The sequence below is a fragment of the Chanodichthys erythropterus genome, chromosome 15 (assembly GCF_024489055.1).
Source record: "Chanodichthys erythropterus isolate Z2021 chromosome 15, ASM2448905v1, whole genome shotgun sequence".
NCBI lineage: Eukaryota > Metazoa > Chordata > Actinopteri > Cypriniformes > Xenocyprididae > Chanodichthys > Chanodichthys erythropterus.
The window spans coordinates 27,334,872-27,454,563 of NC_090235.1; the positions used below are offsets into that span (position 1 = coordinate 27,334,872).

A 119,692-nucleotide genomic window follows, 5' to 3' on the forward strand; every position below is an offset into this window, starting at 1 on the left:
CTGATGAGACCAAGATAGAACTTTTTGGCCTTAATTCTAAGCGGTATATGTGGAGAAAACCAGTTACTGCTCATCACCTGTCCAATACAGTCCCAACAGTGAAGCATGGTGGTGGCAGCAGGACGACTGGTTGCAATCACGGGAAAGATGAATGCGGCCAAATACAGGGATATCCTGGACGAAAACCTTCTCCAGAGTGCTCACGACCTCAGACTGGGCCAAAGGTTTACCTTCCAACAAGACAATGAAACTAAGCACACAGCTAAAATAATGAAGGAGTGGCTTCACAACAACTCTGTGACTGTTCTTGAATGGCCCAGTCAGAGCCCTGACTTAAACCCAATTGAGCATCTCTGGAGAGACCTAAAAATGGCTGTCCACCAACGTTTACCATCCAACCTGACAGAACTGGAGAGGATCTGCAAGGAGGAATGGCAGAGGATCCCCAAATCCAGGTGTGAAAAACTTGTTGCATCTTTCCCAAAAAGACTCATGGCTGTATTAGATCAAAAGGGTGCTTCTACTAAATACTGAGCAAAGGGTCTGAATACGTAGGACTATTTGATATTTCAGTTTTTCTTTTTTAATAAATATGCAAAAATGTCAACAATTCTGTGTTTTTCTGTCCATATGGGGTGCTGTGTGTACATTAATGAGGGAAAAAAAGAACTTAAATGATTTTAGCAAATGGCTGCAATATAACAAAGAGTAAAAAATTTAAGGGGGTCTGAATACTTTCCGTACCCACTGTAAGTTTAAAGAATTTTAAATATGCACACTAGCAAATGCACATTAACAGCGTGGTCGAACAAACCATACCTCTGACAATGATGACAATCATACAATCAACTGAATAAATAAAAGGTTAGACCCTTGTTTGTTGACAGTTTTCCCCAATGGCTTCTGATACCCCCGATAAGCTATAAAAGGTCTTGACTTCACAATGACTTCACATAGAGAGTGTAAAAAAAAAGGTCTGTATCTCTTTTTACATGTGTAGTTTTCAGTTCAATATGTGGCTACAGCTGATGTTAAAATCACTGTAACTGTAAAATAGTACTGTAAACCAAATAAAAAAGTATGGCTCCTTTAAAGACTCAAACATTGCCTATGAAACTGTTGCCTCATTCTCTGACAAGTACATATACACACTGAAGGATGTCCTCTAGCTAACAAGAGGGTTTAGACTACAAAAGTGGCCTTTCATTTTGTGTTGTAACCTGCTGTTAAGGTAATAGCATAAACACAGGATTAGCAGATGCTATAGTAGATTGCAAACTGTCCTTTCAGACTCATGACCTCTGAATGGACATGACGTGTAACACCCAAAGATTGGGTAACTGTACTGCAAATTTGTTCTCAAGACAAAATCTAGCTGTTGGTGTTCTTTTTTCAACCATATCCTCGTGACTAGTGTAAAGGGTTTTTAAAAATGCTTTACAGACCAATAATGTAATTAATGCTATAGCTATTCCATAGTCCAAAGTCCATATAAATTAATTTTGTTGCAGTGGTCTTAAGAATTCTTGTTAGGCCAGTTTTTTTTTTTTTTTTTTTTTTTTTTCACAGTAAAAGACTACATTTCGATACATTTTTTAAAAGCAAAACAAATCTACTATATAAAAATAAAAAAAATTAAATACATGTAAATCAATGTATTTATTTATTTATTTGTTAAGAGGAGATGATGTACAGAATTACCAAATCATGGGACTCTTTCAGGCAACCAGCATTTAAATATGGATCCAGTAAAGCATAAATGAATAACAGAATGGAAAGAGTGACACACAAAAAAGCGTCCATGTGTTTACTGGGATGCTGAACCACATAATGCCCCGAGGTGCACTGAAAAGCCAAAGCCTGGGAATATTCTGTCCACTTTCTCCCTAGGTTTTATGCATCTGTATACTGACAACTCCAAGCTGAGTTATTGTAGACCTCCAGTATCTAAAAGAACCTATTGTATGTTCAAGATTCTTTAGTGTAGCCTGTAATTAAATCCTCCAAAATCTCTGTACACTTATTTTTAGGCCTGGGAAAGAAAACTGACACAAAAACAATGATTTCTATCCTTTTATGTTCCTTTTTTTTTGCAAGCGGAGCAAAGTCCAGGAATTTCAGGACATTTGGCCTCTCAGCGTGTCTCCTAAATAGAGTAGGAAAAAAGAGAGAGACCAAACATCATGCCTGGACCCGTGCCTGTTTCTGAACAGAGCAAACAGTACGAAAGGATAATGAACTAGCTTGTCTATCTGTCTGACCCCTCTCAAAGACCATAAACTCAGCAAAGAGCCACAAGCAAGAAAGAAGAAGATAGACAAACAACACAGGCTATTGAATAATCTCTCTGTAATATCACATCTAAAGGTATCTGTGCAGTTCCAGCTTTTTTGTCTTTAGTAAACAACGATTTCAGCCGCATCTGTCTGATTTTCTGTCTGTAGCAGATGTTATGAATTGGGTGGGGTTATGGAGCTCTTTTGTGTCCTGCCTTCAAGCAGTGGTTTCTTGTCAGAGCCACATTTTTGTGATTCATCGGTTTGGCTCTGAAGCCATACAGTATACCGCCTCAGACCCAGAGCATCCAGCCAGATGTGCTCCTCCAACCTGGAAGTGGTCGGATGGCTCAAAATTTTGCTTACACATGCTTGTGAACATGGAATTTGTTCCCTATATGGTTTGCAGATCATTATCTTATTATGGATTTGGTCAGAATAATATATTATGCTGTAGCTTATATTAAAATTATACCCCTTTTGACAAGAGTATCAGTTATTTGGGAATTTATAAAGTAGGCCTATTACAAAAAAGTTCAACAGTTGGAATATCTCCCTTTTGCTTACAAAGGTAAAACAGGGTTATTTTCCTAATTCAGTGTTAAAAGAGACATGTTTAAAGTCAATATGGAGGGATTCTGTCCCCTAACAGAAACTCCTTGGACAAGAAGAGATAATTTTGTCTGTTCAAAAACGTACAATTGTTATGAAATCTTCTAATACCTTTATCTATTAGCAGTGGTAATTTGTTCCTCTATTGTAAGTTGCTTTGGATAAAAGTGTCTGCTACATGCATTAATGTAATAAGCTAGCAGGCTAATTGGCAAGCAGTATGCGCTAAAATATAAGGCTAATCGTTTTTTTTTTTGTATGTAAAACCAGCAAGCTAATCGGTGAGCAGTTTGCAAAGCTAGTCAGCTATCTTGTTAGCTTGCAAGCTAACTGAAGGAACAACAAACATTTAATTTGACCATTTATAGCTTACGTTAGGCTATATAATATGATAATTGTCATTTTACACATTTACATAGCCACAGTTTTTACAGTCTTCAGAATGTCATTCTATTAATACTTTTAGTTTTCTCTGTGTAAAGTATTTCAGAATCTAAAAAATGACACAGCTTTAACCCGTTTTAGCCCACCGGCAACTATAGTTGCTGCAGTGTATGGCTGTCATTTTCCTTTTGTAAGTTTTTTTTCTAGATGTTTTCCATGTTTTATTTCTCAATTACATGCAAGCAAACATCCAAATAAAGGATTTCAAGAACAAAAAAAATATATTCACTTCCTTCCTGTGGCTGTAACTACATATAAGTACATATATCATGGGGAAATGGGGTATACTGTGTTTAATGGGTTAATAAATCAAGGTTATTGGTCTTGTTTAGTGCTTTTTGCTTTCATAATATTTTATATTGTTATATATTATATATTGTTATTTGTTAATTAATTAATTATTTTATTTATTTATTTTTTGTTATATGTGACCCTGGACTACAAAACCAAGTCATAAAGGTCAATTTTTTTAAAATTAAGATTTATACATCATTTGAAAGCTGAATATATATAAGCTTTCCATTAATGTATGGTTTGTTAGGATAGGACATTTGGCCAAGATACAATTATTTGAAAATCTGGAATCTGAAGGTACAAAAAAAATCAAAATATTGAGAAAATTGCCTTAAAGTTGACTTATTGAAGTCCTTAACAATGTATATCCATTCACAAAAAGAATTTTTTATATATTTATGATAGAAAATTTACAAAATATCTTCATGGAACATGATCTTTACTTAATATCCTAATGATTTTTGGCATTAAAGAAAAAAAAAAAAATCAATAATTCTGACCCATACAATGTATTGTTGGCTATTGCTACAAATATACCCGTGCGACTTATGACTGGGTTCAGGGTCACATAAAGATGTAATTTTTTCTAATGAACAATGAAATTTAACATTTTAATCCACAATGCTCTGTTGGAGCAACTTAATGGCTGTACTTTGTTTCACCACTTTAAGACAAATGGATTTGTTGTTTGTTGTGATTTCATATTCAAGAATTTATATGCTAGATGCAACTTTTTTGTGTTCACATCGAATGTTTTTCAACTTTATTGATCTGTTGAAAGCAGTGATTTTGAGTTATATGCATAAATGTTATCTTCGTATTCCAATTTTACATTGAGGGGTGCATACAACATATTTGCCCACTGGCAACTATAGTTGCCGCACATTCAAACATGTTTTTTAAGAAAAAAAACTAACACCTGGGGAAGATAAATGCAGAACATGTTCACATAGGACACTATTAACAGGACTATATGCATGAAATAATTCAGAAAAATTTGGGCACAAATGGTTAATAATGATGGATCATGCATGCTAGACTGTTTAGGAAACCTAATTCGACCAGCCACTGGAAGACTGGTAGTACTAGTATTAAAATGTTAAATCTGTGATGCTCTGGGAGCTTGGCACATCATTGCCTTATTAAAGACAGAGGCATGAAGGCACGGAAGCCTCTAAATCAAAGTTTCTCATCACAGGCCAGAATCTCTAATTGAAACTCTCCATGCGTTTCATTCTGGAACTCGGGCTTAATGAAGGAGATTAAAAAAATGGGGACGCTTGCCAAGATGTACTTTCTCCATGTTTCTTATAACAGTGTAATGAGTGTACACTGAAACTATGTGAGTCTCATTAGGGCTAAAGCTGTGGTACTAGAGCACCCGTCTGGTGCCTGCTGGGGTTTGGCTGGACTGCGTAAGTGCAACAAAAGATCACAATGTATTAGTCTTTGTGTGTTAGCGTCTGTACCTTTACTGTAGTTTATGTCTTAAAGGGATAGTTCACCCCAAAATTAAAATTCTGTCATCACAGTTTCTTTTTTTTTTTTTTTCAGTTGAACAACAAAGAATTGTGGAATATTTTAGAACGATATCTGGAATAATAAAATGTTATTGTAATTTTAATAAAATTTTGATGCCATTTCAGCCTTTTGTCACTGTATTATTTTGCTGTATGGAAAAGAGCAGCATGAACATTCTTCAAAGCATCTCATGTTTTTGTCTATATTACTTTGGAACAATATAAAGGTGAGTAAATAACACAATTTAAATTTTTGTGTGATTTCACTCATTGTTATTGTACAGCTTGAATTGTAAAATGTGTGTTTGTATGTTGTGTCCACTCATACGTGGTTGGTTTGTCTGATTGTGTGTGTTTGTGATTGTGTCACTGACTGTGCAGCTCTATGGTACAGAAGGAAATCCAGTCTGCAGAGGACAAAGAGAGGGAGAGAGGGATAATACAATGCTGGGAGAAGAGGGCTTAACCCAGTCGACAGGCGGGATTTCCTGGCTGTTGCCTCAGCTCCCATCCATGAGAGTAGTACGAGATTTACGTAAAGCACCTGTTTAAAGGAGGCTTGTTTTGGAGTTGTTATACTGTTTATATGCTACAGGGATTTGCAAAGAATATTGCAATAGAAACTGGGTGCCAAATAGAAGTTTTATGGATTTAGGAATTCATTTTGATTATTCTTGTGGTGAGCTATTCAACTGTTGGCAGTTTTATATTTAACGAATTACTGCTGTATGTAAAGCTCATACTTTTTCAAAGCATTTACATGAATTATTTAGCAAAAACATTAGATAATTGACCTGTAAAGTTGTCTAAATCCTTTTATTGTCTGCAACCTTTTTTTTTCTGTCTGTGAACTTTTGGATACATGTTACCAACAAATTCCTGTGGATGGAGTTTGTTCCACTTATATGAAAACAAAAAATCTCTTTTACCTTCTGAAATTAACCGGTTTACTACATAAGTTGAACATGAGCATGTTCTTCAGAACTAAATATCTGAGAGAAGAGGACAGGTTAAGGTTTTGAAGTTTTACAGCATTGAAATGGTTTACTGTGAGAAACTGTCGGAGCTTCGCAGCCTGAGAAGACAAAGGAAAAGGCCTTTAAAAATCCATGACAACTACGAATGCTTGCTGGTTGGCAGATAAGAGACAAACTGTTAGGATGTTCATCACAGCTGGGTAGTCAGGAACCTAAGGGTAGTGTTTGATGACTAATTGAACCATAACAACCCATACCTCGACCTTCATCTTACTGTTCTTCTGTGGTGGAATGCGCTTTCACAGATTATGACACAGAACTGAATTGCAGCTGTGCTATAGCCAGTTACATTAACTCAGAACTCCTGTAATCATCACTAATAAATGTAGTCAATACACTTGTTCATTTGTTAAAGGTGCCATTGATATTTTTTTACAAGATGTAATATAAGTCTAAGGTGTCCCCTGAATGTGTCTGTTAAGTTTCAGCTCAAAATACCCCATAGATTTTATTAAATTCCTTTTTTAACTGCCTATTTTGGGGCATCATTAGAAATGCGCCGATTCATGTTGCGGCCCCTTTAAATGCTCACGCTCCCCGCCCACGGCGCTTGCGCTTGCCTTAAACAGTGCATAAACAAAGTTTACACTGCTAATATAACCTTCAAAATGGATCTTTACAAAGTGTTCGTCATGCATACATTATGTGAGTATATTGTTTACATTTGATTCTGACTGAGTTTGAGGCTATGCTCCGTGGCTAACGGGCTAATGCTACACTGTTGGAGAGATTTATAAAGAATGAAGTTGTGTTTATGAATTATACAGACTGCAATTGTGTTTAATAATGAAAATAACGACAGCTCTTGTCTCCGTGAATACAGTAATAAACGATGGTAACTTTAACCACATTTAACAGTACATTAGCAACATGCTAACAAGACATTTAGAAAGACAGTTTACAAATATCACTAAAAATATCATGATATCATGGATCATGTCAGATATTATCGCTCCATCTGCCATTTTTCGTTATTGTTCTTGCTTGTTTACCTAGTCTGATGATTCAGCTGTGCACATCCAGACGTTCTGCCCTTGTCTAATGCCTAGAATATGAGCTGGCATATGCAAATATTGGGGCATACATATTAATGATCCTGACTGTTACGTAACAGTCGGTGTTATGTTGTTATGTAGGTCTTTTAAACAAATGAGATTTAAGAAGGAGGAAACAATGGAGTTTGAGACTCACTGTATGTCTTTTCCATGTACTGAACTCTTGTTATTTGACTATGCCAAGATAAATTCAGTTTTTAATTCTCAGGCACCTTTAACATTTATGCATTTGGCAGACACTTTTGTCCATAGTTACTTACATTGCATTGAAGGTATACATATTAACAGTACATGCATTCTCTGGGAATTGAACCCATGCAATTGGCATTGCTAGCACTTTGCTCTACAGTTTGAGCTACGGTTAATATACTTATTCTGGTCCATTTTTTGTAATTGATGGATGTGAGTGGAGGCATATGTCTACCCTGGAAGCTACAGTAGCTACACAATATGAAGCAACAAAACTAACCAATCCCATTATAATCAAGTTACTAATGTTGTTGGCTTCTGTATGATAAATTGCTTGTACTTTCCTCATTTGTAAGTCACTTTGATTTTCAAAATAAATATAAATGTTTTTCACAAAGCTAATTCTTGGTAACCTTGAGAAAGGCTCGATTTATCTTGTTGGGAATGAGGAAATGTTCAATTTCCTCAATGCAATCCAATGATCAAAAGATCTGGCAAGGCTGAGTTTCTTCTTTTGGTAAATGATTGTGTATAGTACTACTCGAAATATCCCCGCTGCTTGAGCTCCATACTTTCACAACAAAACACTGAGGCTTTAGTGAAGGCAAGAGAATGACTGTTTTCTCCATAGTTGCTATAGCAACATTTAAACAATTCAATGTGTTCAGAGGGACTGAATTTAAGTCTGAGTCACAGTAACCCCACCCTATCCCCCACAAGTCTTCTCTCTCATATAATACAGAGGTGGAGGACAGAACATCCATGTCATCTTCAAGCCTTGTTTTAAGCGACGCATGAACCCTGTGGTCCTGCAATGGTTGGTGATCATGTCTGATTGCAATCTGTGGTTGTCTGGAAAAAAAAAATGTGTTCATATATCTTCACCCCATGACCCTAGAAAAAAAGATCCAGATTGTGATCCCTAGATAGTGCTGATTTACTGGACCATATCTGGTCCAACTCAGAGTGAAGAAAGAGGCCAGGGGCCGAGGTTCTCCATCTGTGCTTTTCAAAGCAGAAAGAAAGTCAAACAAGCTCTGAGAATAAGCAGTCTTGTGTTTACAGAGCATTTTGAGTCGTCCTGGTATCCTGACACACATGTCTCCCTTATCTCTGTTTACATTTGAAGTTACTAAATTTTCTTGTAAATGGCCATGTCGTGGTGGAAAATAAAAAGGGTTGTAGCAGACAATAAGGCTTTATTTCTTTGCAGAGGTTGTAATTATATACTGTAATTTTCAAGACACTGATAGTTTGTTGTCTCTCTTTAAGTTTTAGATAAAAGGAACTTAAAATTGTTTGCGAGACTCTCAAGTAAATATTGACCAAACACTTTGACACATCTCTGAAGAATCCCACAGGACAGATCAAGAGCCTCACAGTTTCACAGTAGAATACAGTATGAATGAGGTTGGAAACATTACTATTTTTAATGTTTTTGAACAAAGTCTCTTATGCCCATTAAGGCTGCATTTATTTCATAATAAATACAGAAAAAACAATAATATTATGAAAAATAATTACAATATAAAATTATGATTTTCTATTTAAATATACTTTAAAATATAATTTATTTCTGTGATGGAAAGCTGAATTTTCAGCATCATTTCTTCAGTCTTCAGTGTCACATGATCCTTCAGAAATCATTCTAATATGCTGATTTGATACTCAGTTATTATCAATATTGAAAACTGTTGCTTAATATTTTTTTGGAACCTGTGATACTTTTTTCAGGATTCACTGATGAATAAAAGGTTAAAAAGAACAGCATTTATTCAAAATATAAATCTTTTCTAACAATATAAATCTTTACTATCACTTTTTATCAATTTAACACATCCGTGCTGAATAAAAGTAATAATTTCTTTCAAAAAAAAAAGAAAGAAAAAACATTGCTTACCCCAAACTTTTGAACGGTAGTGTATATTGTTACAAAAGATTTCTATTTTAAATAAATGCTGATATTTTTAAACTTTTTATTCATCAAAGAATCCTGAAAAAGTATCACAGGTTACAAAATAATATTAAGCAGCACAACTGTTTCCAACATTGATAATAAATCAGCATATTACAATGATTTCTGAAGGATCATGTGACACTGAAGACTGGAGTAATGATGCTGAAAATTCAGCTTTGCATCACAGGAATAAAATTATATAAGTATATTAAAATAGAAAACCATAATTTTAAATTGTAATAATATTTCACAATATTATTGTTTTTTTCCCTGTATTTATTATGAAATAAATGCATCCTTAATGAGCATAAAAGACTTTGTTGGAAAACATTAAAAATAGTAATGTTTCCAACCTTTTGACTGGTAGTATAAATAAAACTTTAAATGTTTATGTATTTTAAAGGTGCCATCGAACGTTTTTTTACAAGATGTCTTTGGTGTCTAAGGTGTCCCCTGAATGTGTCTGTGAAGTTTCAGCTCAAAATACCCCATAGATTTTTTTTAAAATATTTTTTTTAACTGCCTATTTTGGGGCATAATTAGAAATGCGGCGATTCAGGGCTGCTTCCCCTTTAATTGCTCGCGCTCTCCATACATCGCTCTTACATTTGATTCTGAATGAGTTTGATAGTATGCTTCATGGCTAACGGCTAATGCTACACTGTTGGAGAGATTTATAAAGAATGAAGTTGTGTTTATGCATTATACAGACTGCAAGTGTTTAAAAATGAAAATAACGACAGTCTTGTCTCTGTGAATACAGTAATAAACGATGGTAACTTTAACCACATTTAACAGTACATTAGCAACATGCTAACGAAACATTTAGAAAGACAATTTACAAATATCACTAAAAATATCATGATATCATGGATCATGTCAGTTATTATTGCTCCATCTGCCATTTTTCGCTATTGTTCTTGCTTGCTTACCTAGTCTGATGATTCAGCTGTGCACATCCAGACCTTAATACTGGCTGCCCTTGTCTAATGCTTGAACATGAGCTGACATATGCAAATATTGGGGGCGTACATATTAATGATCCCGACTGTTACGTAACTGTCAGTGTTATGTTGAGATTCGCCTGTTCTTCTGAGCTCTTTTAAACAAATTAGATTTATATAAGAAGGAGGAAAAAATGGAGTTTGAGACTCACTGTATGTCATTTCCATGTACTGAACTCTTGTTATTCAACTATGCCGAGGTAAATTCAATTTTCAATTCGATGGCACCTTTAAAATGTAATTTCTTCCTGTGATGGCAAAGCTGAATTTTCAGCCATTCTGCCAGTCTTCAGTGTCACATGATCCTTCAGAAATCATTCTAATATACTAATTATGCTTTAAGAAACATTTCTTATAATCATCAATGTTGAAAATAGTTGTGCTGCTCAATATTTTTGTGGAAACCGTGACGCATTTTTTTTTGTAACATTATAAATGTATTTACACTCACTTATGATCAATTTAATGCATCTTTGCTGTTTTTTTTTTTTTTCTTCCCCAAAACTTTGAACAGTACTGTGTTGTTGTTTCTAATTCCAAAGAATATATCCTCAAACATTAGGATAATGAGCTAATAAATAGGCTGCTAGTCCATATTTAGTACAATGAACTTGAATCCATTAGCAAAAGACAGGAAACATCATCTCAAGAGTATGTTGTCAGAGCGGCAGTGCTCACGTCTCTTGAGTTAGCTCACCGTCAGCCAGGATTCAAAATGAAACCAGATGAGCCCAGTAACAGATCCCTTGCCACCGATTCCCACGGGACATGACATCACTATTAGCTCTGCTATTCTTAGCATCCTTTCTGTGGCTTCTCTGTGCTGTGAAAGAACGAAAATAACAAATTCATGAAAACCAATCCCTAAATGTTCAAGGGAAAATTCCTAAAAGAGGGATAAGCACCGTTAGAGGTTAAAGAGTTACTCTTAAGTAGACAAGTCCCTGCACATACCCTCATCTAACCGTTGACATTGGTTACAATACCTCATTAAGGTAGACAGCGCCCCCCAAAAGTATTTGGAAACTTTAAAATGAAAAATTATGGCATCTGTAAACAAATAGTCCTCAACATTTTTAACTTTTAACCAGCTGGTCTCAAGGTGATAGTGATTTTTAGTGGATGTACAGTATAAAGTCAGTTCCCCTCAAGTTTACACAAGTCTTCCACAAAAACACAAAGTAGGTCTTACTTTAGTCTTCTTTTTGCACAGCACTTTATGTATCTATTGTTTTTTTTTTTTACTTGAAAGATGTACTCATGATATCTAGCTTTTAAATCAATGGCACTTGATTTGTTTTATTATTTTTATTTGATGTAATGAAATCTCTAAATACTTTTATCTTTACTTTTACTTTGATCTAAATAGGTATACAATGTATGCGACAGACAAAAAGGAGACATTTTCCCTTATTTTGGTTTCTTGCTTTACTTTTAGATTCACCCTGCAGAGTCTACATGCCTCTAAGCATGTCAATTACGTCAGAAGACATGCTACATCTCAGGTTTCAGAGCCCATAAATCACCTGTAGCTCATAATGAACATGTGGCATGTGCAGCGCTTGTCTGTTTTATATGTCGGACACAATGATCAGGCCTTTGGTTCAGTGCTTCTAAACCAAAGTCAGGGGACAGGATGGTGTCCCTCCATCACCTCTGATTAGGATGAGGTTAGGACAAAACCAACAGTGCATAGGGAAGAGAAATAGAAGGAGTGGATAGACGATGTCTAAGTGCGATAAGAGGAGTGTGCACATTGTGGTAGGAGCGTGAGAAAGAGAGAGAGAGATAAGAGGAGGAGAGAGTCAGGGAGGGAAGGAGCCAGTTTGTGACTGTGAAATAGTTGGGTGGAATACATGTGTGAACTGCAGTTCCTCTCCGCACTGCGCTGAATGGTGACCAGCGACTCAAACAGACAGGAGGGGGAGGACTGACCAGCATGGAGCTCCACTCACCCAAAAAGAGCTGAATAAACAGTACAATACAGCACTGCAGCAAAGACAAGACACACACTGAGAAACACGGACAAAAGGACGCAAGAAAGGAAAGCAAGGTACCCTCTGGTGTTTTTGTACGCTAGTAGCTACATAAAAATGTGTGTGAATGTGACAGCTGTTTTTAGTTGCAAGTTGTAGTTTTCTAAGTTGATAAGTTGTGATGGAGCGTTTGCGTTTGTGAGTGTCTCCTTACATGTGTATTTGGGTGTGTGTGTCGTTGTGTTACTGCATCCAGAGATTTTGTTGCTGGTCAAATTACAGCACTGAGGTGTCCGAAGGATGTATCTTTCTGCTCTGCAATACAAAGAGAAAGAAAAAGGGAATAATTGAGAGAAATACACTATACATGGTCAGTTCTATCAAGCTGAAGCTCTTGTGGGTGAGTTGGATATAGTGGAGTTTACTTCTGCATATTTGCTCAGAGAGAGAGAGAGAGAGAGAGAGGAACTCTTCACTGCTTGCTTTTGCATGAGGTGTTTTCCCACTTCGCACTCTTTTCTACTTTTGTTTTGTCTCTCATACCTCCAGTTTTCGCACCATGACTAAGATTAGAAGGCTTAGCGAGAATAAACGTTTTCAGGGAATGAGGGTGTAGATGCTACATTTGCACGTAAATGCTGAAACGGGACTTGCAAGTACCTGATACAAAACACATGTCAGGCATCTTTGGAGAGGGAGTAATTGTAACTGTTTTTCAGATTTCCCTGTTTCTATGGGTACACCTGATAAAGACACAGTAGCTGAAGTGGCTGCTCACTTCTGGTCGTTTCTTCTACTACGCAGAAGTGTGGTGTAATGGTTAAAGATCTGGGCTGGGAATCAAAACATTGTGGGTTCAATCACCGCTTTGTGCCCTTAACCCCAGTTTGCTCTGGAGGAATTGGACATGTAACAAGCATACTGATATTTGATTTTGATAACTAGTTACTAAAAAGACAGTGTTTTGTGATTTTGCCAAGTAGGGCATGTTCCTGGATCAGTATGGCATGTTCCTAGCTGGTCCTGGAACAACATTCCAAACAACCAAACAGATTTTTGAGTTAGGACTGAGATTAGAAATGAAACATTATTTTAAACCTGTCTGATTTTATGGGTAGTTAAAGGGATAGTTCACCCAAAAATGAATTATCCTATTATTTATACACCCTCATACCATCCTAGGTGTATATGACTAACTTCTTTCAGACAAACACAATCGGAGATATATTTAAAAATATCCTTAGTCCTCCAAAGTTTATGGTTGTAAATGAGGGGCTGCGTTTTGAAGTCAAAAATAATGCATCCATCCATATAAAAAAAGTAATCCATGGTTAATTAAACTTCTGAAGTGAAGTGATGTGTTTTTGTAAGAAAAAATATTCATATATAAAATTTTATAATTTAAAATAAATGTAGTTCCAAACGTAGGTTCGGGAGGAGCCTAAACATTCAGTCATGTCAATCATCATAGAGTGCCCCAGGGATGGCCAACCCGGAAGTTAGCTGCGCACGGGTTCCCTCGATTGAAAGCCTATGCATTTTTCCATAGACTTTTGGAAAATCGCAGAAAATAAGCTCTGTGTTAAGCAAAGGGTTATGACACTTACACGTTTTGTCTATCAAGATAATCTTTACAAGTTAACACAACATTTATAGATTTTTAAGCCTAAATAAAGTCGTCAGATATAAAAGGCTAATAGTAGGCTATAAACGGACTACAGCACACCATGGTCACGGATCAATGTCGTCACCACCAAGTGTCCTCAAACTTTATTTAGAAAACAACTCTATTTAAAAACATGCTCACTGATTATGATCTGTGCTGTGTATGAATACTTATCCACTTTTTCATGAGAAATGCTGTCCAAATGTCCTGTTTGTCATGATGACTCTAAAGTCCCCGCCAAAGGAAGTACGTTAGTCCCTTTTAGCAATTTGTTAGCAACCGCCGATTTTAAGACACAGTAAAAGTTTAAAAAATCACAAGTGGGTTATAACTGGTGTGTTTTATGTCATAGATCACAACGTGAAAGTATTTAGAGGCTTTGTTAACCACAGACCTTATTTCAGGCGATTTAGCAAAAACCCATTCAAAAAACCCGTTGGAACCGGAAGTACTAAAAGGCTAACTGGCTTCCGGGTTTTGCCTACAAAAACGCGTCATCCCTTGGGCACTCTATTAAGAGCGTCATCCCAGCATCCCTCCTTCTCCTCCTCTATTTCTCTTATTCTCCCTCTATGTAGTTGTAACAGTTCGTAAATATGGGAAGAAGGAGGCGGGCGGGAACCCGCGAACATTCACGTTAACTCGGAGCTCGAGCCAAGCCTCGGGTACCAGCCTCCTTCGAGGACAGCAAGCCAAGTTTGTTTTACCATTATCAATTCAGACTGAATGGGCAGGCAGGCGAACTTGTGAACTATAGCTTCCGGCGGATGACCATACACATACTGCTCAAGTCGACTTGCGCCAAATGGGTAAACCTCTGATGTATGACGCAGGATGTAGGAGTATTGTAAGCTTAGATGCCTCTCGCGGTTCAAACAAATAGGGCTGTGCAACAAATTTAAGCTCCTTTTGTGTTATTTTGAAATCCTCAGAAATTTCTCTATAAAAATTATAGTTTTAGACTTATAATCTGTGACCGGAGATTTGTTTTGCTCTATCTTCTGCGCCTCCGCGTTCGTTATTATGTTGTGCGTCAGGTCAAAGGATACTCTTCCACCGCAAATCGATTTGCGCATTCTGCGTAAAACACAATAAAGTTTTAAATATGGATATTTTTCTTACAAAAACGCATCGCTTCACTTCAGAAGGCCCTTTTTAACCCACTGGACTCTCCCCCATTCACTGTCATTATAAACCTTGGAGGACTAAGGACATTTTTAAATATATCTTTGATTGTGCTTGTCTGAAAGAAGATAGTCATATACATCTAGGATGGCTTGAGGGGTAAGTAAATCATGGGATAATTAACTATCCCTTTAATAGATGGGATAAGGAATAAGGTTCATTATTTGATAGAAAAAAAATAATTTAATAAAACTGCTTTGTTGCTTATTGATACTTTTTAAAAAACTTTCATCCACCAAAATCAAAGTCATGTGGTGCAACCAACATACAAAAAAGCATCAAAATAGGAACTTATATCATAAGGACTCATGACTTTCAAAATCATTAAGTCTCTTAAAATATCAGATAATTTGTCAATTTTATGGCATGGTAAGGTTAGTTCATGTGGTGCAACTGCCCAAAAACTTACAGATGTTTATTTAGTAGTAATTCATGACAGTGATTTTAATTAAAACATATACTTTATCGCTTTACAGACATCACATCTGGAGACAATTGAGAAAATGGTTCAAAAAGTTTTTCAAAACCATATGAAACACGTTTCTAAGAACATGTGTTTTAAACTAGATTAAAAAAAAATCTTTTCTTAGTCTTCGACACTCTTATGTGTCTTTGAGCCACATACCATTTTCTCATGCTTTTCTTCTTCTTTTAAGAGATTTAAATGTTAAAATGCTTCTTTCACTTTTGATGTTAAGGCAGGTGTTTTGGGTGGAATAGAAGAGCAGTTGGGTCAGAGATCGGTGGTCACTGGTCTCAGGATGTCCAGGAGCAGCTCTACAGGGGATCTGGTGCCTAAGGACATTACTGAGATTCTGGCCCTGCAGGCCAGTAAGAAGAAACGGGGTTCATCCCTGGGTCGGGCTTTTAGTTGGTTCAAGAGCAGCAAACGCAAGAGGAGTGTCAGCAATGGGCAAAGCAAGTCAGGAGGTCAGTGTGGACGGTCTGGAGAGAGCGCTACAGCCAAACAGATTCATGCCAGTAGTGAAGCCTCTAAAGGTAAGCAAAAACTCTTTTCTTGCTTCAATACCTATAAATGCAGGGTATTCATAACCTGTTGGAATGCATATTACTGGGTTGTTTTTGAGGATTTGGATTAGTTGATGACAATCAAAGATGTGTGATGTTGATACCACAGATTAAAAGGATTCACAATACCATGCTGTTTGATTTTAGCCAAGCTCTCTGGTGCCAGTCTGTCCAAACCTTGAACGTGGAAATCTTTTTTTCTGTTTTTTTTTTTTTTACTATTTCAATGGTTATTGCTGGGACATCACTTATTCAAGCAGGATTAGGCTACAATAACAAGGACAAGTCTTCTCTGGAATGGCTTCTCTGTTTATTGTTGTTGCTTTTGCCTTCCTTTTTCACATTTTTTGGGCTCAACTTTTCCACTGCAAAGACAGCGTTCATGTGCCATGATTTGTCTCTGAGCACATCACAGGCATTGTGTGGTGTTGTCACGGGTAAATGTTTTTGTTATAGTATCAGTTTGAGTGCTACATATGAGTGCATAGTCATATTTAGTACTGTATCATCCGTCAACTGTGTGTATGTATATGTGTATATATATATATATATATATATATATATATATATATATATATATATATATATATATATATATATATATATATATATATATATATATATATATATATATATATATATATATATACTAGCCACTCAAACCACACAAGCTAGAACACAGCAATCAACTAGCAACACCCTAGAACTTCCTAGCTATGCCCTAGCAACACAATATCATTGCCCAAGCAAAACAACCACAACAAGTTAGCAAAATCTTAAGCAACACCCTAGCAACCACCCAGTTCTTCCTGGGAACAATATAACAATCACCTAGCAACACCCTAGTAACCATCCATAACTTCTTACAAATGCCCTAGCAGAAAACCCAATCAACACCCAAGCAACCATCCACAACAAGCTAGCAACACCCTAACACCAAAACCAAAACTTTCTGGGTGCTCCCTAGCAATGCCCAAGCAATCACCTAGCCACCACCCACAACATGCTAGCAACATCCTAGCACAAACCTTACAACACCTTAGCAACCACCCACAGAAACTCCTTTGAAACTCCCTGGCAATCACAAGAATACCATATCAACTGCCTTAAAAATTTATTGAAAGTTACAGAGAATGTGCTGGAACTAGACTCTGCATTAAGAAATCCAGGAGGAGGATTGAGGATCTCTGCCATGTGACATCTGCTTATAAAACCCTGTGTGCAATATAAAATTGCATGAACAATAACGGACACTACGTCCAGCATTATATCCCCAACCTTTATGCTAAGTGGTCTTGGGAAAGTTTGCAAAGCCGGTCCCTGAGGTCCTCTTGGACACTGACTCTTTAAAACCTGCTGGACCACTTTTATGTGGAAGAGCAGAAGATTGTTTAAAAAGACTTGGACTCTAGATTTTTCTCTTCCTGCCCCCACAAGTCTCACACTCCCTCTGTTACACCGAAAAATCATGTAGACTGTGAGTTGCCAGAGTCTTGAGTTAACAGACACTTGGGACTTTAGCTGGACATACACTGTGAATAACATGTCATTCAGAGTCTTCTAGTCTTTAGACGAATTATAGCTTTTTCTGGTCTTCATGGGAGGGAGACAATGCCAAAGCGTGGAAAGGTCTATAAGATGAGACACATGTTGTGTTATTAAAAGATGACTGAGGGGGTATTTTTCTGAAACGCCTCTCTTTTTAATTACTTTGCTTCGCAATCTCTTTTTAATCTCTGTTTTCACAGTCTCCAACCCATTATGAAAAAAGTACAGTTAAAGGATTAGTCCACTTTCAAATTAGTCCACTTTCAAATAAAAATTATACTTGCACTAGTATATTGTATATGACAATTTAGTTCAAACTTTGACCTGTGGAAGGCAGTAATACACTTAGCAGCGTCTACTGCCAGAATTCTAATAGAGAATAAGAAGAAGACGAAGAAGAAGAGAGCTAGTTTAAGAAGAGCGTCTATGGTTAAAACGGATATAATTTTTATTTATTTTTTTTAGAAATTGACCGATTGTTTCGCTAGATAAGACCCTTATTCCTTCCTTTAATTGCAGTTTCCAAAAACATTACATTCAGTTTGTACAAGTAGATTACATTTACTGTACAGAAATATGAGTCTGTGTTTGTGTCTGGTTGTTAGCACATTTAGCACATTGCTAGGCAGTTTCTATGTGCTGTTGGTGGTTGTGAGGACATTGCTAGGGAGATGCTAGGTTACTACATACTGGTCATGTCAAAAGAACTCACACACAAGACATTCTGGTCTATATAGGGTTCAGGTTCCTCTTTCAATGTAAGTCTTTGGGATTTGGGACAGGCTGCTTCTTGTGGGCCCTTCCCTAAACAAGTTGGGCTGTCCTGATTCAGGACATTTCTGGGCTTAGGGGCTCAACAGTGCAGCATTAACATCTTGCGTCACCTCTGTTTGACTGAGCTCAGGCCTCTATCTGACCACCACCATCCCTCCACCCAGAGTGCTCATCAGTTCCGGAAGCTTTTTAAGGGGTGAGATCACTGTGCATGGGATTCCCTGTAACTCAAAACATAGACATATTAAACATTAATCCCTCATCACAGTTGGGTGCTTCTTCAACTATGGCCATTAAAATAAATGTATGTTTGCATTTATATTAAATGTAATTAGTTGAACTTAAGAGTGCTTTTTATGACCCAAATATAGAACTTATTTACACATTTATATGTAATTTCATAATTACTTCATTACGATTAAAGTGTACTGCTGAATGACAATATGGTAAACCAAAATATACTTTAATGTAATTTCTATTGTATATTTGTAATATATTAACTTTAAATGTAATTTGAAATGACACTAAAGTTAAAATTATAATCATGTATTTTACATGTGCTAAACAACATCTGCAAAGTTACACTCAAAGTTCAATGCAAAGGGAGATACTTTCTTTTAAAGAAATCGCTTTTTAAGTACTACAACAAATGGCTTGGGACTACCACTAACATCACTAACCCTAAAATTTACATAAACCCTGCCCCCTAGAAGACGCAATGAAGGGGTGAGCCCATGTTATTGCAATACAGTACATACCACAAATGCAATAGCATGTCATAAAAGCAAGATGACAACATAAGTTATAACCGTAATTAAACTGCTGCTGCTAATACAAGCTCTTAAAACTCCGCCCTCTTCTTTAGGAGCAGCAGCTCATTTGCATTTAAAGGGACACACACAAAAATGTAGCGTTTTTGCTCACCCTCAAAAAATGACAAATTTAGCATGCTATAAAAAAATATGTGGGGTATTTTGTGCTAAAACTTCACATACACACTCTGGGGACATCAGAGACTTATTTTACATCTTGTAAAAGTGGCATTATATGACCCCTTTAAAACATAGTTAACATACTTTTAAGTAAGTTGACATTATTACAAATTGTACCGAACTTGAGGAAGAAAGTCTTTAATTAAACTTAATTGGCCGTTTATTTTATTAATATTACATTATCTTAATGTACAATTTAAAAAACTTAAGATTTTAATACCTTTAGAATTATTAAATTGCAAAATATGGATTGTCTTTAATAGCGGTGGCATTTTAAACATTTTGGAAATAAAATGGTCAACTCATTTGTTCTGCTAATGCTAATTTCTATTTATACAGTATTATAATAGTTTTAAAATATAATATTATTTTATTTTATTTTTCAGTAAGACTTCAAATCTGGGCCTGCGACAAGTGCAAAGCAATAAAATCTAAAAGAAACAAAAATAAGTAATAAAGGTATAGTAAAAAACTATGTATGCCACTTCCATACTGTATAACAAAAATAAAAATTTGGAATGTTAGTTTTAATTTATATCAGAAGTGTCTGTAAAACAGGTGGGACTCTTATTACAAGCATAATGGAGAAAACAAATGAAGAAGAGGGCTGATTTTACTCAAACAGTCATTCATATTGTGAAGGCCAGACATCTGTTAACGATGATCTCGAATGCCAACCTAGAATGATGGCTTGTGGTCAGAGAAGGGTTGAATGAAATGTGAACCTACTGTAATAGCTGTGAAATAAAGAACATGTGAATGTTTAATGGCGTTTGGAGACACTGATATACGTCCCAGCGCACGTCACAGAAACATGAAAGAACAGTGACAAAAGACGGCAATTTAGTGTTCCGAGAACAGAAAGTCAGAATGGGAAACTGTGATAGATGTAGGGTTAAAACTGTATAAAAAGTCTTTCAGGATAAAGGAATGATGACATTTTCTTAAGAAGTATGTTTAGTTTTTCTGAGAAGATGTGATAAGTAGGCCTTTACAGAATCTGTAACCACAGATTTCCACAGAATTGGAACATTGTCATTGGAACTTGTCATTGGAACTCTCCCAGTTCAAAAAGTTATGCTCTTTCCTACGCCTTTCCTATTCAACTTACGGAAAAAGCTTAACTGATGCGATGCCAGTTCCATTTTTTCATAAGTTTGGAAGGCGGTCTGGCAGAAGCTAGAAATTTTACTTCATGACATGTTAACTGCAGATTTCCACAGAATTGTAACAAGCCATAAGAATTGTCATTGGAACTTTTCATTCACAAAGTTCTACACATGCATGATCATTTAAGAAATAGATTAGCCCTCTGCAGAACTTGATTCTGATTGGTCAATCTCAGCATTTTGTAATCAGATATTTTATAAATATATTGCACTATTTATAAGCAAGGTCATCAGTATTGTAAGAAAGACTTACAAAATCATTTTAGTGCAGAAAAAATATCTTGATGTTGCAGGATACTGCTGAATTTATTGAATATTAATGCACTCTGCCTTGTGTCATGGCCGCAATGCCAACTCAAGTGTGCATTCATAGTTAATAATGTATTAGTTTGGAACTAATTTGATAGTGCATTGAACTACCAATAAGAGTTTAGTATCATCAGCTTTGTTCAACATGTGTTTTACCACATGTAAATCCAAATCCAATTCCACAGAAATGTGAGATTCCATGTGGGTCTGATGATAAGTGAGTACAGAAAATAGTATCCTGAATAATAAAATTGTCATTGTGTTTTAGCTGTGCACTTTTTCAGCAAGCATGAGACGCACAGATACATTTATGTTAATTACTGTTCAAAAGTTTGGGCTCTGTAAGATTTAAAAACATATAATATAAAATAACTGTTTGAATATATTTTAAAATATAATTTATTCCTGTAATGGCAAAGCTAAATATTCATCAGCCATTGCTCCAGTCTTTAGTGTCACATGATCCTTCAGAAATCATTCTGATTTGCTGCTCAAGAAACATTTCTTATTAATATCAATGTTGAAAACAGTTATGCTGTTTAATATTTTTGTGGCAACTGTGACACATAATTTTGAAATATAGTGCATTTCTATTCCTTCTATATATTAAGGGGTGCCGAAGAACATGTTTTTAAAAGATGTAATATAAGTCTAATGTGTCCCCTGAATATGTCTGTGAAGTTTTAGCTCAAAATAACCCATAGTTTTTTTTTTCTATATTGGGGCATCATTATAAATGCGCCGATTCAGGGTGTTCGGCCCCTTTAATTCTCGTGCTCTACGCCCCAAGAGCTCGCGCTTGCCTTAAACACCATAAACAAAGTATTTATTTGGATGTTTACATTTGATTCTGAATGAATTTGAGGCTGTGCTCTGTGGCTAACGGCTAATGCTACACTGTTGGAGAGATTTATAAGACAATTTACAAACACCACTAAAAATATCATGATATCATGGATCATGTCAGTTATTATTGCTTCATCTGCCATTTTTCGCTACTGTTCTTGCTTGCTTACCTAGTCTGTTGATTCAGCTGTACACATCCAGACGTTAATACTGGCTGCCCTTGTCTAATGCCTTTCATAATGTTGGGAACATGGGCTGGCATATGCAAATATTGGGGGCGTACACCCCGACTGTTATGTAACAGTCGGTGTTGAGATTCGCCTGTTCTTCGGAGGTCTTTTAAACAAATGAGATTTATATAAGAAGGAGGAAACAGTGGAGTTTGAGACTCACTGTATGTCATTTACATGTACTGAACTCTTGTTATTCAGCTATGCTGAGATAAATTCAATTTTTGAATCTAGGGCACCTTTTAACTCTGAGAAATTCAAAATTCCACATTTTCTGTGCATCTTTTGCCTGCGAGTTCCAATCAGCCAAGTTATCTCATGTGTCTCAGATTTTGTAGTTTTCCTTATGTAACTCACAGTAATCGATACCCCTGCTGACATATTCGTTTCACCTTTTACTCCAACAAAAACTCTCTCACTGTCTGCCAGCCTGTGCATAGCTTATGAACAGCCATTCACTGCGTTTTTCATTTACATAAGAAAGCATTAAGTCTTATTCTTATTACCACAAACCTTCTCACACACATCTTTTAAAGTCAAGATAAGTGGGGTAAATCGTGGGATAAAAAGTTTTTAATCCCTTTGCAATAAGATTTTACACAGCTTCAATACATTATCTGAGAGCTGAACCTCCTAGCTGGACTGTTTAATTTCAGCTGTGGCCATAATGTTGGTGTGATAAAACAAGGACACTCAGACAGCACTAATGGATGTAATGGGAGTTTATAGCTCTAGAGAGAAAGTACAGGAATGAGGTGAGTCTAAAAGAAGCTGCCAAGGTCATGAACAAGTTCTCTGACCTCAGTCTGGGTCATGATGGTTACACCCAGCTGTCCAACAAACACACACAACCTCAACAAGGGGTGCTGACACACCCACACTTTGCTGCTGTGAAGCCAGATAACAGTATGGGGACATTTCCTGTTGTCATGGCAGACGGCCATTGACCTTTCGACCTCCGTATATATCTTTTTTTTTAGTTCTATTAATACCATTGGAGATAGAATAATAATCCAGTCGCTATGTCAATCAGTGTTTTCTTTGGACAGCAGTACATATACAGTAGTTGAAGTCGACATGAAACGGCATCCATAAGTGATTTTATATATTTAAGATATATTTCTGTAATGTGAACGACATTTGTTTTTTTTGTTTTTTTTTCATATTAATCTCAATATATCTCAATTTTTGTAAAAAATAATTGCTCCAACCTTTATTACCTTGTTATTACCCTAGTTCACCCAAAAATGAAAAGACTTGAACAATCTCACATACGGTTTTTCATCTACTATATAGTAGGCAAGTATGTGATTTCAGATGCAACCAAAGACTTGGTGGTGCTTACGAACAGACTATTTTGACAAGTGATTGTGAATAGCAGAGGAAGAATCCAGGGTAACCGCTATATTTCTGCTTTTCAATAAGTGCCACCGACTGTCAGAGTAAATTTGCATTTCCATTCATCCTGTCTGCCATTTTTTACGCATTGGTCTGAACAGGCAAATTGAATGTGAAAGTTGGATGGAATTTTAATATCGAACATTTGTGTTGGTGTGAACGGGCTTTACTCTTCATTGCTGTACAACTGTATAACAATAAAGGAAAGTTATTTCAGATGTAGTACAAGTTGTTATATTTCATGAAATATTACCAAGACAAAAAAAATGTCATTTGGAATAATGTGCACTGAAGAATCACTCACAATAACACAGAGAAAATGTATTAATAAAGTAAATAGGATACATTTTGATTCCATGTTGACTTAATAAAATAGGCTGATAGACAAAGCTCTCCTAAAAAAAAGATGGAATTTGTTCATACCCTTGCGAAAGTTAAAATGACTGCTAACCATGCTGGATTTCAGAAGCATTAAGGAAGTATACTTTTTGACATGTCAAAAAGCTGTGCGTCATCACAAACATCATACTAGGGCATGAATGAGGAAAGAATTCTGTCTGCTTTTGTTGTTAAGTGCAACACTTTGCTCTCTCCCACGATTAGCTCTCCATTGACAGCTCTCTCAACCCATGTGTTTTATTTGTCTCCTTCCACCTGGTTGACACAGAGATAAAATTCTGCTGAATCTCTTTTCAGTTCTTATAATGGCTCATGACTCATCATCTCACCTTGACCTTGATTCTCTTCTACCTCCTCTAGCCTCTTCATAACTCTGGCACTGTGAGCAGGCATGCTAGGAATGAAGGCAGGGAACAAAGAACACACAGATACAGAGTATTCAGGCTGTGCAACTTCTAAGATTTGCTTTTCCTTCCTTTATAACTTGTAGAGACCAGTGGCCTTGAACAATTCAAAATGGAGGAAACAATGTTAAAACAATCGCCTGAAAAGGACAAGCAATTCCTCCTGAGAGCAGGTGAATTACATTTGTAGGCTGGCACCAAATAAACTGTTCGTTCGTCTGCCAAGCGTTGGATCTGTTGGAATGCAGGTGGATGGAATTCAGCTTGATGCTGCTTGGATTTCACCCCTCATTCCAGGAAGGCAGTATTCCAGCAAATCCAGAACAATTGCAGATTTGTGCAAGAGAAAACTGTTAACTTTAGCAAAATGTTCTCACTATGGGTTTGCTATTTTGTGAGAACAGTGAGGACAGCAGGTTTGAGTTACTGGTGGTCTAGTAATGCATGCCAGGCTATGTTGACCTTCAGCCACTAGAGGGGAGTGCCGAACAAAACTCTCATTACCCCCTTTAGCATTCACATGCTACGTCAAGAACATTTGGGTATTGAATCATTTTACATAGTCATATCTTTGAGTCGTATCTTTAAATGTTAAGAATCAGCAAGTCCACACCACAAATATAACAATGATGACACAGTGGAATGATATAGTTGGAACCACTTTCACTTTTTTTTTTCCAGCTGATGAACAATAACAACATGACAGCCAATCAGAATCCACCCAGTGTTAATGAGCTTGAGCATTTAAAACAGCAAATGGCATAACTGCAGATTGCTCTTATAGTTATCTGTAGTTATCGTTCTTGGTGCGAACAGGCCTTAAACCAGGATGTCTGGTCACCATATTTGTGTAAAACTCTACATTAATCTGTAACATCAGGCTTGGCAGTATTTCATACAAAGTACATATTTAAAATGCTCTCAGCTTCTGCCTGGAAGCTATTAGTTCACCAAAGCATGAGGTAAAGTTCTAACATGTACCTGAACACACTTCTGTCTAACACAAGGGGATATGAAAGGGATCTCACACATATATGCATGCTTAGTCATGCACAGATGGGGGTTACATTTTCTAGAGGTGCAAGAAAAAGAAAGGTCACCTTGACAACAGGAGCCATGAACCCTGCTAACTAATTGAAATAAACTCTAAACACTAGGCAGTTATATTGGCAGGATGGCTGGTGGTGAATTTAAGGAATTAGAAGCCATGCTAAAATGTGAATACTCTTAAGGATACTTGATCCTGACTGGTCAAGCACAGCATTCAGATATTTATGAATAATACCTGTTGGCCAAGATCTGAAAAAAAAGTAATTTTTCTGCAGAAAGATATAGTTCCTGATATGTAAACAATAGAAAAATGTAACAAAATTCTATGTTTGCTGTGCAGTGATACAAACAGTAGCTGGTGGACCAGTATTTTATTTCAGGGGGCCAAAAGGGGGCGCTACATGGTTCAGAAAAGTAGAGAGGAAAAACAAACCAAAATGTATTTTTAGGACTGTCAAATATTATGATATTAAAATATTATGATGAAAAGTTATATAACTGCTTTAGAATTCATTTATAGAATTTATGCTTAAATATAATATAAATAATTGTGAATTAGAAATGTCTAGTCTAACATTCCTCTAAAAGTGGGCAAAAAATTTAGTAATAAGTAAACATTTTCCAGATCATATTGTAATCTTTTGTTTAGGCTTAGTACACTGACAACACACTGTAAAACTCAATAAATTCAGAAAACTCAAATGTTTTGAGGTAATAAGTTCTCAAATGTTTTAAGTAAACAAACTTTTTTTTTTTTTTTTTTTTTTTTTTTTTGTTAGCAGAGCTTAAAATGTTTGTGACAAGTGTTTCTGGTGTCTCTCATTAACAATCACATCACTGGCATCCCTTCGCTCCCACAATTCAATGTTTGATATCAAATAACATATGCTATTATATCTATCAAAGAGGCTGTTATTGCAAGTATATAATCAAACAACATACAGTATATGTGGCCTTGAATGTTTAGCAGCTCATCCTCAACTTAACCACAGGCTCTACTCTTCACCACAATGGTAACCCTACAAAACTAACATAACAGAACCCTCTGTAAATCCCAACATAACACAACATTAAACACTTACTCCGTATGTTAATATTGTGCAAAAACAAACAAAATAACACTTAATTTCAACATTTATTTCTACAGTCTGATGCAAAGCATGCTAGGAATTAGAAATCTGCTGCAACTCAACTCAACTCAATCATATTAAGTTCAGCTTACTATTAAATTTTGAGTTCACACAACTTTTTTTCTATTAAGTACAATGAACTTTCATTATTTGAGTGAAACAAACTCATTTCATTTAATTAATTTTACGGTTCGGTTTTATGGCCAATTGTACATTCACGCTTAAAGGTGCCATCTTTTTAAAAGATGTAATATAAGTCTAAGGTGTCTCCTGAATGTGTCTGTGAATTTTCAGCTCAAAATACCCCATAGATTTTTTTAATTAATTTTTTTTAACTACCTATTTTGGGGCATCATTAAATATGAGCCATTTTAGGCTGCGGCCCCTCTAAATGCTCACGCTCACCGCCCACAGAGCTCGTGCTTGCTTTTAACAGCATAAACAAAGTTCACACAGCTAATATAACCCTCAAAATTGTTCTTTACAAAGTGTTTGTCATGCAGCATGTCTAATCGCGTAAGTATAGTATTTATTTGGATGTTAACATTTGTTTCTGAATGAGTTTGAGGCTATGCTCCTTGGCTAACGGCTAATGCTACACTGTTGGAGAGATTTATAAAGAATGAAGTTGTGTTTATGAATTATACAGACTGCAGGTGTTTAAAAATGAAAATAGCAACGGCTCTTGTCTCCGTGAATACAGTAATAAATGATGGTAACTTTAACCACATTTAACAGTACATTAGTAACATGCTAACAAAACATTTAGAAAGACAATTTACAAATATCACTAAAAATATCATGTTATCATGGATCATGTCAGTTATTATTGCTCCATCTGCCATTTTTCGCTATTGTTCTTGCTTGCTTACCTAGTCTGATGATTAATGCTTGAACATGAGCTGGCATATGCAAATATTGGGGGCGTACATATTAATGATCCCGACTGTTACGTAACAGTCGGTGTTATGTTGAGATTCGCCTGTTCGTCGGAGGTCTTTTCAACAAATGAGATTTATATAAGAAGGAGGAAACGATGGTGTTTGAGACTCACTGTATGTCATTTACATGTACTGAACTCTTGGTATTTAACTATGCCAAGATAAATTCAATTTTTAATTCTACCTTTTTAATATTTTACATCATGCTTAATATTTTTCTTTATTCATGAAAATCTGGGTAACACTTTACAATAAAGGTCCTATTAGTTAATAGTTAATATTTTAACTAACAATGAGCAATACATTTGTTACAATATTTCTTAATCTTTGTAAAGGTTAGTTAATAAAACTACAACTGTTGTTGCATGTAACAATGGATAACTGACTGTTATTAATATTGTAACTACATGTAAAATGTGTAATAGGGACAATAAAGTGTTACCGTGTTTTTTATTGTTAGTTCACGTTAACTAATATAACTAACTAATGTTAAGAAGTTGAACCATACTAAAATATGTATGTTCTAATATGTATTTCATTACAGCCTCATTTTGGTCATACTATGGCATGAGGCATCTATTTTGACGGAGATCTATAAATAAAGCAGTATTAATATATTCACAATCACAATGTGAAAAACAGGAAACAGAGAAAAGCACATTTCTAGCTGAGGGAAAGTTTCTCTTACGGGGAACCGAAGTATGACATGAAAACAACTGACACATTTTTGTCACTCCAAGCTATGATGAACGAAACAGGCAGCAGGTAGGAAGCTAGTAATATCACTACATCTTCAGGGCATTATATTCCTGTCAGTTGAAATTCCTTCCTTCAGATCACAAGCCTCTGAAATGTCATAGTTCCAGAGAACATTCACAGGTTCTAGAGAATCAACAGAATTTAGATGAGCTGGACTGCATGGGAAGAATGATGGAGTATGTCTGTACAAAGAGCCTAATGCGGAGCCAAATAAGGGCAGCATTGATTTATAAGGCATTATTATCCATTAGTCTGTGACAATGCCCTCTGAAAGCTTCTTGCGGTATTCAGACTACAATGTCTAGTGTCTGTAAACTGATATATAATGTACTTGTCTTATTCAAACCTGGTTTTAATATGTCTTTAAACCTGGAGCTAGTCTATGGCCAGACGTAAGAGTAATGTTGAACGGTTGTACCTTTGTTGATATTTCTGGAATGATGATCGTTTGGCAGAACCAGTCGTGGAAGCATCCTTGCTTCAGTTGTTTGTGTGAATAGCAAATGATGCAATATGGATAATGTTTCAAAGAGGAGTGTTGCAATGCATAAGCCATGAATCTGGTATGAGGTAGGCGATTGAACTAGTCATCATAGTTTCTGTTATAACCCTTTTCTTTTGCATGATTCAAGACGTGTTTCCCCTGCCAAGTTACAAGAGGATAACGTAATTCCCGGGATTCCATTATGTTTGCATCTGCTTGTGCTGGGGCCTCATGTGTTTTCTGTCTGTTTTAGATTAACAATGATTCGCCAAGCTTTCAGTATTTGTAAAGCCCGGACTCTTGATTACAGTGAGAGGAGGATGGAGGGGAGGAAACAAGGGAAGGAGAGGCCCAACTGGTACCTGGAAAAGGTCAACAACATTCCAGAGGCACTGTGTTCCCCTACTAAAATCTCTATTGGGCATTGGTTTTCTCGCATTTAAACACAGGGCTACATCATAAAAGTAAATACATATATAAATGAAGTTTGTCTGAATTAACAAGGAATTAACATGGAAAACAACATTTCCTTACACTGTCTAAAACCCACCATATTTGCATACTTTGTACTGTATGTTCGTCATCTTCAAGCAGTGTTATTTTAGTATCTTTAATACAAGTGTTGGGGTAACGCTCAGTTATGTGTAGTGAGTTGGCTTACGTGATTTAAGTTTCGCACTTCAGAACTTCCGTTAAGGGAGCGTAGTGAGCATCGATGCTCCCTGTTTTTCATGGTGCATTGTGGGACTTTTTAGGGAGTGAACGTTTCAGTGCCCTGCACTCTAAAAAATATTTGGTTAAAAACAACCCAAGTTGGGTTGAAAATGGACAAACCCAGCAATTGGGTTGTTTTAACCCAGTGGTTGGGTTAAATGTTTGCCCAACCTGCTGGGTAGTTTTATTTAACCCAACTACTGATTAAAAATGACAATATGGTTGTCTTAAAATGAATCCAAAATAGGTGAGAAATTAAAAATCAGACACATAATTACTAGAGGCAACAATAATAATCAGAAGGTGTACATTTATTAATAAGCAATTTAATAAATGTTTATTGTTTATTATTCATTATCTTATTAATAAATGCTAATTTATTAAACATATTAATAAATGTTATTTTCCAGCATATTTTGGGTTCATTTTAAGCAAGCAATACAGTAATTTTTATACAACAGTTGAGTTAAATAAAACTACCCAGCATGTTGGGCAAACATCTAACCCAACCACTGGGTTAAAACAACCCAATTGCTGGGTTTGTCCATTTTCAACCCAACTTGGGTTGTTTTTAACCCAGCATTTTTTAGAGTGTGGAAGGATTCTGCGATTGAGACAGTCCTTAAAATGGCTGACTCCCTGATCAGTCCCTTGACTAGTGAAGTAGGGAGCTCATTGAGACATAGGCTGTGTTCCAGTTTGTTTTTTTATGCCATTCCCTTGCTAACTTCCCTCAGACTCGGATGTACATCATTGCTTAAGTTGCACGAGTGCCCACTACTGGCGGAACTCGTGCAGTTGGCTGAATTGGAATGTCCTAAACTCTTGATCACTTGGAATCTGCTATGGAGTTGATTTATTATTTACACTTTTTTTCCCTTACGAAACTGTTTAATGCAGCATTCTAGATGTATATAGGTGTGTTTGTGTTATTTTAGATATTTTAAAAAAATTATTAATATATCATAGAGTTGTTTGTGGTAGGGTAAATTAAAAGCGATATGCAGTATCGTCACAATCATGTTGCACTGTGGTATATGGAGCTGTCTGAAGTTTACATATGAAGTAGACTCGCTCCCTCTGTCAAAATCAAGGGAGTGAGGGTCTGGCCATATAAACTTCCCTCGTTCACTTCACGAATTGGAACGCACTTCAAAATGGCGGCAGGGATTCCCTCGAGGTGAAGTGCTTAAGGAAGTTCACAAGTGCATGTCTAAAAGTGGAGTGGAATGCAGCCACACCCAAAGTCAAACAGGAACTAAACAGGAAAAGAGAAGCACTGAAACAAGTGGAACAGAAAATCCACTTCAAAATAAAAGTACTCTTACTGTTAAGAGTAACTTTCCCCAACACTGATACTATTATAGTTTTTATTCATATTTTGGATTTGTTTTTGTTTTTATGTTTTTTGTTTTCATTTTAATTTTTGTTTTCACCATTTTTATTAGATTTTTATATGTCTGTATACTTTTTATTCCTTTTTATTTCAGTTTTTGTTATTTTAGTACATCAAGTTAAACTAAATGAAAATGAAAAATGTTGCCTTGGCAAGGTTTTTTTTTTTTTTTTTATATGTATTTTGTAATTTCAAGTAACATTTTTTTTTCTTTTTTTTCCCCGTTTTAGATAACTATAATCTGTCATCAAGACCATATTTTTTTCATAGCATAATGTGTTAGTTGTACATTTCCTTCTAAATGTTTATTTTGAAATGGTCAGTTAGAATTAGAGCAGTTGAAATGGGCCTTATCTTGCCCATCGTTAATGCAGTTCTTGGTATAGATCAGAGTGGAATGAAATATAAGGTTACCTGATAGAGAGAAACAATAAAAGACAGAGTGAAAGACAGTAAGCTGGGGGGAGAGAAAGGTGGAAACACAAGAAGAGTGTGACACAAGAGGACTACACCAGAAATAGGACAAAGAAAGGGATGCTGGTGGAAGAAAGAATAATGGATAAAATATGCAGGGCTCTTGGCATATCCGTGGTTGAGATGGGATGAGGGTTTGAGGCCCGCACAGAGCAGCAATCAAATAAGAAGTTGTTTTTGTATGGTGTAAACTTGAATTACATGCCAACAGCAGTAATGTATCAAGAGATATCATCTGTATGTTTTCAAATATATGGGAATATAAGATGTCTAAATCATGACTTACAATACACAACCAGTCAAGATTGTGGAAATATGGGATTGGTATGTGCTTGGGGGGGAAATCTAGGTAAAGTTTTACTCAAATTAAAATGTATTAAAATTGTACACAAAATGTATTTTTTGTTTAATTATGTCTATTTTAGGACCATTAATATATTTTTTCAACCAACCAACCAACCAACCATATTTAATAAAATTAAATCAAATTATAAAAATATTGTTATAAGTTAAAGGCATGGCAATAAATACTACCATAGAGTGAATACAGGTAATGTGTAATACTTTTTAAACAGTTAAATCTCCCCACTAGACCTATACCGAAAACAAATAAATAAAAAAATATTATAAATACAAAAACTTAAGTATCCCATTTCCCATTTTTCCTTTCATTACAATAATGGCACATACCAACAATCTAGGCTAAATGATTGTAAAAACAAGCTTCATTTCCTTTCTGCAAAATATAATTTCTTTTCACATTTTTTTTTTTCTGTGGACAATTCTTAACAGCTTTCATTAGATTCACCGACCTATGGGTTAGGAAAACATTTCTTGGATGGAGTCATTGGGATTTAGTGGATGAAGGCAAAGGAAATAAAAGCAGGCATCTGTGCAAACAGAGGTATGAACTGCCTAAGGTGAGATCTATAAAACAGACTGAGGAAAGAGAGAGACAATAGAGGATATACTCAAATATGTAAATACCGATAGTTAAACTGCATCCATTACAAATGTGGGAGTGCTTTAATGTGTGTTTGTGTGTGTATACTAGCATGAGTGGCTGAAACAAGCAAATATCCCTCCTTTCTCACATTCCAAGTGGCTGGAGTGAGCTGTGACTGATCATCGCTGAAAGCGGTGTGGTCTGAAAAAACAAGCGAGGAGGGAGGGTCTCGTACACACACGCTCTGCACACACACGGGATCACAAGCACAGCAGAGAGTGGGACATTTCTGTCCCTGATGCGGCAGCCGGAGCGCTAAGCGGGAAGAGGAATATACAGGCATTGGGAGCAGGAGGGAGAAGGCAGGGAAGCATATGTGGAACTCCGGTGGGTTTGAGGAGTCTAGAGCTGGTGGGGCCTGAGATCAATGCCATGGGGAACTCCAACAGCAAGAAGAAAACCCAGGCCAACCTTACCAGCAGTAACCGCACTAGCAGAGTAAAGTCAATCTGGCACTTTAGACATGTGGATAAATTCAAAACAGGTAGGAAAAGCTGTATATTGTAATTGCAAAGTGTGTATATACTTCATATAGTAAACTACAAATTTAACATTGGGGAATCAAAGGAAAAAATGTAATAATCTGTCACTGAAAACCGATATTGATTGACTACTAATGTGGTATGGTATGGCACTGTACTGGTACCTAAATAAAAATTCAATCATTAATTTCTAATGTCTACACATTTCCAACAAACCATGGTTGTACAACTGTGCTTTTGGTTGCTTTCTGTTAGGGCTACACTTTATTTTAGGATGATGTTGTTACAGTGTAATTACACAAATAAGTACTGAGAAATGTTAACTACATGTACGTTAGGGTTAGTTACTTGTTACTTGTAGTTGCATAGTTTGTGTAAGATTAGCAACACATTATTAGCTGTTTGATAGTAAAAGGCTAATCATATTAATTACCGTTATGTGTCCAACATTGTAAAAAATGATACCATTGTGCAGCGTTTACCTCAGTAAGTTGACCGAGTGGATCTCTGAGCTCATGCAAGTGAGTGGAGGCGGGGTTAATTATCATATTCATAGATCGGTATATATTCAATGAGGCAAGAGTGTAGAATTACATTCATGCTATTTTAAGGCATTAAAGGTGTCCTAGAATCAAAAATTGAATTTATCTTGGCATAGTTAAATAACGAGTTCATTACATGGAAAAGACATACATTGAGTTTCAAACCCCATTGCTTCCTCCTCCTTATATTAATCTCATTTGTTTAAAAGACTTCCGGAAAACACGCGGATCTCAACATAACACCGACTGTTACGTAACAGTCGGGATCATTAACATGTATGACCCCAATATTTGCATATATGCCAGCCCATGTTCAAGGCATTAGACAAGGAAAGGCAGTATTAACGTCTGGATCTGTGCACAGACAAGGTAAGCCAGCAAGAACAATAGCGAAAAATGGCAGATGGAGCAATAATAACTGACATGATCCATGATATCATGATATTTTTAGTGATATTTGTAATTGTCTTTCTAAATGTTTCATTAGCATGTTGCTAATGTACTGTTAAATGTGGTTAAAGTTACCATCGTTTCTTACTGTATTCACGGAGGCAAGAGAGCCGTCACTATTTTCATTATTAAACACTTGCAGTCTGTATAATTCATAAACACAACTTCATTCTTTATAAATCTCTCCAACAGTGTAGCATTAGCCGTTAGCCATGGATCACAGCCTCAAACTCATACAGAATCAAACGTAAACATCAAAATAAATACTTTACTCACATAATTCGAAGCATGCATGAAGCATGCATGACGACCATCTTGTAAAGATCCATTTGAGGGTTATATTAGCTGTGTGAACTTTGTAAATGCACTGTAATATAGTCGAGAGCTCGTGTGGCAGGGAGCACGCCATTTAAAGGGGCGGCGCGCTGCCAAAATCAGTGTATAATTACTGATGCCCCAAAATAGGCAGTTAAAAAAAAAATAATTAAAAATAATCTATTGGGTATATTGAGCTGAAACTTCACAGACACATTCAGGAGACACCTTAGACTTATATTACATATTGTGAAAAAGCATTCTTGGGCACCTTTTAAGAATTCTTTTTCATGGAAAAAAAAGATTTAAATATGTAATTTTTGTGATCAAAGATGGGTTTTAAGGGATAAAATGATTGACTACAGGGGGACTTTAAAGTAAAAAGTCACCTTTGGTAGTGTGGCAATCCTGAGAAATGTTGTGCTTTTGTCAGAATTAGAGGGAAAGAGATCCAGGTGTGTCTTCCTGTGTTTCCGTTTGTTGTTTCAATGGCTGGGAAGGTTTGGGAATGTTACTGAAATGGAAAATGCTGTAAACCTGTCACATGTCCATCATGGCTTGTTTTCCTCAAATTCCCTGCAATCATGGCTCTGTTATTAAGCGTTAAGACTTTCTGTTGTATGCAACCTCTCATTTTCTAGAGCATACAACATTTCGTACTAATGTGCATCAGCATCAGCACGGTTCTTTGACTTTGAGTATTTGTGGGCAGACAGTCAGTTCTCTGTCATTTAAAATCACAGGGGAATGCCACAACGCTGAGACACCGAACAGAAAATGAAATCAAAAGTGCACATCAAAAAGAGTTGCTGTTACAGAGATGAACAAATCTCCTGTCAAAAACATCCCTTTCATCTTTAGCTCGATTGTGCCTTAATAAAAAAACAAGATTCCTGTCCTCAAGTGGGACATTTCACAAACCTTTCTTGCTAAGGCATCTCTTTTTTCATGTGATGCAAAGACTCCTACATTGAAATATCTGCGTGGAGAAAATGGAACAAGGAAATTAGCCTATTAGCAGTAATGTCATTTGTGCTTGCAGGAAGCAGTCCAAATACTAAGATGTCCCCTTTCTCAGCGTTGTATGAAAAAATACTTCAATGGACCCTTTTCACATACTGTGATTGATGCATTTCCACAGTTGTCATCATCACAAATCTAGTAAAGTTTTTTTTTTGTATTTTCATAAAAAAAATACATTTATAATGTTATACTTTGTTCTAAATTTACAATTAAAACTGCTGTGAGGGTGTTTCTAATACAACAACTGAGGGAGTGATGGCAAATTTGACATCTTTCTCTCATCTGACTGCTGTAATCAATCTCTATATTGTTTGCTTTTTTGGAAAGTCTTGGAAACATGGATTTTTCTTTTACTATTGGAGCAAATGGGAATACAAAAATTATATTTGCTGTTGTCTTGTGTTCACCACTTTAGAAGTTTACCCAACTATGACGACCTCTGCTTCTGAAAACCTTGGAAATGTAAAGCGAAGTGTCTTGCTAGGAGGTTAATTAACTCGCTCAAACACTCCATGTAGGCCTACATAATTAGATTAATCATATACACTCAACTAAAACGCTGTATTACAACTGAAACTGCACAAAGCGACTGAAATGCACAAATAATATACATTGGATTAGCATATACATCTGACTAGCATATGACAACGTCTTAAACATGGACAATAAATAGGTAAAGCATAAAGAATTCATAACACTGTATTACAAAAAGTGTACTCATTCATTGTAATGTTGCTTATAATGAGTAAAACTGACAAACATTAATGAATGTGATGACATTTAAAGCATGTGTTGAAAGTGTGAAAATTAACACTGACTATGGAGTAAATGATTGAATGCATATTGAGTATGGTACATAGAACTTTTCCTTGGATTGTCTTCATGCATAGCTTTACTCATTCATTGAGCCGTTTATTCAGAAGATCTGAATCTGAATGCATTCCAGCATACCAGTCTCTGTCCTCATGCGTGACTGGGCAGAATACACAACAGGGAGGTTGGCGGTGTTTTGAACGTGTGTTCACCGATCTGTATAGGTTTAAATATTTAGAGGGAAATAAGTGTTCTTGTATCTGAACTCCACCTTGTGTGCAGCAAACTGTTCAGCCGACAAGTGCAAGATGACTCCCAAGGTCCTTGAGACATTAGTGATGGTAGAGATTGATAGATAGATGTTGGATTATGGAAAATGCGTCCTCTTCATCGCATCAGTGCCTGAGCTGCAGGAATCAAGTCATGCACTGGGGAAGCAGGTCTCATGGTGAGAAATCCAATATGTTAGATCTCTCTCTCCATGGTCACGTGAATGATGATTAACACTGGACATAACTCTGACAGATCGGTTATCCCAGTGAACCAGGCTGCAGTTCAAGTGGGAATGGGGGAGGGTCAGAATGAGGAAGCAGGAATAGCTATAGACCTTTCTTGTGATTATGAACCTGTCAGTGCCACTGTGCAGCATGGAACATTAGAGAAAATATCACTTATTAGTATGCTGAACAAATACTTTGTATCTGTTTGTTCAATTGATGCATTTATCTGTCAATGTATCCTATTGAAACCTGGCAAACAGGGAATGTTTTCGAAACAATCAACTAGCTCTCATTAGAGTTTTAGTAGACTGTTGGGGTTGGTGTTAGAAGAATAAGTTGGCATGTACTTGCAAAGTTCTAGTCAGTAGAATGTCTGACAGTCTACGAATACTCTAATAACTGGTAGCTGACATGCAGTTGCAAAGTTACCTAGTTCTGTCATGACAAGTCTCTAAGTGTTTGGCATGGTAATGGATATGACAATGTTAATATGTTTGGTGTTGGTGGAATAGATATGCTATGCTGCTGCTGTTGGCTATTGCTGCTGCAGAGCAAGTACAGGACTTGCTGCTGCCAATATATACATGACACGCTGCTGTGAGCAATAAGACATGTTGTACAATATAACATGAATTACCCATAGAAGATCTATACAGGTGGAGCTGGGGAAGGTGGAGGGTTTCTGAAAGCGTGCTGCAACTGCTACAACAAATGCTGACCAAGTATTTGAAGGTTGAGCAGCAACCTCATTGGCTACTGATACAGCAGGAACCAATCAGCTGTGTCTTATAGAGAATGATGTGATTGCAAGCAGCCTGCGCCACCAAGAGATTCATGACTTTGTATCTAGTAAAGTGTTACCAAAGATTACCAGAATGCTTTGCAAGAAAATATTCATTTTTTTTTCTTCAAAATTTCATGTTTTAATTGAGTGTGTTACTTGTTGTTCTTTGTAATTATTTGTGAAATTTCTGAGTAAAAATTGAGTAAATCCTACACCAATTTCTTTCAGTGTAGTGTAATAGAATAGAGCACTTAGTTTGCATAATGAGAAAATGAAAATACTTAAAGGTTCTTTTAATGTTTCCTAATGTAATGTTCATACAACCAAGGGACAAAATCCATAAAGCATTAGTATTATTATAAATATTATTTTAAATGGACATTTTGTACGTTCCCAGAACTTTTGGAAGTAACATTTTTACATATTTTTTCAACACAAAATTGTTTGCTGCATGGGAAAAAGCAATGTGAACAATACAATGACTCAACAATTTCTGTAAGTGAACATACCGTAAGCCACTCGTAAGTTGAAATAGACACTGAAATGACACTTTTAATTTGCATAACTTTTATATGAACTATTCATGCATATTTTGACACAAAAAGGAGAAGAGATTAAGAAACTTTATTTTTGAGATTTTGTGTCCTTTTTCAATGATCAAATATCACACTGACTGTCCCTGTCACATCAGAAAACTGAACATTCTGATCAAGAAGAACCACATGCTGGCCTTTAGTAACCTCTAAAAGAGGGAAGAAAGCATCTCAGTCCGAACAGAATTACAGCTGAAGAAGAAAGGAGAATGGGTGTGCTTTTGTTTTGAGTGAAATCCTCTCTGGCATTGCTGGCCTGTTGTTTAGTAGAAACTCTGTGTGTGTGGTCCAAACTAAACATTCATCAGGACCCAGTGTGGGATTTTCCACACACAAACTCAGTTTTAATATCATTTTAGCAGTCAAAACAAGTTTGTGTCACAATCCTTTAATAACTTGCGATGCTTACACAATATGCAGGTCGAGTCATAAGATGTGAATCCTTTTTTTTACTGCAAACTAATTTGCAAGCATGCTGCCTTGAATTTATAGCAGTAAAAGGACACTAACGGTTTAAATGAAGCTAAATTTATCAACACACAAACATGTCTATATCTTGCACTGTAAAATGTACTGTAAACTTATAACAAAGGTATAATGCTAGATATACAACAGCTTTCATATCTAACGTTTCAAAAAAGGCAAAGTGTTTTTGAGAAAAGTTAAAGGTCCCCTTGAATGAAAAATTGAATTTATCTTGGCATAGTCAAATAACAAGAGTTCAGTACATGGAAATGATATACAGTGAGTCTCAAACACCATTGTTTCCTCCTTCTTGTATAAATCTCATTTGTTTAAAAGACCTCCGAAGAACAGGCGAATCTCTACATAACACCAACTTTTTCGTAACAATCGGGGTGTACGCCCCAATATTTGCATATGCCAGCCCATGTTCCTAACATTATGAAAGGCATTAGACAAGGACAGCCAGTTAACGTCTGGATCTGTGCACTGGTGAATCAACAGACTAGGTAAGCAAGCAAGAACAATAGCAAAAAATGGCAGATGGAGCAATAATAACTGACATGATCCATGATAACATGATATTTTTAGTGATATTTGTAAATTGTCTTTCTAAATGTTTCGTTAGCATGTTGCTAATGTACTGTTAAATGTGGTTAAAGTTACCATCGTTTCTTATGTATTCATGGAGACAAGAGCCGTCACTATTTTCATTTTTAAACACTTGCAGTCTGTGTAATTCATAAACACAACTTCATTTTTTATAAATCTCTCCAACAGTGTAGCATTAGCCGTTAGCCACAGAGCATAGCCTCAAACTCATTCAGAATCAAACGTAAACAATTATAACAGTATACAATACTCACATAATCCGACGCATGCATGCCGCATGCATGACGAACACTTTGTAAAGATCCATTTGAGGGTTATATTAGCAGTGTAAACTTTGTTTATGCACTGTTTAAGGCAAGCATGAGCTCCGTGGGCGTGGAGCATGAGATTTAAAGGGCCAGTAGCCCTGAATCGGCTCATTTATAATGATGCCCCAAAATAGGCAGTTAAAAAAAGTAATAAAAAAAAATCTATGGGGTATTTTGAGCTGAAACTTCACATACACATTCAGGGGACACCTTAGACTTATATTACATCTTTTTAAAAAAAAGTTCTAGGGCACCTTTAAGATATGATATAGATGTGAATGTCTGTGAGGCAGAGATTAGAAGTTTACATATAAACGCAAATAAACATATATACTAACTGTCATCAGCAGTGATCCCAGATTGCCAAAATGCACTTTGGGATGGCATCAAAGCATGGTGGGTAATGGGGCATAAAATTGATTATCACTCTGAGTGAGTTAAGATCCACAGTTGATGGTTCCCATGTAGATATATCAGCTCACATTAAGATTGCTTTGCCTTAGGAAACAAAACACTTCTCACAGGCCTTTACATAGCAAAATAATACAAACCACATCAAGTGTTGCTTGATCTTGATTTTCCACGTTTGTAGAATCTTTCAGTTCCATTTGAACTAGATAAGACACAAAATGATTAAAGGGATAGTTCTCACAAAAATGAAAATTCTGTCATCATTTACTCACCCTCAAGTTGTTCCAAACCTGTATCAATTTCTTTGTTTTTCTGTACACAAAGGAAGATATTTGGAAGAATGTTTGTAACCAAGCAGTTCTCGCCCTCCATTGACTACCATAGTAATTTTTTTTCCTACTATGGTAGTCAATAGGGGAGGCGAGCTCTGTTTTCAACATATAATAAGAAATGTTAATTAGGCACTAAATCAGCGTATTAGAATGATTTCCGAAGGATCATGTGATGCTGAAGAATAGAGTAATGATGCTGAAAATTCAACTTATTCCATTACAGGAATACATTACATTTTAAAAATATATTATTATAGAAAAGAGTTATTTTAAATTTTAATAATATTTAGATGGATCCTGTCTCTGCTCCAGTTCTGCTAAGTGATCCTGGGTGGAGTAACTTCCTCTTGACGTTCGAAGTGTTGTCAAACAAAACAGATGCTAGCTAGACCCTCCCTCCTCCTCCTCCTCCTCCTCCTCCCCCTCCCCTCCGTGCTTCCTGAAACAGCCATGAACATGCATTTAAAATCATTCTTGTCGGTTATTGGCTGGAGCATGTTTATTATGTTTTGTGGTCCAGGCTGCACCAGTTTGTTTTTAGTGCCATTTTCGGAGCTTGTGGCGGCTACAGAGACCGCGTTTTTTTACAGCGTGTTAAAGGGACAGGCAGCTAGCGGATAGTGAGATGTTTGCTGTATGTGACAAAAAATGTTTTGTCCAAAAAACGCGTGACATCGCTTAGAGCACCTTTAAGTTCAAAGAAGGTCAATGTTTAAAAAAATGTGCCTCAGGAATCAGACCTTGCATTTTTTTCCTCCCATTCCACTGCCCTCCATCTCACATTTTTGCATTTTTTGCATCTGTGTGACCTTTTCTACTTGTTATGTTCAGTAAGGTTGACCTGAACATGAACTTAGTACAACTGTATCTATATATAGTTTGAAAAAAGAAAGAAGTCTTGAAAAATCCCAACAAATGTATACTATTTGTTACAAAACACGATGAGAAGCTGCATCTAGAACTCATTTTAAAGGTTGGATGGAGTAATTAATAATTCCATTGCAACAGGCTGTGGTGGCCAAGATATTCCATTTTTCATTATCCCACGAGCAGCACTCCGACTAATCCCTTTGAATTCTGTGACTAGCGTAGGAGCGTGCACATCCTTCCTCCTTTGAAGTTTCTGTTAAAAGTGCTTCAATCAAGCTCACTGCCAAAGAGAGTTACAGAACAGCAGGATAATCTGTGTCAGCAGAGAGAAATTCTTTCATACCCAGAATAGAAATTGGTAATATTTTTAATGTTTATTTTAATAAGATTCTTGAGCATACTCCAATTAATCCCCCCTACACCAGTGACCTCAGGATTGGATTTGTTCTCAGGCTGGCCAATGTTCCTCATGGAGGAGAGAATTCCCTTTATTATTTGGAGCTGCAACTGAAAGAACCCGCCAAACACTGTTTCAAGAATCCCTGCCAATGTCAACCTGTAGTGCTAGGCAGAATAGAAAAGGGCCCAATATAAAGCCATTGTGTCTGAATATAATGCGGTCTGATGCAGCCATTTCCTCTATTGATTTAGCATTTTGGAGGCAAGGAGCCAAAGCCTTCGTGACCAACACTTTTTCTCTTTTCAATCAACAAATAGCATTAAAAAATATGGAAGCTGGGGGGGAAAATAAGTATTTTTACACTGAAACCTGCCTTAAAAATAATTAAAAAAAAGAAAGAAAAAAAAGTAGAATCTGTCAATATTTACTTACAAAACCTGTATGACTTTAATTTCTCTGTGGAACACAAAAAAAAAAAAGTTATTTAGAATAATGTTTCATTTGTTTTTAACCATTTAATGAAAGTAAGTGGGGTCACTCTCTCAATCTCTTTCTCACAATACTCTTCTACATAATACAGTAAGTTTCAATTAGCAATATCAATTGAGAACATTTTACGTTGCTAAGAGTGGTTGCTAAGGGTGTTGTGTAGTGATACACAGAACTGTTGGGTGAAACGGTCATTGACCAATAAGAATCAAGGACAAACTAACCGTTTTATAAATAAATAATAAATAACCCATTTGCTGCGTCCCAATTCGCATACTATGCGTCCTAAATAGTATTTTCAAAAAAATAATTAGTATGTCCCAAATCGTAGTATGTTGAAATGAGTATTCCAAAGATACCCGGATGGTGTACTTTTTCCGGTTAGAATTCGAAGTGCAGATCCGTGCACACTTCTAACGGCTAATATTGCCCATAACACATTGCGCTGTGGACGAGGATTCGATTAGAACTACATTCGATCTAACCTGACAAAAAGATATTTATTAAATGTTATCCACATTATATTTAATCTGCAACAGCATTGTGAACTTTTATAACGATGTGTTTGGTCATTAACTTTTAAATGCATCATTATGCAAAGATGAGGAGAGTTCTCTGCATGAAAGACCCATGACTGGCAGATCAACGTGTGACTACATTTCTCTCCAAAACGGTAGGAAAATAAATTTAATTCAATGTGGAGGATTTTAACTATGACCAAGATGATTGACAGGGTAGTTTAAACAGTTACAGTTTGAGTAACTAAGCAACAGAACGTCCGTTAAAGACGCAGTTATGACGAGGTAGTATGTCCCAAAACTTGCATACTCTTCTACTACACACTCAAAAGTATGTACTTTTCTTTACAAAAACAGTACATACTTTTAGGACGTAGTATAAGTAGGCGAATTGGGACGCAGCATGAGTCTTTCATCGTACGGTATGGACAAATAAATGTTTGTTTCACAGAATAAAGAAATCATGCAACAAGAGGGCAAATTTTCATTTTGAGGTGAACTACCTTCATAAAAATTCATTAGAATTGCTCTTTTACAATTTACAAATGTGAAATGCAGAGTAATACGAGTAATGTAGATTGTGACACAACTTCATCTTTGTCAAACAACACAATTGTGAGTCCTCAAAATGGAACAGTCGACAGCTTTTTACTTGATGCTAAGACACTGTCATCAGCCTTGCTAGTGCTTTCATGCTAGTTCTGTTAATGAAGTAGGTCATTGTGCTAACGTCTGCAGTTTTCTCTAGCCTAGCCAGCGCTTAGCTTGCTTACCTATGAACGTCAATGTAAAGAGTTCAGAATTAGCATTTACTCTGTGAGAAAGCACACTTGCATTTGCCAAAATGCCCTGCTTCATCCTAATAGACTCAAACAAACACTTTGAGGGCAGGTGTATACTTGGTGCATTTCTGCCTTCTTAATTTCTTCTGCCTTGGTGATTTTAATTGGATTGTATTAAAAGTTCACATATTCTTTAGCAAACAAACTATCATTTAGGAGGCGTTTGACCAAGCTTGAAAGTTGTCTGATGTAAAGGTCTGCAATTCTCAAGGCCATAGATAGCAGGGTGTATTGACTGGATAATGTTTCAGTGATAACGGCACAGTGGCTGTATGGAGAGCTTGTGTGTTACAGTGAGACTGCTGGAAAGTACTTATGATGTTTTTATCCTAATGCACAAGGCAAGTTGAGTAAATCACTAAAGCAGTATGGGAGATATCTTAAGCATTTAACATCAGAACCCACACTTGTCCAAGGGGCATTATTCATTATTCAGTTCCATCTGCATGTACTGCAATTTGCATTGCATCAGGATGGCCATTTCCTGCAGTCATGGTAATTAACTAGAAGGTTAGAGTTGAATTTATCTGATGGTCGTCTAATTAGTTCACACAAAAAAAAATGAAGATTCTGTCATCATTTACTCATCCTAATTTCATTCCTAACCTGTATGACTTTCTTTTTTCTGGAGAACACATAAGTTGATATTTCGAAGAATGATTATGCTGCCATTTCCATACAGTGAAATTATGTGTTGTGACCAATTGTGACAGGCCAGCTTTGAATAAAGCAGCTAATAACTCTGCTAATCATTTTCTCATTTCTTTTTCTTCATAAAGATGTGTAAACAACATGGCAGTAAGAAAATGATGACAGAATTTTTATTTTTGGGTGCAAAACTCATTTGACTGTTTGTCCTTACATAACACCATAGTGTCTGTTTTCAGAAAACATCTGTGTCTGTTCTGTATCAGAATCACACCATGTCCATTAGCATAGACAGAACTGCTTTTGTCATGATGAGCTTGTTAAAGTAACACATACACACACACGTTTTCATGTTTTATGGGGACTTTCCATAGACATAATGATTATTGTTCTGTACAAACTGTATATTCCATCCCCTACCCCTACCCCTAAACCTATAACTCTCATTTAATTTTTACATTTTCAAAATGTTTCCTCATGGGGACCATAGTGCCATCTTTGTCTGGACATTTTATCCCCATAACGTAGAGATTACCTGAACCCACACACACACACACAATAAGGGCGACCATGTTTAATTTGTAATTTCTTTTAAATCCAATTTTGCTTGATAAAAAAAGATTCAAGAGTTCATGTAAAGTTGAGTCACCAGACTGACAATTCTCAATACCCAGAAATCTTAACAAGATATGATTATTTCAGGGCACATATGTCATATCACAGACTCCAGATACTCTATACTTATTTCCTAAAGTCACTAATAAAGTCAATATGTCTGAACAATTACCTAAGGCCCTTCTGATATAATTCAGTTACCTTACTTAATTGTGATGATCTTCACAGAACCTTCAGTCAACTAAAATGCTGATGTTCTTCTTCTGTTGTCTCAGTCAGCCATGTTCATGTCACAATGCTAATCCAGGTGGCGTCTTTGCCTGTCATCCTGTCTAACAAATTAGACAGCTCAAGACTTGAGCAACTCACATTTACAGCTTCTGATTCATGTGACAAAAACAAGTTGGTAGTAGCATAATGGAAATGAGAGGGGAAAACTGGAGTGATGACAGTTGATGACAAAACCATTGTTTGCAGTCATTTCAACATCTTATAACAAGGGATAGTGTCTTTGTGTGGTCATATTCAACAGGATTTATCTTGTTTTAGGAAACAATGCTGAAATCTAACAAATAGAATGCTGATATAATTTTCACAGTGTATTAAGTGAGTGATGTAGCAAATACCTTCCATATTAACCTTACATCAGAATAATAGTAAAAATGTTCCATTCATCTGGAAGCAGCAACATAGTATTTTCCATTTCCTGCCAGTTTTCCATTTTCCTATTTCTTCTGGATGGACTCTGGATGGAGTTTTTGTTTGATTAAACTTAACAATAATGTACAAAAGCATATATATATATATATATATATATATATATATATATATATATATATATATATATATATATATATATATATATATATATATATATATATATATATATATATATATAAAAATTTTATTATGAACATACTGACCTGAAGGAAAATGCTAAATCTGAATGCAGGTAATAAACTCACTCACTCGATCTCTTTCTCACAATACTCTTCTACATAATACAGTAAGCTTCAATTAGCAATATCAATTGAGAACAGTTTACGTTGCTAAGGGTGTTGTGTAGTGATACACAGAACCGTTGGGTGAAGTGGTCATAGCCGTGTTTTATCGTGAATAAAACACAGCTATTGACCAATCAGAATCAAGGACAGAAACTAACCGTGTTATAAATAAATTAAATACTTCCTGTATATTATTTCCGTACTATGTATTCTTTTTAAATGTAAACTAAAATGCTTTCTTTTTCACAAAGGTATTCTTGACTTGGTTCACTCAAACTCTTAGCAAACAAGCACCACTCACACATTCTTCAGTTTGAAATATACTTTTAGCAAGATGTGACAAGTCTGCCTATTTTTGTCAGTGGGGTCAAAGGTTAAATGATGGTTGTGAAACCTGGGGTAAGAACCTGTGCAGCTGCAGTATAACACAACTGTTCACAGAAAGGAAGTAATGAATGTATCATAAAAGCCCTACAGGCTTAGCAACAGTAAACTACATAATTGGGTTTTAGTACTTAAAGAATCTACTAAAAGAATCACCAGGTTCACATAGTTTTGAGAGAATATAACTGCAACTATTTTACCATTGAGCAAAGCAACTACTGCAACTGTTTTCACATAAATGGGTTTAATAGTGAGTTGTTAAATTTTTGGTCAAAAATAGCAATGCAGCTTAAATATTTCAGGACATAATTTAAGCATCAAAACATTTAAATGCATTGAAAATCAGAGGGAACTCAGTCTATGTTAGAAAGTTTATGTGAATATGAGTAACTCATATAAGAGGTTAAGCTTTGAGGCTTGGACGGTACTCATTGCTGTCCACAACAGCCTTCTGTGGTGTTAAAGAGTAAAAATACCAATGAACTCAAATCCCTCTCAGAATTTCTGTATCTGGCATGTGTTTGATTTAACCACAGGAAGGATATACGCTATAATATTTACATGTTTTTGGTTACTTTCTATGTCTCTTTCTTTGCCTTTTATTGGAGGTTTTGACCACAAAACCTTAGATTACATTGCACAACATTCCCAACTCCTAGATTTAACTGACAGGGATATTGAAATTGTTCCATAAAAAACATGTTATGGGGATGTTTTCTGAACTACTGAATGTATAAAAATACATTATGTGAACGATCTAGATTCAGCCGCACAATAATCTGTGCAGTATAATCTTGTGCCGTATTTGTCGTGACAATGTGATTGATATTGTTTTGGTCAAAACGGATTGTTGCCAGGAGATGTTGTCACTAATGAATGATCAGATGATAAAGAGAGAGAGACTCTCAGGGTCATGCTCTGATAACAGACACTGAAAAATAACAAATAGTCTTCCAAGTTCAACTCTGGAAAAACTAGACTTAAAAATAGGTTAAAAGCCTTGCTAAGTCAAAGAAAATGAAATGGATAAGAGAAAGGGCATGTGGATGTGCTGTGTTTATGGGTAGATCACACTGAACAATGAAGAAAGACTATAAATATATCACATTAGCATATAGCTAGCTTCAAAGCTAACAGACTAAAGGCCACAAAACTGTATCTGTAAACTGTCTTTTATCTAAATAAACACCCAACACATTATATCATTTATATTATTATTTAATTTTAATTACATTTAAACATCTTAAAGGTACTGTGAACAGTGGCCAGATTAAGATCCAAAATAAGGATATAAATAACAGAGGCATGAGCGCATAAACACTGCTATTGCTTAAAGAGAAACAATAGATGCTATTATTTGCATGGTCTAATGTCACCACAACATTTAAGCACCACAGGGTCTTATGCCAGACACAAATAGAGAAAGTACACTATTTCAAAACAATATTTACAAGCTTCCATTAACATAAGTAAAATAACTGAATCCATAAACGTTCAGATTTATCCAAAACAGATGAACGTCTGGCAATGTCTTATTATGCTGGCTCTTTTAAGTATCGTGGCAGCCCGGAAATGAAACGTCTAGTGAGTGGCACTAAAAGGTTAATGTATCGAGTTACCTAACCGAAAACATTAACAAAAGCAAACCGTCAGATAAAAATGCAATTTTAGCTTGCTTCCACAAGCTCTTTTATCATGACTTTGTGTTTCACGGGACTTGTACTCGAGCGCTCCGTATCGCATTGTTGTACCAAGTGAGCAAGTGAGCAAGTTCACTGTCAAAAAAGCCAAACATATGGATCTGGTTATGTGATGCAAATGTTAAAATGTATTCGTTTACAAATCATGCACTATGGTATAAATTGTTTTGAGGTCATAACACAGCATTTCGCAAGGAACTGCATAATAAATTTAGGCAAAAGCACGTTTTTCTAACAACCCCGTGTTATCATTTATACTCTAGAAGACCCAAGCATTGATGCTGATGTATTTTCACTCTAAAGCTTAAAATATTTCTCACCAGTAATATATGCTAAAAAGCCCTCATTTACAAAGAGGCCTCCAGTTGCTATGACCTTTATAAAGTCAGGAACACCATAATGGAGAAGCTGCTGTTTTGCTTATATTGGCGACATGCATTTGCTTGTTAGCACCTTTTATTGCCTCTCTTATGATGATAGTAGAATACTTAGCAGATGGGATGCAACATATCGAATCAGTATATGCTTCACTGTAACATGTTTTATAGTAACATTTGACATTCAACACATGACATTAGTCACTGGAGGAGGGGCTCTGTTTCTTTTGCAGACATCTACATCATGAAAATTTGATTAATGTTGTTTGGAATGTGAGTGATACACAAAAAAAAAAAAAAAAAGGTGCTATATAGCACTAAAAGTGGGTATTGGCTTGTAATCATAGGGGAACCACTTTTGGTGCTATATAGCACCATATCTTAGCACCGTTGTGAAATGGTGCTATGTACAACCCATAAGAGGTGCCATATCGTATTTTATTTCTTCAACAAAAATGGTGCTGAACAGAACCAACAGTGGTTCTTTGGCTCGTAAAGAACCTTTAAAGGGGCTTAACAGGTTTTTTTTTACAGCAGTGCTGCTATATAGCACCTTAACCACCTCAAAGAACCATTGAAGAACCACTGAAGAACCATACAGGGGCTTAACTGGTTCTGTATATGGTAGCGGTGCTATATAGCACCTCAGTCATCCCAAAGAACCGCTGAAGAACCACTGAAGAACCACTGAAGAACCATACAGGGGCTTAACTGGTTCTGTATATGGTAGCGGTGCTATATAGCACCTCAGTCATCCCAAAGAACCGCTGAAGAACCATTGAAGAACCACTGAAGAACCATACAGGGGCTTAACTGGTTCTGTATATGGTAGCGGTGCTATATAGCACCTCAGTCATCCCAAAGAACCGCTGAAGAACCACTGAAGAACCACTGAAGCACCAAGATTTGGTGCTATAGCACTTAAAGTGGTTCCCCTATGATTACGAGCCAAAGAACCACTTTTAGTGTAATATAGATTTCCTGAAATCAAATTTTTCTTATCTTATTAGGAATACAAACATAATCATTTGACACTATAATATGCACAAATAAAAGACATGCCTTAGCATTGTTGGGGGTAACGCATTACAGGTAACTTGAGTTAAGTAATCAGATTACCTTTACAAGTAACTAGTAAAGTAACACATTACTTTTTCAATTTACAGCAAAATATCTAAGTTCCTTTTTTCAAATTAGTAACGCAAGTTACTTTTTCTGCATTTATTGACTGATAGCTCTCCTGTCCCCATGTTGAGAGAAATAAAGTGCAGAGGTGTTGTGTGTGACATGATGGTTATTGTAGTTCAAGACTAAATATGAACATGTATTTACTCATCTCACTTGCATAAAAACATTCAGTATTCCTCAAAATGAATAAAAACTGTGAAATGCACATTTTTAACGCAAACCTGTATGACCTAATAATTAACTTTATTAAAATATTCTTTATGTATTTAATCTCACTTTATTAGCCACTGTCTTTGCTGCTGACCTTCAATGATCTAATTCAACCATACTAATAAGCAAAAATGACTTTAGATTAGATTTAGAAATAAGAGTGTTTAACTTCCTTCTCTTGTATCCTATTCTTCTTCAATCCAGAATTGCATCACTCCTGAAAGGTTTGTTTGAGTTGCGCCCTCTACTGTACAGTCATAAATATGCATTTCCAGGCTTGTTCATTTCACTTTTGGTGTGAAAAGGCCTTAACATTTGCCAAAAATAGAACTTTTTTTGTTGTTATTAAAAAACAAACAAGCAAGCCCAGGTTGTTTCTTCAAAACAGAAGCCACACGATTTGCTGTTTTGTATCTAATGCAGTGACATATTTATGTGTACAATTTAATGTTTCAAGTGTCCATTAACATTTTTGTAGCCATTGTAAATTTAATAAAAGAAAATACCTCTTGAGAACATCATCTCATCACTCTGTCTGATACAATGAGAGACATCTTAAAACATCATAACACCTGCAGAATAAACCCTGCATGCTTCTCAACCCCTCATGCTATTATTAGTAAGTATTGATGACGCTTTCAAGCAGGAGGAGAGCATTACTTTGCACAGTGTTTTTTTTTTTTTTTGGACAGAAGATTTATAGATGTTTCAAGGGACTTGTAAACATAGATAGATGAAGAACTCCAACAAAGCCAAGAAAATAAACTTGTCTTTAGCTTCCTGACGCTAATGACTTGAGGTGTTACACTGCAGGGCGCTCTAAAATTAACCAGATGATCAGGAGGGGAGGGGAGGAAAGCGGAGGAAAAATGCCTCATCATCTTCTGAGACTTTGTGAAGACGCCCTAACACAGTATCATCTCCTCCAGTCGTTTGGTCAGATTCCTTGAAAACAACACAGAGGCAGTTATATGAAAGCAACCCATTGTCAGAATGTAAGATTTGGGTCTGATATCTGGGGCAGGACTCTGTTAGTCATGCTTAAACTACCAACTACAGCAGGGCTTAGAATTCAATAAATATAAATCAACAAATGACGCACTTGTTGGCAAAAGTCAAGCAGATATAAATCAAGCTAATTATGTGGGTGTATAACAGTGACAAAGAATGCTAATTTCTAGGCATTTGTACAAATTTATGGAAGATTACACATAGCTAACACACACTGTTTGGTTGAAGCCTACCTGTGATCAGACACAAAGCAAAAGCAGTCATGGAAAAATTTTGAAAATAGAAGCTAAAATAGCTGCAAGGTACATTAACTTTATATTGGTGTTTATCCCAGATTAAGTCGAATGTTAAAGAGTACGCCCTCCTCTGAAAGCCCCAGGCCAACATGATCCCACATTTATAAGCACATAGTCTCACTGGGTGGTGGATATAAATATTTAAAGCATATTGTAGCATACTGTGGTTTTCTCATACTCACACCTACTGGCTATACAATATGCTTGTGTATCTATATACTTTACAGACACAAAAACATTCGGTTTAAATGAGGGCAGCGATCTGAGAGTGTTCAAGAATAGTTTAGGATTGTGAGAATGAGGTTACTTGCTTTATGGGGAACTCAGAACAACAGCTTCTGAACTAAAAATGTTCCTCTATCCGTCGGGAAAAACCAACTTGTATGTTTATTATGAGTTGCAACAAACATCTTTGTTGTGATATATATATATATATATATATATATATATATATATATATATATATATATATATATATATAGTAATATGTTTTGGCTCTCATCTCGTCAGTTCTACTTTTGTACATCTGGGCATATTTAGGAAACTTTAGGAGAGATGTTCCTTAAGCAGAATGAAGCGACATTGCAACATATAAACAACAGAGATATCCTGTACCACCACCTGGTGGACTTTATGAAACATTATATTTACATTATAAAAATGACATAAGCACAAAACAAATTAATTGTTTATATAAACCCAATTGCCCGAGTGTTCAAGGTCATGCTTCTGTAATTTATGATAAAATGGCCTAAGTGTCATTTGTTTCCTGTGCATCTAGGAACACAAAAGCTTTAGTGTGAAGAAACTCAAGGGTCTGGTGGTGGTTTAAAGGCATGCTCTTCAACCCTCATCTCATACCATGTGCCAGATGGTTTCTTTTGGCTCCCCTGATAAATATTAATGGGATTTCATGAGTTGGACAACAGGCAGTTGGTAGACTGGTTGCAATCTTAATGACAGACTGAAAAAAAGAAAAAGATGAGAAAGTCTATGGGATAAAAAAAAAATCTAATTGCTTAGAAACATAATAGCACACCTCTCAAACATTTGAGTTGAGGTACCAATTCATGCATTCAAGGGGTTTATTCAAATGTAATTATGATCAGTATTAAAAGTAAGGTTTACCTTAGCAAGCTTAAAAAAGGTTCAGAGAATTGGAAATCATAGGTATAAACTAAGAACGGGAAGTTTGCCAGCCGAAATAGTGACCTTTCTTCCTCGGATTGAAGTGACGCCCATAATTCTCAGCCAACTCCACTTGAGTCTCTATTCTAGTGCCAAAGCTAGTGTGGCAAGTGAGGACATCAGACACCCGATAGATGGTTTAATGGTAAAGCGCTTGCTGCACCCCCTAAAGAGGTTTATGAAACACCAAATAGTAGCTCATGTTATTCTAAACCTGAAATAAATAAAACTATTTCTGACACCAGATGAAGCGAATGCCTAAAGCAATAGTACTGAAAATTTGACTATGAAACCCATATGATATTTGATTGTTCGAAAAATATTCAACACTTTTTCTTTCATAAAATGGAAGCCTACAAGTTTTAAGTAATATCAGATGGCTATTGTATGGCTTCAGGAGTCCTGGAAAATAGTGCTTGAGTCATTTTTATGTAAATCTTGACAGCAGCAAGGCAAAATATGACTACCTTGTATGGAAAAGAGCAGTGTGAACTTTCTTCAAAACATCATCTTTTGTGCTTAACAGGTTTGGAACAGTGCTAAAATCAGAATTTTCAGTTTTGGGTAAACTATTCCTTTAAAAAGTTTAAATAATACACCAACCAAAAACATTTTAGATGAAGTGTTTGATTCTAAACAGTCTATTGTGAAAAAAATACATAAATCAAATCTATATGCCTTTTAGTATTCATAATGTGTACTGTGGGTCAAATTGTGGAGCAGATGCCCCGATCTTAGTGTGGCATGTTTCCAAGCAGATTTTAGGGGTGGCAGATTAGCCAGGTTCCCCCGTCAAGGCAAATCCCAAATTCAGTTGGTGTATGGCACAACGGAGGAAAACAGCCAACACGTTGGGGGACACCACACAGTAAGATGTTGACAAAAGCCGGGGCGAGGGGGAGGACAGATGAAGAGGGGTGGGAAAGATCAGGGCAGCTGGAGGATTGGTGGCAAACAGTAGATCTCATTGTGTCTGAACTGATTATCCTTCACAGAAGACAGCTAGTTGACATCACTTGGTCCGTGTCTGCAGAAGTGGACGGTTAGTCATGATGCTGCTTGGTGAAAGAGTGTATATCTTATCATTTTAGTATGAGACACTTTCAAACTACAATGATCTCCGCATGGATCTTTAACTCAAGATAGACATGGTGGTGTTTATAAGTAAAAACGTTCGGTCTCTGTTGTCAATCTTCAAGAAGAAGGGTGAGTAGACTCATCCAAGAATTCTGACAGATCCAAGATCTTATAGATGATTATTCACCTTGAAATATTAATATTTCTCCTGGTTCCCAAGATACTGTTTATATATTGTCTCTTCCATGCATATCTTGATTAATTTATCTAGACTTAACAGATGTTAAAAAGTTAACGGCTGTTATTTGTATGCATGTACTTGTTACAACATTAAGTTCAGACATACAGAAGTTTAACCTTCCATACAAAGCACAAATGGCACAATAAGCGTAAATACAAAAAAAATGTTCACTGTTGTAGATTAATACCTGTGCTGGCAGTGTGGTTGTTGGAGGCAAGGTTATCTGTATTCATGTAACAGGTGGCTTCTCAACACTGAGGGAGAATGTGCAATGAAATGCTCATACATTTACAGAGTCAAAACTAATATTCCCGAATAGATAGACTTCATTAACAACTTCATTATCTTGCCTCATGTATGAATGCAAAAACTGATTTTTTTTTTTTTTTTTTATATTATAGCCACTTAGAGGACAATGTAAATGTTCATTTTCGTATATTACTCTTAAAATGAACAAAATGAAAAGAATGTTCCAATTTAAATACAAATTAAGCTTCATAAAAGCTTCTCATTTGTAAAACAAACCCTCAAAAATGTGTTAACTGGAATCCACTTGAAATGGAAACCGAGTTGTATTGAATATTCCTTTAACTAATTTGCAAAATAGACTCTTACAGTGCACTTGCCTCTAGTGTGTATTTCGAATCTGTTGTATCACAATGTCTGTAGTCAGTGGCACTGCCAGGACATCTGAAACCCTCATGGGGTATACTATACAAAAAGCTTAAAAGTTGATACCGAGTGAACAGTTAGAAATCTGCATAAATAGCTAAGAGGCTGAGCAAAAGATCTCGTTTAAGGGAAAATCCCTGTCCTAAAACACTCCCATTAACTCCATTTTGCAATGCCTTTTGAAACATCAAAACGGTTACCTCATGGCCAGTACTTTAAACACTTTAAGAGGTACGCATAGAAGATGATATAGGAGTATGAGGCTTCTTGCTGTTCCTTTGGGAGTGCCCCAGTACAAAAGGCCTGTTTCTCCCTATTGTAAAGTTAACAGTGAGCCTCAGTGCAAGTCAGATACTAGCTAAAGTAATGCATGTTTTAGGAATAAATTTGCCAATAAGATGTAACATTAAGTCACCCTATTGCATTTTCTAGAAAATGTCTGAAAATTCTCATTGGGTCAAACCAGATCATATAGTATCTGCTACCAAGAACAACTGCTGTGTTATGATCGCTGAGAATTTAGGTGTATTGGCCTTGTTTGGAAGATTCATCTCAGTTCCTTAAATTACAGCCAAGCTTGGCTTGGTCTTGTTGGGTAATAAACAAGTATTTGACTGGAATGTTTCCAAACGAAATTGATAGAAGATTTAAAGAAAGAAAGAAAAGTCTGCCATATGTTAAACAGGGGTAGTGAAGCAAAGGGTAATCTGGTATTTCAAGGAATTAAAGATCAGAAGGGATTACCTGATCACAGCATGAGTGTGAAGTCCATTGCTACTTTGGAAATCTATCAACGTGTGCCGCTAATGCCTGTCAACAATCTAAATAAAATTAGCTGCCAGCATTAGCAGGTGTTGCTACTGGATAGAGAAAGAATGGGCAGAGTTAGATCATTTGACAGCCAGATTTCAAGGCTTTCATTGAACCTTATTCACAAAACGGGGGTGTGGAAATCTTTAATCAGTCATGTTTCAAATTTCTCACTGAATTAAATAATAAAAATAATCAATGGGGATATTTGTGGATGTTGATATTTAAGCCTCTAGCAAAACTGTGCTGCTTATGCATCATCATTGATTTGATTTGGAAGAAATAGTTAAACTTTCCTTAAACTCTCCTTAAGAGAGTCATCCAAGATGTTCATGTCTTTCTTTCTTCGGTCGAAAAGAAATTAAGGTTTTTGATGAAAACATTCCAGGATTATTCTCCTCATAGTGGACTTCAGTGGCCTCCAAACGGTTGAACGTATTCTTCAAAAAGCTTACACTGTATGTCCTACCCTTTCCTATTCTACTTACGGAACGAACATGGCGCCAGTTCCGTTTTTTCCGTAAGTAGAATAGGGTAGGTGTAGGACATACAGCATAAGCTTTTTGAAGAATACGGAAAGCGGAAGCAAGTGGAAGGCGAACATTTGTGTTTATATATACATTTGTATTTTTGTAAAAGCCCTTGAAACTGCACTGAAACGGACATTTGGACCTTCAACCGTTTGGAGGTCATTGAAGTCCTCTATAAGGAGAATAATCCTGGAATGTTTTCATCAAAAACCTTAAATTCTTTTCGACCGAAGAAAGAAAGACATGAACATCTTGGATGACATGGGGGTGAATAAATTATCAGGAAATTTTTATTTGAAAGTGGGCTAATCCTTTAAACTTTGATAGACCAGCTATGATCTTTAAGAGAATCTTTTGGCAAAGACAGCATCCATTTTTATGTGAATAACAATACCTTTCCCTTCCCTATATTTTTAGCAGGCCAAAAGCAAGATGAACAAAGAAAGCTGACTGTACATTACACGGCCTCCCAGCACTACCAGGAGAATGTGTTCATAGAAGGGAGCAGGCCACAGTACCTGGAAGACCTGCATACAGAGGCTCAGGAGGGACTGAAGATACTACAACAGGAAGGTGAGCCTCATACTCAAATCAATAGCACAAAACATACTGCTCTATGACATACTTGATGCACTGCTCACATTCTGGCCTTCTAACATACAGCTGTGTTTTCTGATGCACCTCACTCAGTCTTTCTTCCATGCAGAGCACAAAAATGGGGTGGACTTTCAGGATGATCAGTCTGTGGTAAGTCTCTGAAGTAAAAAAAAAAAAAAAGAATTCTGTAGTCAAAACTAAATAAACAAAAGTAGCTAAATTTAAACAAATAAGTGTTTTTAAACTCCCTACAGTAGTAATTCTGGTCTCTTAGATCTTGACCTTCAACTGTATATAACAATAAAAACCACAAGACACAGTCATAATTACATTTTCTTTTAGGTTTCAGGTACCAGATCCAACAAACCTCTTATGATAAGAAGCCTTAGTTGTAATGAGGGAATTATCACCAAGAGATTTCTTTTTTTTTTTCAACCAGAAGATTTTGTACCCTATTTATGGACTTCATTCATTCTTTAATATCCAAATAAATATGTATAAAATGTATAAATAAATGTATAAATATTTATAAATGTATAAATAACTTTTATCGGATTGCTTTCTAATGATGATCTACATTTATTTACAGCCAGAGGAAGACACAAGCTCAAGAGAAAGAGATGAATCACTTGAGACTGATAGCACCGCTGGGCAATCTGTCATTTCAGTGTCGACTGTCTCAGCAGTCTCCTCGCATCCAGTGCTTACACGTCAAGGTATACAATGCTGACTTAAAGAAGGTCTTAAAATAAGGCACATACTACCTCGTTTATCCTCTAATGTGTGGTATAGCAATGCAAAGACAAAACAATGCATTTGTCAAAATTAAGTTATGATCTGTCCTGTAATAGACGGGTTCCGAGAAAACATGGAAAAAAGTGATCAAAGATCATTGTTTTGTTACTGCCATTACTTCTCAAAACAACTGAAGAGAATGGCATGACATCTTTTTTTCACTTTAGGTTCTACATTTAAGCCCTTGAACCCAGTTAAACGAATGGACAAAACCAAGAGGAGAAGTAGAAGAACGACTATCATGGGCATACCACAGCAAGTTCAAAGAGAATTGGGCAAGTAAAACCATGTTATTGTCAGTTAAAAAAAAAAAAAAAAAAACAGGTTTTTGAGAATGACATTCCTTAAAACAGCAACTTTGACAAGTATATGAGATATTCTGCCAACAATAGAAGAATGACATTGCTTTGCTTTTTTCTACTCAAGATATGGCAAGAGGAACTATAATTCAGCAGCTTCCAAACAGAAAACGTGATGAAGATGAATCATCTGGCAGAGTTGTCATTCCAACAATTGATGGAGAGCTCCCTTTAGTAAATCACGAAGGGGCTCGTGTACACCTGCAGAACATTGAGGTCCTTCAGACATCAAGAGATGAGGAGTTCCTAATAAACCACATCCATTCTGTCTATCAAGATGAGTTAAACCGAAAGCTTGGGCTAGGAGCATGCCCTACACAGAGGCCTAAGTCTCTTGCTGTGCCTGGGATGACCACTTCCTCTTTCCTGCATGAGCCTCAAGGTCCCGTTATGTCTATTTCACCACAGGCAACATATTTATCCAAGATTATTCCAAACGCAATTCTGCCTGCTGCAATTGATATCATTGAAATTAATCATGATCACAGCCGGCGCAGTGCCAGTACAGTCAGCAAGAGCAGTTTAGCATCAGCTAGCCCAGCTTCTTCACGGTCTGGAGGTGGGACAACTCAAGGTCCACTTACCGCTAGCTCCAACAAGAGCCATTCGCAATCATCTGAGACTGTTGTCTCCAACTCCTCTACAATCTCTTCAAAAGGAAGGTGTCTACCAACCTTTGCTGCCGACAACACCAAAGAAGTTTCGGATTTAATCCCAAAGGAAATGATTGTTACAAGCCCAAGCAGTTGGAAAAGTTCTGACAGTAAAGATACAAATCACAGACTGGAACACAGGGAGTTGGGTGATGCAGGGGACAATGTTAGAAACAGCCAATCATTCTCTCGCAGTCTCTCTGTAATGAAGACAAAACTACCACCAGCGCCACCTCAGAGAACCTATTCCCTGCACCATGAAAAACTTAAGCGAAGATCAAAGGAACGGATAGACATAAAAGATCTAAAAGATATGGCACCAAATGATGAGCAAACGGGTAGAGATCTTAGCAGTACAAAAGAAGATCATCAGTCCACCAAAAACGAGAAGAGTTCTGTCCATTCTTCTGTGCTCAGCTCATTTAGAGATTTCCAGACATCTGTGGAATCTAGCCCACTTAGTCCTGATCAAACATTTACTGGAAGTCATGTCAGATTAAGTGACTCATCTCCAAAGAAAACTGGAGAATCAGGTGAAAACAAATTCGATAGGACTTTGTCTCCTTCAAGTGGATACTCAAGTCAAAGTGGGACACCTACGCATTCCCCTAAAGAGGTTAGTCCCTCCTCACCTGGAAAGAGAAGAGTTAAGCCTTCAAAACCAGAGAGAACAGGTGTACAGAGCTCACCGGTGGTTTCAGTCTCTTCGTCAATGACATCTCTGTCTTCAGTCACATCAGATACAGTGCATCAGGACATTCAAACCAACACCACTCCATCAGAGCCACCTAAGTGCTCCCCTCCGCTTACAACAGTGAAAAACAAGGTGACACCTACACCAACTACTGCTCTTAAGGAACTCTTTAACATTCCCCCTCCACCCAAGGTAAAAGCCCCATCTCCCCCACCCCCCGAAACCTGGATTCACAATAAACGCACACTTGAACTATTATGTGGCCCAGGTCCAAACCCCCATAAGTTACATCAGCTTCAAAAACAGCAAAAAGAGTCATCAATAGGTAAAAATCAAAACACAAAGTCAATGCAAATCCTTGAACAAATGATCCCAAAGACACAGACAACAGAAGAAATAAAGACTGGGGCTCAAGTGGAGAATAAAGAAGCTGTAAAAGAACAAAATGAGTCTATGTCACCACAAGTGCTTGAACAAACAACGGCAGAAACTCCAGATGGAAGCTCAACATTACATAATGAACTAGAAAGTCCAGAAACTCTTGCAGAGGTCAAGCAGACGATTTGTTTAAAAGAGGAGAAAACTGTAAAGGACCAAAAGGAAAGAGGAAGTCAAACCATTCCTACAACAAAGGTACCAACTATAACAGTTGATCAAAGTATGCTGTCACAAACAAACTGTGAAGTCAAAACAAATGGTGAAATTGTGAGCACATCTCCCCCCAAAAATGACGAAGCCAATGAGGAGATCCAAAATAACGACCATGTTAAGGGCATTTTGAATCATAAACCAATGCAAACTCTTGGTATAGAAGTACCTGATGTCAATGGCATTTCTCCACCTCCTTCTCCACCTCCAGAACACCACCCTCCTCCACCACCTACTAAAAAGATGTCAGCCCCTTCAGTGTCTATACCACCATCTAAAGATGAAGAGGAACAGAAGCAAGAAACAAATGAACAGAAGCAAGAAACAGAGGAACAGGTGAATTTCCTGGAGTCTTCTTGGCCTCCACCACCTCCACCAATGGAAGAGTCTACTGACTTGATGTTTGAGGAACAAGATGAACTTGACTTCCCCCCACCACCTCCTTCGTTTGTACATGAACCCCTTTCGGAGATATCGGTCAATTGCCATGAAGAATCATGTGAACAACAAGCCAATACAGAATTGGTGTCATCTACTTCCTCAGATATGGACAGCAGTCCAGACCAAAAATCAGAAATACACACCATTCTCCCAAAAATAATTGTACAAAATGGTATGGAGAATAGACAACAAGATAAGCCTTGTAATAATGTCTCAGACTTCTCAGTGGACCAAGTTGGCATGGAAAACACAACCGTAGCCTCTCCTAAAATGTCCTTTTTATTACCAGATGAACTTGTACAAGGGGAAGATTCATCACCTGATACCCAAGCAGTTTCCAGTGTGCTGCTTGCACCTCCGCTTCCAGTGGAAAACCAATCTATTGTTAACTCACGAAGGCAACTGGGCCTTTTAAACAAAGACAACCGGAGCAAAGAACTGTTGTGTCGCAACAAAAGCACACCTATTCCAAAGGAAGATGCCAACATTCCACTTGTCACACCTTCCTTGCTTCAGATGGTGCGACTACGATCTGTAAATGTTGGGGAAGATAACAATGATAGCAAACCAAGTACTGAGACCACAACAAATGAGGATCACAGTATTACTAGTCAAGCAACACCACAAAAGCCCATTCGCAAATCCTTGGCTTTGAAGTCCAACTCACCTGCTAAGTCATCTCCTGCTCCAGCCACAGTCCCATCCATGTGTCTTCAGGAGGCTATACGTATGAAGACAGCTGCTATGTCCTCCAGTGGAGTACCTGCAATGCTAAATCTACGCTTATCCTCAGCTAGCAGTGCTAGCTCACCTGTGCCATCCCCTAAAACACCAGACGGCTGTGACTTACATAGCTCCCCTGCATCTACAGCCAGTTTTATATTCTCCAAAAGCACAAAAAAAATTATCATTGAAACACCTACTTCGCCTGAGGTCCAAGCAAGCCTCAGACAGAGTCTTGCAGCTGAGATAATGCAGGTTTCTGACCAAGCCAAGACGATGATTACAAATGGAACAAAAAAGCCAATTAAGGTGCCGCCACCTGTTGCTAAGAAACCAGTGCATGGAACAAATCCCCCCAACAAGATGGAGACTGCAACACCGGAAAAGACAGAGATCTTGACAAATAAACAAATAATGAGGGTTGAAGTTAATGGGCAAAGTGATCCAGTGCATCCTGCTGGCCAGCGAGCACAATCATTAGGCAGCCAGGAGCAAGCAAGTAAGGAAGCATTCACAGGTTATTTCAATTTGTGCATGAAATACAGATGGAACCATGTAAATGATCATTATAATTGCATTTCTTTTTCAGGAAGTACAGACACTGCATGTTGAAGAGTCATGGTGTATGGGATGAGTTTTGATTGGACTGTTTAGTTACAGTCCACAGTATGGCAAAGACAAGAGGACAAAGCAAGTGATAAAAGCCCAAGTGATTGATGAATGATTGTGATCAAGGATCCATGGATACCGCAACTGTCTTAAAAGCCTTAGCCTGATAATGGCCTTTAAATGTATGCAAAAAGCTTTTTCCCCAATCTGTTTTATAAAATAGCTTTATTAAAACTTTCAAGTATTTTTCTAAATGAGTTTCTGTGCTCTGGAAAAAGTTACTTTTAGTTCATTTTGGACTCATCAAAGCTAATGACTGCAAGACTGAACTGACATCTAGTGGTCACTAGTGGTAGTAATCACTGCTTGGCGCAAAAAGGTCAACTCCTGTGTTATAATTTTCTGACATATCCAAATATGTTCAAGAACAGAGATTGATTGCTAGCTTTTAATGAAAGAAGCTGATTCTACTAACAATTTTTGAAAGTTTTAGTGCTACTGCAATCAGCTTTCAGCAAATATGTACAGAACTGTCTGTTACCTTTATGAATTCTGAAGTATGCTGACCTTTTACTTTTCATTAGATTAAAGCACTTTGTAAGCTAAATGCTGCATTTCTGTTGGAACCAGCAAACTAGTAAGAGTACTGACTGATGGTCCCTCTAAAATTGATGTAAAAATATATATACATGTACTTTAGTGGCTATTTACTTCCAAGGGGGTGAATAGAATTACTACACTGTTTTAAAAATAAATATGCATTAAATAATATTTATAGATTTACCCCATTTTGACTGTTTTTAAATTCCTTGAAATACAAATATAACATTGTATCAGCACCCTTTGGGCGTCCCAAGTTTGAAGCTCATGGACTTTTATTTTTGGGGCACTAATGGTTAGAGTCGGACTTGTAACTAGAAGGTCACAGGTTTGAGTGTCAGTATCGAAAGGAAATGTATGTGGGGGGAGTGAATTACCCACAACTCAGGTGCCCTTGAGCAGCCCCAGTCGCTCCCTGGGCGCCACAGCAAAAATGGCTGCCCACTGCTCCAGGTGTGTGTGTTAAATACTTACTGCTGTGTGTGCACGCACGCACTTGGATGGGTGAAATGCAGAGCACAAATTCCGAGAATGGGACACCATACCTGGGTACACATCATGTCACTTTCACCATTATATACAGTCTTTTTTCCCCCTTACCACCATAGATGTAATGTTTGTCTGATTAAAGGAATTGTTAACCCAGAAATGAAAATTTGATGTTTATCTGCTCACCCACAGGGCATCTAAGTTGTAGGTGACTTTGTTTCTTCAGTAGAACACATATGATGATTTTTAACTCCAACCGTTGCCGTCTGTCAGCCGTATAACGCATGTCAATGGGAATTTCATCTGTAAGAGTAAAAAAAAACATGCACAGACAAATCCATATTAAACCCTGCGGCTCATGTCGGCACATTGATGTCCCAAGACACGAAACGATCGGTTTGTGTGAGAAACCAAACAGTATTTATATCATTTTTTACCTCTAAAACACCACTATGTCCAACTGCCTTGAGCATTCGGTTAGTGAGGTCAAAAACGCTTTCTGATGACAGGAAGTGATCTCTCGCACTTTGCTTCAATGAGCGTGTTCAGACCTCACTAACCGGATGTGGGGGGCAATTGGACATAGTGGTGTTTTAGAGGTAAAAAATACTGTTCGGTTTCTCGCACAAACCGATCGCTTCATGTCTTAGGACATCAATGTGCCATCAGGGTTTAATTTGGATTTGTCTGTGCAAGTTTTTTTGACTCTTATAGATGGAATTCCCATTGACATGCATTATACGACTGACAGACCGCAACGGTTGGAGTTAAAAATCATCATTTGTGTTCTACTGAAGAAACAAAGTCACCTACATCTTGGCTGCCCTGGGGGTAAGCAGATAAACATCAAATTTTCATTTTTGGGCAAACTATCCCTTTAATGTATGCCGTGTAATAACTATTCATTCATCAAACTAAATAGTGTTTCACCAAACAGAAGACCTTTTCATGTTCTCTGGTAAAGCTGCTTTTTTTTCCCTTCAGTACAGCAAAATAGACCAATGAGTTACAGTATAGTTACTATAATCTTTAATCAAGCATTAATTCTTATTTTCTTTTTCATTTCATTTTCAATAGATCATGACAAAAACTGCCAAGGTACCTTTGAAGACATTTCCATAATTATTTCCATCAAGACATAGAAAAAAGTTCTGAATCATCTTTATTTCAATGAGTTTGGTTAACATCAGATGAGTTACATTGCATGAAATTTGAGGTGTTTCCTTGTGAACTAAGCTAAACTGATCCTAAAGTATTTAACTATAAAGGTTTTTCATGTCTGAACCGTTTCCATTGATGTTTAAATAGTTAAAAAATTGTCAGAATGGAGACTGATCATTGTAAACAGTGATCCATTTCCATAAGTGGCACCACAGGAAGACCTGAGTTTGAGGACAACACATGAACTCCTGCAAGATTCTTCATTTGTCATTTAAACAAATGAGCATGATATTATTTACTGCAGTACTTAATGCGTAAAACATCTTGGACAGCAATACATGCAATGTAAAGCACAGACGATACCCATATGTATTCTGCTGCAGTAATCATGTGCTATTATATCATTTACAGGTTGATATGACTAAATGAGACAGTAGAAATTAAATAATGGCATTATAAGCCATTTGTTTTTCCATCAAAGTCAGTTAGCAGTTTTTGATGGCTATGATGAGTAATACTAATTGGGCTGTCATGGAAACTCAAGCTTTGAAGATTGAGAAAAATGGTGAAGACTGTCTAGCTAATATTTCCACCTTTCAGTGTTTTACAGGTAATCTGTCCTAGTTTGGTCATCAGATTTTGCTCTTTCCATTGTGCAACATACTCGCCTGAGATCTTCAGATCCACCTGAAGAGATCAGACAAACATACAACCAAGAATAAGACAGTGATACCATAATATGAGTGTTTGTGTACAAAAATATAAAACTCATACCTGTAACTTCTCAAACACCTTTTTCTTTGGTTTTAATTCATCATCTGGTTTGCCTGATTCATAACCTTCAACAAAAACACGGTCTCCTGGTGCTGAACCTTCTGGTGGATCCAAAGGCTCCACTTTCCTGGGATCTCCCTCACTGAAGGCCATCACATTTAGAAAGATTAAGACAAGATGACTTTTACTATAAGAACATTTTGACTAATTGAATGAAATAGTTTAATTAAGGAGTATCAGTCCTACTAACATTGAAGCACAGAGCAGCATGGCTTGGGATTCAATCCCCCTCATCTTCTGGGGCTTTAGGTTGCATAGCAACACTACAAGACGGTCCTGAAGCTGCTCCTGGGAGATGTAGGCCACCAGTCCACTCACTACAGTCCGTGGCTGCTCCTCCCCCACATCAATTTTCTCTAAATATAGCGAGTCTGCATCTGGATGCTAAAAGGTAAAGTAAAAAGGGCTATTCAAACATCCCCTTATTGGAAAAATAAATCGTAAAATTATTGCTGGATGCCTCTACCTTTTCTACACTGATGACTTTGCCTACTCTGATGTCCAGTCTGGATGGGATGACCTCCTCCTCATCTGCGGTTTGTTTAGGGTTGCCCTTCGCTCCTCCTTCTGTGAAGCAATGACAATCAAACTGTGTGTAAATGTGCAAATTCTTCAGTTTCCTAAGACTCATTCTAGAACTTGCAGAAGCACTCATTTGTATTTTATTGTTAAATGGGATCATAAGGGTCATTTATTGTGTATTTTCACCCACTGTTTTTAGAGGGCTCTGGGTAAGCTGATGTTGTCAGTTTCCTCAACTCTGGGGTTTCAAACTTCTTCCTGATGGGGTCCAACAGCTTGTTAAGAGCTAACTCTACTGAAGCCTTCAGGTCACCAGGATGAATTTCCTGCAGGTACAAGCAGTGCAGGAGTCAACATATGATGGATAAACGTGTCATTTGTACATTAAAGATAAGCACGTTTCAGATACCTCTGCAGCAAAGTCCTTCTCCACTTCCTCATAGTCAGTGTAGACTTTGTCGCCTCCCCACTTTGGATCTCTTTTAATCACAAACTCTGAAAAAAAGAACACATCATTAAGCACTTAACTAGATGTTTACATTTTCTAAAGATTTTTTTTCCGCCTGAGCTTACCTGAATGCAGCGGGAAAAGCACATGCTTGACGAAGGACAGAACTCCATTATTCTCAACATTTCCAGGCTCACAGAAAGCCTTCTTTAGCTTCTTCTTCACCTCTTGGTTCTTATCCAGCAGGTCAATCTTTGATTCCTGGTGTAAGACATGAAAGTTTGAGAATGTTCAATCTTGGTGAATCAGTTTGACATACAAGAGCTTAAAGGTGCCGAAGAACATGTTTTCAAAAGATGTAATATAAGTCTTAATTGTACCCTGAATGTGTCTGTGAAGTTTCAGCACAAAATACCCCATAGTTTTTTAATTATTTTTTTTTTAACTGCCTATCATTATAAATGCACAGATTCAGGGTACGCGGCCCCTTTAAATCTCATGCTCCACGCCCCAAGAGCTCGCGCTTGCCTTAAACACCATAAACAAAGTTCACACAGCTAATATAACCCTCAAAATGGATCTTTACAAAGCATGTCTAATTACGTAAGTATAGTATTTATTTGGATGTTTATATTTGATTCTGAATGAGTTTGATAGTGCTCCATGGCTAAAGATAACATTACACACTGTTGGAGAGATTTATAAAGAATGAAGTTGTGTTTATGAATTATAAAGACTGCAAGTGTTTAAAAAATTAAAATAACGACAGTATTGTCTCCGTGAATACAGTAAGAAATGATGGTAACTTTAATCACATTTAACAGTACATTAGCAACATGCTAACAAAACATTTAGAAAGACAGTTCACAAATATCACTAAAAATATCATGATATCATGGATCGTGTCAGATATTATTGCTCCATCTGCCATTTTTCGCTATTGTTCTTGCTTGCTTACCTAGTCTGATGATTCAGCTGTGCACATCCAGACGTTAATACTGGCTGCCCTTGTGTAATGCCTTGAACATGAGCTGGCATATGCAAATATTGGGGGCGTACAACCCGAATGTTACGTAACAGTTGGTGTTATATTGAGATTCGCCTGTTCCTCGGAGGTCGTTTAAACAAATGAGATTATTATAAGGAGGAAACAATGGAGTTTGAGACTCACTGTATGTCATTTCCATGTGCTGAACTCTTGTTATTCAACTATGCCGAGGTACATTATATGATTCTTTGATTATATGAATCTTCAAAAGGTTAGGGTTATGGTACTGTACCTCCTCAGAAGAGCTCATTTTGCCCCCGGTCAGTCCAGGCACCATTGGGTTCATCATATGGATACGTTTGGTGTACCCAAGAGAGGGCAGATACTGCAAGAGAGGAAAAAAAACAGAACAACTAAATATACCCATCAACTATGCCCACACACATATTTATGGGGATCAGCATCAAAACAGTACAATAGCATGGTAGAAAGATAGCATGGTAGTTCAGCCTGTTATTCTGTCCATACTTGCCTGTCCCTTCCAACTCACAAATATACTATGCAAAAGTCTAGGAATATTAGATGCTTCACAAAAAACATTTGTTTTAAGACCATTATTTATATGTTTTGCTTTAGTGTGCCAGTAGAAATACCAAATTCCAAGTATTGTAAATATTGTAATAATACAGTGAGATTTCCTACCGGTACACTAAAGTAAAACCATAGTGTATAGGAAGTAATGTATAGGTGCACATTTTAAAATCATCAAATGTACCTTCTCTGCTAATGTGAATATTTTCCTCTGATCCACACCCCCGAACTGAGCATCTACTTTTAAGTACTCCTCATCCAGTGCCTGATGGAAATAATAAAAAAACAAAACAATATCACAGTCTGGAATATGCCGCAAATTAGAATAATAAACAGAACACAAAAAGATCATCTACTCTTTATGAAATGTATGTTTAAATAGGAGAACAAAGTAGTCAAAAGTACATGTGATCAAAAATGCAAAAATACTAATATTGTGAAGGATTATTAACATTTTTAAATAACTGTTTTCAATTTTAAATGTAATTTATTCATCTGATGGCAAAGCTGAGATTTCACTATTTGACTATTCCAGTCTTCAGTGTCACATGATCCTTCAGAAATCATTCTAATATGCTGATTTGCTGCTCAATAAATATTTCTTAGCATTATTAATGTTCAACAGTCATGCTTCTTATTTTATTTTTTGTGGAAACACTTTTTTTCTTGTGGAAACTCTGATGCATTTTTTTTTTCAGGATTCTTTGATTAACAAAGTTACAAGAACAGCATTCTTGATAAAAACCTATTTCAAATAATGTAAATGTCTTTGCTGTCACTTATGATTAATTCAATGTATCCTTTCTTAATAAAAATATAGAAAAAAATCTTTTGAAAAACGTTTAGCAAAAGACGATCTGCATACCTGTAGTCCAGGATACAGCAGACCACTCAGAAGAGGATGCTCAACCTGTTTGACCACCTCAGCACCTGCTTTCTTTGCATCATGTTCAGTGACCATGGATGACAGTCGGTAAACATCCAGAGTGTATTCTCTATAATGGATCAACCATACAAAGACATTGTAATTTGCATTTGCTTTCTTTATATTCTTTCTTAATCTGTAAAAACTATTTACCAGTACAATTTTTGGAATATATATATAAAACCATGTTCTTGGTCAATTACCATCCAATGTAATACAATATTTAAATAAAGATGAGCGGTTACCTGCTGAGCTGAAAGTCTGTGCCTTTGACAAATTTGAGTTTGTCAAGGGGAACTCCAATGCTCTCCAACATGGCCTTAATGATCTGCTCATAATACTTCACCCTGAGCTCCAGCAGCTCCCAGGGAGCCTTCATGTTGTCCAGATAGGCATGGAGATCAGCAAAGAGGATGGTCACCTATAGAACAGAAACACAAATAGGTACACACACCAATGAGAAGTGCTTTTATGCTGACATCAGTAATTCAGAACCAATACAGAACGCCAAAGACAAACCTCGCAGCCCGCTTTCAGGAAGTCAGCGATCTTTGACATGGGGACAAAGTAAGCCACATGGGGTTTGCCTGTGGTTGCTGTTCCCCAGTAAACCTTCAATTCCCTCTCCTTCAGGATCTCCTTCAATCTCTCCTCACCAAGAACCTCCTGAGAAAACAACAGTGGCAGAAACAGTATGTTGAATTTGACAAAACAGATATGAAGGACTGAACCTGCAGAAAGAATGAATGATTGATTGATTGATTTTTTTTATTATTTTCTTTTTTTATTTACTAATATTATATTATATTATATTATATTTATTATATTATATTATATATACATACATATACACACACACACACACTACCACACGGCCACTATTTTTAATGTTTTTGAACAAAGTCTCTTGTGCTCATTAAGGATGCATTTATTTCAAAATAAAAACAGAAAAAAACAATATTATTGTGAAATATTATTACAATTTAAAATTATACTTTTCTATTTTATTATACTTTAAAATATAATTTATTTCTGTGATGCAAAGCTGAAATTTCAGCATCATTACTCCAGTCTTCAGTTATGACTGATAATGTGCTGATGATAATATGCTGATTTTCACATGATCCTTCAGAAATCGTTGTAATATGCTGATTTATTATCAATGTTGGAAACAGTTGTGCCATTTAAAAGTTTGGGATCAGCAATTTTTTTCTTTTTCTTTTTTTTTGAAAGAAATTAATACTTTTATTCAGCACGGATGTGTTAAATTGATAAAAAGGTGATAGTAAAAAATTATATTGTCAGAAAAGATTTATATTTTGAATAAATGCTGTTCTTTTTAACCTTTTATTCATCAGTGAATCCTGAAAAAAGTATCACAGGTCATAAAAAAATATTAAGCAACACAACTGTTTTCAACATTGATAATAACTGAGTATCAAATCAGCATATTAGAATGATTTCTGAAGGATCATGTGACACTGAAGACTGGAGTAATGATGCTGAAAATTCAGCTTTGCATCACAGAAATAAAGTATACTAAAATAAAAAAAACAATTTTAAATTGTAGTAATATTTCAAAATATTATTGTTTTTTTTCTGTATTTATTATGAAATAAATGCATCCTTAATGAGTATAAGAGACTTTGTTCAAAAACATTAAAAAATAGTAATGTTTCCAAACTTTTGACTGGTAGCGTGTATAATATATATATATATATAAAGTGTATGTATTTATTTATTTTACTTTTTGTTCTGTAGGTTTGGGACTCCATACGCATTTAAAAACAAAATTAGAAATATGCTAGGCTACCTAAACATGTTACTTCAAATATGTTAATTTAAATATGTTTTGAGCTGTTACATTAGGAATCTCAAACAACACAGAAGATTCCAGAAACGGCTCTCTACTATTTTTACCTGAAGGTTCCTGCTGATGAGCTGGAACTTCTCATCAGGACTCAGCTGCTCTCCCATGATATCTGCTGCTTCTGTACAAATTAAGTAACAGACATAGGCCAATAACGAAGATGAACTCTACTTGTGATTCTGGTGCCAGTCATATGTCAAAACATATGTCAAAACTGCCATAGCTTAAAAAAGGTGACGACCACTATGAATGAATCGCTGAGGATGAGCTCTCTAATATCCATTTCAAGGAATGATAGAAACACTATAAAGCAGACAATCAATCGACATAAAAATTGAATATTATCCTGTAATGTCAGTGAATAATATGAGCGACGACAAAAGCTATAAATATATAAAATTATAAAGAAAAGCTCACCAGTTATTGCTAAGAAACGTGTGTGCCGGTGACAGGCTCTTCCGGTTGAAACAAGATTTCATCACGTATTTCATAATAAAAGCCCTAACAGACATGTCAATGAATAAAAGCTAACATCATCAAATTAAATACAAATATTTGAATATATATCTTTGAAATATAGTGGATGAATCTAACTAAATATGCATTAAATATGCATTATTATTATTATTTGTTTTGTTTTAAATACAGCTTTGTAATGTGATAGTGTTGCATCAGCTCTGAACAATCAATTGTCCAGCAATTCATCAACAGGAAGAGTAATCAACTGAAGAACACCAAACTGCTATCTATTGCAATAGCTGGTTATTTTTCCACCAGGGGGCGCTCCTACACTGAGCCGCAGTTCATGATTTTTTTTTTTTTTTTGGTCAGTCTTTCCTTTTTGAATTAAAATATATTTAGTATTACTCACCGGCACAGGTAACAGGTAACGCAATATCATGTCTTTCACAACCAATACTGACAATTTATAACGGAATAATGACACACTGGTGGATCTGTGGTAGTATTAGAAACCAAACGAACTACTAATCGAATTTTTGCCGATTTCGCACGATTTGTCAAATAAATAGATACAATTGTCATTGTCACACTGCAAAATTACAGAAATCTCTCTATGTTTCAAACTTTATTATAAAAGAGAGCTTAGGTCAGGTGTAATCATGAAGAAAAAAAAGCAGATGATTCTTCAATATTATTTAGTGTTTATTAACAAACAGTTTCAAATTTAAATAACTACACACATGTACATTTATTCCACCCATCCATCCATCCAAAAAAAAAAAAAAAAAATATCTGTACAAACATCAGCATATTTATTATATACACTAACTGTAATTTTTGATACCAGAATATGGAAATTACAACATTTAGCCACAAACTGGTGTTAATGAGAACAAGAAAGGTTACAGATGCATCAATACAAAATTGACAGTTGTTAGAAAATTGTTGTGTATCATCATATGTACATATTTATAACATACAGCACTTTACAACACTTTAAATGTTATTTACAAGCAATTCCATTTTCCCCAGATAGAAAATGAAAAGTCATGGTCTATGTACATGTATCACATCACATGGTGTGAAAACACTTGGCATTCAAATAACTGACAAGTTACAGGCAGAGAACAGACATTAATTATTACTATACAATAAGGGTACTTCTAAGACAACTACTATATGGACAAACAAAAGAACACTGACACAAAGTAAACACACCAAAAATCAGATTAACACCTAAACAAACAGCAATATCACCTGTAAAACACATTGATTGGCTTTTCCATAGGAATTATCTGCATATTAGATATAATTCAGCAGTGAAAACTATTCTAATTGCCCTTATTATACTGACTGAGGCCCTTAAACAAGTTAGATTAAGAAAGAGGGGAGAAACTTACATAAATCAACATATGATTTAAAACAAAAGTAATAAATACTTAAATAATCTTCGTAATCCCACACCAGAAGCAATTGATAATGCATTTTAACCCCATTGCTAGTTCACTGCCTCAGTTGTCAGCAGTAGGTTTCATTCACACTTCCAGAACTTGAGTGAACAAAATCTTCTGATCTGAAGCGTTGAGGGATCAAATCTGTAAGTTTATTCCTCAGCGCATCCCTCTAAAAGAGCTCTGTATGCCCCAAAAGAGTGGAAACAGATAAAAAGGGAACATAATAGAAGGGGTGCGCGAAGAAAAGTAATACAAGAAACAAACAACCCTTTGTGCGCAAAACTAAGGTTTGATGTAATCAAACCCCACTTAGGTCTCATGGTTTCAAGTTTGCTTATTCAGTTAGATGCACAAAAAGTATTATAAATATTAAATTACGTACAAACATTACTTGCGTAGTGTGCAGTTTCACAGATATTCATCCCAAAATGTACTTTTCAATCATGATTGAAATGCATTTTTGGTTTTAGCACCTAAAAACCTTTCTAAATGTTTCAAGTTTCTTCTTTCGGTAGACATGTCCCACCTCAGATCATTTTTTTTAGTGCAGTTTAGATGTGTGCTTATCAAAAGCTCGCTGTTTTTGGACACTGCTTTGAGATCCTATGCCAGGGAGCAGCACAAATACTGGTAACACACAAGCCCGCCCTTGGGTTTTGTGCAACTCAGAGAAACATTTCTAGCGCCCATTAGCACTTGCAACTGGAAAAGGCAAGGCACTTTGAACTTGAGCTGGCAAAGGCTACGTTTAAAGTTGATCCGCTGTTGTGTAGGCGTGATATTGGTGGAAGTTTTCAGCCAGAAGGCAGCATGGTTGGTTCAAAGTTTTGGCTCTGTTGGTCCGATCGCAAAATGGCACAATGTCCTGTTAAACCGCATTGTTCTCAATGGAGTCTGCTTCTGAGTCGATCTCATTTTCTCTGAAAAAAAGTCACACAGGACAATGTTAGGTAAAATCAATGGGTCACAGCCAAAAATATTGTAAAGAAGCACAAGAATGCCATTTAATCAGCTTTAGTACCAAGTTAATTTAAAGATTTCAAGAATGTTGAGCTGGCTTAGCTTGTTTAAGCAAGACATGTGACTGGAAGACTGTTAAAAATCAATAGGTGGTTTTACCGTTGTTCATTAAGAAGTTTGCGGTTGCCTTGTCTCTTTTCCTCGTCGATGGGATAGGAGATGAATATTAGCAGCCCGATAATGATCAAAACTATCGGAGCAGCAGACACCAGGATCTTCAGGGTTAAATCGACCTCGGCAGGTTGCGTGCAACCTCTCGTCACGTAGCCGGCAAAACTGATTCAAAAGAGCAAGAAACGAGAGATTAGCATGCTATTAATGTTCGTTCAGATAAATCCAACCTCATGACTGATCACTGAATCTCACATGAAACACTGTCCTATACGGTCACAGTCTCCAAAGCTAAAAGACCCATAAGAGAGGCACTAATCGCATTATATCTGAAGAAGGTCAGGAGGCCAGACTGATTCTCATACAGTAAAAGTAAAACAAAAAGCCAGGCTTATTGGATCGTGCAGACTCTGATCCAACTTTGCAAGCCTACAGAAGATGGTTTCAAATAGGATTTTGTGTACAAAACCTTGGATGTGTTTGTGGAAACTTACTCAAGACTAAGAGTTGAGACCCCCAAGGAGACTCCAGATGCAAACTTGGTGAAGAACACATAGAAGGAGTAGAAGATGGCTTCATGGCCCTGGGATTCTGGATTTTGGACTTTAAAGTCATCCACAACGTCAGGAAGCATGGACCTGAACACACAGGAAAACATACATGAATACTGTACGTAAAATTTGGAAGCATACACATACACTTCCTGTATTTTAAATGGGTGTGACCAGGGATGGGCAGTATTTATGATACATGTACTTGAAATATGCATTTCAAATACAAAATAGTATTTTGTAATTTGTATTTGACAGGATTGATGAAAATGGCTTTGTATTTTGTATCAAAATACTTTAGTGTTTTGTATTTTTGTAGTTTTAAAATACTTTGTAAGAAGTTTACATGATGACATCATAAAAATGTAACCTCTGATTGGTGCCTGCTCAGACTTTTGCCTAGACTTATTCAGAACAGATGTTAAGTTTTGGTGTTCGTTTTAGTAGCGTAAGCCAAATAGTTTGCCAATTTACATAATGTTCTTGAAAACTATTATACCGAGCAGCAGCCCCCTATATTTATGAAAAACAATCAATTGATTAATTAGTTATAAACTAGTTGCTATGAATACAGGAACCATCAGTTGTCTTCTTATGATTGACTTGTTTGTCATTGAGTCAGTGTTGCTGATGCAAAGTAGGCCCTTTGTTACCAAACAACAAGTAACTAAATTAGGATACAATTATAAGTCATTCGCAAACTGTTAAAAATTAAACTGTTGGTTACTTTAAAACTAACCTTCATCTGGGAGATCACAGGGATATGTGAATATTTGATCTGTTAAATCCACAATATGTAAATTTTCGCTGCTAGAGGTCGCTTATTCAGTCGCTTATTCAGTCGCTTATCCTTGATTTTGTGGAATCATGGGATGTTTTGTTTTCACGTCTACAGCCAGTGGAAAATAATCAGGATAGGACTCAGGCAGAAATCATGTTCATGGATGAGATTATTAACATTACTATAGTATGAAGCAGAGCAGGGCAAGTGAAGTTGGAGCTGAACAAGACCGCTGGAGCGATTGCTAATGAGACGAGCGCGACACATGCCTCGAGAGTAGCGGAACTTTTATTATGACCCAGTCGCCGCTTCCGCTTTTTTTTGGTCTAGCATATGTGGGGTAACGCAGCGCTGTTTATCATATTAGATACATTTGTGTTTTGAAAGTTGTTATAATGCTACTCTGTGCATTTGCTTGCCAGCTGCTATGAGACACTTGTCGCACACTGCAGTAAGCTAGATCGATATTAGTCATGGTAAAACATGGTACTCATGGTAAATCAAGAAAATGAGATTTAAACAAGAAGCTGTATAACATGATTAGATTAGAACATGTTTTATTAGACAGATCAGATCGGAAATCAAGGGTAACGCGGGTATGATGTCATTGATAGGCGACGCGCGGACACAGCCCATGTCCTGGTTAAAATTGCATATTTCTCTGGATTTAAACATTCTTGGAAACATTTGGGATAATATAAGTACACAAGTCAACAAAATATATAACATTGTTCTAGTGGTTTTTGGATATTTTAATCCAAAAATCCTACTGTACATATTATGCCTTTAACTGGTTTCATATGTCAGATTTATTGCATGACTCTGGCAGAGAAAAGCTAAACAAACATTGTTTACTTAATCAGCTGAGTCAAATGGTGAAGGGATCGATCAAACGGGCCAACTGATGGAAGGTTGGCGAAGAATTTTAATGCTCCCTTGTAAAAGTATTTTTAAAATACAAAAATACAGTATTTTATTTTGATACATAGTGTGGCTGCTGTATTTTGTAGTTTATTTTGATACACTTAAAATGAAGGTATTTGGTATTTTATTTTAAAATACATTTTGATGTATTTTTGCCAAACCCTGGGTGTGACTCGATATTAAAATGTGACGAGATTTCTCGTTGAGGTGAAAATCGCCATGGCAGAGTGTAAGGGTGAAATTAGCATAGAACATGCCACCACTAAGTTTACATTACGGTGCCCACCGCAGCACCACCTCCACTGTCGTTTTGCCTTTTTTTTATAGAAATAAAAACAATTGGATAACAGTTGCTTCAATTGTAAACGTCTGCTCATCCAGCACAAGCTGCAGAGTTGCACACAGGAATCACAGTCACACGACGAGAGTAAGACGAGATGACTAATAAGACCATGGCGGAGAATTCACAACAGAGCCTAATCGTCTGATGAATGTCTTATCTTGTAGGAAGCACACTCAGCACCACCGCTCCCTATTTACAGAGCATGTGCGATCACAAAGTCAAAAACACGAGCTCCCTGAAGCACGCAAATTAGACTACATACATTATCAAACCTCCCAAAATCAAACCTATCTTAGGGTGTACTCACACTAGACACTCTGAACTTTGTCCGAGCGCACTTGACCCCCAAGGCTCCGTTCCGTGCACGGACGCAGTTCGTTTAGCTGTCCCTGGCATGCTTGGAAGAGGTGGGCCAAAGCACGGATCAGTTGGGCTCGATCACAGTTCACGTGCAGTGTGAGCACTAATTAATAACACACCCCAGCCTAAGGGTGTACTCACACTAGGCACGTTTGCCTTAAACCATGCCCGAGTGCGATTGTTCCGTGCTCAAGCATGGTTCAAGGCAACCGTGCCTAGTGGGATTACACCCTTAGGCTGGGCTGTGTAGCTGTAACCAAATTTTCCTTGGTCTCGGTTTGCACTTTGAATATTAAGAGAGTACTTTGATTATGGTTGCACTTAAACAAAATAAGTTTTTTTTTTCTTAGTCTTATTATTTATACTGTTTTTATTTCCATGTTCAATTTGTGGAAAGGGGTTCAATTAGGAGGTCACACAGCCTCAATCAGAAGTTCTGGAAGCTCAATTCATGTACAGTAAGGTCTGAAGAGACTCATGTGAAATCATATAGGAGAGAAGCCAGTCAGTGTTTCAGAGTTTGTGGCAAAACCTTTTACAGTGCTTGTTATCTTGCTTATGCATATGATAATTCATACTGTCAAAAGACATTCATTACAATATTAGTTCAAACATTTCAAAATGCACCTCCAGCCATTTTCCAATCATGAATTTTGTCTTTGAGGATTTCTTAAAAATCTCATCTTGTTTTCAGGAACCCAATCTCGTGTCTCATCTTGTCTTGTGAGCTAAGTGTCTTGTCACACCCCTAGTATTTTATAATCATGAGGGTGCTCACCAGGGCAGGAGGAAGGCCGCTGCAACGCTGACTCCAGCAGCAAAAGATGCAATGTACGTCACAATAAGATTGCTTGGCACCAAGACTACACAGATCAGAAAAGGAACCACAGACTGCAAAGAGAATTTAAACAGTCAGTAACTGGAATTAAAAAGTATTCATTAGATGACAGATGCTGTAGTTCAGTAACTTTAATTAACTAAAGGTTTGTTAATACTTACTGTAGTCCCAATATACACAGCAGTCTTCTTGCCAAATTTCGTGAGGAACCATTGCCAAAATGGGATGGCAAGTGTGGCGGAGAGCTAAAATAGAGGAAATGGAAATAGAATTGACTTAATGAGTGTGCTGGATGAAAAAAGAAGGGAAAATCTCTTGAAAATTTAGTTTAAAACACATCAAGTTACTTTTATATGGTTTTAAATAACTTTTCTGTCATTTCCAACAAAATTTTAATACATGCAAGTGTACACTTAATATTTATTTTCAAAAAATAGTTATGTATATTTTTCAAGGTAAAAAGTATATGACCAAAAACCTAATATAAAAAAAACAAAACAAATGGCATTAACCGCAACATTTAACAACCTGAACTAATTTTAATAAATGGACAAATTAAGTGATATTTTAAGAGACTTATTGACTGACAAAATCATCACATTCTGTGGGGGTCCTCTCCATGATATTTATAACTACAGTTAATGCACTGCACTACGAGACAGATAATGTGCATAAAGCTTTAGCTGAGATTTTGTATCTGACAAAGTAGATATCATTGTACTCATACAGGTTCCCAAGAATGCATCCTGACAAGAAAGCTTTCAGACAACAACACTGGAATGTTGTCTTGTATGTCATATTTAGGACAATGCCTGAAAACGTTCTATTCATATTGAACATGAATTCTTGAATGAATCTGGGTTTTGAACCCTCCAATCAAGGACAATAGCACAAGAACAAGACATTCTTGTTCTCTATAACTTGATGAACCTCTTTTTCTTTCTCAAACAATAATCTGGTTTCCAATACTCCTGATAGTCACAACAGCAAGTTGTGAGTTTGTTAAGGGGCAATAATGAATATATATGATAAGACAGTCCAAATAGATCTTGTACAACACAAATAGCAAATGCATTATATAATAGACCGTAATAGAAAGTAATTTACTTTTGTACACTTGTCAGTCAAAATGGCACTTTTAAATCACCTCCTCCATCTTTACAGTCCATATAGAGTCTTTATAGTCTTCTACCATTCAAAAAGCACATTCAAAACACATTTTAAAAGACTGCACCCTTTAGAATGCTTACCATAATGACGAGCAGGATGTTTTGAAAGTCGTTTCTAAAGCCCAGGGTGTAGCTACAGAACAGTGCAAAGTTTCCCTCTAGAAACTGCAAAAAATATGTAGAGACAACATAAGCTGCATAGTAAGACACATTAGCGAAACCTAACAAATAAAGAGTTTGCCAAATGCAACAGTGCTCGTCTATGGCGGTCACTGTTTAAACAACCAAAATGACTGCCGATGACCACGGCTCAACCTAAATCATTTGCACATGGACTCACCATAAAGGCCAGAGAGGTAAAGAGGAACCCCATGACCAGCTTGGCATATGGACCATGGCCCATTACCATACGAATGCCCTGGAAAAATGACATGGGCTCAGTCCTAACCCTGCAGGTCTCTGTCAAAAAGAAGAGAGAGGCAAGGTGAGATGATGGAAAGTGGCACTAAAACCAAACAAATGGCAATTAATGGTGCTGCAACAAATGCAATGAACAAGACTAAGCTTGCTGTAAATTAACTTTTCCCCAACAAATTCTCAGGTGTTTGCCTACAAAAGAGAATTGGTGTAAACAACCTATACATGTTGATCAGCTGCCAAAATAAGCCGCCCAAGAAAAGAATTTTGTTTAATCGCTTGTACTCTTACATGATCATGATAAGTCAGGACTGTGCATGTCTTTCCCCACAAGTCTCACTACAGTACATACTCCTGCTTGTTAAGGCTCAATATTTTGGTTCAAAATAAACTACTCTGGAGAACACCAATAATGACCTTCTTTTACCATGCGCCACATTTAGACACCTCTCTGTGCTGTGAAAGCTAATCACCCTGCTAAGCTTATTCACTGGCATTTCCCTGGGACCAGCTGAGCTCTGCTTGTGGGCCAAATACTGACTCAAAGTAACCTGAGCAGTGTAGAAAAGCCCAGGGAACATCTGCAATCAAGCACATGAGACTGCTTGGTGAGCACAGTTCACACATTTCCTTTTGAAACAGGAAGTTTGAACCAGATATATTGAAAGGAGCATTCCCCATTTAAAAAAAACAACAAAAACAGACAATAGGCTTTACAGTTGTTACATAGCCATGATGTTGGCTGGTTTGGCTTTCCTGCATTAATGGTTTGCATAAAGTTTAAATGTGTATATCTATACAAAAAGTTAATTTTGTCAACATTTAGCATTTTAGAAGATCTCATAACTAACAGACATGGAGTAAAAGCTTAAAAGTAAGACTTACATTTTTATTGTATGGGGTTTTTAAAAAAGAATCTACAATACCATTCAAAAGTTTGGGGTCAGTAAGATGCATCATTCAGCAAGGATGCATTAATTTGATTAAAAGTGACAATAATGTCTTTTACACTTAAAAATGTTTTTTTTTTTTTTTTCCTATTCAAAGAATCCTGGAGAAGGGTAATCTATCAGATAACTGATAATAATTATCATTGATAATTATGAGAAATGCTTCTTGAGCAGCAAATCAGCATATTACAATAATTTATGAAGGATCATGTGACACTGAAGACTGGAGTAATGGCAGCTGAAAATTCAACTTTGCACCCCAGGAATAAATTACATTTTAAAATATGTTAAAATGGAAAACAGTTCTTTTAATTTGTAAAAATATTTCACAATATTACTGTTGTAATGTATTTTTGACCAAATAAATGCAGCCTAGCCATTAGAGACTTATTTATAATAATAAAAAAAAAAAAAAAAGTTTAATTACATCAAAAGCATAAAAATTCATTCCTGGAACTGTCGGATCTTTACAATTGTACAAGCACTTACCTTTTCGTTCTTTCACACCAAGGAACAAGACCACGGCACAGATGACATAAATGAAGCAGATGACACCAGACGCGATCATATAAGCATTTCTCTGTGGGAACCATAAGAGACCAGGCATTTAATACTAATGTAACAAGAATTTTAATAGTCAACCCCCCCTTCCAAAAAAAAAAAAAAAAAAAAAAAAATCCTTACCAGGTGCTGAAGTGAAACATGAGGCTCAGTGATGTTGACCTCATGAGTCACCTGTAAATCTGTGGAGTTCAGGTCTTCTCCAGAGCTGATACAGGGAGCATTAGCCATTCCCACTATCTGACCTTGAACAGCAGTGCCAATGAGTGTGCCCAAAACCTCAACAGTCATTCCTGTGATAACAGATTAGCGGTTAGTTGTGCAAATGGGAAACAGACGACATAGCTAGCTGTAGATGCTTTAAAACTCACGGTAGGCTGTGGCCGAATCCCTCTCTTTTTGTTCAGTGCTGATAAACATGGTAAGAGCAGAGTACGGTACATGGAAGCACTGTTTTATGGGAGACACAAGATGCCAAAAGGTCAAAGGAAATTTACGCAAACGACTTACCGACTACAATTTATGGTTGTATATAATGGTTACTCACTGTCTGTAATGTTTGGAAGGAGCAGTAGAAGATAAGGTACCAGACAACTTTGCCTTGCTCAACAGACGGCACATACCAGATGAGAAAATAGCACAGCACAGCAAATGGGGTAGAAAGAATGATCCTGTATGGAAAATATATGACATTAGTAAAAAGGTACAAAAGGTAACTTATTAAAAAAAGAAATTGAAGAAAAAAAAAAAAAACTGCAAGGTTGAGATTCTAGTTCCACATGAGTTTTGGAATTCACATAGCTGAAGTACATTAAATGAGGCGTTACGTCACTTGTCACGCACCATATTTCTGTTCCCTTTTTTCTATAACTAAGAGCTATGATGTTATCACAAGCTGCTGAACATGGAGAGATGAAAGAATTGATTGGATAACTTCCTGTCTTTGTTCAGCGAACAGGATGCTTAGGTGGAAATACAGGGTCTGTTCTTACAGTATCTGTCATTTCTGTACAAGGAAATACCATTTAAGCATCATAGAACTGAATGGTGCCACACTTTGTTTTCCGGGTAGAGTGAGTCAACATGCCGAGTAGTAAAACCCAACATTATTTCCAAACAAACGTTTATGGAAAAAGCGCCGCCTCACTTGGCAGTTTTTATTGAGTAGACCTTCACAGAATCTGAGCCCACAGAATTGCATCGATTTACACAGAATGTGAATGTTTGTATTCAGTTGGTATGTTCCGCCCCCCTCTCCACCCCCTTGCTGTATGTTTATTAAATATTTTGGCTAATTCCATAATGCCTTCAGATACCAGTTAGACCGCAGTACTCAAAAGTTTAATACTAAAGCCATTCTACAGATTTTTACCTGCCGTTCTGCATGGAACCTGTTTGGGTTTCGTTTCAAGTTTAGCAAGGCACTGTGGTGAATTTTGATACTTGAGATATGTTACTTCCTTTAATGCACAAATACCTTCAGAATGATGAAAATATCACAAATATGCATTTCAAATAAGCTCAAATGTTTTCAGTGATACTATTGTCATCATGCATGTGTTCAAAAACAAGCATTTTAGCGTCTTTTAAAAGCAAAATATGGTTAAATGGTAAATTATAATTATCAAAAGGTAACATTATAAAATGTTCACCTTGCAAACATTCATATTAGACTTTGCCTGCACTAAACAAATATTTGTCAATACAACCCTAATATGCCAAAAGGGTGCACTGAGTTTGTTGGTTTGAAGGTTATAAGAGTGCATTGACGGTAATAAAACTAAAAGAAACAAAACTCAAACATCATTTGCCATCATTAATGACCTACAGTCATTTTGACTTTATATTTTATCCTACTATAATACTAGTATAACACTATTATTCAATATCTCTTCAGTCTATTAAAACATATTTATGAAAATACACTGCATATATTTTCAATTTCTCACAAGTATCTTTTATAAATTTTATTTAATTAAAATATTAAAATCAGAAAGCAAGAAAAAGACTTGACTGAACAAATGTTCAAGTGCACACATGTAGCAAAGAGGTGCTGCTAGTTAGCAGTTTAAAATAGTAACAAATCTCACTGTACCAGCAAGGCTGGCATTTGAACTAAAATAACCCCACAGCGCTCTGTATGCCGCCTTTAGACTTTCAGGCAATGCTGCTCTGCCTTCCTTCATTCTGATTGGATGACAGAGGTGGTGTGTTGAGGGTTGGACCACTCATGAGCCGCAATTTGCAAACATCTCCCAGCCCCCAAGGCATGCAGCACGAAAAAGGAATTTCTTCCGCCTGAGCCCGGAACACGAGACAAATGTCTCTTTATTCATGCCATTTGCTGAACTACACCTGATAATTTTTTTTTTTTTTTTAGGTTCATGGTGCTCTGAGGTTTATCAGAGACTTGTATGCGTTCAAATATTGACATTTTCTTAACAGTATTCCAACTCATGTCATTTCATTTATCAAATAACTAACCATTCTAATGAATTCCCAGCCAGGATTATGATAGCTTAACTCACAAGCTTGTGACTATTAATAATGCGTGTGATCAAGCATTGCGAAAATTCAATTATACAGGCTTGTGGTCCATATGATTCTCCACGGGAGTACTTAGGAGGAAAAAAAAGTCTCCTCTCTCACACATATCCCCCTAACTATACCAACAAACCTGTCTCATTTCTCATAGCACAGATCTGGGTGTCACTAGGGATGTTCTAATGACAACATCCTGAGAGGATACTACCATCTTGCTCAGATTCAATGTCACTGAACTGAGCTCATTAAAGCAGAACTTTCTCACCAGCAACCAACCAGATTCCTTAACATGCCCTGTGTCCAGTTAGAATGGAGACGCACATTCCTCAGCCCAACCCCCTGTTCCTAGCATTTCCTCAGAGTGGTTTTCCAGTTATTCATACGAGTGACCTCCTAATTCTAAAGGGGTTGAAGAAGCGTGGCGACTGCAAAACTTCAAACTGACTAAAACCCCTTTTCCTCTCTGTGTAAACCCAACTAGACTTTCACAAACCCCGAAAGCCTTCAATGTGTAGAGAACCACACAAGCAGACGCATCAATAAGCATCAGTGTCATTACAGATAATGTTATCAAATTATCAACATTCAGGACGTGTCTAAATACTGCGATTTTGTTTTTGCTATAAGTTATATTAAACTTTAATGAAATTACAAGAAATGCACTACACTAAAATGAGTAAAAGGGTTGAGTTAAATTTTAGCCTAAATTATGCTGTCATTCAGTAGTTAGTTTGGGACCAATTGTTGGTTTCTTAAACATTTGCCTCCATATTTAATACAATTCTGTAACACTAGTTAAGAAAGAAAAGCATTTAACTAATTTTGTGTTGTTGAATGGCAAATGTTTCTTGTCAGGACACTGATAAAGTGGTTTAGTCATGCATGTGATGTAGAATCAAATCTGAAAATGCAAATTGTCCAAAGGAAATGCTACTGTGGTGATCCAACCCCCCGCCCATCACGCCCCTAAAGCCCCCACGAGAGCTCAGGGGGCTTTGCTTAGCCCACAAGCGTCCTCTCACTTAGAAACATCACCAGACACGCTTGGCTCTCCCACTTTTAAACTACACCTCCTGATATTTCACAACAACAGAGAAATGGGTCAGAAGACAAAGCAAATGACAAACCAGAGAGATTCATTTGAGACGTATTTTAAATGCAACAAAGGAGGCCACTGAGTTATTGGAGGGTAGAATTGTGAAACTAATTTGCCTAAGAAGGGCAGAAACTACAGTCAACATGCTCCTTAAACAAGTTTCTGTTCTTGTTCATTCTTGTTCAATGCGTCACATATTTTAACAACGGTATGATTTCACACATATGTGCACAGTAAAGCATTGGAGAAATCCAATTTAACTAAACTAAGGTGGAGAAAGACATACCAGGGCATCATTCGTCCAAATCTGGTCCAGGGACTCCGGCTGACCAGAAAACCCACAGTAGGGTCCGTGATAGCATCCCATGCTCGACCCACAAACAAGATGATGGAGGCATAAAATGGGTCCAACTATCGAGAAAAAGACAAAGATCAACATGTCATCACCTTAAAACACTGGTTGAGATTTTTCCACAAACTTATTCGATATTAGAAAGGACCAAATGATAACTTAAAATGAACAGGTGAAATAACATGAAAGATTAATAAAAAAAATAAAACAACAAGACTTCGATCTTGGGAATCTCAGGGAATCTATCTTGGTGATAAAGAAAAGATATGCACAACTATATATCAGCTGAGAATATAACTTCTCACAATAAATCTACAAGCTCTTTAGAGAGTTAGGCAGCGTGTGAACCATAACAACTTTTTACAAAGTTCAAGAGGAGCACCTTGAGATACATGAGATCATAAACCACATGACAAGCAAATGGAATTATAGCTTCACTTCCAGTACAACACAGTTCTAAAACTGCTGGAAGACTCTGAAATGTTGAAAAGACTAACTGCTTCATGCTGACATTGTGTATTGTAAGAATAACTGTTAATTATGGGATTAAACACATTACCAGAACTCACACTGGGAACCTGTCTATTGTAGTCCGTAGTTACATGATAAACACTGAAGGCTATTAGAACAATCCTATTCAGACTCTTTAATCTGGCCAATCAGCCTGCCAAGACTACAGTAGCCCCCAAAAGTTAATGGCATGAAAGACCTTTGCAAAACCATTCATTTTCCAGTACAATTCCTCCTTTGTGACTGTACTTGGCGTCTCGGACTATGTGACCAGGGGTTGTAAAGAAACCCAATGCCCCCTGAGGATCACAATCAGATTCTACATTCTACAAGTCAATCTGATCTTCTTTTATGAGGTCCTTTCCACACATACAAGGTACAAAATAGGGCGTCATTTTAAAAACAAAATGTTCAGTGTAAGGTAGCTCATCTTCAGAAAATGTCAGTTTAAGGAGGTCAACTAAATACTATATGCCCTAGTTTTCTATTTAGTTTTTTTGATGAATGCTGTGAAATAAACTAGTTATATTCAAGGTAACTTTATGTTAGATAATAGTTTGTCAAAAGTAAATAAAAGGTTTTAAGGAAAAGAAAGTAATGCAATTTAATTTTCAGTTTGATAAATCAGTTGATCGATCCATGTGATTACGATATTAATTAAAAATCAATCGTACAGAGCTCTACTCACCAAAGCAACGTCCAGCAGGTAGATCTGAAGGAAGAAGCCGATTGCACATCCTGTTATCTGATATGGTGCACCTCCAACGGCGTAACACAACTTGTTGCACACCGACAGCCGGCCCTTTGATTCACGCTATTTTTAAAAAGACGAAGAAACATGATGTTCATAAATGAAAAACTACAAGTAATTCAAAACATATAAGGGATGCAGAATTAAGTTCATAGTACAGAGTCTCTCAATTGGGATTTAAACTAACCCAATTGTGGTGTAAATAGGCTCACTATGGCCAGACACGCTTGTAATTTGGCTCAAGTTGTTGAATGGCTAGGGTTTCCACTCTGAGACAAGCGCCGATTTTAATTATGCTAATACTATGTATTTCTGCTCGACTTGCCGTTTGGTCCTAATCCAAACATAACCTCATTCCACATACAACCATGTAGCTTCTAATATTTGGGTCAAGATATGAGCTCTCAAGCAAGAAATCCTACTAAACACATCAGATGAGATAGGCAGCGTTCTGCGATTAACATCAGCACGTCAACTCATGGCACATCAGCATTTTTCAAAAGTCTCAGATAGTAATTGGGGTCAATTATTAAGTAATTTATCGAGTGAGGGTGTGATTTTCAGTCAGTTTTGGTGACAAATACATTAGTAAGTAACAGCTGAGTGTCTGTCATTTGCGTCCTCCATAAATAAACCATTAAAGTTGCAATGTGCGGACCATAGTGTTCCCATAAAACCTTTAACTCATGTTAAAAGGACACTAGTACAATCTTAACACACCAACGTCAATGAAGACACTGGATTACAGTCCTGTGGATGACAGTGCTATATTAGAAACAGAGAACAATTATTTGCAGAAGATACTACTTCACTAAGGACTGTTAATAGAGGATTTGTTGGCTTGTTATGTGAGAGGGGCTTTCATTAATTCTGGACCACATGCGGTCTTCGTTTGCGATGCCAAGACACAGTTTTGGGGTAAATAAAGTTGCTAAAAGGTCAAGGAAGTGTAGAAACACACTCAGTGGTGTTGTAATGACACTAAACAGTGAAATATTGCCGTTGAGAACAGGACATTCCTCAAGACACCAATCATTCATTTCAAGGAACTGTGATGCCATCCTCTAAAAAGTCATGTTTCCCTTCATCTCTGCAACGATCAGGATAAGCTATAAAGCTATGTCACTATGGTGCTTTAACCATGTGCACAACATAAGGAAAGAGATCATCTAAGAGTTACCAGAAAGCTTTTTTGGTACGCAGCAACTATATGACTAATTTAGCTTATCTGCATTAGCAATAAAAGCACATCCTGATTTACAGCAGTAAAGTCATATCAGTCTCATAAACTCAAATTAAGTTTACATGGATTATTCATTCTGATGATGTGGCATGTGTACATGTGTAATTTAGACTTGGATTCATATGGGGTCAGTTATTTATGACTTTGTATTACACATTCAAATGTTTACACCTTGTTGATTGGTAGACTAATTGCTATATTTAAAATTTTAAGTAAGGAATAATTACAGACAGATGACAGAATTATTGAAAATAAATGCAAACCCCACATTAGTAGTGTTGGCATGAAGCTAGGTGGTGGTATGCATTAATTTTCAATAATTCAAAAAGCATTGAAAGCTTGAGATGCATCCATGCACTTTTTGGACAAGAAACTGATTTTTTTGTATTTATATTATTGGCAGTCTATGATTTTGAAATTATTTAAATAACTTGGTAAAATGGTATTGAGCTGCATAGTCCTGCAGTTATAGAAAAATAATAAAGACCTTATCAGCCAATCAGAATCATCCATTCTATGACAATTATTTAATTGTAAAATTTCCCTCTCTCTTAATTAGTTTCACTATTTAATATTTATTTGAGATATTGGGTTTAGGGGAAATTAATACAAAAACATTTTTTCTTTTTAATCATAATTTTTCTCCTCATTTTATTTAAAATATTTCCGTTCAATTCAGTAAGCTCTAAAGCACACACACAAAAAAGCACATTTTAATCAATTCTCATAGACAGCAGCGGTGAATTCAGCCAGCGACTCCCATTCAAACTCGGACACCGGTCTACTATGTAAACGAGCGACGAAATGTGATAAAATTACAACTCTAGTGGTATAACCAACAAACAGTAAGAGAATTCATGTAAAAATCGTTGATTATAACGGCTACGTTTCGCGAGCAATGCTGACGGGGCGTGCGCGCTCAATTTAACCTGACGAAAATGACACGTATATCAGCACGAGCCACTCCTACATGGCTGTTCAACGGAGAAACCATGGGAATGTGAACAATATGGGCTTTTAATTAACTTATAACTGAATGAAAGCATTAATAATTTTAAGTTTCTTACCTTTGCTGCCAATTTGATTCCATCTGGGCTGGGTTTTTGCAGGAGACTTGCATTGGAGTACTGCTCTGCGCCCTCTCCTCTTGCCATCTCGTTCTTTAAGATTTACGTTTAAAATCGTTTACAGCTTTCCTATGAACCCAGTTACTGAATGATACTGACAAAGGAAGAAAACAAAAAATTTACCAGCTTGATTTAAAAACAAAACAAAAACAATCCTGTTCGCGTAAGCCGTTTTCTTTGGAATCAACCTGTGTTTCTACCGATCCTTGTATCAGCCGGGTGTAATAGTAATTGAGGAGACAACTCCACCCCCTTTCAAACAGTCATTCATCTAGTACAAACCCCTCCTCCTTCCACCTCGTATGATTTTTCAGGGGAAGGAACATGACGTCAACACGCTGACGCATGAACATACGTTCTGATGAAAATAATTTTGAAACAAGAATAAGAGATGCAGGGGACATAGTACCATTAGCCCACAAAAGTTTTGTACTTTATATTTGTACTCTTTTTTGACATAAGGAAGTCATCAAAGGCTGTGCTTATTGGTGATTTCCATTCAGCAATGCATTTAGAGTAAATGCGTTGGGTTCATTGGGCTACACTCTTAAAAATAAAGGTTCCAAAACCCAAAAAACCTAATCTAAAGAACACTTTTCTACTATAAAGTACACAATCCCAAATTTTTTTTTTTTTTTGTAAGAAAAAGTATGCTGGAGGACATAGGCTATATAACATGCCACATACCTGAGAAAAAGTTTAAAAATAAGGTAAAAGGTGCTTAGAGATGCACCATAAAACTATATATATATATATATATATATATATATATATATATATATATATATATATATATATATATATATATATATATATATCTCAGCAGTTTCTCAGCATGAAAATGTCCAAAAGTAATGTAATTTATATTTCCTAAAAGTGTAAAAAGTGTTCTGTCAAATGATACCTACTTTGACTCTGCTTACTAGAGTTTTGGAGTTATGAGTCTTTACTTTTGTGTATGTTGCACAGAAGAAAAAAAGAAAAAAAACTCTAAAGCCTTCAGGTCTTAAAGGGTTAAAACATAGGCTAACTGTTTACTCACACATATAAGGGGGCGTCCACCAACATAACTTAAAAAATATACACAACATATAGAGTTCAGGTTTGCGCACTAATCAATGTGTGTCAACAGAAGATAAGATAAGGGGTCTGTTGGGTTGTGTCAGTTGTGTTTGGGAAGACATTTTTATCTTGAGTGCATAGGGCAATGCAGTGCTGTATTTCTCCAATTAAGTTCAGATTAGCTCAGATAAATCAGAAAGTGAAATGATAAATACAATTTAGGTTCACGAAAATCATCAAAATATGTTTAAAATATCTAATATGGGGTATAACTTTTCACTGAGATGCAAGAATGGATAAGTGTTTGGTTCAATAAGGTCCCATTGGCAAAACTTTTGTTAGTGTTTATTAGGCTAATATTTGTTATCGTCAGTTAATAAAATCCAGCTGTTCATTGTAAGTTCATGTTAGCTCAGGTCCATTAAACAATATTAACAGATACAACTTTTCATTTCAATAATATATTATTAAATGTTGAAATGAACATTAACTAAGATTATTAAATGCTTTAGCCTTAGCTGGTTGTAATGTTACCATTCTAAAAAAATAAATCTCAGAATTCATAATGCTATCAATCTGAAGTTGATTTGTTAATTTTTCCTTTAAGATATTATCTTAATATGAAATAGGTTTTAGATAATTTTGTGTCTCTGTATGAGGCACTTGCCATTGGTTGAAAGATTCAGTCCTGATTGTTATTTACCTGTCTGGGACAAAATGACAAATTTCAAAATCTGTCCAGAGATCGTTTTGCTTGTCTGCACAAGCACATGGAACAAATGCCAACATGAAACTGATTATTTATTGGTATTTCACATGGGGAGCCTTGAAGTTTTACTGCTCTCTTTTACCTCATGACATAGTCACCATATTGATTTGTTGCAAAACATTGTCGCATGACCAGAAGCCCCAACATTAGCCCTGACCTTGACTCTGCCCTTCTCATTTAGTGTATTTCTGTTATAACATCAAGCAACAATGGCCTTTTGTAGCTTATTGTTATAATCATGAAAAAGTTTCATGAGAAGTTGGTGGAGCAATGACCTTGCTGTGACCATCATCCCACTGGTTTTATGTAGAAATTGCTCATTCATGAATGAAACTCTGTAGCTTTCCCATCTGTAAGTCATGAAAGATACTTGTAAATTTCCCTTCATCATCTCACATGAGTGTGTTGTCAAACATGACCGCTGTTCTGCGCTATACATAGCCACAGGTGTTATGGAAAGTCACAAGCGAGGGGGTGGGTTTGATTTGTGTGTGCATGTGTGTACAGTATGTGAGAATTGTTCTCATTGTGGCAATAGCTTTGAAGCACAGGCACCTTCTGTACCCATGTCAGGTCAGCTTATCAGGTTCACAGAGTATGAATTTATTTTTTAATTAAAACAGGATGTAATATACAATAGTAGTCTGGATACACCTGACTGTTTCACCTACCCTTTTGATCTAAAGGCTTGCTACTGCGTAAATAGTTTTGTAGACAAATATATTGTGCACACTCTTAAAAATAAATGTTTTAATTGGCATTGGCAGTTCCATAAAGAAGTATTGACTTTATAGTGGGAAAATGTTTAGATTTTTAAAATGTTCTTCAGATTAAGAAAAAAATGTTCTTTTAAGGGAAACTCCTTTTTACTAGTGCCTTTTTTTTTTTTTTATAATTTTGTTTGAAGTTGTTTGGCAGAATGCCAAGATTTAGAGAGCCGTAATCTAAGCAAAGGGTGGCTACTATTTAGAGGAATTTAAAGTTTAAGGTAGTTTTGATTTTTTTTTTTTTTTTTTTTACTACATAATTAAAATATTTTCATTTATGTTATTTCATAGTTTTGATGATTTTATAATGTGGAAATGCTCATGTGACTCATTAGGTGTGTGTGTCCAAACTTTTGACTTTTGACAATGTATTGGGATACTCCTCATTTATACGTTTCTTATGGATAAAAGCATCTGCTAAATTAATAATAATAATAATAATAATAAAGATACAGTGAACAAAACAAGTGCAGTGCAGACTATATTTTTACTCAGTCAAATATACAAACCCGATTCCAAAAAAGTTGGGACACTGTACAAATTGTTAATAAAATCAGAATGCAATGATGTGGAAGTTTCAAATTTCAATATTTTATTCAGAATACAACATAGATGACATATCAAATGTTTAAACAGAGAAAATGTATAATTTTAAGGGAAAATTAAGTTGATTTTAAATTTCATGGCATCAACACATCTGAAAAAATTGGGGCAAGGCCATGTTTACCACTGTGTAGCTTCCCCTCTTCTTTTTATAACAGTCTGCAAACATCTGGGGACTGAGGAGACAAGCTGATCAAGTTTAGGAATAGGAATGTTGTCCCATTCTTGTCTAATACAGGGTTCTAGTTGCTCAACTGTCTTAGGTCTTCTTTGTCGCATCTTCCTCTTTATGATGCACCAAATGTTTTCTATGGGTGAAAGATCTGGACTGCAGGCTGGCCATTTCAGTCCCCGGATCCTTCTTCTACGCAGCCATGATGTTGTAATTGATGCAGTATGTGGTCTGGCATTGTCATGTTGGAAAATGCAAGGTCTTCCTTGAAAGAAACGATGTCTGGATGGTAGCATATGTTGTTCTAGAACTTGGATATACCTTTCAGCATTGATGGTGCCTTTGCAGATGTGTAAGCTGCCCATGCCACACGCACTCATGCAACCCCATACCATCATAGATGTACGCTTCTGAACTGAGCGCTGATAAAAACTTGGGTTGTCCTTGCCCTCTTTAGTCCGGATGACAACGCGTCCCAGTTTTCCAAAAAGAACTTTAAATTTTGATTCGTCTGACCACAGAACAGTTTTCCACTTTGCCACAGGCCTGCGCTTCTGAATCATGTTTAGATATGGCTTCTTTTTGACCTGTAGAGTTTTAGACGGCAACAGTGAATGGCACGGTGGATTGTGTTCACCGACAATGTTTTCTGGAAGTATTCCTGAGTCCATGTTGTGATTTCAATTACAGTAGCATCCCTGTATGTAATGGAGTGCCGAAGATCACAGGCATCCAGTTTGGTTTTCCGGCCTTGACCCTTACGCACAGAGATTGTTCCAAATTCTCTGAATCTTTGGATGATATTATGCACTGTAGATGATGATAACTTCAAACTCTTTGCAATTTTTCTCTGAGAAACTCCTTTCTGATATTGCTCCACTATTTTTTGCCGCAGCATTTGGGGAATTGGTGATCCTCTGCCCATCATGTTGCCAATCATGTTGCCAATTGACCTAATAAGTTGCAAATTGGTCCTCCAGCTGTTCCATATATGTACATTTAACTTTTCTGGCCTCTTATTGCTACCTGTCCCAACTTTTTTGGAATGTGTAGCTCTCATTAAAATCCAAAATGAGCCAATATTTGGCATGACATTTCAAAATGTCTCACTTTCAACAATTGATATGTTATCTATATTCTATTGTGAATAAAATATAAGTTTATGAGATTTGTAAATTATTGCATTCTTTTTTTATTCACAATTTGTACAGTGTCCCAACTTTTTTGGAATCGGGTTTGTAGGCTACATATTTTATTTTTTTTTTTCCAAAACTGATTAGCACATTTTTATTTTGAAACGACTGACCTAAACATTCTGCACATTATATATAAACGAAGGGTGGGCCTATGTCTACATGACAACAATGTAAAACTGAAAAGTTTTCCATTATGTTTTTCGCTTAGAGACGGCAACGTTGTCAAAACTGTTCCTTTACACGGATCTGCAAAAATGTCTAAAAATGCTGTAGTATGCATGCCAGGCCAGTAGTTGGCGATGTCACTTCATGTCGTCACTCACAGTAAGAATCAATGATGCCACAACATTGTGCAGCTTCTGATTGTGAAACCACCTAGATTTAAATTCCCAATGAAATGGGAGTACATTTCACAGGTGAGAATGTGTTAGTGTGTTTGTTTTTATATGTATTCATATATAATAGGCTATGGTACTTTTAAATGTTTTTACTTTTTGATGTTGTGTTAGCTGACGCCTTTGTCTTGTTGTATTGTAACATTATTAAAATCACCTGCTGAAGACTATTGCAGATATAGATATTCATACATGCAAAGTCAACTTGCTCTCAAATGTTCACTGACCAGCTTTGACCGTTCCAGTATGGCAGACGGCTTACGTATAGCGGCCCATAGAAACAGCTAATGAGGCATCTATGTATATATATAAATATATATATATATATATATATGCATGAGCATGACGTCACCATTTTTACAATTCCACGTTTCACCTAAAAATTGTCTGTTTATTTACACAACAACAGCGTTTTGAGGACCTGAAAATGCAAACTTTTGAAAACTTTCAAAGTGCTCATTTTTGAAAGGGATACCGTTATTCTCTTTCTAAACTACAAAAATGAGAATTCGTGAAAACGGTGACGTCATTAGCATTCATATTACGTGTTTAGTCTACAGTCGTGTAGAGTTTCTTTACAAAGTGACATTGCCAACTACTGGCTTGGCATGCATAATACAGCGTTTTTATTCAGATCCGTGTGAATGGGTATCATTTTGACAATGTTGTCATCTGTTTAGGGAATCTGTGAAAGTAGTTTTCCTCCATGCCTTTATTTTGACTGGAAATAATGGATGCTTATATGGACTTTGACAAAGAGGGATTTACATTTGTTCCCAGGACAGAGAAATTAAAGAGCAAGACGAGTTCTCCCAGAAACACTCTCTGTAAGTCAAAACATGAGGTTCATTAAATAATTAAATCACACATAGCAACCTTTGTATTTAAAGCAAGATTTTTTTAATAACTCAAAACAATAACGAAGACCAACAGAAAAACAAAAAGGAGAAATGCATATTTTTTTTATTACTTTTTTTTTTTAAATGATGCATTACTCCCTGAAAGACACAATTGCTTGACAGATTCCATAACATCATTTCTGCAGACACATAAAAATCTTTATTTGAAAAATATATTTGCATTTATATTTTCCAAGCTTAAACTATAAGTTTCAACAGTGTTTGTCGGTTCATGCACCTGCCTGGGCTCCTCACATATAGGCTAATATTACCTTTCAGATTCAACATTTTGCCCACTTGAAATTCTAACTCGGATGTCAACTGCAAATAAATAAACACACCCACTGCAGGTTTAACAGTCCACGTACACATAGTTTTAAGTAATCTCTGCAGATAGTCTCAAAGTCCAATAAAACTGCCAATGTGGCTGTGGGTCAGAAATACAAGATGTTGGGTCATGATGGTTCTGTTTACTCTACATAATAACATGACCTCAGACTGTCTGAGATGGATAGTGTACTCTGGCCATGTTAGTGAGGGACACGTCATGTTTTAGAGACTTTTTCTATGTGCACCTCTATAAAGAATGATATTTAAGATAAAAACCTCCTAATAATTTATGTCGGAATAAGAGATTTAAGAGCAAGTAATATATTGTGTGACTGCAGAACACTAAATTAAAAAGCATATGATGCATGCAGTGCAACTAACATTAACAAATATATTCAGCAATTTACTTCTCATTTTTAGGATACAAATATTTAAAACTTCCTTTTTTAGGAGTTCACTATTTTAACCCACTGGTGTGCTCTTACACAGAGCTTACATGATGAAAACTGTTGGGTTTGAAATGTGATATCAAAGCACACACACACACACACACACACACACAGTGGTTCTCAACTCCAGTCCTCGGGACCCACTGCTCTGCACATTTTGTATGTTTCTCTTATCTGACACACTCAGTTCAGTTCATGCTGTCTCTCCTAACGAGCTGATGATCTAAATCAGGTGTGTTAAATAAGGGATACATACAAAATGTGCAGAGCAGTGGGTCCCGAGGACTGGAGTTGAGAAACACTGCACATGCACATGCACACCCACCCACCCACCCACCCACGTTACGTGTTGGTGTGGTAGAGACGAGGTGTATACGGAAATCCACAATATAAGGGTATTTATTAAACGAGAGGAGTTTCACACAACCAAAACACATTAGACTAGAACAGACAAGGAGTGCACGGAGTGAGTCCATTATAAAGGGTGTGCAGATGATCAGGAACAGGTGCAGGTAATCCGTGATGATGGGGAGAAGACGAGGAAGTGAGTGCAGGTGCGGAAACATGGGAAACATGGTGCGGGAAATGGAGTCCGGGAACAGAGGGAACTGTGACAACATATATATACAGTACTGCGCAAAAGTCTTAGTCTCAGTTTTTTCACCCCCCAAAAAAGGTTTTAAGCTAGTTATTTATATCTTTTGCTGTTGTGTGTCAATAGGAAATATCTGTTCACATGTCCAAACATTCATTTTGTCATTAATTGTAATAATCCAGTGAGATTTTTGAATACACAAGGAGTCTGACAACAGCCGGTGCTCCACACAGTGATCTGATCTCATCGAATCTGTCTGTGATTACATGAAGAAACAGTGTTCAAAAGAAGAAACTGTTTTAAGAGCAGCTACATCGCACGCCTATCAGGATTCATGACGCTCAGTGTGAGCATATCAATGTCCCATGGACAGCTTCCTGTCTATTTTAACTCTGCAGTGTTCAGACATGCCAGTTACATTCATAGCTGCTCTTTGCGTCCGTCATGAATTTTCCAACCTGACCTTGTGAGTGTTTAAAGGTGTCAGGGATAGAATCAGATGCTGGCTTGCATGTGTTTGTTGTTATTTTCACACCGGGCACTTGAGTCTGCCATTAACAAACTGTTGGGGAGAGAGGATCAAGAGCACACAAGTACAATAAGGCTTAAACATAAGTAACTAGGGCCATCATTGGTGGGGTGACTTTTGTTTCATTCATAATTTCCTATTTAGTAAATTCCTCCATCAAAATGTGGAAGCAACTGCAGAAACAAACTGTTCCAGCACAGCTGAGATGAGTAATCTAGATGAAGTATACATGAGCTAATATCCTCCCTATAGCTGCAATACTCTCACTTCTCAGTAGCCTTACTCAAACTTTCTATTATGTAACACTCTTTTATTTAAGCCTTCATTACCTTTTAGCACTAACGCCCATTTGAATGTTTACACTTTATTGTACTTTATATGACCTGTATAACCTGTCTGTCAGACATGTGTTTGGGTACAGTTTTAATAAACTCAAAATAATGTCTGGTGAATTCATGCGTGAAGCATCCATACAATCAATTCCCAAATGGATTAAGTCAAGAGTCGTATACAGTGCGGGAAGTAACTGATTCCATGTAATCTGGATTATGTAATGAGGTTCTAAAGATTATAGGATGTTTTATAATTAGGCTATATTACATATAAAATACTCATAATCAGACTAGTTCATTTTTTTATTGATTACATACTTAATATTCACAAAATGGAAGTAAATTATTCATAATTTATTGATTCTCACAAATTCTTACTCTTTTAAATGGTCCTTTCTAAAATAGCCTATTGCTTATATGTTCAGAAAGTCGTCCAGTTTTGTGGATTTGCCAACGTTACAACGCTATCTCACGAACAATTCATATATTTACGAGGTGGCTAGGGTCGTAGGAATTCATACGATTTGTCTAAACCCCAGTGACGGGTCGTACGTTAGCCACCTCGTAAAATACGTACGAATTGCTGTGAGAAAATATTTAAAGGGTTAACGTTAGTTCACCCAAAAATGAAAATTCTGTAATTTATTATTACCCTCATGCCGTTCCACACCCGTAAGACCTTTGTTAATCTTCTGAACACAAATTGAGATATTTTAGTTGAAATCCGATGGCTCCGTGAGGCCTCCATAGGGAGCAATGACATTTCCTCTCTCAAGATCCATAAAGTTACTAAAAACATATTTAAATCGGTTCATGTGAGTACAGTGGTTCAATATTAATATTATAAAGCGACGAGAATATTTTTGGAGCACCAAAAAATAAATAAAAAAATAAATAACAACTTATTTAGTGATGGCCGATTTCAAAACACTTCATGATGTATCGGAGCACAAATGAATCAATGTGTCGAATCATGATTCAGATCGCGTGTCAAACTGCCAACGGTTGAAATCACGTGACTTTGGCGCTCCGTTCAGCAGATTCGATTCACTGATTAATTTGTGCTCCGAATCTTCCTGAAGCAGTGTTTTGAAATCGGCCATCACTAAATAAGTCGTTTTTTTTTTTTTTTTTTTTTTTTTTTTTTGGCGCTCCAAAAATATTCTCGGGTGTGGAACGGCATGAGGGTAAGTAATACATTACAGAATTTTCATTTTTTTGGGTGAACTAACCCTTTAATATTTTTTTTGTGTGTGTGTTTTAATTTATTTTGATTGTTTTTATTTAAAAAATTCACATTTTTATGGTTTAATTAATTATTACCTTTTCATTAACTTACAACCCCCCTGCAGTTCCTTCACAAACCCCAGTTTGGGAAACCCTGACGTTAATGTAGCTAATGATTAATTTTGACTTGAAAATTATGAAAAATTACTTCATTTTTTTTTTTTTTTTTTTTTTTTTTGTATTCAAATCAATATGATAAACTAGTTAAGGCTAAAAGTAAAGTCAAAAGTAATCAAAAAACAGTCAGATTATATTACCTAAAATGGGTAATGTATCGTTACTAACTACAATTTTAAACACGTTTTAATGTATTCAATAACACACTACAATTTGTAAGTAACCTACCCAGCGCTGTATATCTACAGAAGAACATGAACTAGAAACCAGAATTACCGATCTGAGTGAGATATGAGATGATTCGCATTCAGTGGGATTTTTCTGTCATCTTGTGGTCATACAGCGCTCTCTGTAGTATGGAGAAGATAACATTCTTTTCCATCTAGGTTTGTTGTTAACAAGTTCACAAGGGCATATTTTATAAAAGTATGCTGCTATAAGATTACAGGAAAAAAAAAAAAAAAGATTAGAAAACTTTATTAATCCTTGTATGGGGAAACTCATCTGCCACCATAACAAACAACAAAAATAGACAATTGCACATTAAAAACAATACATAAAAAAAAAAAAAAAAAATACTATAAATCCAATTGCACATTAAAAAAATTGCACATTAAAAAAATACTATCAATCCATGCAAAAAAAAAAAAACAAACAACACAACTTAATTAAAAAACCGAACTACAGTTGGAATAAAAGACATTCTGAATCGATAACTACTAAGACATCTTCCACTAAATTAACTTTTATTGCCACTAAAAATACCGTATAGTGGATGACTTTCAGAAGACAGGATCATTGTTAATTTTGTCCTTGTTCTCCTTTCCACCGTAACCTCAAGTGGATCAGGAATAACACCAATAACCGAACCAGCCTTTCTAATCAATTTATTAATCCTATTTTTATCATCAAAACACTGACCAAAATTCCCTGATAGAAGACATAAAAAAGCTTCCTAATAAATGCCAATGGAACTCAACTTTCTCAAAAAGAATAATCTTGATTGTGCCTTTTCAAAAGCAGCCTCACTTTCTTCTTCCAATTTAGTTTATTATCCAAATGAACACCAAGATATTTATGATCCTGGACAACAATTGTCAGTGGTAGTATCTCTTCATTATTTCTTCTGAAATCAATGATCAACTCCTTGGTCTCCTTCACATTCAATTTTAGGAAATTTTGTTACACTATGTAACAAATAACTCAACCTCTCTTCTATAGTCCACATCATTACTTTGATTTATTAGACCCACAAGGGCAGTATCATCAGAAAACTTTTGTAGACAGCAAGATGTCTGAGTGTGCCTATAGTCCGTCAATATCATATCAGACATTTTATCACCCAGCCTTATGTAATGGGGGTCAGCATAAAGCTAATCCAATACCCAAATAATAGTTGTACTATGTAGGTTAAAACGCAACAATTCATCAGCCAAAATGTGGTTGTATTGTTTTAAAAGCACTAAAATAATAATCCTAACAGAACTGGCAGTTGTTTCCAAATGACTATAAATATTATGCAATATAAAAAGTATGCCATCATCTACTCCCACACCTTTTCTGTGTGCAAATTGTAAAGGATCTTGAAATTAAATGACCAAGGATAATCCTTTCATAACATTTCGTTGCATGTGATGTCAAAACTATGGGTCTCAAATTGTTTAAACCACGACCCACATTACCATGTTTTGGAATAAGAACGCAATGTCTTCCACATTATAGGTATTTTTGATAGAGACAAGGACAGATAAAAAATTGAATGAAAAACTGAACACAACTGAACTAAACAAGGCTTCATCCACACTAAATAATCATTATTAATAATCAACACTAAATGTTTTGTTTTTTTGTGCTTCCGTGCAGAAAACCTGAACAGAATTGCCCCAAGACACTAAATCTCTCCATTATCCACTCTGCGCTTTCATAATACAAGATCATTGGTGGGAAGACTAATGTACAGTACAAACATCATAACTGTTTGATTACTCATAGTTTGATATAAGTTCAGTTTGGAATTTTAGGTTTACATTCAAACAATCATGAACTTCAAAACAGCTCATGACCTGCCAGTGTTTGTTGCCATTTTATAAGAGGTCAAGTCTGTAAAAGGAAGTTACCTTGCCTGGATATCATTTGTTTTTAACTCCATTGGTGCTGGAATCTCTTGAAGAACTAATTTACATTAGTTCACAATTTGTATTCAACAAAATAGCAGTGCTTTTCAACCAACCTCAATATGACTTAGGCCTTTGCCGTAGCTAGGCTAGCATATCACGATCTTAGCTTAGTTTAATGTTTGTGTACATGTGTAATAAGGATTGAAGCACTCAGCTAACAAAAGTATGTTCTAAGAACGTTTTGCTAAACCCATTAAGTTTTTATCCCGTTAAGTTATGAAAACGTTATTTTTGAATGTTGTCTGAACATTTAAAACGCACAGTTAAAAACAACAACAACAACAACAACAACAAAAAATGTATGTGGATTATTTGAGAGAACATTCGATTTTTATCATTTTGTAAACATTATTACATTATGAGTTAGTTTTGAATGTTCTCTGAAACAAGTACATTAAAAAACATTACACAAACATATAACTAAAATGTTTTAGGGAAAAAAAAAAGTTCCATTAATAAAATACAGGCTACAAGTTAAATAACCTTTTAGTTCTAACATTTTGAGAACATTTAATTCTAAACTCTATAACGTTACTGGTAGAATGTTTGCTTATAACTTTGAAAGAACCTTGCCAGAACGTTTTCCATGTTCTGAGAACGTTCCTATCTGCGTAAATCAAACAGTTATTATTTACCTGTATTACCAGCAGGTGGCGTGATCGGACCACAAAGTTTTCTTTTCTCTTCTGAAGGATCGCAGTAGTTAAGTGTTCCATACGCCTAGGTATATATTGTGATAATGTGTATACTCCTTTGTTAAGCTTGACAAATTATAAAATCTCTAATACAATGGTGACCAAACCAACTATGTATCTGGTTACTTGTAGTCTAGGCCCATGTTGGAGCTGTTTGCAAACATCATCCCTGTAACCTGTAACTTTAAACACCTCCAATACATCACCTGATACATTAACATTATTATAGTTGTGAGAAATGTCACAGTCATAAGAATGATGCAATTCAAACACTTGACATGTATCATCTTGAAGTGGTTCAAGAGACAGAAAACACTCAGTCACAAGCCACCCACTCCAGACCCTTCACACATTTCAGTGCTTAGCAGCACAGATGGATCTTACACAACACATTCAGGAAATCAACTTTCAAAAGATTTCTGCACTTGATTCTGATTGGTCAATTGCAGAATTCTTCCATTCAAGTCATTTTGTTTAATAACTGCTGAAGTGTATAATTGACCATGGAGCTGAACTGAATTAAATCAACATTGAACTGATTACTATTGTCTTCTGTAGAGCTGAACTGAACTCATTTCATAACTGTTGAACTTTACACAGTTAAATTATTTTCCTATTACTGTGAAGCTACGTTGAAACAGTCAATTGTATAAAGTGCTATCTAACTAAAGATGACTTAACTTGACCGTTGGCAACTGATTTTGAGTTAAAATTATTGCTAGATTCTTGTCTTTCTCATGATTCTATGGTCTCTTTCTTCTAACATAATAGAATAATTTCAATTCAAAGCATATTTCATAAGTGTGTTTATAGCCAGCAGGTTATTATTACAAAATTGACTCTTACTTACTTAACATAAAAGTTCTGACAAATTATGAATGTAATTACAGTTTTTCTCAATGGCTTTGGCACATTTTTCAAAACAGTCTTCAGTTCTCTAAACTGTAAGTGCAATTGTCACAACTGTTGCTGCATGGGACATTAAAAACTCTATTGCATGCTTGCAAAATGTATGAACTCATTTAAGGCGACAGGCTAAATCACTGTCATTCAATTTTGAGATTTTGGGCTTTTTGGCTTTTAATAAAGTGTTTTTTCAGACTAGTGTTAAGAAAACATCCAAAATCCAACTTTCAGCATTTATTTTTTGGCACTTTATCTATTTGTGTCTACAGATTTCAATTACAATACATATTTTTAAAGGCCATTTTCTCCTAAACTGATATATCTCCACTTCAGAAGCACTACATATAACAAACATTACAGTTTTATTCCTATCTATATTCTGAAGGTTTTTCCAGAGGGATTTGTTCATTTATATTTTGCCAGATTATATATGTTTTAATTCAAAGAAAAAGTGTGAAAATGTATTTATTTATTTTATTAATAATAATAATTATTATTATTGACTGTTCACAGTATTTTCTGAATTATAAAGTGTTAAAAAAGAGATAAAGTCATGTGGTTTCAGTAAATGAGGCTTTGTTATGTCATAAGTGTTTCGAAATTTCAATGGTTCACCTCTGGGGGATGTGAAATTTGGCAGTTCGATACACGCTCCAAACCACTGATTCGAAACAAATGATTCGTAAAGCTTTGAAGCTTCATGAAGCAGTGTTTTGAAATCACCCATCATTAGATATTGTTGAATAAAGTCGTTATTTAGTTTTTTGGTGCACAAAAAGTATTCTTGCCGCTTCATAACATTAAGGTTGAACCACTGTAGTCACATGAACTGTTTTAAATATTTAATAGCTTTCTGGGCACTGAAGTGTTAATTGTCTTGCTGGCAATGCAGGCCTCACTGAGCCATCGGATTTTATGAAAAATATCTTAATTTGTGTTCCGAAGGTCTTACGGGTGTGAAACAACATGGCAGAATTTTAATTTCTGGGTGAACTAACACTTTAAAACACTTTAGTGTGTGTCAGTAAATAGACCAATGCCACCAAGGTAAAAAGTGTGTCATTATTTAAGCCATGTCATTGTTTTTTTCACCATGGAAACATTTGTTATAGGCAAATTTCATGCTTTTTTTTTTAAAATGTACTTTTTTGTTGACACTTTGCTGTTGCTTTCAGTATGATACAACAATTTCAGTTTTGTCTAGTTGAATGCTATGTGTATCGCACTGAGCTTTTTAGATACAGATTTCAAGGAAAAATTGTAACACTTTAAGGGAACATGTATTCAATAAACTCCTAATTTACTGCTTATTAATAGCTAGTAAGGTAGTTGTAAAGTTTAGGTATTGGGTAGAATTAAGAAATGTAGAATAAGGTCATGTAGAATAAGGCATTAATATGTGCTTAATAAGTACTAATAAATAGCGTATATTGTATTAATATGCTTGCTAATAAGCAACTAGTTAAAAGTCCCTAAAATAAAGTGTTACCGTAATAACTTACTGGGAAAAGTCAATACTGTATAAAAAGAAAATTAAAATGAACATGTAAACTGAAAATTCACAGTTGCTTTTTCATTTTTAGACACTCTATTATGTCTTCCCCTGACACCACCACTCATTCTTACATATCTTCATATTCTCTTACATTACATGAAACACATTTCTACACAAACAGAGTTGTGACGTTCCTCTATGTTCAAAAATGGCAGTGATTGTGCAGGGCAAACTCCATTTTTACACTTCCAAACTTGATTGGTTCATTGGTAAGATTGTGATTCCTATTTCATTGCAATGGCAGACCATTTGCCAATTTAGCATGGATTATACATCCGTGTCTGTCAAATTTTGATAATGGAATGCATAGATGTGCATGTGATGGCTCACATGATAAAACAATGTTTAGAAGCTTGACAATTTCACTGTGAATCAACTCATCAGTTATGATCAACAAGCCATGCATTTAGTTATTGGGCAAATTGTACTTACTCTTTTGCACACATGTGCCAAAACACATGCAGTTTGCTTAAAGGTGCCCTAGATTCAAAAATGGAATTTACCTCAGCATCGTTAAATAACAAGAGTTCAGTACATGGAAAAGACATACAGTGAGTCTCAAACTCCATTGTTTCGTCCTTCTTATATAAATCTCATTTGTTTAAAAGACCTCCGAAGAACAGGCGAATCTCAACATAACACCGACTGTTACGTAACAGTCGGGGTGTACACCCCCAATATTTACATATGCCAGCCCATGTTCCCAACATTATGAAAGGCATTAGACAAGGGCAGAACGTCTGGATGTGCACAGCTGAATCAACAGACTAGGTAAGCAAGCAAGAACAATAGCGAAAATGTACTGTTAAATGTGGTTAAAGTTACCATCGTTTCTTACTGTATTCACGGAGACAAGAGCCGTCGCTATTTTCATTTTTAAACACTTGCAGTCTGTATAATTCATAAACACAACTTCATTCTTCATAAATCTCTCCAACAGTGTAGCATTAGCCGTTAGCCACGGAGCATAGCCTCAAACTCATTCAGAATCAATGTAAACATCCAAATAAACACTGTACTTACGCGATTAGACATGCTGCATGACGAACACTTTGTAAAGATCCATTTTGAGGGTTATATTAGCTGTTTGAACTTTTTTTAATGTTGTTCAAGGCAAGCGCAAGCTCTTGGGGCGTGGAGCAGGACATTTAAAGGGCCACACACCCTGAATCGGCTCATTTCTAATTATACCCCAAAATAGGCAGTTAAAAAATGATTTTAAAAAAATCTATGGGGTATTTTGAGCTGAAACTTCACAGACACATTCAGGGGACACCTTAGACTTATATTACATCTTTTTAAAAAAAGTTCTAGGGCACCTTTAACACTAGAACCAGATCATAAAACGGGGCATTTATACCTATAAGCGCCGCATGGGTCAAATTTACCCGCTATATAATGCCTGTATGTTCGCGCGGTCATTTTCGCGCCCCCTTATGTTTAAACATTGTACATTGCTAAGCAACGCCTTTCACTTACTGAATTAGCGGTCATCAGTTTCATAAATAAAGTCACAATGAGTAAAAGCCGGCAATTTATGGATGCCGAAGAGGTAGAAGCCCTAAATGCCGTGAGTGAAGGAGAGTCTGATGGTGGTGAGATCAGTGACACGTCCTGGGTCGGCTCAGAATCTGATGGCTCATTTGTACAGCGATCCAGAGCCTCTGAAAAAAATTAGACTGAGTCTGTTCTTGTTACTTCCTTCTAATTCTCGTTGTCAGTGCAGACTTGTTTAGCTTGACCGTTATGAAAAGTGATTAGTGTGACCTGCATAAAAAAAGCCTTGAACATAAAACAACAGGACAAAAATATAGTTGATGACAAGACATAATCATTTATGACTCTAGACACTTCTTTGTGAAGACAGTGACATAATACAGTGAAATAATATGTTCTTTAGCCATATAAAAACAGGTGTAATGTGCGTGGGTAAAATTTACCCGCATCGCGGTTTTAGGTATACAGCGACCCCCAGCGGTTCTACTGTTAAATAAGAAACTAAAATCTGACTTGTTTAGAGGTCTGAACTTATTGTTTTGATTAAAAAAAAAAATCTTGTTCGAGAACTGCGATGCGATTGAGGAAAACTGTAATGTTACATCAAAGTTTAATCGATTTTGGCTACATGATCATGCCGGACCCCACACAGAGTAAGAGTTTAGGATGGTTGTAAGAAACTCCTTTGGGGTAGAGGCAGAAGAAGCTGTTCTTTGATGAAAGCCGATAGACAGATGAGCAAGTCCAGCTGTCCAGATCCTCTCGGCATCAGCTTACCGCAGCCTAAGTGCCTCCCAAAGAAATCCCAGAGCAAATGGACCCCTGGCCCCACTACCCCCATATGATATGGTATATATTCATATCAGTCCTCTTTTCATGCAGCCACACACTTATGCATAGCTACACATGCACACACAAATCTCAGAACAGACTGTTCTTTCTCCATGGAGTATCATTTTATTTTATTGCTTTTATGTCAGAATTGCAGGGCAGTAAAAACACATGCCCTCCCCGCAGACACTCAAACAAACGCATGCATGCTGAAACAGCTGATTCTCTCTCCTCCTCAGGGGGCCTCTGCCTGGTGCCAGACCCAACGGCTGAATGTTGTAGCCTAATACTGTTATTTTGTAGCGCTTAAATGCCTCAGCTGTCAAAAAAATTCAACTTGCCTGCCAAACATCTCAGGCCTAAGACAAACTTTTTTGTTTTGGTAGCGTTTCTTCTGCCTTGTGTATACTGACTAAATTGAACTCTCTTTCCACAGACAGATTTACATCCATTCATTTACTCTAACAGCCTAACACTATGTGTAAGACTAACAATACTCTTACATATAATCACAATTGTTTCTCCTAGACCACAATGACATTAACTTAAAGCAAATGGACTTCTGCGTAAATTTACTGCTTTTCAGATTTTTCTCCTGAGAAAAAAACATGTTTTCTTCCTCATGTTTCTTCATTTCAAATAAGATCTCATTAGTTTTTTTTTAATTGTGCACACTTTTATTTTAAATAATGTAAAAACAGTGTAATTACACAAGTACTGAGTAATAGTATTTAATGTAGGCTACTTACGGTTACACTTTATTTTACCGTGTCTTTGTTAAACTGTAATTATTTATTTAATTACTGAGTAATATTAAGTAACTTTGTGTACTTACTATAGGGTTAGGATTAGGTTTTGGTTTGGTTTAGGTTTAGTTGCATGAAATTATGCATAATTTATAGTTATTATAGTAACTAGATGCATATGCAACTAACAATGACACTAAAATAAAGTGTTACCGTACTTACTTTAGGTTTTGGTTTAGGGGTAGTTACTTGTAATAATGCATAATTTACTGTTATTACTATGTATGTACATGTAACATGTAACTATGTCAGCTTAAAATAATGTGTTACCTTAAAAGTCAGCAAAACTCAATATGAACTTATCAAATTCTTCAGGAATCAGGGATTTTTTTTCTAAAAAAATATAATTGAGAGCTCCATTAAGTCTCCTTAAGATTTTGAAAAAGTTCGCTAAAATTGTTTTGTATCCCAGTCTTCTAAAGAGTTAGAATTTAAAAGCATAAACTATAAGCAGATGACCTGTCATTTGACACACAAGTATTTGAGTACATGACCCATTATAGTTGTGGGAGGTGAAGTTGTGTAATTAGTTCTACTTTAATGGTTTTATAAGTGGACAGAAGGTCCTCTTCTCCACCTCACCCCCAGCCCTCTTCCTGTGAGGGATGAATAATGCTTTGATCAGCTAGAGAGGGATGGATCAGTGCATGTGTGAGTGATAGAGAGAGAAAGATTGCAGGAAAAGGAGTATTTGTGTTTAAAGTCTGCAGATGTGTGTGTGAAGGTGGAAAGGGAGGATCAATCTCGTTCATTGACATGATGAAGCCTCACCCAGGGATTCCCAAGGGACTCATACAGTGGTCCATCATGCTGCTGGCAGAAGGGGCTGATGGGATGCAGTGACCAGCCCATCTGTCGGGACATGGACATGACACATATGGCTGCACATCTACTCAGCATCTCTATACTGTCCTGGTCACTCCCACCTTGAAATACATGGAAAACCATTCCCAGAAAACACCATTTGTGTCTGAAAAATGACATTTATTAATTTATTTAATAGCATTTCATTTGATATGGCTAAACTTGCAGTTTCAACACTTTCTCATGGCAATTTGCAACTATTTTACTTTTTAGCAAATTGGTGGGGAATTCATATGAATTTGTATGATATCATTCAAATGATTTTGAACAATCTGCTTACGCCTCACTGAGGGTGATCAGTTTTTTTTTTCTACAGGTATGTTTACATGACAACGATGTACTAAAAATGGAGAAGTTTTTCCTTTGCGTTTTTGAAAAGTTTTTTTTTTTAAACGAAGATGATAAAGGTATCGTTTTGAAAAACGATACCCGAAATGATATTTTTGAAACCCATTTCAAATGTTTGCAGTTTCAATCCCTAAAAATGCTATTGTCACATAATTTTTAGTTAAAAATGGTATTGTGTAAATGCCCCCTAAAATTGTACTTTTTCATATGAATCAGCAAACATAAAATAGTTACAATTTATATGTTTCCAGTCACTTTTTTTATCGCTCATTTTTTCAAAGTCTTTGTTATTTCCATCAAGAGGTGCATCATTTTTTAGTCAAGATCTTGTTTTGACAATGCAAGAGGTGAGCACTCTTTAAAGTCTACTCCAGCACATCCCAAAGACTTTTCAATGAAATTAAGTTCTGGACTCAGAGGTGCCAATTCATGTGTGAAAATTATTCTTTATGCTCCCTCCCAACCATTCTTTCACAATTTTAACCCTGGTGAATCTTGACATTGTCATCCTAAAATATGGCCATGATGTGTCTTCCTACGTGGTTGTTTAAGAAATTAAAAGCTACACACTGCATCTTTTAGGGTTAAAAGAACGGTTGCCAAACATATAACATTCTAGACACATAATAACTGCATAATGATCCATTCATAGACTCTTAAGCATTTGCCTAAATCCAAACAGTGGCTTTTTTGGCCAGACAGTGTGTTATTACATCAGTAGATGGATAGGGGACACAAAATGTTATGTCCTAAAATGACTTTCGGTATGAGCAGATTGTTAAACATCAGAAATTTGATTCCTTTGTCTTTGTGTGTGTACAGCATTGCAGACAAAAGATCTAATCATTTTGATACACCTAAAATCATCCAATAACAACACATACATAAGTGTGCGGAACCAACCAATCCAAAATGGTGATTTGTTTGTGTGCTTATTTTAGCGTTATGCCATAAATTCTACATGGATTGAACAAAGAAAGATTTACTGTCTTTGTGAGGACCGTTTCTGTATAGTGCTTACTCAGCATTTGCTCATTGTTTTTCCATTTAACGCTCTGCTGCTGTGTATGGATATTCATTAGAAGCAATTGAGTGATATTGATACTGGATTCAGCCAGTAAGCCATCAGGACTGTGATTTATTGGTGCTTATTAGAGAGCATTGATCAGTATTGAGTTGAGAGTTGGTGGAGCCATGTAGCTGATTGATCATGGTATCTGCTCTCTATAGCGGCCTGGGAGTCATTAGCAGTGCAATATTAATTTGCTTTCAATGAGTGTCTGTCTGAATCAAGACTTTTTCTTCAGCCAATAAAGAATTTGTTGAGTGAGTGTTGCTTTTTTTGCCCAGCGATCGATGAACACGAATGTACACAACTGTTTTCTGAATTATGTTACAGTGATGACAATGTGAGTGATGCTTACACATTCAAAACCATGTTTCTAAAGTATTCTGAGTGGTTTCCAGGGCGTTGCTATGCAGTTGTTGAAGTGTTCTTAAAGGTTGTTAGCACATTCCTGTGCAGTTGATAGGGTATTCTAAGTAGACCATTGGTTGGTAGACCATTGCTATGAGGTTGCTATGTATTGTGTTCTGGTTGGTTGCTAGGCTGTTGCTTACTGCCGCAAGTCTCTATAACTATGTTTCAATCCACCTATTTCATTTTTATGAGCATTTTGGGATATTGCATTAAAAAACACTGGATGGAAATGCATATTTCGCATATTTTGCACCAAGGAAGTGATGATTTTGTTCTCTTGAACACATAGGATGGAAACGCTGCTTTATTCGCAAATGTTTTATGCAATATACCAATTTTGCGCATTAATTAAATTCGCAATTTTAGATGGAAACATAGCTTATGATATTCTGGTCCCTAATGTCAGTTGGCTGTCTTTTCAATGAGGGTCTAAGGTTGTTGTTTTTTTTGTTTGTTAGGTTTTTTTGCCCATTTGAAAAAAAAAATACACATTTAGGGTCTATAATACAGTACCGGCACTTCTATATTTGAATCTGTAGTGTACCCTCACTTTTTCTTGCGTATGGCACTTCTCACATGTTGCCAGTACTCTGACCGCCACCGGGAATGCGATTTCAATCAACGTGAATTATTTTGAAAAATCTCACTGACCCCAAATTTTTAAACTGTACTGTACATAATTAGAGATCATGTCTGTAGCACAAACAAAAAAAATCTACATAATCCCAAATACAAGTAAGAGCAATACTAATTACATCTGTAAGTAGTGATAAAAGGGCCCTCGCATCCGTGCTCACCACCACCCGGTGGCCTTAGGAAAACTTTGAATAATGGGCGACATGCATGTAAGCGAGTAAATACAGGAGAAATATTGCAAAGTCATTTCAATGTGCCACACTTCCTGTTGCCAACAGGTGGCGCTTTGACTATAACTGAATATTGCCATGTAGATGTCTTTAGGCCAGGACTATTATCAAACATGTAAAGTTTGGGGCAGTTCAGACACTGTATGCCTGTATTGGCACTAAGTCTTGCATGATTGAATGTGTTTCTAGCATGTTTGGTACTTCATGGCATATACAAATGTGTTTCTGAGAGTGAATTACAGTGTAAAGCATGCCATTTCCTGTTGCCAGAAGGTGGCGCTATGAATAACTGAATATTGGCATATAGATGTCTTTAGGCCACGACTCTTATCATATATGTGAACTGCAAAAATTGTGCAGAGAAAATTCAAAATATGTCACTGCCTGTTGGGTTTTCAGATTTTGCACCCAGGGACTTTTTTGTAGGTATTGGGCTGTTATGTGTCTTCCGAATTTCATACCTGTACATGAAACGTAGTGCAAATGGCACTTAATTAAATTTTGTAGGTGGCGCTATCGAGCCAATTTAGCACACCTAATTCTGAAACCCATATCAGACGTAAATTTTCACCACTTCTGACACGTGTGCAAAGTTTCATGTGTAGGCCCTCAAAAATGCAATTCATTTCGGAGAAGAAGAATAACTGACCGAGCAATTACAATAGGGTCCTCACACCATCGGTGCTCGGGCCCTAATAAAGTGATGCTTTTGCATCTCTGACATTCTGAATGTGAGAGTAATTATTTGCTCATACTTCAAAAATGTGACTAATTGTAAAAGATAATGTGAAAACACTTCACTGGCACAGTAAAAATTCCATTGCCATCTAGTAGACCTTTTCATCCAAGCCTAAGTCCATTTTACAGTACCATAATTGCAAACAATCCCGCTGGAATAACCAAGGTTAAGGGGCCTTACTTATAGACTCAGTAGTGAGAAACAGTGGAAATCAACTTTCTATTTCCAGGGTCACAATTTCTTGGGATAAAATCTACATTTCATTTAAAAGCCCTGATGTTCTTGAGTAAGAAAGATTAGAAGGATTCATCCACCTTTCCACAACCCTGCATTTAGTGAATTATTGGGCTATTACCAAGTGATTGATTGGTGTCCCGCAAGATGCATGACATTACTCCCCCTGCATCATCGATGTACAGGGCCTCCCTACGGCCTGTAACGACGTTCCTGGAAAAGATGGTCCGAGTTTTGGGAGGAGGAGTAGGGTTGAGTGCTTCACTATGGGTCAAGAGGCTATTGGCTATTGGGAGGCTTTGTATTGAGAGAGCATTCTGGGACTGGGATCGATAGATCAATAAAGAGGATTGTATGAATGTCTTGAATTCCTGTAGAGTGGTCCTCCCCATGGCCCCACCTTCTCCAGCTGAGGTGGCCCATCTCTCTGGGGTGACTGGCTGCTAATGTGCTAATGTGCCCTGCTTGACTTCCCCCTAAAGCCAACAATGCCCTCTACTCCTCACTGTTTGACAAACATATGCTGGAGAGACAATGGAAAGGGTTTGTGTGGGTGGGTGGGACGTGGAGAAGTTGAGGTATCTTCAGCTTGAGTTAACCTGGAGGGCTCTTGGTGGGAAAGATGGTGTTGTCAGTGTTAACCATTGTTGTGACTGAAATGTGAATGTTGGGACTCTGAAACAGAGGCAGGCAATGGGAGGAGATTCTGAAGCTCCCCTGGTTGTCTGAAAGGCCAAAGGGCCCGTCATTCTCTCAGGCTATAATGAATATCACATAAGTGCAACAGATTGTGGGGTGTCTCCAAAACAGTGAGATTATCACAGAAGAGCACAAACACAATGCAGAAAGCTTCAGTGACTTTGCTATTCATGAGTTTTATTCATTCTCTTGAGACTCACATCAGTCATGAATGTTAAGATGATGTTAATCAGACAATGACGTGTTAAGGAATGACTAGAGACTTACTAGTCAGACATCTGTGAATCGAGTCAAACATATCTATCTATCTATCTATCTATCTATCTATCTATCTATCTATCTATCTATCTATCTATCTATCTATCTATCTATCTATCTATCTATCTATCTATCTATCTATCTATCTATCTATCTATCTGTCTATCTATCTATATATGTGTCTGTCTGTTTGTTTGTCTGTCTATTTATCTATTTATCTGTCTGTCTGTCTTTGTTTTGGTCCGTCTTAGTTCTATTTGTCCAAACTAAAAATACCAAGGTCCTGAGATGTTCTTAGCAATTTAGAAGATAAGTCACTTCCAGTCAAAACCCCCTGCATAGCTGAATGTTTTTAGCACAGCAATTTGCAACTATTTTGGTGTAATGTAAATTATTGTCCTGACTTTGATCCTCCTTGCTAAAATGCAAACACAAACATGTGTGCGCACACGCACACGCACACACACACACACACACACACACACACACACACACACATATTTGAGTACATGACACACAGACATTTCCCCTATGTAACGACTAAGTATCTGGCAACCAAACAGTTGTTTCATCCTACTGTGAACACAGAGAGAGGAAGCAATAGTCTTCTGGCAAGGCAACATCTGTTTTCTTTGGCCTATAGTTGTGCTTGGACTGTATTACAATGAATGCAACCCTCAAACTTAATCAATTGGAGGGGTCTGTTGGAAACTATTCTCATTCTAATTTGAAGAAAAACACAAGCAATGCATCAGAAACACAGTAGAGAGGAGACAAAGACTATAGAATAACACAAGACGTGTCACTCGTATTGTTTTGAATGGGAGAAAGTGTAACGCGCAATATGGCGGAATAAGTCCCGCCTTCTAAAGCCAAGAGCCAATCGCCGACTGGTAAAGTCATCGCGTCACTTCAGCGGCCGTTAGAATCACCGGTTTCTATAGAAACAGTCCGCCTCCGAAGAGACGCGCATTTAGGTCTGCGCATGCGCATTAGCTTGATCAAGCCTGAAAAAAAATATTTCATTGGTGATTTCAAATATCAAATTTAATCGTAAGGTTGACGAACAGTTTTGGAGAATTTGATGTTTTTCCATTCAAAGAGATAGGAGCTGCATGATGCCCAGGATACCCAGGAGGCATTTCAAAGATGGCCGCCGAGTGAAATGACTTGTCTTAAAGGGTCTTTGGCGGAGATTATGGCTGCGTCCGAAAACCTAGGTAGCTGTCTTGCTGCTTATAAAAGAATGACTTGTACGTCAGCGTTTGTGCATGAAGGTACCTCACGAAATTGATTTCGGACAGACTTCTGAGGCAGTGTAACAGTTTAATGATGTACAGGAATATAGCGCGAGCTTTGGTGAGAACTAAACAAATATTTAATTACTACAGTAGTAATTTCTCGATAGAAATTATATCAAAATTGAAATATGTTGATCAAAATCGTACATTTGTACAAAAACTGAGCAGCAAACACAACTTTCGGACGCCATCTTTATTTTTCTAGCTCAACTGTCACAGAATGGAAAGCACAGGATTGTGGGATATCAAAGGCAGCTAAGGATACATCTATGCTTCCTTCAAAAATCGATCAGATGAAGGTATCTCATGAGAGAGGAAGTGAAGCTAACACTGGATTCGGACGTGCCTTGATGCCTTACTACCTTGAAATGTGTCCTCGTAAGGCAGCAATTTCCAGTTTTCGGATGCAGCCTCTATGTCATAAGTGCATCCCAATTTGCGTACTTGTGCACTATTCTATGACGTTTTTAAGTACAAATAGTGCAGTAGTGCATCCACACTTAAAACTCCAAAAAGAAAAAGTGCACTTTAAATACCCGGATGATGCACTAAATTAACGGAAAAAACGAAGTGTGGAATGTTGGACACTTCATGCACTCAACTGTTGCAGCTTTAATTAGCTACGTAGTGGAGGGGAAGGCAGGATCGCACTCCGTTGTTAAATGACAAAATAACCTTATACAATTCACGCACTACATGGATGAGTGCTTAGTGCACAAGTACATAGTGTATAAGTGCATAGTGTATAGTGCGTCATTTGGGACGCAGCTATAATGTTCCTTTCAGTTGTAAAAATGTTTGTGAAAGACTGGATTTATCTTTTCTCTTTTATCACTTTATTTTATAGCCTAGAATTGCAATATGGGAGACTGTGGGGAATCTCACAGAACAAGACCCTGTTTCTTTTTTTTAGGATAAAACGAGTAGCTTATAGCCATTCAACAATAATTGAATCCTCTTTAACATTTAACCTAATATTTGATTTTGATGATCAAATTTCTTTTTATAATGTCAGCAGTGAAAGTATTGATATTTTTATCTGCACTTACATTCTGTGTGGCTTAAAGGGTTAGTTCAACCAAAAATGAAAATTCTGTCATTAATTACTCACCCTCATGTCGTTCCACACCCGTAAGAGCTTCATTCATCTTCACAACACAAATTAAGATATTTTAGATTAAATCTGAGAACTCTGACTACTCCATAGATAGCAATATAATCAACATTTTCAAGGTCTAGAAAGCTACTAAAGACATTGTTAAATCCGTAAACATGACTGCAGTAGTTCAACCTTAATTTCACAAAGCGATGAGAATACTTTTTGATAACGACTTTATTCAACAATATCTTCTCTTCTGTGTCTTTCTCATACGATGTTTACGTTGACCGTTTTAACAATGTTTTTAGTACCGTTCTGGACCTTGGAAGTATATTGCTGTCTATGGACGAGTCAGATAACTCTCGGATTTCATCAAAAATATCTTAATTTGTGTTGTAAAGAGGAACAAAGGTCTTAAGGGTGAGGAACGACATGAGGGTGAGTAAATAATAGTGGTGGGCATAGATTATTTTTTTTAATCTAGATTAATCTCACTGTAATCTAGAATTAATCTAGATTAAAATGGCTCATTTGAATTCTACCGAAGACATTCAGAATATGTGTGCTACCCAAATAATGACTAAAAGTAATCCGCCATTTTGTCCGACAAAGCAGTCAGGAGTTAGAAGATTAACCTCGTGGAGTTAAACTTGAAAAATTGTGTATATTGACATCTTTCCGCGTTTGAAACAACATTGATTCTCATGTTCATTCATGTTTATTTGATGCTATAAATGGACAAGTACTGAGAGATGATCGGTTTACGAGCCTCTTGAGCTGAGGCGCTACAGCAATCTGTCAAGACACATAAAACATAAAACGGTTTTTATTGTTTGAATTTCTTAAAAAACTACAGTTTTAAAGCTGGGACTTTGTTAAATATCATAAGTAACCTGCTCTGTCTCGTCTGTCGACGTGTTGTCAGTGTCCTCTTTGCTCCGTGATGCATTTATCACTGTGTGTGGCGTGACAGCGCCACGGCTTGTCGGACAAAGCAACAGTAACTAAGGGGGGCGGGTCTTTGCGAAGGGTCAATTCGGCTAGGTATCATCCGCGCTAAAATATCAAGGTAAAAGTCATCATAGCTTGCGTAGTATAGACCCAGCTCCCAACCCAACTTTGAGAATAGATTAACGGCGATATTTTTGTATCGCCCGATAAGAGTCTCACGTTAACGCAGCACGTTAACGCCGATAACGGCCCACCACTAGTAAATAATGACAGAATTTTCATTTTTTAAGTGAACTAACCCTTTAATCTTTGACATAATTTTGGATCCGCATGTAGCCAGACGATCAACGCACAAGCTTTCCCACTGACCCTAGGCTAGCAGGACATATGTTGATCTCTGTAAGTTAACAACTACATGTATCCACTTTTTTATACAATGTAAATGTGTTACAACCTGACATCGAGCTGATGTTTGTGGACATTTCTGAAACTCTTTATTTCATTCAGAAATGGTAGTTTGCTCTACCATTGTATATGCAGCGTTGATATACAAGGGTCCAGTTCTTTGAAGAGGGCATCGCTGTACAGGTCAATCTGTCATCTGGACCATCCCAGCTCAACGCTGCTCATTGTGAGGACCTGCTAATCTTGATTTTGAGCAGACTGCAGGCCAGGATCTCTGTTAACACCTGCTGCATTCCAGTAGGCCATTGCTGAAAGGCTGTTCCTCTGCTGGAATGGAGGCTATTTATCCAGTCAGCTGTAAAAAAGAGGCACATGAGATTAACCAGGGAATAAATGTGGGAAATAAGGTTTACAAATATTGTTGGTTTCTTCTATGATAAATGGCTTGTGATGTTCCTCATCTGGATAAAAGTTAATGATTAAATGTAAATAGAGGGCGAGTAAATGATAACAGAACATTCATTTTTTATACTAACTTCTCTATTTACCAGTGCAATAAAACATCACATGCGTGTCTTGTTTTACATAGGCATTTGAAGTGTCATTAATGTGTTTAAAGATTAAATTATGAGGCACCATTTTGCCATGTTATAATCATATCCATGACCTTCACTCATATTACCAGTGTAAGATTTCTGTATGCAGAATCTGGGTTGTTAATGAAAGTTATTCTGACCTTTGTGGTTTTGTGGCTTTTCTGTCGGCAGTTTGATTAATTTTGTCTGTTCACAAGAGGATGTCTGCAATCCATTTGTAAATGAACAGTGGTCTGTGATCAAACGAAGATGGCATCAAATCAATGATGTGATCATTCTTTTTGGCTGCTGCACAGATTTCCAGGAATGCTGTGGAGGTGACCAGGAGGATAGAGATTCCTATCATACAGGCACACCAAGGGACATCATTTAACCCAATCTTGGTCTCAGATTCCTTCCTTCCTTCAAATTCCTTCCTGTCCACCCCCCCCCCCCAACCCCCCAACCCCCCTTGGCGTACACTAACACATGTAGTCCCTATAATACAGTCTACATTTGGGTGCTTTTGACAAAAAAAATGGCAATTCTATAATTATGCTCATGATTTTTCTGTTTCTGATTTGTTTTCGAATAATCTTAATGCAGCTCTTGACTGTAAAATATTGATAGTGGTTTCAAAAGGGCCAAAAAAAAAAAAAAAAAGAAAAACTCATAAAAGAACAGTAAACATCATAAACAAGACCATAAACAAGTCTTTACACTTGGCCGTTACACCTTGGGTGTGCATTATTTTCTAATAATTCAACAGCCCGGAGTCAATTATTCCGCTTAGGGTTACCACACCTCAAGACACTGTTCAGATGTTGTATTTCAAGACATTTGTACACAGGTTTTTGTCCTTGAAACACTCTTGTGTGTTGGTCTAATTTCTTACGCATCTCATCCCAAGCTTCCATTGCTAATTACAAAATGTCATTTCAGAACTAGTAATGAAGGCTTGAGCCATTGAGCGAGAGAGAGAGATAGATAGAGAGAGAGAGAATAAGCATATGTGAATTAGCCTGAGTCTGTGCATCTCTCAACAGTGTTCAGTAGCAGCAAAAATATAAGTTTATCTACCTCAAGAACTGCACAATTATTACCTCGCTGGTGAGAAATGTCATGTGGCTTTTAAGTTACTAAACTATTTTACTGATTAATTAATCAGAGCAGCACGAACAACACGTTTCTGTGCGAGTGTGTATCCGTACTGGAGAGCGGGAAAAAGAGATATTTCAGGACGTAATAAAACAAAAACCATACACTGTAAAAAAAATCCCGTTGTTTCTACGGAAAAATACCAGCAGCTGTGGTTACCAGAACAATACTGTAAAAATGACATCAAACCGTAAACATACTTACGGAGTTACATGTGAATTTTACATTTTAAATATGTATATTTATATATGTATATGTATATTTAACATTGGATTTCAGTACACTGTAAAAAAAAATCCCAGTAAAATTTATGGTAAAATAACATATTTCATTAACTATAATAATATCTGTTTTGTATCTTTATAATACACTGACAGTCACCAAACACAGTGGTGATAAGAGTCACATGATGAATCAAAGTTCATCACAAGCAGATTTTCCACAAGCTGAGAAGGACAACACTAACATATAGAAGGTGCACACAGTGTCATTCACACACACACTAAACACCATCATGGTAACATGCATGAAATTTTAAAAATGCAATAAACATTAATTTAACAACATTAGATGTAACATAAAACCCTAATGTACACAACTGATTAGAAAAAAATGAGAAAAACTAAGAAGAAAGAGTTATTTCAACAAAAAATATATCAAATGTGAAGTGTCACGCAGGGAATTGTGGGAATGTCAATTTACGTTTTTTCACTGTAAATTTTTACAATGAATTGTTATTTTTCACTTTCAAAAACTGTGAATTTAACGGTATTTTACCGTAAAATTACATTAAATGTACCGTTAGATCTATTACAGTTGGTCACCGTATATAGTACAGAAACTTTCTGTAAACCAATTGACAGTTTTTCACCGCAGCATTTTTACAGTCTTTTACTGTTAAAATCACGGTCATTTTTTACAGTTTAACACTAATTTGTTGTTGTTGTTTTTTTTGTATTTACTATATTTATTTGCTTGGTCATTGTGGGTTTTGTTTCTTTTTCTGTTGTACACTGTAAAAAATGACCGTGATTTTAACAGTAAAAGACTGTAAAAATGCTGCGGTGAAAAACTGTTGATTGGTTTACAGAAAGTTTCCGTACTATATACGGTGAATAACTGTAATAGATCTAATGGTACATTTAATGTAATTTTACGGTAAAATACCGTTAAATTCACAGTTTTTGGAAGTGAAAAATAACAATTCATTGTAAAATTTACAGTGAAAAACCGTATATTGACATTCCCACAATTCCCTGCGTGATACTTCACATTTGATATATTTTCGTTGAAATAACTCTGTTTCTTCTTAGTTTTTCTCATTTTTTTCTAATCAGTTGTGTACATTAGGGTTTTATGTTACATCTAATGTTGTTAAATTAATGTTTATTGCATTTTTAAAATTTCATGCATGTTACCATGATGGTGTTTAGTGTGTGTGTGAATGACACTGTGTGCTCCTTCTATATATTAGTATTGTGCTTCTCAGCTTGTGGAAAAGCTGCTTGTGATGAACTTTGATTCATCATGTGACTCTCATCACCACTGTGTTTGGTGACTGTCAGTGTATTATAAAGATACAAAACAGATATTAGTACTTCATTAGGTTGGTAAATTAACATTATATCAGTTAATGAAATACGTTATTTTACCGTAAATTTAACAGATTTAAAATGTAAAATTCACATGTAACTCCGTCAGTATGTTTACGGTTAGATGTCATTTTTACAGTATTGTTCTGGTAACCACAGCTGCCGGTATTTTTCCGTAGAAACAACGGGATTTTTTTTACAGTGTAGGCTGTAAGGACCTTTGAAATAACTGAAATCATTTGGCAAAGTGATATGGAACTGTAATGCGGTCAAGCCTAGAACTACTTTAGCCGTGTGTTTCCCTGTAAATATTATTATTCCTTTATTTAACCAGGGGAAGTCATATAAATAGTCATAAAATAATTGTACATCTTAGAATGTTCATCATCTAAACAGATTCAAGCATTCAACAGCCCCATTTAAAAACATTCCTCAGAGATTTTGGTCCATACTGACATGAAAGTGTCATGCAGTTGCTGTAGATTTGTTGGATGCACATCCATGATGCAAATCTCTCATTCCACCACATCTTAAAGGTGCTCTATTGGATTGAGATCTGGTGATTGTCAAGTTCAAGAAACCAGTTTGAGACGATTTGAGCTTTGTGGCATGGCGCGTTATCCTGCTGGAAGTACCCATCAGAAGGTGGGTAGACTGTGATCATAAAGGGATGGACATGATCAGCAACAATACTCATTTAAGCTGTGGCACTTAAACGATGCACATGTTGGTACTAAGGGGCCCAAAGTCTGCCAAGAAAATATCCCCCACACCATTACACCATGCAGCAGCATCAGCCTGAACCATTGATACAAGGCAGGATGGATCCATGCTTTCATGTTTAGGCTAAATTCTGACCATACCATCTGAATGTTGCAGCAGAAATCGAGACTCATCAGACTAGGCAAAGTTTTTCCAAATTGTCCAATTTTGTTGAGCCCATGAGAATTATTACCTCAGTTTCCAGTTCTTAGCTGACAGGAGTGGTACCCGTTGTGGTCCTCATGCTGTAGCCCATCTGCTGCAAGGATCAATGTGTTGTGCATTCAGAGATGCTCTTCTGCATACCTTGGTTATAACGAGTTATTTGAGTTACTGTTGCCTTTCAATCAGCTTGAACCTTGACCATGTCTACATGCCTAAATGCACTGAGTTGCTGCCATATGATTGGCTGATTAGATATTTGCATTAATAAGCAGTCGAACAGGTACCTAAGTAGCCAGTAAGTGTATAGACATGCAAATATTTTAAGAAATCATTCTATCAGTGGAAAAATTATGTCAGTGTAATATAACTAAGTTTGATTTTAAGGAAAATTGATTCAATGATTGTGATAATTTCAATAGGTTACATTAAACAAACATGAATGGAAATTTGTCACATGATTGAAATACATTCAATTGATGAGGTATTTGTTTGAGCACACAAACTGTATGACTACTTTTTTTATTCTGTCTTGTTTTCCACATTTTTACTTCTGTTTTCCACTTAAAAAAATTACATCATACACATTTGGAATGACATAAGGGCGAGTAAATAATGACAAAACATTCATTTTTGGCTGAACTATCCCTTTCAAATCAAAACAGTAATTTCACAGTCAAATTATATGGTATGCTTCTAATAAGCTGTGAGTATGTTCAAGTGCTTAATTTGTACATGTAAATCCGTATGTGTAAGCAGGTGGGTGGGTAACTGTCTGGCAGACTGCAAAGACCAAGATTGCAGAGCCAGCAGAAGATCTCGGAGATGAGTGGGTGGGGATAAGCAAGGACCAGCCTGAACCAGGATACGGAGGAGATGGCTTTGTAATCACTCCCTGCTGTACTTTTAAATACACACATACACGATCAATTATACATAGAAAAAAAATACAAATCATTTCTAACATGCATGAACATGTACGACAACCCTAGAACTCATAGTTTGAGCAAAGTCTCTAAGTGTTCAGCAGAGCAAGAAGCAGGCTGTATTGAAATGCAAATGGTGGGTGTTGTTGGCTACTGATTTGAAACACAAAAGGAAAAAGAAAAAAAAATGACGAGACAATTCAAGAAAATGAGGAAAGGCTGTATATACAAAGGCTCTGAATTAAAAATGTATCATACAAATAAAACAAAAATGCACTGAAAATATAAACAATTCACTACTTTTGACTGACAACAAAGTATGTGTTGACAGAAAAGCACTAACAATGGAAGTCTATCTGCCACTCATTGAACATTTGCAGCATATATTCTATTATAAGTAGGCTGTTCCTGTCAACACATATTTTTGTTTTTATACTAGTTGATTATTTATTCATTCATTCATTCATTCATTTTCACAAAATATAGTTTCACAAAAAGTCACACAAGTTGTTTTTTTTCTATAATGGTAGACATTTTACACTAACCCTGAGTAATATAGCTGTTTGTGAATGTAAAAGATCTGCAAAGTTTTAAAGATCAAAAGTGCACAATAGTTATTGTCTCCTGTAAGAAAGAATTGATTCTGAACTACTGTTATAGGCAATTCCAGTCTCACATCCTGTTACATACCTATGTAACAATGTAACAAATTTGCTTAATGCCAGCCTATGGCCTATCCCACGAACAGTGTCTACTTTGACCCGCCCTCAAACACTGTAGTAGCTGAGACTGGAAGAGTATGGTTCAAGTTGTCGACATGCCGAGAAAC

At 36.4% G+C, this 119,692-nt stretch overlaps 3 protein-coding genes across 4 annotated transcripts; 1 reads left to right on the top strand and 2 right to left on the bottom strand.

Moving 5' to 3' along the window:
• Positions 1-12,332: 12,332 nt before the first annotated feature.
• nhsl3 (NHS like 3) lies at positions 12,333-61,261 on the top strand. 2 transcript variants are annotated; one of them, XM_067411396.1, is made up of 8 exons: positions 12,333-12,441; positions 15,914-16,214; positions 55,382-55,537; positions 55,671-55,711; positions 56,151-56,277; positions 56,524-56,631; positions 56,783-60,373; positions 60,464-61,261. In XM_067411396.1, exons 2-8 carry the CDS (start codon positions 15,977-15,979, stop codon positions 60,484-60,486), a joined length of 4,284 nt encoding a protein of 1,427 aa, XP_067267497.1. In that variant the 5' UTR covers positions 12,333-12,441; positions 15,914-15,976; the 3' UTR covers positions 60,487-61,261. The 2 variants fall into 2 exon arrangements, with proteins under 2 accessions (XP_067267497.1, XP_067267498.1); XM_067411397.1 differs by lacking the exons at positions 12,333-12,441; positions 15,914-16,214 and adding an exon at positions 32,592-32,751.
• A 1,419-nt stretch (positions 61,262-62,680) lies between these two features.
• On the bottom strand, positions 62,681-69,398 carry yars1 (tyrosyl-tRNA synthetase 1). Its single transcript, XM_067411630.1, has 14 exons — positions 69,329-69,398; positions 68,962-69,032; positions 67,561-67,707; positions 67,287-67,462; positions 66,982-67,111; positions 66,301-66,381; positions 65,818-65,910; positions 64,663-64,798; positions 64,499-64,584; positions 64,280-64,415; positions 64,034-64,134; positions 63,758-63,951; positions 63,508-63,649; positions 62,681-63,420 (listed from the first exon to the last, which is right to left on the bottom strand). Exons 2-14 carry the CDS (start codon positions 69,016-69,018, stop codon positions 63,310-63,312), a joined length of 1,590 nt encoding a protein of 529 aa, XP_067267731.1. The 5' UTR covers positions 69,019-69,032; positions 69,329-69,398; the 3' UTR covers positions 62,681-63,309.
• Positions 69,399-70,050: 652 nt separating this feature from the next.
• On the bottom strand, positions 70,051-86,714 carry mfsd2ab (MFSD2 lysolipid transporter A, lysophospholipid b). Its single transcript, XM_067411084.1, has 14 exons — positions 86,416-86,714; positions 84,043-84,168; positions 82,779-82,903; positions 79,400-79,523; positions 79,224-79,302; positions 78,976-79,145; positions 78,781-78,871; positions 77,265-77,383; positions 77,006-77,089; positions 75,917-76,000; positions 75,696-75,808; positions 72,453-72,596; positions 71,947-72,123; positions 70,051-71,747 (listed from the first exon to the last, which is right to left on the bottom strand). The coding sequence occupies exons 1-14, from the start codon at positions 86,500-86,502 to the stop codon at positions 71,696-71,698; spliced, it is 1,575 nt and encodes a 524-aa protein (XP_067267185.1). The 5' UTR covers positions 86,503-86,714; the 3' UTR covers positions 70,051-71,695.
• Between the last annotated feature and the right edge of the window lie 32,978 nt (positions 86,715-119,692).

What these genes read in the sequence shown, in the direction of transcription:
- nhsl3 (XM_067411396.1), top strand. Translation starts at nt 15,977, where the DNA reads ATGTCCAGGAGCAGCTCTACAGGGGATCTGGTGCCTAAGGACATTACT. An exon ending in CAGTAGTGAAGCCTCTAAAG is followed by an intron (nt 16,215 to 55,381) that starts GTAAGCAAAAAC and finishes CTATATTTTTAG; the next exon opens with CAGGCCAAAAGCAAGATGAA. An exon ending in GAAGATACTACAACAGGAAG is followed by an intron (nt 55,538 to 55,670) that starts GTGAGCCTCATA and finishes TCTTCCATGCAG; the next exon opens with AGCACAAAAATGGGGTGGAC.
- yars1 (XM_067411630.1), bottom strand. Translation starts at nt 69,018, where the DNA reads ATGGGAGAGCAGCTGAGTCCTGATGAGAAGTTCCAGCTCATCAGCAGG. An exon ending in TCATCAGCAGGAACCTTCAG is followed by an intron (nt 67,708 to 68,961) that starts GTAAAAATAGTA and finishes TTGTTTTCTCAG; the next exon opens with GAGGTTCTTGGTGAGGAGAG. An exon ending in GCTTTTCCCGCTGCATTCAG is followed by an intron (nt 64,585 to 64,662) that starts GTAAGCTCAGGC and finishes TCTTTTTTTCAG; the next exon opens with AGTTTGTGATTAAAAGAGAT.
- mfsd2ab (XM_067411084.1), bottom strand. Translation starts at nt 86,502, where the DNA reads ATGGCAAGAGGAGAGGGCGCAGAGCAGTACTCCAATGCAAGTCTCCTG. An exon ending in GAATCAAATTGGCAGCAAAG is followed by an intron (nt 84,169 to 86,415) that starts GTAAGAAACTTA and finishes TTTTAAAAATAG; the next exon opens with CGTGAATCAAAGGGCCGGCT. An exon ending in CTGTGTATATTGGGACTACA is followed by an intron (nt 75,809 to 75,916) that starts GTAAGTATTAAC and finishes TTCTCTTTGCAG; the next exon opens with TCTGTGGTTCCTTTTCTGAT.